We start from the raw sequence: 144,179 nt of genomic DNA on the forward strand, positions 1-144,179 counted from the left end.
TCTCTCTCTCTCTCTCTCTCCCCCTGGGGGAAGGCTCCGTCTTTTTCCGCTCCGCCCGCCCCGCCGCTGCCCGCCCGGGGCAGGTGCTCCGCGGCTGCCGGCCGCCTTCTCGCCGCTCTCCCGCCTCCCTTCGCCCGCCCGGCGGCCGGGGCGGCTCCTCGCCGCTCCTCCCGGCTTCTTCTGGGCGCTGGCTGCCCGCCGCCAGGGCCACGCCGCCGTCCCGCCGCCCCTTCCTCCCTCCGGAGCGGCGGCTCGGCCCGGTTCGCCCGGGGATGCTGCCCTCAACTCCCCGCCCGCCGCCTGACACCAACGCCGCCGCCGCCGCCGCCGCCGCCGCCGCCCTCTCCGCACCGGACGCCGCTCCGTTGCTCTCTCCGCGGCCACCTGCAGCAAGCCGGCTCCCCGCTGCCCGCCTCGCACAGCGGCGCAAGGAATAAAAGAGCTCAGCCCGTCCCGACCTGCCCAAGCAGGCGCTCCTTCGGGCCGGGGCGGGCCGGGCCCCGCGGGCTGTCCCCGACGGCGGCCGCTTCTCCGTGTCCCCTGCGCGGTTCCACGCGGATGGGCGAGCTGCTGCTGCCGCCGCCGCCCGTTCCCCCCCGGCCGCGCCGCGCCGCCGCCTGAAGAAGAAAACTTGGGACGGGGACGGCCCCGCCCGGGCTGCGGGGGACCCTTCCCCGCATTAAGTTCGCGCGGGGACCCACCCGCCTGCCGCAGGACTCCGGCCCGGGGCCGCCGCCCAGCGCTCCCTTCCCTCCGGCGGAGAGCTCGGCGGGGACCCCCCGCCCCTGGCCTCGGTGCTGGGGAGGAGCGGGGGTGCCCTGGATGGCCCTGCGCACTGGGACAGCTTGGTTTGGGCAGGTCTTGCGCAGAGTTTCCCGGCTCCAAGGCACCTGGTCCCGGCGCTCCAGCAGCCTCCTGTGCCTCTCCTCTTCCCAGGAGCCCGAGCAGGCGGGCGGGGAGCGGCCGCCGCCGCAGCGCAAGCTGCCCCGGAGCAGCCGCCAGCCCCCCCGGCAGCTGCCCCCTTGCTGCGGCTGCTGCGGCCTGTCGGATCCCCGGGCGGCCAGGGGGGGACATGGTCCCCTCACTCGCCCCTTGCTGGCGGCCATGAAGAGGCAGAACGTGCGGACCCTGTCCCTCATCATCTGCACGTTCACCTACCTGCTGGTCGGGGCTGCCGTCTTTGATGCACTGGAGTCCGACAACGAGATGCGGGAGGAGGAGAAACTCAAAGCCGAGGAGATCCGGCTCAAAGGAAAGTACAACATCACCAGCGAGGACTACCGGCAGCTGGAGTTGGTGATCATGCAGTCCGAGCCACACCGGGCTGGTGTCCAGTGGAAATTTGCCGGTTCCTTCTACTTTGCCATCACGGTCATCACGACCATTGGTGAGTGTCTCATTCTGGGGAGGGGGTGAAAGCTCTTCCAGATTGGAAGAGGGGCAGGGGGCTGTGGCATGCAGCGGGTTAAGTGCTGGATGAGTTTTTTGGCTTCCCTCCTGTGTTATGCAATTCATGGCTCTCCATGGGCAACTTGTTGGACTCGGATTTGTCCCGTGTCCCTTCCTGTGATGATGGAGCCCGGATGTCACCTGGGTGGGATGGTGTCTACCTGGTTGCTATTGCCAAGCTGTGGCATGGGTGGTGAGGAAAAGGAGGAGGGAAGAGGTGCGATGACATTCTTGTGAGGGGGATCACATTCTCTGGATGAGGCTCTCTGGGATTTCCGTGCAGGAAGAATCAGGCCCTGTCATCATACTCCTCCTGGAATGTGCATGCACCTTCACTTAAGAGGTGCAGAGAAATCTTAAGCATAAGGCAGGTGGTTGAGTTTGAAAAATGATGAAGACATGGGAACTGACTAAGCTGGGAGACCTCTGGACGTAGTGGTGGCCAAGGGCAGCCCTACTTTGTCAAACTTTGTCTTGCTATTGTCAGCAGGGGTTCCCACAGCTTTGTTCCCATTGCTGGGCCTCTCGTGGGCATTCCCAAATGTGTTCCTGAAGTTTTCTTTGCAGTTGGAGAGTCAACAGGTCACAGAGTGCATTTCCTCTTTGCAGGCATACTGCCCAGCAGAGCGATGCCCTCTGTCACATCCACGTTGCCAGCTTTTCCTTGGCATGCCATTTCCCAGGACAGTAGAGTGGACACAGCCACAGGCTGTACATTTTGTACTTCTCTGCTTCATTCAGATAAAATGAGGCATTCTGCATAAAGTTTGCTTCCCTGTCATATAAATAACTACCGTGATAACTGGAGACTGCAGCGTGCATGTAGAACTGTGCTACAACTCTGGCTTCAGCATGATTAGCAGGTGTGTTCTTGTTGTACGTTCAGGATGCATTTACTGAGGCAGTTGACTCGTCCTTCTTGGAGACGCTCCCCTCTAACATCTGGGGAGCTCTGACAGACCCCTCTTGCTCAGTGTCTGTTTGATAGCACACAGAGTAGGACACAAAAGACTCGCTTCCTTACTAATACAGAAGGATTAAGTCTTTTGTATTTACCACTTAGGGCATGTTACGGCCAATTTCCATGTTACCACCTGAAGATACTGATAGTTTTCAGCAGAATATGCCATCCACCATACTTCGAGATGCATTTACTTGAATTTACACCTGATTGTACTGTACGTGTTGCATTAAAATTTTCCTTGGAAAAACTCTGGCAGCATGAAGCCTGTTTGTCCTAACGAAGATTAGATTTTAAACAGTAATCTCCTTTTCTGATAATATATATATATATAATGCACATATTTTAATTACCAGATGGCTTGGATTTCTCCTATTCATTACAATATCAGAACTCTCTCCTTGACTTACAGATACTCTTTTTCTTGATTCGTGTCTTGTTATTTATTTGTACTAAGTGAATACAGGACTATCATGCCCTTCTGGATTGCAGCAAGGCTTCCACACACATGCCTGTATACTCATAGTGCCCTGTACTCTTTCTTGAGTGGTGGCTGCAGTACTTGCTGTTCTTAAGCTTGGCTGGTGAGCAGCAGAAGAGGCTTTTTTAACAGTAGTTTTCTGTTTTGACCATATTTTACCTGGAAACAAGTGCAACTTGCTTGGAAGTCCATGACATTTTATCATGCAAAGAGGTGAGATTAATTTAGAAAGCTCAGAGCACATCATTGTGCAGAGAATGGTGTACATTTCTGTAGGCAGAGGCACTTCGGGATGTCAGAACTGTTTAAGTTTTACATGTGTATAGCAACGGGGAGCCACTGGGAGGGAGAGTGATAATAAAGAATGGTGGAGAAAGGCAGACATTGTTTGATGATGGTTCATTTGGGAAGCTCTGCTCCAGGAGGATATGTGTTCTGTCTCTGAAAAGTTTATTAGTAGTTACTATCTTCATTTTGCCAAGTGTCTCTCTATTCTGTGTATCTCTCCAGTACTAAAGTGGTTTTGGAATGTTGTGATATCTATCAGTTGTCTGTGAAAGTTAGCATGGAAAGATGTTTCTTTATTTTTTTTTAATGTATCCTAAAAGAATTTGGTTCACAGGGGGAGAGTACAACTTCCTGTATTACAGTTCTCAGGAAAATAAGAAAATTCTTCTCTGTGTTTCCTGCGTTGGACAGTTACCTTAGATATTCGTCTTAATCTTTGTGATGGTTCCTATTTTTAGTCTATATGTACGCTCTCATATACATTCCCTTCTCCCTCTGAAACCTTCAGGAAGCACATACAGCGTGTGCATTAGAGAATAGGCTGCAGTCTGTAAGTGCCCATGTAAAGTGCCCCTAAATAACTGTCTCAGACTGATCTTTGAAAGAGTCAGTAAAAAGCATCGTTGCCTATTCCAGAGTAGTAAATCTGTCCATACAAACTTACCTTCTGAGAAGTGCGATAGGAATCAGTGGACCACAGTTTGGCAGTATGCATATAATAGCATACGAGTTTATGTCTAACTTTATTATGTTCCTTATATCGCCGTGCTAGCAACATGTGCGGTTATCTCTTTACCGTGTTGGTTTAAGCTGCTTGGCTTGAATTAAATCAAAGGCGACTCTGGCTATCCGCGGAACACGACCCAGCCGCGATCCGCGTTCGCCGCGGGACGTGGTGCTGAAAGGACAGCTCCGGCAGCGTCCGCGCCTCCGAGTCTGGCCGTCCTGCTGGGCATCCTCTGCCTACAAGGCTCCGAGTGTTGCCTCCCCGGAGAGCCCTGCGTGAAGGACCTGTTTGTACTGAAGTACAGAGAACTGAAAGCCTCCTGTGAGAGGCAGAGATGGTTTGAGCAACTCACGTTTCCTCAAATCTTCAGCGTTTTGCTTTTTATTAAGGGGAGGTGGGGGGTTGTTGCTCACTTGTTATGAATTCTAAACAAGAGGGACTTGATCAAATAAATGGAGCAGGTTTTTCTTCCACCTGCGACAGTATTTTTTTCCTACTGCCAAGGTGCCGCATTGTTGTCTTTTTTTTTCTATTTTTTTAACACAGCTGCAGGTGCTACAATATTTGATGCCTCTGCTCTTAAAATCCATTATCAGAAGAGAAATACACAAAGTTTTGATCATGTTTCTGTTCTGGGAAAGTTTTTAGGTGATCAGATGAACTAATAAGCTGTTCTTGGCTCTCACCAGTTGCTGAGTTTGCTTCAGGACTGTTCTCACTTTAGAGTTAGCTAGAATTTCCTATCTGTTTGCAATCACACAGTCAAAATGCTGACAGAAAGTGATTTAAGCCAGTTCTCCATGAAGCTATTTAACTTTTATGAGATGCGCTGTGGACTGTAACATCAAGTTAATCAAGAGGCTGGGTACAGTGAATGAAAACACCAACTTTTGGATCTAGAAAGTAGTGCCAAGGATTTCTACTAAGTTTTAATGCCCCTTTCTGTAGGTTTATAGGAGCGGCTAAACTGATTCCGTGTAAGAAGGTGTCGACACTGTCAAAATGTGTTGTTGGTACGAGTATCACTCTATGATTTAGGCCTTAAAGGGTGATAGTCATACTTGATTTAACACCACCGAGCTCTAGTAAACAGTGAATATTTCTGGAGGCTTGCGTAGAATATAAAGAACTGAAAGCTGTTTATGTCACCCTAAGATGAACTGTAGCAATAAACAGATTGAGGATTTTTATATATATTTTTTTCCCGAGAAGTTACTGTAAGTAAAGCGAAATTGAAACAGCGTGTGCAGTGAATTATTAGCCTCTTTCTCTTGCTTTTAGGCCTTTGTTTTTAGTCTCAAACCTGCTATGAACAGAGGCTGAATGTTCCTGGTGAGCAAAGAGAATAGTTTTGAAGAATGTGGTGCATCATCTGTAATGATGAATGGAATAACCACCTGGTGACAGCAGTTTGGCTACTGATAGCTAAAGATTCGGGAAGGGGATGGCTTACTTCTGGCAGATGGTGGACTGACAGCCAATTTGAACCTACATTAATGAACTAAGCAAGCACATGCTTAAATCCATGTCAGGATAGTTGCTTTCTTTCCTCATCCTTTCTCTGCATCACTTCAGCTTTTTGTAAAATGGGGATAAAATACTCACCAAGATGATAATGTCACAATTTTTCTAATTTGAGTTAGAAAAGGATGTGTTTTTATATGTGAATTATTTTGTCAGTATTTCTGTAGGGCCAGTCTCTGATGACTGGAGTCTGCTTCTGACTTTTTTATTGCCAGTAATATTTAAATGCAGTCCAATGAAAAGCTTTGAGTTGAGAATAGTGTCAGATGGACAATTTCATATGGAAATAAAGAAAAAAAAGGAAAAAAACAAGACAGGCATGGAAAGACAGAGAACAAATTAATTAATGTTTGTTTTTTTTTTCAGTTACCTGCTGCATTTGTGAGTTACCAGAAATCTGAAGATCACAGCTCATTTAAAAAATCAAATCAAAACAAAATTAAACAAACACATAAAAAACACCCTGAACAATCAAGGCAGAGCAGGTTAAAGCCACTGTTGTTAATCAGCTTGGGTGAAAGTAGAGAGTAAGATTTTGTGGTGACGTGAATGCTTGTAGATCTGCTAAAGTCATGAATCTTTTCTGATCTACACCATCTGAAGCTGCAGTGGAGAATACTGGATGATCAGAATTTGTAAGATTTGCTTGTGGCAAAGAGGAGATCAGCTTCTATGAGCCACATGAAGACGAACATTTTCTAGAGTTTGCTCTCCTGCAAAACTAAGATATTCTGCAATATCTTTTCATACTTTGTCTCAAAGAGGATTAATAAATAATATCCTAATAATATTCTGCAAAGACAGAAGGGACGTTGTATACCTCCTTTGCTCCCATGCTCACAGAAACAGTTCTTGAGTACTTGAAAACTGGTTTTGCAATGATACCTGACATTCCTGACAGAAGCACATTAGTAAAAGCTTTTTAAAAATTGCTGATAAGCTCAGACTGATGGTGAACTGCACCTTCCAGCTCTATGGCTTATTGACTAGACAAATATCCAGTAAGAGTCTGAAAACAGCTATGGGGAAATATTGAGAAGCCTCTAGTCACTCTACTTTGTGATGGTGTCAGCAGATTTCCTTAGCATCCCCAATCTTGAGAAACTGGCATTTTGTATTCTTTTTTAATTTGGTGCCCTTTCTTTTCGTTTTAACTATTCTTCACTCCTTTAAGCGAAGCAAGTGAGATTTAAACCAGGCACTAGCACACTCTTTCTAGTTGTTAGGGTAGTTGTGTGCCGGAGGAGACTGCCTAAGGAGGCCGTGGAATCTCCATCATTGGATGGATTTAAACAGAGTTTAGACAAACATCTGTCATGAATGGTTAAGTTACAGCTGCTTTTGCCTTTGGGGGAGAAGATGGACGACTGACCTCTTGGAGTCTTTATCAGCCTTATGTTCGGCAGTTTTCTTTTGCCGTGTCTCAAACTCTTAATAGTTCTTACACTGCTTGTTTTTTTCTTGAGAAAGAAAACCGAAGATATTTTCTGTTTTTACCACCCTGTGGTCTTTTCTTATTCGTTAATTTTCTGTGCAGTGAAATAATTTGTATGCATTTGCAGGTGTCACCATAGAAATGTCTGTTTGCCCACTGATAAGGTGGTAAGTTAGAGGCGTCAGTGAGTCTTTTGGGGTAGTAATTAGCTGGGAAAAAAAAGTGATACCCCTGTTACAGGATAGCAAGCAGAAATGTTTGGGGCATAACTGGAAGGGAGAGGAGACGTTCTAGACTAAGAGTATAGGATGATGTTTATCTGTTAGCTATTGGCTTGTTTCCACTAGTAAGTGGAACTCCTTTGCTTTCTCTGGCAACAGCAGCAGTACTATGAGACTTGAATTAAAGGAAAATTGATTAATGGAGAGCTTTCAGTTTGGACAACGTGTTTTGGGACCAACCCTATTGGTCTGGCTTAAGCAGGAGCCAGAGTGCTGTCATCTTCTTTTGCAGGCAGTATGAGCTGAGGTGAGTAGTTCCTTCAGTGCTGGAGCATATTCCTTCATGAATGCTGAAAATGATGCTCATGGCACCGAACTGGAGTTACACAGCACTTTATATTCAGAATGCTATTCTGACATTAGGTGATTCATCTTCAAAACACCTCTGTAAGAATTATCCTCAATTTAGAGACAAGAAGATAAAATGACTTTCTGAAGATTCAGGTTGGGAACTATTTCTAATTGCCTAGCAGCTCACTTCTCTGTCTTTCAGACCATGTGGCATTAGTTTATAACCAGATTAAACAGTTGAGAGGAACAAAAGGCACGGATCCATAATGAATTCCAGGTGATATTAGCAAACTCCTGTAGCTTAGGTCTTCAGACATGCAATAACATCAGAACCTAGAGCTTTCTTATGTCAAGGAGCATTTACAACTCTGGCTGTTTTTCAAAGACCTTTTAGGGTTTTTTGTTACCTGGTTCCAGTGGATTTTCCATAGAATCCTTGAATGGGTTTGGATAATTGCTACATGAAATATCTCTTGTAACAGATGCTAGCAAGGACAGTTGCTGATGATGCAGAACTAATCTGTAAGAGACCTTGGTGCTTCTAAGTTGAAGTACAGCTTACTGTGAACTTAGAGCAAATGTTTTCTGTATGTAGCAGGCACGTTCATCTCTTTTTTTTTTGTGGAAGTTTATGAATGAAGCCATGGACTATTTTAGAAGTATCACACATGTACATTGGTTTAATGGTAATTAATTTAAAATCATTCATTGAATCATAGAATCCTTAGAGTTGGAAGGGACCTTTAAAGCTCACCTAGTCCAACTCCCCTGCAGTGAACAGGGACATGCACAGATACATCAGGTTGCACAGCCTTACCTTGACAGTCTTCAGGGATGGGGCATCAACCACATCTCTGGGCAACCTGTACCAGTGCCTCACTGCCTTCATTGCCTTTTCTGGACACAGAACATGAGATACAGTGACTCTAAACTAGGAAGTATGGAGCCTTGCCACAGGTTACCTGTATTCTCCTAGGTCTCTGCGACTTGACTAGCTACAACTAATATTGATGTTGACAGTCTGTGGGTTAGGGAATTCTGGTGAAAACAAACAAACAAATTAAAACATGATCCAAAGTCAGTACTGTAAATGACTAGGAGACTTTTGTCTCACACACAGTACAATTGGATTAGGCCATTATTTGACGTGATTTCTACAGTGCAAGGAGTTATATTCTGTAGCAAATCAACTCCCCAAAAATATTTTTAACAAAAATATTCAGATTTTTTCTTTAATAATAAAGTAAGCAGAATTAGTGATTTTTTTTGAAATTTTTATGATTTTTTGTGAAATCTGACATTCAAATTGTTGAATTTGACATTTATACTGATTTTTACCTTTCGAAAGTGGAAGGCTCATGTATATACTTACTGAATACCTTAATTTACAGCAGTAAGGAGGAAAAATGTTGATGGAGTTTTATTCTTTTTATCTGTTTTGGTTGTGTGTTTTTCTTTTTTTTTTTTTTTAATTTAATTTTGCTTTCTTTCATTACAACCTGACGGTTGACAGTCTCTTATGATCCAATGAGACATTTTTTGTTTCTTTTTGGAAATGTAATCCTCACTTTCCTTTCAGGGGAAAAATCTTCTAATTTCTTATCATTATCATTATTATTTTGTTTAGGAGTTAACTGGCCATTTCTTATTGTATTGACAGTTGCTACAAGGGATATTTATGGTAGCCAGTTTGTTAAAGAGTTTAGTATCCTTTTTAAACTGTTTGCAGTATTGAGAGGATCTGGGCATATCAGTGACAGACATATCTCTATTAAGGACAGATCTATTTTTCACTTGTTAGGATGTTTAGGAGGGAATAGTCTGTATAGTCTTCCAACTACCTGCACCAGCAAGAAGAGCTTTAGAGAGAAGCAGGCAAATATTGAGGTTAAAAGGTATCTGATGGGAAGTTGATTGTCTACTTGCTCTCCCGTCGCAGAAGGGGATTGCTCCATTTGCTAACTGTGAGATGTCTCTGACAGGAAAATTTCACAGAGAGCTTTAGGACACAGGCTGATGAATGAAACCTACAGCAGCTCTCTCTAATTGTATAGTGCACGAGATTAGCTGCAAGGAAATGTTTGTAGACTCTTAATTTAGGGATATTCTTGACATACTGAAGGAAGATAGAAATAAAAGAGATCTACTTCCCAGGCAATTGGCACTGTCATCAGTATCCAACATATATTACCATTAAGTCGTAATGGAGATGTTTGGGTGGAGATGGGGTATTTTATTTCTTCTACCACCTTTTCTTTTGTTTTCCCATTGAGAGGATATACTCCTCCAATGCTTACTCGAAGTTTCAGTCTTCCTTCACTGTTTGATGTGTCAATGAATCTCAAGAAGAGGATGGATGTAATAGCTATTTGGTCTGTGCTGATGCTATGTCAGATTTTACATTATTTTTTGGTATTTTTGCCTGACAAACAAATGAGCATTCAGTCTTTTGGCAGCAAAGGCTTAAGCTCATGATTTGCTCTTAAAACACATCCTGCCTAGTAGTAAAAAGCCTGTTATTTAAAGGGCACTTTTCAAAACAATTAGGGCTTTAGGAGCAATGTGTTTGCCTTAATGAGTGCACTCTGCCAGTCAGAGCGAGCAACAAAAGCTGATACCTACTCATGTAGGCCAACAGAAACAAATTAGCGTGTTACAAGCCAGTTTGTGAATGTACTGCACATCCAAGAGGTTTGTTTTAATGCTTGAGAAGCACTTGATAGGTTCCAGAATGGCTCCGTTTTTGTTTTCTTCCCAAATACCACCACCAATTATATTTTCATTTAGAACCCTTTGTACCACTCCTGTCCTTGTGATAGCTTAATCTTTATGGGTTGCATTCAGTGCTGGTTTAACTTGCTGGGCTGGCACCAGAGATAATTTTCCATAAAGCCTCTCAGTCTTCCTTCACAGCTTTCTTTTGCTGTATGAAGTTTGTTATCAGTACCCTTACAATGTGGGTAGGCCAGCTGCTGGCACTTTGGTATTTATTTGGTGATAACTGATTAATCTTGGGTGGTTTACTTCCGTATTGTGGCTTCCAAAGGTGGGGAATATTAATATTTTATAGAGTGGATTTTTTCATGTACTACAACTGTTTTTTCTTTTCTCAAGGTAAGGTATAGCAAAGGGTGGTTGGTGATGCTGAAGGGGTAGAAGGATCAGATGCAAGCTTAGTTTTGAGTATTTAGCAGTAAGTATCACAAAGAAAGTTGCTGGCACTTGAACATTTGTGGTCCTGATTTGGATGACTAATAGAAGCCTAACTTGCAGGTAGGGTGCTGAGCAGTTTAAACATATCTCTGTCATCTCTTTGGAAAAAATCCTGCCTGGGGAGCTTTTTAATGTCCAACTAAAGACACAATTTGTTCCTGAAGAGCTTGAGTTTGATACAGTGAATAAGAGAAACTGTTAAACAGCAGCAAAGAAGAGTTACAGTAGCCACAGAGGAAAGATCTTTTTAGTCATGATACCAGTTAAATGCAGCTATACTGCCTGGGGAGGGTGTGCTCTTTGCTAAGCCTTGAAGAACAGGATAGACGAGCATCTGTCAGGAATGACCTGTGCATCCTGTCCTAGCTCGCGGCAAGTTATGGACTCATCTCCTCCTGCCTTATTTTCTATGGTTCTGTACACACGCAGGCTGTTTGAAGTTTGTCTTGGATCTTGCTTGGTATCTATGTAAGTTTGTCATGTCCTTTTTTGCTGAAGGTTCCTGCTTCCCTGAGGGATTATTAGTGCATCCTACCATTTTGTCTCCAGCTGAATATCTAGATAAGAATCAAACTCTTCTCTTAGCAGCAACTGCTCACTGTCAGCAGTGTCACCAGTTTTTTTATGGCTACTGTTTGAACGGCTCTACCAGTGGCTGTTGTAGGGAAAAGCAAACACGCTGCCTATCTCTAAAAAAGCAACAGGAGAAAACATGGGGAGTTAATGCTCAATCAGCCTAAATTTGATACTCAGAAGTATATTTGACCAAGCTGTTAAACAATCAGTGTGAAAGTACCCAGGGGATAACAAGGGGACAAGCTGAAACTAACATAGATTTTTCTTGAGTAAGTCAGGTCAGACTGCTCTAGTTGTTTTTTGTTTCTGTTTATTTATTTTTAGTGGAATAGCTGGCTTAATTGATATTGAGGGAGTGGTATTTCTTGATTTTTATTACATATAGTTTGTAATTGTTTTTATTACATAAGCTTTGTAGAAAAGAGCTCCCTACACCTGGTGTAGGGAATCTGCTTTGGCAGGGGTGTTGGACTCGATCTCTAGAGGTCCCTTCCAACCCCTATAATTCTGTAGTTCTGTGAAAAACATAGGCTGGATTAAGTTAGTACAGGAGGGTGCAAGGTCTGAAAGCACGCACACTGTAAGCTAGAGGTTGCTCTGCATTTATCTCATCTGTGACAACAGAATACTCTCTGCAGGTGTATGTAAACGCAGCAGAAGATATAAACTGGGTTGGCCTTTGCTAAACCTTCAACTGGGTAATTTCACAATAGGAATAATAATAATAAAAAGCTAAAATCTTCATCATAGTTTCTGTTAGACTGTATGGCCATAACATATACAGAGGTCTTACAAGGTTTTGTCTTGTTGGTTGGTACCGTTCAAGTTTCTCATCAATGGCTTGACTGGTAGAACAGAGAGAGCACGTTATTAATGGTAAGGGGAGGTCACTAGCACTTTGGTGGACAAAAGCAGAATATAGAATTATTTTGATAAATTGGAGAAATGGTCTGAAATCCATTTGGTGAAATTGAGTAAAAACAAGTGCAGAGTACTTACAAGTGCAAAGTACTACAGTGCAGAAGGAAAAATCAAATACATCCAAAGAAAAATGATGTGAACTGGCTAAATTCAAGTACTGCAACCAAAACATGGTAATGAGGTGGATTGCAGTCTAAATAGGGGTTTGTGGCATGAGATGTTCAAAATGGGCAAGCGTTGGATGTTGTAGGGTAAATAATCCTCAAGGATGGTACTCAATGAAAATAGTACGGAAGATGGTATATTTTAGTAGGCCTATATACTTGGTACACAGATAGCTATCAAAGAGGATAACTTTCCTTTAGGATGATAGAGGCTTGCCATAGACTTCACACAGGAGGGATCTCCAAGAAGAGATCTTTCCCTGGTGGTAGTCAGCCCTTAAATGGGGTTTGGGAGAGGTGGAGCCAGGCTCCACCCCTTCCAATCACACAGGTACATTACCTTCACCTGTGGCCCTGTGGCTGACTCGGTGCTCGCCTCAGGTGACCAATCAGTAGTTCAGGCCGTGATTCAACAGTTCCCATACAGATGTGAATCACAGAAAGCAGTTCTTCTGTTTTCTTGGTATTCATAAGGCTTCAGCTTGAAAATTGAGGCCAGTTTAGGGTGCACGGTTTTTTGAGAAAGGAACAGAAAAATCAAAGTGTCAGAAAGGGAAGCAAAATGCTAAGATAAAATGACCTCGCTTTCATATGAAGTTGTTGTGGTTTAACCCAGCAGGCAGCTAAGCACCACACAGCCATTTGCTCACTTCCACCACCCTTCCCCAGTGGGATGAGAGAGAGAATTGGAAACAAAATAGAACTTGTAGGAAGAGATAAAAACTATTTACTAAGACAGAAAAGGGGAAATAGAAACAAAAATGTGATGTAAGCTATATATAATATGTCTTCGTATCTCTTTTCATCTCTATAACTGCATTTCAATTACTCATCACCTGCTGATCGATGCCCAGCTAACAATACAACTGCTCTCTGATGGACGTGTTGCTAAAAACACTGTCTCACCACCTGCTGACTGATGCCCTGCCAATCCCTGAGCAGTGTCCCACCTGTGGCTACCATTGCACAGCTTTATAATGTCCTCATAACGTCACATGATATGGAATAATCCCTTGCATAATTCAGGCTAGCTGTCCTGGCTTTGCCCCACCATTACTGCCATGCCATAATGGTGGTGGCTCTTCCCACTGAGCTGCCCAGCCTGGCCCTGGACCAAGAAACAAACTTCATTGTACCTCCATGATTTCTATGTTGTTTCCAGTTCTCTCATTCATCCCACTTGGGGAGCAGTGAGCAGAAGGCTGTGTGGTACTGAGCTCCCTGCCAGGTTAAACCACAGCAGCCCTGTTTGGCACCTAACATGGTCGAGGTGATGTATAATATTGACTTCCCCCCTCTACTCATCTCTTGTGAAGCCTCGTCTGGAGTATTGCATCCAGGCCTGGGGCCCTCAGCACAAGAAGGACACAGAGCTCTTGGAATGGGTTCAGAGGAGGGCCACTAAACTGAGAGGGTTGGAATACCTCTCATATGAGGAAAGGTAGAGGGAACTAGGCTTGTTTAGCTTGGAGAAGAGAAGGCTCCAGGGAGACCTTGTTGTGGAGGGAGCTTAGCAACAGGTGGGGGATCAAGTGTTTACGTGGGTTGATAGTGATAGGACAAGGGGGAATGGTTTTAAACTAAGACAGGGGAGATAAGTTAGATGTTATGAGGAAGTTCTTCACTCAGAGGGTGGTAATGCACTGGAACAGGTTGCCCAGAGAGGTTGTGGATGTCCCATCCCTGGAGGCATTCAAGGCAAGACTGGATATGACTCTGGCAGCCTGGTCTAATGGTTGATGACCCTGCCCACAGTTTGAAATGAGATGATCTTTGAGGTCCTTTCAACCCAGGCCATTCTGTGATTCTATGATGATTCTATGACTTGGACAGTGAGCAGTTATCCCAAGGTCCAGATGACCACAGGTGTTCACAACCCATGTGGAGGAAATCTTTATGAAGTGTATATATTGTGTGCAATATATCATTGCATATCATTGAATATCATTGTATGCAATACAATGGCAGCAATAGCCTGGAAAGTTCAAGGAAAGCCAACTGTGGATAAGCTGTCTAGCCTACTTCAACAGTATGAAGAAAATCTCTCCTTCCTACAGTCCTGTGTCTCAGCTGTTGAGAGATTGTCCCCGGAGTTCCAGTAATTCAAAGATGATATGCCCAACTCCTCACCTGTATGGTTCAGTATCTTATCTATTAGAAGTAAGTGTTCCTCTGCTCAAGAGATGGGACATGGTAAGCACACACCATGTTCCAAAAAGTAGTTTTACATGCATGACCATGGAGAGGATATGAAGAAGCAGGATAGAAAATCCACCTCGATCCTACGTGTATGTGAGTTAAAAGGGGTGTTCATCCAGGAAAATGGCAGCTCCAGTTTCCAGTGGGCACTCTCTAAGCAGCGGCCCACTCCCAGACAATTTCCCACAGCTTGACAGCCTTCTGCATGATGTCATCATGTGCTATGGAATAACCCTTGGCCAAATTCAGGCCAGCTGTCCTGTCTCTGCCTCACACCTTGCTGCCACATCGTAAAGGTGATAGCTCTTCTTTTGAGTGGCCCAACCTGATCCTCAGTACGCACTTGTCACTCAGCAACAGCGAAAACATTGGTGTGCTATTAACACTTATCTCAGCTGAAATGAGTACAGAAATGAACAGAGATATTGTTTAGTCTGGAATAGAAGTATATGAAGGAAGGGAATAGTAAGTCCTCACATGTGTGAAAGGTTGTTGTAAAGAGGGCAGTGATAGGTTTCTCCCACATATTTACCCGGAGTGTTTACACTGCAGTATGTCAGATGCAGGCTCTGTCAGCAATGGAAACAGCTGTAATACGATCTGCAGGAAGCCTCCAAAGTGCCAATGGTACATTTGTCTGAATAGGTTAGTTGTCCAGCAGGCATGGGCTCGTTATACTTGAGCCTGCCTCACTTCTGAGTGAACTAAGTTACCATGGTTCTTCAAGCCATATGTTCCTTTGAGTGGGGTGTTGGTATCTACTATACAGGATGAACTAATGATTTGAATAACCTCTCAGTGATGGACTGAGATCTAAGAATCTCCCTAAAGAGCTCAAGTAGTGTAATGAGGATCCTCCTAGCCCTTGGCTTCTGGACTTGTATACTCTATGGATGTTGTAGAGTACCATACTAAATGCACAGTAACATTTCCTATGTAGCAGCGATATTTGTTGCAGGTAAGACTGAACTTGCCTTTAAAAGAATTTTTCTTCTAGAACGTACATCAATATGTATCTTGCAGCTCCTGCTCATTTTGCTTTTTGGGTTACAAATTCTATCATGTTGAAACAAAGAGGTTTCTCCTATTTCCCTAAATTTCATGCATACAAACCAGCAATTTCCAGAACACAGACAATCATCCAATCTGTTATCTTGGCAGACATTGATGCGTTTCTACATTGGAGGAAAGAACTCTTATCCCATAATACACCCGTGCAATATATGGTGTTGGTGATTTCGTTGCTAACCCCTGCAGCAATCAGTTTATGCCCTCAAGCATGGGATTTGATTATCCTTGTCATTATCTTAGCCACAAATGTTATTAGCAGCCATAAAATTGTCCATTAAAGTGAGAGGAATTACTTGCCTGTACCAAGGGGAGAACAGATAATTTACTACACTGATTTTAAGCCTAAATTTTCTTTTTTTTCTTTTTTTTTCCCCAAAACAGCCTTCCTAAGCCTATGTACAAGCCTCTTCATTACTATTATTATTATTATTATTGTTGTTGTTGTTGTTGTTGTTGTTGTTGTTGTATTACACAACTCACTTTCTTCTCAGTGAGCTTCATGTCTGGGTGCTTACACTGTAACAGTAAGATGGATATGTGCTACTCTTGAAATAATCCGGAGTCGTGACCATGTAGTTCCTCATGTTCCATGGTTTAGGTGAATTCTTCTCTAAATCTGGAAGTGGAGATGCCCAGACTTTAACTGGATTCATAATTTTGGACTTCAGTATTGTCCCAGGCTTCATCACCACATGAACGATTCTGGAGGCCTGAGTCCGACTTAGCATGCGTGCATGGACATCCCTGGCTGAGTGCAGAATCAGTTGATCTGTTACTGGTGGTGTCATTTTTCTAAGTTTTCTTGATACTGCAGTAGTATGTGTTTATGAGAGGAAGAGATGATATATCACAAGGACAAAGAAAAGGTGCTGTGGCTGAGTGGGTGAGATGCAGAGTCTGAAAATTTTCTTTGTCCTCACTGGGACTGGCTGATTCATTCCCTTCCCACCACCCCTCTAATTCCTGTTCATATATCACTTCACCACAAAGCTGCTTTTTTATTCCCATGTGGTATTGTGTTTCCACCCCCTCCCATCAACAAGGAGTGGGAGAGATCACCCACGTCTTTCCCAACAGACAAAAATGGTGGAACCTGACAGACTGGGACAGATTCTGATCACAGTTGCTCTTTGTAAATCCCGTGGAACCTGGTTGCTTCAATGGAATTGTTGGCTTTGAACTGAGATGACTGTGCAGAATCTGATCTTGAGAGTCTGTATTTTAAAGGAAGCATCCCCTCCTACTCACACATGCACAATACAGCACCAATGTTACCTCATGTAGCAAATGGAAAATGTTGCAGTAGCCTGAAAGGAACAGCAAATATTCTCAAATAGGGCTTAAGAAAGTAAATATAACCAACGCGATCGATACAGCTCCATAGTGGCCTTTATAGATATGTCTGTCTTTGTCTTGATCACACTATGCACATCTCAGTGCTGTTGAAAATGTATAACCCGAGGGACCTCATTTCATAACATAGAGCTGATGTATTAAGTGCAGGGTCTTGGACAGAAGGTCTGACAGAGATGGATGTTTAATCACAGAAGAGGTTTTCCCCTTTCTCCTCTGAAAGAGCATTAACTGAGCAAAACAAGTGTAAATATATATACAAAATGGATATATATTCATGGGTTTTCCAATATTATTAGAAACAACTCCTCAAAAGCTCTTGTTTCCTGAGTCATCACCACTTACTTAAAAAATGACTTTGCAAGAACAACTATTTATTTCAGGACATTGAAGAGGGGAGAGTCTTTTACCTTTCTGCATTCTAAAAGCTTTATATTCTTCAGCTGCACTTCTGCTTGTAGGAAATCCTAGACAGAGGAACGTCCTTATGCTTTCCAGTCTATGTCTTATGATCTTCTTTCACTCTTGACATCTTCCAACACAGTCAGTAGTACTCAAGCTATTCTTGCAGAGTTCCCTATTGAATTTGTTCAAGCCAAGCTGCTTATTCTTTTGAGAACTTAGTTTTTCTTCTGATCCAAGAAGAAAGATAAAGGACTATGGACTAAGTGGTTGACTGATAAACTTCCCAGCCAGAGGACCATGCCATCAACTGTCTCAGTAGAAGTGCTGTTAGATCTGAAAGGAAGAATTCGTGCCCTCATGAGCTGGGACCATTCTTTGGTTGCCTATATATGAAATAGAGGGAACATATTGTGGTCTTAGGTGAGTTTTGCTTCCATTCACAGTGCAAAGCTTTTTACCACAGAGTGACTGGCACGTTTTCTTGCATAGCATATTGGCAAAGACTTTGAAGAAGAAGGGGAAGTTGAAAACACATATTAAGACAAAGTACGCTGTTGCTTGGAATCACTCATTCAGTTGATGTTGTGAAACAGAAATATTTGCTTTTGTTGATCATCATGCAGACTTCCAGGAGACACGTACTTCACTTTCTCATGACCAGCTTGACAGAGCTACAGCCTTGTTTTCTCTGATGAACTCAGGGAAAGCCAGATCAATTGGCTATTTACTAAATCAGGTGGGCAAACAGGCGGCCACAGAATCCTTGATGTTGCCCTCCTTTGTAATGGTTCCCCTGGTAGGTGTCTTTGGCTGGGATAGGAGAGATATGGACCTGTTGGAGCAGGCACAGAGAAGGGCCACAAAAATGATCCAAGGGATGGAACACCTCTCCTACAAGGACAGGCTGAGAGAGCTGAGGTTGTTCAGCCTAGAGAAGAGAATCCTGGGAGACCTGAAAGGAGCCTTTCAGTATCTAAAGGGAAGCTATAAGAAAGAAGGGGAGAGACTTTTTAGAAGGGTCTGCAGTGATAGGACAAAGAGAAATGGTTTCAAACTAGAAGATGAAAGATTTAGATCAGATATAAGGAAAAAGTATTTTATAGTGAGGGTAGTGAAGCACTGGAGTAGGTTCCCAGAGATGTGGATTTCCCATCCCTGAACACATCCAAGGTCAGGCTGGACAGGGCTCTGAGCAACCTGATCTAGTTGTTGGTGTCCCTGTTTCTTGCAGGGGAGTTGTACTGGATGGCCTTTAAAGGTCCCTTCCAACTCAAACGATTCTATGATTTCACGATTCTATCAGTCTTAGTGTTTTAGTTCTGTATATCAGAAAATATGTGTATAAAATCATGGCATGGTTTGTGTTCAAAGGGACCTTAAAAGACATCTAGTTCCAACCCGTCAGCAGGGATACCTTCCACTAGACCAGATGGTCCACAGCCCCATCTAACCTAGCCTTTACTAATTCCAGAAATGGGACATCCACAACTTCTCTGGGTAGCCTGTTTCAGTGCATCATAACTCTCAAAGTGAACAATTTATTCCTTGTATCTTATCTAAACCTATCCTCTTTTAGTTTAAAACAGCCCTTTCTTCTTACTACAGTCCTCACAGCTGCAGTGCTTGATGGATGTCAGTCTTGCTGCTCAGAGTACCTGCATTGTGACTGAGACCTGGGGCCTGGGTTTCCTGTCTTTTTAATGATGCAAAGATCAAAGGCTGTGCAAGTGCACAGTGCTTGATTTTGCTTACACCAGTATGAATCGATTGACTTCGCTGAGTTATGAGGGATTTACAGCTGGGGAGAACAGATTCTGACCTAATGGCTCCAAAAGAGGCTTTTCTTAGATGAGCAATGTAATTAGAACACTGGAACAGATAGATTTCATGACTCATTTGTGGGTCTGCAGTCTTTTCTTTGCTTCTTGTAGGGTGTTCACTAATGTCACCACACTTCCATTTCACTTGTGGGCTGATCTAATGAAGGACCAACCTTCGCTTGAACAGAAATCCTTATTCAGCTGCAAAGCATCCCCCAATCTTTGTGTCACTGTACAAACTTTATTTACCTCGGAGCACCCCAGGAAGAGACCCAGCAAGCTCAGAGCTAGACATTGAGATCATCAGGAACATTTTCACTTTCTTGTTTTGTTGGAGCAAAGCAGATGTGAGGAAGTGAGGCAGGGAGCAGGGAGAATGGGTTGGTGACTAGGTCCATTTACTAATCCCAAATATCTGTCTGCAAGGAGCAAAATAGTGTAGCACATACACCACCATGGACCTACTCTACATATCCAACTGAAAGTCAGTACATGGATTTTGAGATCAGTATTACCTCTTTCAGAGCTGGTTGGAGGTCAGAGAATGAAATACTTTTGTTAAAAGATAACAGAGCACGTGTCTACAATAGTCATGAGGCTGTGCTCATCTCTTCCAAGAGTCTGGAGGCCATGCTGTGCACAAGAGCCTGATGGGCAGGTGGCAGCACTGAAAAGATGAACATGGAGTTGCTTTGTCTGCCAGTTCTTTGTCAGTCCCAGTGTGAAAATAGAGTCATGGGCCTGCTGCTGCAGTTTGGCTGGTGGCCATGACATGATAACAACACTAGTAGTAGAGTTCTGTAAAGGCTGAGCAGGCAGCAGCTCCTAACAAGCTGCATACATTGTCTCACCTCTTTGTAACTCATCCCTTGTTTGATCTGAGCATGAGCTGTGATGCCTCTTTTCACATCAGAACTGTTGGCATGGAAAGAAGCAGTGGCCTTGCTTTGGTCCACTGAAGTGACAAGAACCACTGACTAGTTCCAGGCAACAACAGGTATATAGTGTTGCAGTGGATTTGGGTCCAACACATCATTGAAGGTTTTTCTAAAAAGACCAGAGGCCATTTGTGTAGGGGAACCAGAGTTAGCTGCCTCTTTTTTTGTGCCTGTGTTATCTTCTGAAACTTTCAAGGTGCCAGGATGCATCTGCTACAAAATCACAACCTTACTGCAGCTATACCTCTGCTAGCTTTAGCCTTCCTAGCTGGGAAGCTGCTGGTACAGTGCTCAGCACAGCTTGTAAGATCCACCCAGCAAGAAGGTGAGTTGTTATGTGTGCCTCACCGCTTGGCAGTGACAATAGCATAACTATATCTGCAGTTGCATTTGATGTTGGTTTTCTTCTAATTTGCCACTCACTGAAACTTAGAGCTAGTCATGATGATTGGTCTTGTCCTTGGATTCAAGCCCTGATGCACTGGGCTCTGTACCAGCATGAAATTCAGGGTAATTTTGAAAAAAAAAAGATCATAGAACTAGGGCTCCATTTTCAAAAGTAGCTTTTGCACTTAGGAGGCTGTTTTTTCAAGCCAAGTAAGCTCCTCCCTGCCAAATATGAGTTTGGAAAGCAGGTTGGTTGGGGTGCTAAGTCATTGAGGAAGATGTGAAAAACAGTTTAAAGAAAGGATATTTTCTTTAAAGTTATCAGAATGCTTGGTGACTCTGAGTCCTCTGGAATCTGCCTCCTCAGGTACCCACCACACAAACCTCCCACGGAGGATTTTGCTGTCCACTTGTTACACACTGACTGAAGAGAAACAAACTTCTATTGACATTCACAGAAGCTTGGGGAATATCTGTAAAACTTGGGAATAAATAAATGTATTGGTGAAATTTCTGTCACTTTGAAACCAGACATGAATGCTTCCTTCAAGTGATAGGGTGAAAGGGGAAGGAATCATGAAAATTGTAAGTTGCATGGTTTTTTTCGCTCAAGAGATCAATGTATAAAACTGTGTTCTTCTACTTGCTCTCAGTTGTCACCATCACTACTAGCTGAAGGGTTTATCCCAAGAAAAATATCAGCCTCATGGGTTGGTTCAGGGACAACTTTTCCATTGAAAAGGCTGTGAAGAACAATACCTGGAGAGGTCTTCTTGGAGAAACCTAAAAATGCTAGTCACAACTGGCACAAATGGCACTGCAGATGGGGAAGTGGGTGATGAGATGAGAAATGGGAGCCAGGAAGGATGGAGCAGGGCTTTGAGGTAATGAAAAGCTTGAAGATATTGGAGGAAAGGGAAAAAAATCAAAACAATAGAGAATCAAGGGTGAAATTCCTGGAGTATTGTGCAGCTTAGGGGGGCATTATTGACATTAATTTGCTTTGATATTTTTTTCAAGATAGGTGAGGTTGTCCCACCTGAATTTGGTAGCCTGCAGGTACAGAGCATCACATCTTGTGTGCCATTTAGAGCAATTACAACTTGATTCACCTGCCCTAGTGTGCCAGTTGGAAGTGAACTTGGCTGAGGGATTTCTTTATGCCTTGCTTGGTTGTGGGGATCTGGATGAAGGACACATTATCCATTCTGAGAGTATGAAGGTACAGATCTGATTTTTTAAGCCTCCAGATATAAACACTACCATAACTACTTGCAGGCTATTTGCACTACACAGCTAACACTGTAAGGTAGTCCAATTCAAAACAAGAAGTTCACGCAGTACAGTGTTGCCTGAAACTATAGGTTTTGTGTGCATCAGCTTCATTAGTAGCCCAGCTTTCTTGTATGGCTACTGACACTCTTCAGCGAACTTCGGAGTTAAAGCACAAGTGAGATAGCTGTTAAACTGTTCCCACTATTCTGATCTGTGGAAGCATTTGGCTGTGGAAAGCCCTGCCTCAGCAGGATTGGGCATTGTAGGGGTAGAAATGCTAAACCTAAGGTTCATGGTGCTGATGCCAGATCATCAATCAATAATCTGCAATCCCAGTTTTCCAAGCCTAAATATTGCTTTATGACCTCAGCTGGATTTATGGATTCCTTTCAGGTTTGGCTGACTTGGGAATGGACGTCCAAGGAGGGAAGCTGCTGTGACACATACCCTGATGCTTATTTTTTCAGATTGAAAGGCAAGCATATGGCCATTTAAACTTTCTTCGAGCTTTTCTCTCAGTTCAGCCACATCTGGGGAGGACTAGATGTTCTTGCTATTATGTGTGAGACCGAAAAATGCAAAATTTCTGTGGGAAGAAAGAAACCACCAAAACCAATCTCTTGGCTGCTTTGCCCTGAAGAAGAATTCTGACTGAGTGCAGCACAACTCCAAGCTGTCGTAACGTTCTCTGCTGTCATTGTAAAGCTGAGGCAGGCGTGCTGCTTCCTCTCTGGATTGTATATTTTGAGCGTGTTTCAATAGTGCTCCGAGTTAGCGTATTTTTCTCTTCCTCTACAGTGCCAGTCATTGCCTTTTCTTTATTTTAATGATTAATTGCTCCAAATACTCGTGATCCTGGACTGCGAGAGTACAATTTTTGAGCTGTATTTCATTTGAACTTGCTATGCAAGTACAAGTGAACTTGGGGGAGTGCACACACCCACGTATTGCTAGGTAGAGATGGTTGCCAAAAGGACACCAAGTAAAAGAACAGTTAGTTCTTAAACAGGAGTATAATCTAATAAGCCAAAAAAGAGAAAATTACATATTGGAATCTTCAGTGCCTTTCCCCTCCCCCTGGTTTCAAAATTACAGCGAGTACAACCCCTGACTAGAGCAGTGATTTAAATATATATAGGCATCTGTGCTTCTAAGAAAAGGAAGAGTGTCTGTTTGGGGAGCCGTGTGGAATGAGTTGGTGGATCTCAGTCCAACTGCTGGCAGCCAGGTTTTCACATCACTCAAAGCCACCCCCTCACCCAGCCCCCTCCAGGGCTTGTGCCAAGCTCTTCACCTCTTCCCCATATGATGCCACCTGCCTTTGCACCTTCTGTCCAGATGGAGTGTTTCTCATTTTCCATTGGGTTCCTTCTGGGCTGGTGCAGGGACATGTTGATGGCCTGTCAACCCTATATGTGCAGCCAGAGGCTCTTCTTGCTCTCTCTGCTGTACTGCTGATCTTCCACACATGGGAAGCCAACTGCCATGAGATTTCTTCCTCCAGACAGTCCCCATGCGTTAGACACATTTATCCATACTGTGACTGGTTTTGCCTGGCATGTGGTGCCATCTTTTCATCATGCTAGCTAGAAGGCATGGAGTCTTGTCTTTGGATTGCAGAGCATTCCCTGTATAGGGTGGACGTGTGGACATGCACCTCGTCTGGGTCTGGTGTTTCAGATATATCAGGAACATGGGTGTTGTCTGGGATGTGTTAGGACAACACCTAACCTTTTCTTTACTGTGGCTCATGTTTTGCTGCAGGCAAAAAGCTTCAGGACTTGCAGCAAATTTAGCAGCTCAGAAACAGAAGGTTTTTTTGTGCTGCCTGGAGGTTACAATTTCCTCCTCGGTTCCTAGGTGAAGAATCCATGGCTTGCTGCTGCCCTCCTTCATCTGTTCTTAGGATGTCCATTGCCAGGACCCTCAATCTGGTCTTGTTTATGTGCTGCCTTCCAAACCTCACTGTGTGACTTATTTCTTACAAATCTGTCTCTGTGCCTGGGTGTATTTCGATATTAATGATCCTTCTGTATCTTTGAAAAGCACAACAACCCTTTCAGATGAAAGTGGCACTCTGCAGTCTGAGTGCTTTTACCTTGACTCAAAAACTTTAAAAAGAAATGTTAATTGCTTTTGTGGGGTTATTGTTGAAAAACGCATGCTATGCAGGCTAACTCAAAAAGATGAATCCTGGTGTTGATAAGGGAGAGAGCAATCTATGCAAGTCTGTGAAAAGTCAGTAGTGCCTAGGGCAAATTCAGAAGTAGAATGGAAAGAAACTTAAGTGATTTTTTTTTTTCCTGTTGCTTTTGTCTGGAGATGGCAGATCTGACTGGCATCTCAGGGCTGTGTTAACTTTTGCGCTGCTTTGTCACAGGCTCTTGGCTTCTTCAGTGTGCTGCTTGTGCTGCTTTTCACTTCTATGGCAAGTGGCCAGCTGGAATGAAAATGGAAAGGGAGAGGGAAGAAGAGACTTCTGAGAGATTTGATAACTTATAAGAATCGTGAAAAACACGAGAAAGGTGTGTGTTACCTCTTCTACACTCAGAGATGTTCAGGTGGATTGGAACCAGTGTGCATTCAGACCTTGGGGATTGGTCAGGAAAGGGTGAAATAGCTCTCAAGGAGCCCAGGGTCAGCACCAGGGGATATATCAGAAATGTGAGGATGTCCCAGCTAGTTCCCTTCTCCCAGCTCCTATTTGCCATATAACTAAATCAGCATAGTCTTGTAGATGCTGGTGGTTTGAGATGTAGACCGTGCATCTTCATTGCTTCAGCTTGCTCTTTGGTGTTCATGTATTCTGTTCCATCTCTGCTCTTCTACTGACTGTGCTATTTTGTTTTGCTCATATTCTTTTTTTTTTTTTTCTTCCAAGGCCTGAAGACAAAGTTTAGAATTTTACTCTGTGAAATAGATGCATAGAGCATAGGCATTGCTTTTCCTGTACAGGTGCCCGAGGACCTTAATGCTTCCAGCCTTTAATCTCACCATGTCTCAGTTTCCTACAAATGAGATAGGTACAACCAGTGCCTGCCTCTTTCCTCCTTGTGCAGTCTGCACTGAGAAGAAATCCTTCCTTTGTCTTTTATGTTTGTGCCTAGTTGGGATTTCAAAAGCCCGTGTGAAACCCAGTAAACTAAAGCATTATTTTAATATCAGTACTTACCTGTTGCTATTCTCCAAATTCCTGGAGTTTTTATTATTTTTTTTTCACAAATCCATTCTGATTATCCCCAAAGAGGTTTTAATGGGCAGGGAGAATTAAATCAGGCACTTAAAAATCCAGACACTTAAGGAAAGCAGCAACCTAAATGATCATCTCAAGTTAACGCTCTGCTGTGTAACTGCTTATCCTACAAAGTGCTCTGAACTGTGATGAAGCAGGTGGTTTGTAATAGTGGAGCTATTTGGTATCAGGCAGAATCAGAAATACCCCACTGCATTCTAAGTGGTAATGGTGGTCTTCTGTGTGAGAGTGATGGATCAGGAACATGCTTTCTGTCATAGCATAGCTACAATCTAGCTATAAATCGCTTTTAATTAACAGCATCTCCAGCAACATACTCACGAATATAGCTCATAATCAGTTAACCTCAGTGCTCACTGGTGGTAATAAAACAGCACAAAAATCATCCTGGGGAACAGTTGGGAAGGGAAAGAATCTGTAGTTTGTGGAGTGGGAGATAAATTGGTGTGAGTTGAATGTCCTTCTTACTAACATAGCCAGTTACATGGGCTCCTTCACTGTCAAATCAGCCTCAAATTCAGCACGAGGGCTTAGTATCCCTGTGCAGGGCGCAGAGGGCAGAGAACCTTCTGGTTCACCTTGACTGGGAGGATTGTGCAAGTGGCATGGACATTTGGTTCCAGTGCATCACAGAGCCAAGCTCTTGTTAAAAAGGTAATCTCATGCTCTGCAGAATTCTAGGCAACCAGATCATCCCCTACTTGGGTTTTTTTGTTTGTTTTTCTTGCCATACTCACTCTTGCTGTGTTACTTTTTTATTACTGTACCTGAAACAATACCAATAATTTACTCTTCTTTTGATCCTTGGTCCATGTAATGTCTAGTCCCTGAGTTTTCTACACAGGATCAGATTCCAGATGGTTCTACAGAAGGCAGCTATTATGTATCTGAACTGTGGCTGCGATGGTGTATCTGAACTGCAATGGCTAAAATAAAAAAATGCCAATTAATGCTAGTTTGAACTACTTGGTAGCCTACAAAACTGAACACTAGGCATTCATAATACTCCCACAAGGACCCGGGCTTCAGGTTTCGCTGGGAACTAACAGTATTTAATCCTAACCAGTATATATATATACATTTTTTTTTACATGTGACTTTATTTGCAAGTAAAGAAAGACCACAACAACGTGATAAAAATGCTGTGGCTGCTTGGGCTCAGTGCCTCAGCTGTGACATTGGTGGTGACATTGGTTTGTGAGAGTTTCCCTGGGTTTAGAAATCACTCTTTTGTCAGAATGATCATTTTTTTCTTGCTTATCACTGCTCTAAAACAAATATTCAAGAGGTGGGTGAAGTAGTCTAGCAGCAGATAGTCTTTGGGTGAGACTTGTTTGTGACTTACTGCTCTGCTAATGTCTCAGTTGATTGCATAGAGAAGAAGAGGTCGAAGGGAAAGGAAAGGAAGTAGTATTATTGGAAACCTGACAGTGCGAGACCAAGATTCAGATCCTTCATGAATGGAGCTGCATCACTGATTCTAACAATAATGCTTTCCAACCTGAAATTTCATCCTGCTCCTGAGAAATACTGAATGTCAAAAGTGGGGTATTCCCACACAAGGGGTTAAGGGCTGAATGGACACCTGAAGAATTACTGTATATTCAGTATCAGTCCTAATTGCTCCTAGAGACTTGAGCTGGCTTCTGGGCACTTGACTTCCCCTATGTCTCTCAGGGAAAGCAGAAGCCTTCTTTCCAGTGCTAAAGTTGAAAGCAATCCCAGTGCAATCAGTTCTGTCATAGGGTGAAAAAGAATCCTTAGTATGTTCTTACAAATGCTTTCTGAGGTCAAATCTCAGGAGGCAGAGAGAACGGAAGAAGAGTGAATGTCTCGTTCAGTTCAAGTGATAGGGACAGGTCTGTCCTTGTGTATTTGCTTCAGTTTGGTGTTGTAATTAAGAGGATGACTGCTTTCCATATACTCTGGAAGAGTTGTTACTACCAGGCAACCACAGAGAGCAATCTAAATGTCTGTCACAACATTACAGCTGCTTGAGGAAGTTAGCTTTTTGAACCACCAGTGAGCCATGTAACTACAAGTGGAGCCAAAAGGAACCATACAGAGTTTTAAAAGCTTTGGATGTGGCCACAGGGATCCTGGACACTGGGGAAGACAGCTGACAAGTGTTTCCCAAAACATGATCCAGGCTGTTGAGGTAGGAACTTTGTTATGACAAACTTCAGGGAGACAAGCACTGTGCTTCAGCCAATTCAAAGTCATCTAATGCATTTTCCAATATCCTGTGAGCAGGAATATTGTAACTGTAGTGCTTTTTCTTTTATTCCTGACATTCATCACAAAGACGAAAGCAATGATGTTGTGACTCAGCCAACCTGAACGAGCCTGACAGTTCTTCTCTCTGATGGGCTGTGACTGGGTTATGATACAGAGTCATTTACTCTTAGTTGACTTTCAGGCAATAAGGACTTCAGAAATGTCCCTTGTGGGGTAAGGATGAGGGCACTTAGCAAAAGTTGATTCTTATCTAACTGACAAATAAAAGCTGTAAGAAGCTCATTCCTGGTAAAAAACTAACATGGACACAAACAAAAGTGGGGTTGGAAAAATGCCTCATACCAAAGTGTGTTTATCCATGGTAAAGTGCTTCTACAAAAGGTGTCTTGGGACTCTATGTTTATTCCCCTTCAATGACTTCTAGAATGGATTTGCTTGATTTTCAAGTCAACCTCTTTTTTTTCAGCTACCAAACATAGATTTTCAGCAAAGTTCTTTAAATCAGATGGTGCTGTTTTCCTCACAGCTATCATCTCCAGTAATATTCTGCAATCAGCACACGGGAAACAGCTTTACTGGCAGTATGTAAGCCAGTTTAGGAACCATCTCATTCCCAACTGCAGTGACCTTATAGTGTTAAGATTCCTCTAAACAAATCAGGAAGACCTATTTTAGGGACACGTCACCTTGAGAAAGATGAAGCTGCTCTTTACATTGACATGGTGTTAACTACAGAATTCTGTCTTATTTTTACTTCTCACATTCATATTTAAAGTTCACTGTGGTAAAAAACTGATGCATATGTACCTGTTGGGTAGTGGGGAAGAAGAAAAGCCCACACATTTATATTTCTTTCCTCTTTCTAGAGGTTCATGTGGATTCCCCACTTGTGCATTAGAGAATGTTTAGGTTGGGGTGTGCTGTATCCTGATAGCTGCTCAGACAGTGCCTCAGAGGGGAGCGTGTAAAGGTGGCATTAGACTTTCTTTTCTATCCTTGGGGTTTGAAGTGGATGTCATGGCTGGTTTAGATCTTGAAGAGTGTTATGGGGATAGGGAAGAAGGAAAACTGACTTCTGTGTGTTGTTTCTGACACAACTTTAAATCCATTCAGTGTTTCCTGTGGGTTCCTGATCCCAATCTTGATTCCAAGTTTGGATTCATTGAACTTTTTCTGTATAACCAGAGTAGCTTGGGTTGAAATGGCCATCTGATGGCCATCAGTTCAAGCCTTCTTTCAAATCCAGTCCTGAGTCAGAGGTTTGTCTTGCTGCATTTTGATCACCTCCAAGTCAGCTGGTGATCTCACCTCTTCTGGGCTTTTATTTTGGCATTTGTTTGAGTATTTTTTTCCTACAATGGAACTGGAATTTCCACAGTTTGTGACCATTGCTTCAGGGTGCCCCTCCGGGTGTACAGCTCTCTCTGTGCTAAATAGAGGGGAATAATCTCTTCTTTTGGCCTTATAGTTATGCTCTTACTAATTCAACCTGGTGTGGCTTGCACTCGTTGCTGCAAGGGCACACCACTGACTCCTGCTCAATTTATCGTCTACTGGGACCCAGATGCTTTTCTGTAAAGCTGCTTGCTAACCAGTCATGGTGATTTTTGGGCCCCTCATGACTGATTCCAACATTTGTACTTCCAGGGAATCATAGAAAGGGCTGGAAACCTGTCTGGATGAATATTAGAAAAAAGGAATGGAAGATGGTCAACACAAGATCTGTTGCAGAGATGCAAAACAGTGTTTCTTCTCTATATGGCTGAAGTGATGCTTTTTTCCTCTCCTACTGCAGTGCTGCTAAAAGACTGCACAGTGCAGTTGTAACAGTAGCATTACAATTTGTGAACATGCAATGTTAAGCAGTTAGTGTGAGGCTGCACGTCAAATCCTGCAGTTTCTCGACTGATTTCTGCTGAATCCTTGTAGATGAAAGATGTTGCTGAGAGACTACATTCATATTAAATAAAATCTTCATTTTTTTTTCCATGATGACTTTCCTTGAGAGAATATTTCACTGATGTATAGGACCACTGTTTGGCATGAGCTCCTAATTTTTAGCCTTCTTTGTTTTGCTTTCATATTATCCTTCAATTATTTCTAGTTTTTCTGCCTCAGATGAAGTGTTTACATCCTGCCAGTATTTACTGACTGCTGTGAAGACCACACCATAGGTCACATCTGGTCAAACTGTATATTTATTTGATTGTTTTAATCTCCCTTTGTTTGCCAGTACTTTCCAACATTGAAATTATTTTTCATGCCTGTCTTTGGATTTCCATATCTTCTACAATTAGTCATCTTCTTCTGGGACTAGGGGTATGGTGGAGAAGCAATCAGAGGTGTGCTTTACTCCTCCTGTTTTTTCATCAGAATATTCACTTCAATTATATCTCATCAGTGTTTTTAGTTTTTAATTTTGCCTTCCCTGATGAAGGCATGAATGCAACAGTCATGCAGCTATGCCAGCAAACATCTCATTGAACTTGAGTCTTCTGAAAGCCACATACATCTATGACTCAGGCTGATGTGGAGGAGCAACATGCGGGCAGCCTTCATATTTCCCTCTGCTGGGAAAGCTCCTTGGAAAAATGGCTTTTCCCAGGCTCAGCTTAGCTAATGTTAAGGACTGTCACAGCCCAAAGACAGATCTGCAACAGGAATGAGGAGAGTACAGTAACTGATCTATAGTTTCCTTGGAGAGATAGGATGCACAACACACATTCTTTGGTAGGCTCTGTTGGGGATGGTAGTGCCATGTCCTTCACAAAATCATGGCAACTTCTTCCTGCTTCCACATTGAAATGGCAGAGCAGGGGAGTCCATGATTCACGTGTAGCACCTGAAATCTGTGTGGAGCATCTTTTCTGGGGGAGTTGCTTGAAATGATTGCTGCCAAGCTTCTTTTGTGGCCCTTGCATATCTACCTTGACCTGCTGATGTTCCTGTAGGGTCCTCGTGAACAGGAGGTTGTCAAGTAGCTGTTTCATCATAGGTACACCAATGAACTAATCTGCTCTTCAGTGATGGAGATAGTTGGGATAGGTGCTGAGTGACCAGAATGGCATACCTGTGAGATTAGTTCATTCCAAAGCTACTGAAAATGCGCAAAGCTCTGAGGAATCATGCAGAAACCGATGGGAAATGGGCCATATGGGAGCAGGTGAACCAGCCTTAGCATCCCTGTTTGGTACCTGCAGTTGTACCTGAGTGGCTTAGCCAGGGATATTGCCCTCTTGGGCTCAATCCAAAGAGCACCCCAAGGAGATTCTCATTGAGAGGAATGTATCAGAGCTTGATACTCTTGTGCTCAGCCCTTGTCTTTCTGTTTACTGTTGAGCTCGCTGACAAGAGGCTGTAAAACCGATATCAGCCTTTCCAAACTGAATTTCAAGGGAAAGAGGATGCTTCATTTTTAAACGAGAGATAAAGGGGAGAGAAAGCCGTTCTCCCCCCTCTTGTAATTTAACAGCACAGAAAGCGAAATGGAAACAGCCCCGTGGGGGGAGAACTGTGGTTCCCGAGCTCCCCCCAGAGGCGTGCCTGCTCCCCTCCAGTCTCGGCCGGGCTTCCAAGCCTTTTTCAATTTTTTCCCCTCTTCCTTTCGTTTTTTTTCCCCTTAAACTGTCTGTGAGTGAAGCATTTCTGTTCTTCAGCAGAAATGAGCATTCCCTGCACACACACACATTCCGTTTCCTCACAGATAGTTTCTTTTTTCACTGAGTAAGGCATCCTTCACTATCTGCAATGCAAAACCTCAGCCCCAAGTACCAGCCCAAGCTGATCAGCCAGTCATTATGCCACTTACGGACTCTGAGATAATTTGGAAAGAAGAGAGGAGACAACAAAAGAGGAAAGGAGAGAAGAGGAGAAGAGGAGAAGGAGTGAAAAGGAAAACAGAAGAGAAAAAAGAGAAGAGAAAAAAGAGAAAAGGAAAGGGAAAGGAAAAGGAAAAGGAAAGAAAAAAGAAAAGAAAACTCTAAATTCTATTGTAAACAATTTTAACTGTTTAATTTTTTGCTTTTGCTTCTTAGGAGTAACTTCAGGTTGAAAGAGATTTACAAATGGATTCATTTAGACTGTTGGATGCTTTTTGGCACTTGGGATAGATCTTTTACAGTGGACTTACTAAGGATTGTGTTCTGGTATTTCCCTCTTCATTTCATGCAGTTTGACTGTTATCTGACCTGCTTGAGCAAAGGCTTCAAGTAGCAAAGGCTTCAAGTAAGCCATTTTTATGCAAGTCACTTAACTTCTTGTACTGGGCAGGGAGTAGAGCTTGAGGTGGTTTCTCCTTGTCTAGTGCGGAGTTTATTCACTTATTATCTACCTTTTTTACTCTACACTTGAAGCCAATGGGAAATCTGAGCTCCAAACCCCCAGTAACCCTTTCAGTTAAAAGCTTCTCAGGGTTCCCATTTCCATGTATCATGGGACAAGATGTTTTGTGACAGAAACTACTGCATGCTGTATGGATCAACCAAGGTAAACCTCTAAATTGCTATCAGGAGATTCTCCATCAGGTATTATATTTTTTCAAGTCAATAGAATTTATTTAGAATTTTCTTGAATGCTAAAGACTAGAATATATTCTGCAATGACTGTTTGATGTCAGTCCAGTTCCCTAAGTGAGCTGGGCCATGGCATCACTGCAGCCACTGGTTAACAGAATTATAAGCATGGACATCAGAGAGGCTTTGGCACTTGCTACAGTGAAATATCTGCAGAGCAGACCTAACATTTACTTGTCTGGCATTTCTCACCAACAAACCTACCTTCTTCTTTGTAACCATGCCTTGTGGGGATGGAATTGGAAAGCCTTTCTTTTTCTTCTTTAAAATATAAATTCAAAAGTTGTGTTAAATTATAATCAGTTAACAGGTTTGTGAGGTGGAGACACATAAACAAGAAATGAATAGTTGGTGTCTAAGAGTAATCTTATAAATGCCTCTAAGATCTGAATGCCACAAGTAGTAATGGTGTACTAGATTAAAAGGACATTAGTAACAGGTAAAACTTCTTCAGTGTGTTCAGAGCTCATATTACGTTCAAGATGTGCTGTTTGTTAGCTATTTCCTGGTTAAATTTGACCTCCTTATTGGCTATGAAAAACTATAAGGTAAAAAAAAAAGGTCAACCTCGTTGAACATGTAAATAAGTAAATACGAATCATATTATATTATGATTATATATCATAATTAAATATATGTATTAAATATTATATTATGATTATATATCATAAGTAAATACAAATCATATTATATTATGATTAATAGATGTTTATTAGAACTCAGAACCTAATTAAATGCAGCTTTATTCTTTCCATTTAAGAGATTATAAGAGAGCATATAACCTTCTGAAAAATGGACTATTTATTTTTTGTTTGTTTATTTGGACAGATGCACTGCTTTAACTCAAGGAAGTTTTGATATCTTAAATTAAAGTCGTGGAGTGCATATTTTAAGTATATCACAGGCTCACAGAATTGCAGAGGTTGGAAGGGACCTCAAGATATCATCAACTTCAACCCCTCTGCCAGAGCAGGTTCCCTACAATAGATCTCATAGGTAGGCATCCAGATGGGTCCTGAATCATCTCCATATAGACTCCACAAATAATGGAGTCAATATGTAGTCAGCTCCATGTTCAAGATGACCAAGGAATTACACAGGAGTGATGCAGAATTAGGTGTCTGTTGGTGTTTTGTTATGTTATTGATTTTTTTCCCGCTTTCTGAACCACAAGTTTCAATAAAAGAAAATGAAATTGAACAATAACAATGGCATTCACATTCTGAAGGAGTTGACTCAAATAATCAGTTCTCTTGACTGAATCATTCAACTTTTCATCAACAGATTCATTTCTCTTCTTTTTTCCCTTTGATTTGACTATTCAGAAGTGCCACTACTTTATCATAATCATAACTGACCATTTTTAGTATCAGCAAAATGATATTTTGTGGGAAGAGGAAATGAAATAGTGAATCCTTGTGAAGACAAACAAAAGATTTTTTTTTTCTAGCCAAAGTGCTACTGATGTATAAGGTGAAAATAATGAGATGTTTATAATTGAAGCAACACGTGCTATTTGTTCTTTCAATTAGGAATAGTAGTCAGGCACAGTCTGACTTCTGCCCCACACTTTGTGGTTCTTATATCTGATGCATCATGGTTCTCCTCTGAAACTAGCTCCAAGCTCAAACAACTTTGCAAGGGAATAAAGCCATCCAGCTAAAATACACATAACTCTCATTTGCTCATCTTTCAGACTTCAATCTGCAGTACATTCTATTGAATGCTGTCTATTGATAGTTATCCAGCAAGGAAGAGGGTTGACTTTTATTATTGTGTTGTTAGAGAAGGGGTGGCCACACTGGTTTCATTTTTTTCTCTACAAACATTGAGAGGGACAGACAGACCTCCCTGGGAGTCCTTTTCTTGCCCATGGGTGGAGCTAGCCTTTTGAAAAGAGGGAAAAAAGGCTATTTCAAATGAGTGCAAATCATTTAGTGGGTAAACGGGTTGAGACTCTGTTTTCTCCTTTTTTTACTGCTTTACTCATACTGAGTAAGCGGGTTATATTTGTTGCCTCAGTTTCCTCTTCTGGCTGTAACAGTACCCACTGCTTTTCTTCCTCTCTCCTTGATGAGGATTATTTAGTTAACATTTACACAAATCTGTGGGAGGGAATAAATGTCTCTGAAAGTGATAATTGTTAACCCAAGTATTGAAACACTGTTGTGCACAGTAATTCATTTTCTGCTGAATGAAATTGGCTAGTGGCAAATTAGCTAATATTCAAAACAATTCACTTGCTTTGCTGGGTTTATCAACCCATTGAATTATTAGCCCAGCATATTGTTACATATTACACAATGGAGCTATCACATATGCATCAGCAAAGGCTCTATTAGTAAGACAGGATGGTGTAATACTTTAAGTTGCAGCCAAGCCCGATTACCACACGGGAACACCTCTCGTGTTTGGTGGCTGCCAACCATTTCATTGCATATTAATTCATTTATTCATTAACTCCATTTAAGTGGCTTTGCTGTCCTGTTCCCAGCTCCCTTTTCTCTGGCAGTGGTGCTGTGTGTCTGAAAGCCTCCATCATTTAGGTGGTTAGAAGTAGCAAGACTGCTCTGTATTAATTTCCCCACAACTTTCCCTCCAGCCTACATCTTTTCCAAACTTTTAGTTCTGTGTTCACTTCTGCTTGGATTCTGAGCACAGCAACCTACACCATTGGGCAGAATGTCAGATTTTTCAAGCCAGTGTGAATGGATCCATGTGATGGGTCTTAATGTTAGCCCTCTGGCTGCTGGTACAAAAGAGAGATTTGGTCCACTTTTGATCCTCCCAGGTATTCCGAGGCCAAATATTGTCCTTTCTTTCAAGAATAGTTAGTGAAAAGAATTTAAGGATTTTGTCACATCTATTCTCATAGGCAAACAGAGCATTTTGGCTGTTGCAGGCTGCGGATTGAGCTCTGAGAGAAGGCTTAAGGCTAACTTCAATTTTTTTTCTGATGATGAGCAAGATGTGCTCTAAAGAAAATCTCTCAAAGCTTGCTATCCCTACATGCTTGCTTTGCAAACTGAGGACCAGCTCTGACCCACTGCAGAATGAAGTCTGAATGGTCTCTTCAGTCTGAGCTACTTTCCACAAGCAAACTATATTAGGTTCTCTTCAGCTTGTGAAAAAGCATTCAGAGTAACCGACTTAATATGTTTTAATTGCTGTTATTCTATAACGAGGGATAGTGTTCCATAGTAATATAAATATGATACATTAATTTCAGCACCGACTGTGGAAATTTTTTCATAGAATCTCATGGGTTTTACTCCTGAAGTTTACTCCTGAATAAATAAATACTCAAACTGTAGTACGTGTGGTCTCTTAGGCAGGTTTCTCATTGTTTATGACCAAAGGTACCTGGTTTGTCCATCTCCATGAGGACTGTGTTTGGAGAGCCTGAGGGAGAAATCTAATGCTGGTTACTTGGAATCAGTTGCCCTGGACATCTGCACAGTAAACACCTCTGAAAATGACTTCGGAAAATTCCTTTATCCTGTGTTGTTGTTATTAGACTTACCAAAATTATCCTCAGCATCTACTGCTAGAAGATGAGTTTTGGAGATCTTCTGGAGATGGATGTAGGTTTTATCCTCAAGGCACAGAGATCCTGTAATATTCTCAGAGAAGTGTCCAAAAACGGACAGGATATTGGTGTGAATGAAATTCTTTTGGAACTCATAAGGCACTGCATTTCTTTATTTATTTTTTCTTTTTTTTCTTTCTACAGACAGATGGTTGCACAGAAAGATATTTTTGCACTCATACAATGTCTTTGCATGAGTTTAACAAGAATTCAAATAGGTCTCTTGGTATCGGATCAGTTCATTAGCATACCCCCATACTGCTTAGTCCTTCAAATAGCTTTCTCTCTTCCTTTTTTGCTCTTTCTAAGAGATCCTCACTTGTAACATGTCACTTGTAACATTTTCATTCTGATGTAACTGACCTGAGACAAACACTAAGGTGCCAGAAGTATTTAAACTAGAAAAGAATTATTAAAGAATTCAACCTTGAACTACCAGGGGTTACAGGAAAGCACAGAACTAGGTATGAATTACGGGGAAATAGATGTGAGGTGAGTGATAGGTAATATTCTTTCAGGCTTTGTGATTCCAGGAAAGTGAAATGAAAGTTGAGCCAAAATTAGAGACCCTTTAGTGACCCTAATAAATCTGAGGGGTGCTGATCAGTGCAAGGTTTGAGAGCAGCTTCCCATCTTTTCTGCAGTCGAGGGAGAATTCTTTCTAAATCAGTGCACGCTAACCTGGTTCTCACCTTGTACCATCATTTTCCACAGAAATGGTCATATGTCAGAGAGAGAATCTGTTCCAGGAGCATTTTACTGACCCTGTGGACAGATAAAAGGAAAATCATGGCAGTTACACAGAATTTTGTCCCGTGTCCATAGGATTTCATTACACAGTCTTGAGTCCTTAGGTGTGAAGAGACTCTAAAACAGGTATAGCCTCATCCGTATCAAAACTTCAACTAAATCCAGTGCAAAAATTAATTGTCTGGCCTGTGACTGACACTTGAAGATGCCTCACCCCTTCTTATGTTAAAACAGTTAAAAGAGTATTAGATGGAGGGTCCTGTTGGGATGTAATTTAGATATAGATTTAGATACTGGACATAATAACACTGTGTGCAGCCTTCTGGTTACCTTAGCTGGTGCTAAGACTCTGTGTGACCTTGGTGAGATTAATTCTCATGTGTGCAAGTGTGAGAACAGAATCCAGTCCATATGTTCAGCCTTGCATGTGGCTCCAGAAGTGGCTTGGGTTGGTTGAGTATTAGAGTCATATCTCTATCTCCTTGGGTAGATGGAAGATTGCCAGAACTGGAGGGAAGAATGTTAGCTGATATTCATAAAGGCAAGGACATTCATGATTTTTTCACCTAAGTTAGACACCTGGAGAACCTGAAGAATTTTCTCTCCTGTTAATGAGAAAAGAGATGGAAAGACTGATTGTGGATTAAATGTCAGATGACAGAATTATTGCCTTGCCAATTCGTTGGGTGCCCTTTTATTTAAAAGAAGCACCTGTGTAAGAGTACTCACAACAAATCCAAGGTCTCAGACAATAACATGAAAGTGATTCTAATCAACTAGTGAGCACAGACCACAATTATGCCTGAGTCTGACTCAGAAACTTCAGCTGCTCTTCCCTCTGAAAGATAGGACTAATCCTCAGACTCCATACCAAGTTGTTCTGCAAAGACTTATTAGCCATGGAATGCATCTGTTTACATGGGAGATGAGGGGTTGAGAAGATAAAAGAATAGTTTACAGTGGGAATGGTGGTGGTTTCTCAAGGGTTGGTTACTTGTTTGTTTTTGGGTAATCTGATGGAGCTGGTTTTAGTAGGTCACTGTCTATTTCTAGACTCTCCAGTACAGGAGAGACATGGACATGCCTTAGACAGTCTAGGAAAACCCATTAAAATGATGGAGAATCTCTCACTAAAATGACTTGAGAATCTGGGTGTTTGTGCATGAGCAGGATTTGAATCAGATGAATCTCTATTTTGTGAGTCTGATTCTTTGTAAAAATAAGGAGTCAATTTACTGAAAGTTGTTTCTCACTTGGGCTTGTTTCTGAAATTCAAGTGGAGTCTTGAACCATTCAGCCTTTCCTATCCATTTTCTGGGTTATAAGTGGACAAAATAAAGGTCTTGGCTATTGCAGAGCACCAGGCAGCCTTTGCAGGTCATAGAGAAGGAAATACATCCTGCTAACCACAGCTTTATGACCACACAAGTATCCTTGTTACAAAAATCTCAAGTAGATGATATCTGTTTCTAGAGGTCCACTTAGAAGTGTGGACCTAGCCCAAACAGTGAGACAAAGATAGGCTGATGCTGTGGTGGTGCCTTTGTGAGTCACTCTGCTTTGTTCCTTCCATAAATTGGCTTTGACACAGGGATTTCCCTGCAGTAGGGGAACCTGGCAGCACCAGGGTATTTGGGTAGAAGCAGTGTCCTTAGACAAAGGATAAAGCTGTAAGCTCTCAGCCTCTATCCCACGTGGGCTGGATGGGAGCTTTGCAGCATACCCAAAATAGTAGCACAACATGCCGGACTCACCTTCCATATCACTGAAATGCTCTGTAGTGTTGCAGGTGACCCAGGAAGGGTTAAATAGTATCTGCAAGCCCACTGATGTTGTGTGGAGAGGTCGGAACTATTAGCACTGCGTAGTGTGTTGGAATCATAGGAAATGAGTTTTGATGGGATGGAAGGTAACAGTAAAGACAAAAATCCCTTCTAGATCATGCAGTTAATACAGGACAGACCAGTGAAGCATTGCTGCTAGAGGTGCAGACGGGCCATGAAGAATTCACAGAATAACAACCTGAGCCTCTGTCAGTTTGCAAATTGTTGACCTCAATCCCCCAAGCCCATGATGTCGTTGCCAGGTGGTAGATGCCTAGTATCGCTCAAGAGTGATATGGGGAGCTGATGGCCAGTCTGCTCTCCCTGCAGCATTGTTCCAAGATCTGCTGCTGTTGGTATCTCACTCAGTGTCATTCTGAATATGGTAGGGTGTCTGATCTGTTCATTCTGAAAACGCATGGCCAAGGCCTCAACAGAGGGAAGTCAGGATTGTGAGGACTAACTGGATTCGGTGCTGCATCACAGAATCATAGAACTGTTTGAGTTGGAGGGGACCTCCCTGCAATGAACAGAGATGTCCACAGCTAGATCAGGTTGCTCAGAGCCTGGTCCTGCCTGACCATGAATGTCTCCAGGGCTGGGGCATCTACCACCTCTCCGGGCAACCGTTGTGCCCTAATTGTAAAACACTTTTTCCTTATGTCCAATCTGAATCTCCCCTCTTTAAGTTTGAAACCGTTTCCCCTTGTCCTGTCACAGTAGACCCTGTTAAAGAATCTGTCCCCTTCTTTCTTATAGCCCCTCAAAGCATGGGCTGTTTGACTGCCACAGCCTTCACTGGAAACATCAAGGCTACATGTAACCCTAAGTATTTTAAATATATAAGTTCCTAAATATCCTAAGTACTAACTATCTCCCATTCTTTCTATGCTACACATGGTTCTGTTTGGCATAGCTCTGGCATTGTAACTGCTTAACATTTCTTTTTCTTTATTGATTCATTTTCTTCTCTACAAAATTGACAGTCCAGCTTCTCTTTATCTGAAGGAAGCACTAATGGAAGTTCCCTGTCACACATCTCTGCTCACTTCTTTACATACTCTTGGAAAACGTAGGTTATCTTTCCCTGTTTGAGATGTAACCCACTGTGCCATGCACTGCTTCTTTACCTCTGCATCATTGAACCATGACCAAAAAAGCCAAATCCAGCTGATGTGTTAAGTTCTGTCAGCTGACCACTTACTCTCACCAGCACTGAAAATATGATGGGGGTATAAAAGCTGACATGTATTAAAAAAAAAACAACACAAAATACTGTGGGATGTCTGTACTCTCTCTGGAAGACAGAACTTATCTTTTATCTGAGCCTCATGGTGACAGATGGCCTCGGCTGCTGTGCAGTACTAGATATTCATACCTTGTGCTCAGACCACCTCTGCCTGCTAAATGTTAGTCTGTAGCTGGTGTGCAAGGCATTATCACATGAGACATTGACTATGCTTCTTGGCCGAGAAGTAAATAGATGCAAAGCATACAGCCCAAGCAAGCTGGGGTCTTCTTAGCAATCTCCAGCCCTGGTAGTGATCAGGAATTTGTGTTGTGACAGCTGAAGTATCTACTTGCAGAATAAGTCAACCAGAAAGATGTAAAAGATCCAGCTAAAAACATCTAATACATGCTGATTGAATATTGAGTATTTGAACACAGATTGCAAAGCTTCCACCGAACTATGTCACTGCAGACCTCAAAGACTTTATTTTACTTCTGGAAGTCAGGGGAGAACTTGGAAACATGAAATGGTAATAAATAAGAGCCTGAGAAATGCTTGGTTTCAGTGGGTCAGTGAACAGCATGGAAACAAGCCCAAGCTTTTCTCTTTCTTCCATATCACTTTCCTCTCCATCTGCCTTCAGCTTTTGTGCTTTTCGTAAGAAAGTACTGAGGAAGGCTGCATAACATCACTTTCCCTAAGATTTAGTCCCCAGGTGATTTTTTTTTTCACTTTACACACATAAAATTGAGTATGACAATAAATCGATGGTGGTAATATGTCCCCCAATTTACTGGTGAATTCATGTTTTAAAATGAATGTGAAATACAGCATTCTTACTGCTGACTTGTAGCTTAGTAGCAAGGATGCCAGAAACCATAGATCCCCTTTCCATAGAGGTGGGGACCCCTCCTACTGGCTTCATTCATGCAGAGGTTATTGGGCTTCTCATAAAGCTTTATGGGCTTCCAAGTGATGCATCATTTCAGATTCATTTCCTGCTCGGGTTAATAAACAGTTGATTCATGTCCCTTTGCCTAGCTACAAGCTAGTTGCAGTGACTCTAAATACTCGACTGTCAAGGTGAAAGGGAGGCGATCATGGACAATAAACTGGCTGCAGAGGAGTTCAGTTACTTGTTTGCATCAGTCTTCACTCTAAAGCTGTGCTTATATTATAATTGGAAAGGGTTTGGGTGGCAGGGAGATGTGAGGGAGGGAATCCCTTTCCTCACATGGGTTTTGATTTCCGAGTACCACTGACCTATTCCTATAAGCAAAGCTCACTGCTGGAGCTCAGTAAACCAGAGTATTTCTGACATAACATCTCCCCTGTAAATGCATCTTATCAAAGCAATTAACAGACTGTTCTGACACTGGGTTCGAGTCATCTGGGATCCCATTTTCTATCTTTTTTCTTTCTTTTCTCATGCTTTGCCCACAGAAGAATTAGTGAGGAGAAGGGAACACAGAAGCTGAAAGGAAGCCAAATTCAATATGGTAGTGGAACAAATGGAGATTGTAAGGCTCCAGTTCTGTTAGAAGCACATTATGGGCATGTCACCATAACCATCTGGTGAAAGGAAGAATAATGCAGTTAAAATGTTTTGTGACTGGGATCATTTAACTCCGTTCAGTTCACTCCGTTCTCCTTGCAAGTGTGTTGAGAATACCAAGAAATTAGTGAAAACATCTTCCAGTCTTCAAAGTACAGTGACAATGAATGTTTTATCAATGATAAATCAGTTTATCACTGATCAAGGATTTTCCAGCATAGTATGTGACTCATGAGAGCAGATATAAAGGATCATGGACTTGGGGTACCAACCTGGAACTGACGGTTACAAGCGAAGAGTCGAAGAAAATTGGTTGCAAATAACAAGGTCTATTGCCAAGTCCATATAAATAATCAGTACATTTAAAGAAAATCAAGTGGTTCCCAAACATTCTGCTAACCAAAAAGGGTTTTATTCATAATAAATACTATTTATGATGAATAATTTGACCAGGAAGAACTGGAGAGAGGCCAATGTATCCATCTATTTAATAGGAACTAAGGGGCATCCAAAGAATTATAGACTTCTCAGTTTTATTTCAGTTGTTGAAAGGATAACTGAGAAATTAATTTAAAAATGGGCAATAAAACACCAGGGTAAGTGTAAGTTAAAAAGTAACAAATTTCCATGGTTTTTAAGGGTAAAATTCTTCATGCTTTCATTTGCATTTTCTAAAGTAGAATAAAAAAATGTTGCCTTTTGCTGCCTTTTTTGACTAAGGTTGTGAATAAATGGGTGGGGACATGGCATCATGTAGACAGAGCTTGCATGTTGCTGTCTAATCCTCGCTAATGTCTTAGGATGTTGCTGTACTTGAATACAAATAGTAAGTTATGTCTCTGTTGTCAATTACCCCTCAGTTTCTTTAGAAAGATTAACAGCTCAGCAGATAAAGGAGGTCTGGTAAAAACAATTAATTTAGATTTTCAAGATGTTTGAGAAAAAGCTCCTTAAAAGAAGCTGTTAGTGGAATTTGGTGACTGTAGAGGGAGAAGAAAGGTACAGACATGGCTTCAACTGTGGTAAACAGGAGAGATGGAAAGAGGAGGGCTAAGAGTTCAATTCTCAGAATGGGATGAGGTTAATAACAAGATCCACCCTGAATCAGGTTAGTGAAGACTTCTGGACTTCTGAGGAATGAAAGAAACTCCATAAAGGCCGAAGAAACCTGAAAAACTGCCAGCATGAATTTCAATATAGCCAAGCACAAGGCAGTGCCTCTCAAAAGGGCTGATTTAAATGCCTCATGCACTGAGATGATTTCTGTGTTCATTCTAACCTTCCAGACCTTTGTGCATTGTTGTCAACAGCTGAAAAGAAAGGATTTGCTCAGTATGCCGTGGTGGCTTTCAGCATTGGAAGGACCACTCAGCTGAGTTGAGGAATTAATGGAGGAAACTGTGGCTAATGATGTGGCTAATAATAATCAGATGAACTACTGTTTCATCTTGACCACCTGCGGTATTCAGTCCTTTGTTGAGGAGGGGAATGATAGCGCAAATAGGAAAAAATAAAAAGAGAGTGAGGAGCAGCATGTGGTTTGTCTGTACAGTGAGAAAGGAAAGCAATGGGCCTCAATCCAGGTGGAAAGATGAATAAGTTTGGTCTGACGTATTTAACAGGATGAATAGTCACATGGAAGAGCTCGTTTGCCACTTCCTTGTTTTGCTTTTGTCCTTTTAATCCTTTTCATGAGGTGGTAAGTACAGAGAAATGTGCAGAAAATTAAAGGCTTCAGAGAGGAGAAGCTCGAGGCTGTGTGACAGCAACTTTCAGATTGTATTTCTTGGAGGTAGATGCATATTATTTTAATGTATGCTTATATATTTAAGTAAAATATACAAGTATATAAATATTTTAGTTAAGTACTGTTAAAGAAATAAAGTTTCATAGACTATGAATACTCAAGATGTGGACTGATGTAGACCTAGGAATGGGATATCACTGTGCAAATGTTACCCTGTTCACAAGAGCTGCTACATATAAAATCCCTTGTGCAGAGCTAGCATCACAGCATGGGTTTCCTCCTTCCAAACTGCAGATGGTTGAGATTTGATGGTAGCTTTGGACTGTGGTACAGGCTCCCTGGATGCTGACTGGACCCAGTGCATAATGTCACAAACCAAACTGAAATCATAGAGTCATAGAATCCTTAGAGTTGGAAGGGGCCTTTAAAGGTCACCTAGTCCAACTCCCCTGAAATGAACAGGGATGAGCACAGCTACATCAGGTTGCTCAGAGCTTGGTCCAACCTGACTTGAGTGTCTTCAGGGATTGGGCTTCCACCACATCTCTAAGCAATCTGTTCCAGTGCCTCACCATCCTTACCATAAAAGGCTTTTTCCTTATATCCAACCTAAATCTACCCTCGTTTAGTCTGAAACCATTTCCTCTCGTCCTTTCAATGCAGACTCTCCTACAGAGTCTGTCCCTTTCTTTCCTATAGCCCCTTTTTAGATACTGAAATGGCTTTCAGGTCACCTCAGAGCCTCTTCTTCTCCAGGCTGAACTTGGATCATTGTTGTGGCCCTCTGGATACACTACAACAGGTCCATGTCTCTCCTCTACTGAGGATTCCACGTGTCTAACCTAATAGCATTTGCTGGTAATGTCTGCTAGTCCTTAAATGAATGGGTGGTTTTTCTTTTGTCCATTTATGGCTGCAGCTGGGAAAAATCCAGCAGTCCTGTTTCAGGCTCAGGCTCACTTTCTGAACTCATTTGGACCCCAGTGATGAAATGTGTGCTGCTCAGTTCAACCCAGTGCTGCTCAGTTCAACCCAGCCCTCAGACAACCAAGTGGAAGATCTGTTTTCCTGAAGAGGTGCAAAGGGAAATCTATCCAATGGCAAAGAGTGCTGAACTTCAGCAGTGATAAGGATTTTCTAATATTTCCACAGTATGTTAAAGGTTTTATTTTCTCCTTATTATAAATCACCCTTGGAGATGTTCTGTTTGAGAAGCTTGATCTTTTCTTACTGCCCTTTTATTTTTTCCTCCTGCCTATCTAGATGACAAAAGCACAAATAGTTTCCTTAGTGCTGCAACAGGGAAAGCTGAAGTGAGGAGAGTTTAATGGGTATCATCAGGGCTGGAAATGCAGAGGGACTGTCAAGGAAAAATGCAGATGTTTGTGGCTCTGGAGGTGACGTGGTAACTGCATGTTCAAAATGCCTGCTCACACCAAGGTGCCTTGCTGCATGCAGAACCATCATTTTGTGTATATGTGATATACTGCTGTGCCCATGGGTCAAGGTTATGAACACTCAATCCCAGATCAAGAAGACTTCAGGAAAGCAGAATTATATTCAGTAGTTTCTGTCACTTTCATATTTGTATTTTTCCTGTAGGATCGCGTGACCACATGGTGCAGAAGTTATTTTACCAACTTATGTTTGGAAAATCAGAAATAAGAAGGCATGGAACTCACAACAGAAATTCTTTATTTCATTCAGGAATATACTTCACCGTGGACTGAGAGCTTATTGGCTACATTCAGTGTCCAGCTACCAGAAGTGCATTACTAAGGATTCAGAGCTTCCTGCTCCTGCAGCACGGTTGCACTGAATAAGTAATATAAGCAGCTGACCTTTGTTTTAACATCTTTTCAAGTCTGTTTCACAGACAGCAGTAAGATCTCTACATGGGGATGCAGCATTAGGTCCATACTCATGGTTAGTATCACTGTAGAGTTCAATCTGTCATGAAGAGTTTGTAGACAGGGAGGACATTTCTTCAGTACAGGCCCAGAAATACGAGTTTGAGTTTCCCTTTATGTTCTTACTTGCAGTAAAGCTTGTTTCAGGGTGGTGTGACGAAAAAGCCCTTATTCTGAGGAGCTAATGATACAGATGGACAGCATTCAAAGGCAAGGTGAGAAAGCATATCTCTAAATTTGAGCCAAATGGGGAAACTTCCTGACCTTCCTAGGCTCTCCAGTGTTGGTTGGATTTTGGTTCCAGTGCTTGGGTGACTATCTGACAGTCTTTGATTACTATGACATGGAAAAGAGGTATATGGGTAAAAATATAGTATCAGAATGCTTAAAAGGACTCGTTTGGGTTCTACACTTGGGTCTGCTGTATTCCTGCTGAGGAAGGTCCTGAGGACGAGGAACTATGCAAATGTAATGGGATAATTTGATTGGTAATAATTGTCTACCTGCGTGTCATACAAGACACAAAGTGGCTCCGTAGAATGGAAGAGACAATTACCTTATTTGTGGGAGTTGTGTATTAAGTAAAGCATGGAGGCCTAGAAATGCAGGAGGCAAGCAGATACGGACACATTCTTCGTATCTCATCCTCTAACTTCTTTCTGTACTTGCTCTCTTAACAGAGAAACTGTTCTGCAAACATTATAGACAGCTGTAATGTATTAAAATTAGATTTAGATTAGTATCCTCCCACCTTGAAATCCAGGTGCTTCACTTACTGTGAATTGAGCTCTCTGGAGCTAGTAAACAACCATAAAGTTTCTGTGAAAAATCTTAAGTAGCTGTTCTGCACATATAAATGCTTCTCCTTTGAAATCAACGACCTAATTTGAGAACGAGTGATATGTACTGCTGTGCACAGCTCTCCTTTCCTGGACATGAATTGTCCTCTTGTTCTGCTGCAGAGTCCGAACCAGGGCAAAGAATGACAATTTTGTATTGCATACCTCTGTCTGGTTGAATTGCCCTTCTCATTTTTATGAAAGGTGCAAGTGGGCAGGGGAGAGAGAAGACAAGTAATCTTGAATAAGGAAGGAAAAGGTTTATAAAATAATTTTTAAACAAAAATCAGTGTTAGTTATTTGGAGGAGTCCAGATGAGATGGATGAGGGGTAACATCACAATGTTCTTGTAATCATCTGTGTTACCGTAATGACTCAAGCTCATCACAGGGGTATTATTTTCCCAAGCTCAGTTATTTCTAAAGGCACTCTGATGCCTTCTAAGCTGTATCGTCAGCTGGCATGGGGTGACATAACAGAATGACTTCTGCAGTGCTTCATGTACTTATCCCAGCTGAAGTTCAAGCTCATTGTCTTCTGATTGCAACAAAATGCCCCACACAAGGTGGCAAGTGCAGAATGCTGTATTCAAGGGAAATATTAGGGGAGAAAGAGATAATAGAAACCAGGCTCACTACAGCTGGAATCCTGCCAGGGTATTGGAATTAAGCTTGTGAATGCTTAGAAACTATACAACTTATGTGGTCGTGGCTCTGAGTTTCCCTTAATCCACATTGGACAGTGCAACTCCTCCTCAGCAGCATCTTGAGTACCTGGATCAATACTGCTTCCAAGGAAGAAGAGCTGCAAATGAAGGGGCTATTGCTTAATGTCCATTTTCTTTTGGCTTATGTACTGGGAGGCTTGCTGTAGAAAGCTCCCTGCTTGAAGGAAATAAGTGAAAAAAACAAATGGAAAAGGACGATTGGATTTTGCTGTAAGCCTGAGGAGTTGAATAGTTGGAGTGTGGAGTTTATTATGACAAGGAAACCTAACTCATTGGTCTTTGAAATCAATGGAAAGTCTCTACCTGGCTTCAGTGTCTCTTTGTTCTAAGCAAGGAAAAGATTGCAGAAAAGGGAAACAAAACAATAACAGGTCTTATACCTGAGGGGTGCTCACTTGGCCTGGACTAAACACAAGTGGGATTATCTATGTTTTTTTTTAAAACAAATAATATATTTGGGGGAATTGGATGGAGATAGATGTCTGCAAAGGTTGAGGATAAAAGGCTTAGTTCTTCCTGTTGCACTTCTCACCAAACCGCAGTTTAGAAGTACCATAAAATAAAAGCCAACTAACAACTTCCTAGTTAAGCACCTGAAAAGATCTGCTGGAGAGTGCATAGGAGGGAGTAAACCCAAGATGGCAATAAATTGAGGATAAACAAGTTGTCTTGGAATTCTTAAACCCTTCTGGTTGTCTGCAAATATAACAGCTAACTCCTACATGAGCCATCCTATGGCTAATGTAGGAAACCAGGGCAAAACATGACGTAACAAGGGTGTTGCTTTGCAGATGTACACCTGAGCAATGCCCAGTTACTCTGATGATAGGCACTGTGTGAAGTTCTTATATGCACTCCTTGCCAATTTGTAATCCAGAGAGCAATCCAAGAGAAATAAAATGAGCTCTGAACACAAGAGGCCCGAACTCTGCAGCTAGAGCCTTTTGTGGAGCATGGCTACACATAAGCTTCTAAGCTTACAGGCACAAGAGTAAATACCCTGAATTTGAAATCTAGCAAGGTGCATCAGCTATTCAAATATGTGTCTGCTTTTAAGCAGATTAATATCTAGCTATTAATATCCTATAATAACAGCCAGTGAATTGAGGAGAGACCCACAATCAACAAGTTGCAGAAGGCACTTTTGGAAGTTGTCTTGTCCAGTCACCTGCTCAGACAAGGGTAAGCTGGAGAAGAAAATGAGCAAGAGAGGGAGAAACTGTACGTGAGTGTCCCAACTCGATGCTGTGACTGCAAGACCATGTTTTCTAGCCAGGCTCAGATACGATTCTCTTCTCTGGCTTCTCTTCCTCACTTAATGAAAACCTGGTTGGATTGATTATCAGAGGTGGGGAGTTTGATGAGTCACTGTCTTGCAGAACAGTGCAATTTTGTGTAAAGCATTGCCCCAATCTGCCTACCTATCTCTGGTGAAAATTTATTTATGGCGCTCTCTGAAGTGATACTGTAATATCCTTTTCTAGCCCACATTCCCTCTGGTGTCTGTTCACTACAAGATTTCTTTTTTTTTTTTTTCCATTGTGTTAAATAAGATTATAACGCATTGAAGTTGAAGGGAGCAGGATATTGTTAGGATTTTTATCATCAAATTACTACTTTAAACAAGCTGGAAATCTCTGATCAGTCATTTAGAGCACAATGTACTGGTCCTGGCCTTGACGTCCTCTCTCCTCCCAAAACCCCAGCAAGATTTAGTGAGAATCCAGGGGTTACCTGAGGCAAATGTGGAAAACACATCGGTGTGAATAGCTTCTTGTACTGGCTTCTTACTCACAGGGAAAGTTCATAGACAGTAGATCCGTTGCTCCTGCTTGCTAACTTGTGCTTTACTGAAGTACTCCTCCACCAGGTGGCTATTTGCAGTTTATGCCCATTCTGACAATAAGAGGAGCTCCTCTCCTGAGCTCTCTTCAGACCTGCAAAGGCTTGAGAGGCATCAGATGTCTGCAAGAAAACGTGAGCACTTGCAGCACATGCTGCAGTTGTTCACCCCAGACTCATGCAGCCTGTTTCTACCAGTGATTTTAAGCACTCACTGGAATGACAGGAGCACCCAAGGTTTTGCCTCAGTGTGGTACAGGTCAGACCTGTTTTCTCCATTTTTCATCATTTTTCATCAGCACAAGAAAAGAAACCCAGTGAATGTGTCTGTGTCAGGCAGAGCTTACTGACTACCAGCTTCTCTTAATCTGTTGCAGGCATAAAGGTGCTCAAGTCACATTTAATTCTAATATAAAAAATAGGTTGCATTTAGAGGCAAATTCATTGTGTTTCCTGACTGGGGACCTGCTTTGCCTTCAGTGCTGTTAAGTGTAGATTGCTATGTGCAAGTGATAACGTAGTTTCCATGCTTCAAAGTAAAGCCAACATCTCCCTTTCTACATCAGACTGGTGGATGCATGATGGTGATATTCCTCTCAACATCTGAAACCAAAATTCGGACTTACTTTGGCTCATACTGTCCCTCAGTACACTCAGTATTTTCAGTACCCAGAGGGCAGCAGTGAAATAGTTAACAATTAGGGACCACAGATTGATGAATGGCATGAAAGAGGATTATCCAGGATAAGTTGTTTCAATTTGCTGCAGAGGGATGAGTCACTGGTTATGGTGGCTAATGTAGACCGTGAGAGGCTCATATCTTTTCTGAGCGAGATTTTTGATGGAAAAAATGGTTTATACATGAACTAATATCAAACGATGCAATGGGGACAGCAAAGTGAGTATGCTAAACTGAACTGCTCTGTAGCAGGCCACATGGTGAAAGCACTGATAGGTTATTTATTTTAGGTTATATGACAGGGGAAGAAATCAAGCTTATCAAGGGCTAGGGAAATTAAATGTTATTCTCCTGTCTCAGTAGGTGTTGAAATGATTCTCTTGAAGCATGATTTACCTCTTACCTCGTTTGTTCATCATGCAAAGCAGCCTGTTGCTCAGTGGATGAGGGCAGCTTGTAAGAGTTCTAGCTGACTAATTTTGAGGGCAGCGATAACATATCTGTTTATGAATTTCAGAGTAAAAAAAAAATATTTTCTGCATAGATAAAGAAAGAAGATATCCCTGCCAGGTAATATATTGACTACCTACTATGGAAGAGTTTTTACATAAGAGAGCTCTTTGAACCATCATATAATGGTGCTGCTAGAAGCATAATGCTGAAGATCTGCCATTTTTTTTTTGTGTGCATTTGGTGCAAAATTGAGATTGCCTTAAGCTTCAGAAGAGATTGCACTGTTTACTTTCCTATAGGGCTTAACCTTATTTCTGTGTCATGTAATTCCAAATCAGTATATACAGTATATACAGAATACTGTCTTTACTTTCCAGCAGGCATGTCACAACACTTATCAAAGTCTTAGAATCCCATTCTGGGAATAGCTTAGCTAGTGGAGTTCTAGTCCTGTGCTTAGCATCCAGCCATTGATGCTGCTTTCCAAATCCTTTTTAGATATTTAATCCTGGTTATTGTGAAGGTGCCTGGTTTGGTGCAGGTAAGGACTGGCAAGTAGCTAACAAGGTAGAGCTGGAAAGAACTACTACTTTTTTTTCAGTGGAGGAACAATGCAACAAATCCAAATCTATCCTATGGTAACAGCTAAGATTTTTTGTTACTCTGTGCAGATTGATTGTTTTTTATTAGAGATATTTCTTGTACTATAAAGAACCCTGTGGCTGGCCAATGAGGTTCATTGCATTTGGCTTATAAAAATATTCATTATATCCAAACAAGTATTAACGATTTGAGTCTGTTCCTACCCATGACTGTAAGTTTACTAAGCAAAGAGCGCTCAGCATTACAAAGTGATTTGATAAATCTGAACAAAATCAGCAGTCCTTTCTGGGAGCAGTCTTAACAACATCACAAATGTTCTAAATCCAAGCTGAATAGATGGGACATACTGCTTTATGCAAGAGACAATCTTACTGAGTCTGAACAAGGGCAAAAGTCAAGCTAACCAGTTTAGAAGACAGTCAGACTATGAGCAGAAGGATAGTCTTACACTGTAAATGCCAGCAGAGTTGTTGGATTGGGATTTTTCTCCTAACTCAGCTGCAAGCTCACAGCTTCCTTCATTTGCTATTGATGCTGCCCTCAGCACAGCCTCATTTCTGCTTCAGAGATGCTGAAATACAGAGGTGGCCACATGAGGAGTGAAATGTTTTGCTGCAGACTTCGAGCTTATGGCAGAAACAGTTGGGTCTCAGTTGAGAGAGGAATGCTGGAAGCAAGTTTGGTTACTACTGTATAGGTATATGTGTGTATATATATGTATATGTATATATTTATATGGCTATGGATGTATGTGTAGCTGTAAAGGCATCATTCTTTCCTCTGCCTGTCATTTGGGCATGCTCTTCAGGAGATGGTGGGGAGGTAGGAGTGTAGCTGTACCCATGCCTTCTCTACTCTGATCTCTTTGGTTGGCCATGGAGAGCAGTAAGATCTCCAGCAAGTTAAAGCAAGAGCTGATCATGACAACCCATCAAAATATGTCCAGTATTCCTTGCCAGGTATTTCTGCTGACACAACCTAGAAAATAGGAAACTAACTGACTTCACATCATCCCAGAAGCCTCTAAAACAGCAGCAGCAGCCACAGTATGCCATAGGCATGCTGTGCCACAAATTAGACCTTTTTCTATCCTATCTTACTGTACCCTAAATCAGACCCTGTCTTCTCTTCCTTTGGAACTCTGAGCAAGATGGGAGACAGGAGGGGGGAGGAGGACCTCCCTCCACCTGCTGGCCACGCTTTTTTAATGTGTGAAAAAATAATTCACCTCAAATTTTACCACTATCTAGGTAAGAAATCCTGCAGATTCCAGTACAACGTTTGCATAACCTGATGGATTTCTCTTGGTGGGCATTGCTTTCTCCTTGTTTCAACAAATGCAGCAGAAAATGCCCCTTGAATCCAAATTTGGCATCTCTTCCCCATGCACCTTTCCTGTGTGGTCAGTGAGGCCACTGATCTCTCAACCTGATTACATCAGAGATCAGAAAATGAGCATCGTGTTTTAAGTGGATTATGTAGTTTTGCTCAATGGCTTCATGTGGAGAATAGAAATTGGGAGCCAAGATTTCTAGTTTCCTGCACTGCCTGTTGGCAGTGGCTGGGTTCTTGCAGCATGTGAAATTGCTGCCTGCTTTATTATGTGTTGGAAGGCTGGGCCTTCCTTTGAATGCACCTTCCTTGGGGCCTGTCTTAATAATCCCTTCCACAGAGCTATGTGCCTTCCCTCTTTATTCCTTCGTGTATCCCTCAGATCTTCAGTCTTTAAATCTGTGGCATACCAGTGCAACTGGAAAGCTGTTAAGTAGGCAAGCCTGGAGATTGCAGCTTGCAAATCCCTCTGGATTCTTGCCATGACCTCCAGATATTCTGTAGATGCTAGGAAATACGTGGATGGTTTCATGATATGATATAAAATGTGCCACAATTCCTGCAAGTATGGCAAGGAGAAACAATCACACGCACTGGGAAGGAAACAAGGAGGCCAGTGTATCCCGCTGAGAAAAGGGATTCCCCTTTCTTATACCTCCAGTAATAAACTTCGTTGCACTGAAATAAAAAAACAAATGCACACACATATATATATATATATATATATATGTATATATATATAACCAGGAAATGCAGAAAAAGCACTGGGAAGGTAGTGTGAAATAGAAGTGGAGAGTTAAATATGGAGAGCATATTCAAGGGATGAGTAAGAGGGGTTTTGCCACTTAGCTGCAAAAATACAATGGGTGTAAAAGGCAGAGAAAGAGGGGAATGATTTGCCTTAGCCAAGGGACGTAGCACTCAACAATAATGAGAAAATATGGAATGTTAAAATCCAGGTTGAGTACACTAGAAATTTGCAGTCAGATGTGTTAATTTAGAGAATAACTACCCGTGGAGATGTGTGGTAGTTGGCTGGTATTTTGTAAGTACGTAAGTACACAAAATGGGTAAAGGTGAATGGGCATCTGGAGAAAGAAACAGTGTACAAGCAGGTCTTTTGACATATGAATGCATATGAAGCTGTGTTGTGAGATATTTTGCCTATAAATAACATAAACAGAAGAGCCTGGGAGAATCCAGTGGGATGGTTGACCAAGCTGCTGTCTCAAGGAAGACTCTTACAAGAAGAATAATCAGAAATTATCAGAGTTTATTGGGAAATTTTTTTTATGTCTAGTGCTTGCTGTTCAGTGATCCCACAACCCTTCTCGTTTCTTGATGGGCAGATACCAGTTTACAGAGGCATACGAAAGATTGCACCTGTCAGACTTCAGCACAATTTCTGAGACATTTTTAAATGTCTTTTAAAAATATTTGAAGTTGTAGATGACCCTCCAGACCCAAAAGAATGGATGCCTGAGGTCCTTTCAGCAGTCACATTGGCAACATCATCCAGGGAACTGCAGCTTTCTTTGACTTCTTATTTTACCCTTTGTTATACCCTGTATGAAGGAGCTGCTGTATTCTAAATTTCAGGAAGTCAGAAAGTTCATGTGTTCATTCATTTATTTTTCATCTATACAGTGAGCAGAAGGCAGCCAACAGCTGTTGCACCAGGATTCAGAGAGAGAGGTAACGGTTGGAAATCGGGGATTAAAAGTAAATCCCTTGTCCAGTTCAAAGTTTGAACCATTTGAAATAGTCAGAAACAGAGACAGGAAGGAGGTGATCAGTAGCTAAAGGGTTAGTCTAGTGAAGAGTCAGTCTCAAGCTGCCAACAAATGTCCAGAAAATAGGACCAGAGATCCCTTTTGATTATCGGACTCACAAGTGACAGTAAAAAATTACTAAGTACCACATCTCTAAACCTTTACAGACCAACAGAGCCATACCCTTCCACTCCATCTGCCTTTGATAGTGATTGATGACAAGGAAGGAGATGACATCTCTCCTACTTAAGGTCCATGTTTGAGCACAGTGATTTCAAATTGTTACCTGGAAAACACAGTGCCACCAAATTCACAAGTGTACAAGGGGACTAGTGGTGTAAAGGCAGGATTTGCTATAAATACAGTTGGCAGCCCAGGTACTTGCTGCAGTATGACAGTTGCTGCTAACACACCAGGGGCTCGACCAGCTACACAAGGTTAGGCTGAAGAAGTGCTATGTAATGGTAGGGCTTCTAGGACTGTCAGTGAAATAGGATGCAGTGGTTTGTCCCTCAGTCTGAATGTGACTGTGTCTGACACCCTTTACTTAAGACTTTCCAGGAGCAAACATCCTAGGCATGCAAACAGCAAGATCTTCTTCCTGCCTGAGATGGGATTTTTTTTTCTTAATTGGTTAATACCAATTGCCTGTTCTTCCTGATCAGCTAAATAACTGCAGTTCACATCATCTTCATGGAAATTTCCATACGCCCCTTGTGGAGAAGCCAATAAACAGCTGTTGGGCAGTGAACCTCAGCCCAAACACCCAAGCTGGATGGCTGCTAAATGGGTGTGAAGGGCGTGATGACTCCACATCCACATCTAATTCCTACCCCTGTGTGACAGCAGAGTTGTGGGGTTGCATGACTGCGCAGTGGTGCTGTGGGGTGGATGTCACAGTGGTGTGAGAAGTTCCCAGATGGAGATGACGGGACTGCTGCTGCACTGCTCATAGATTCAGCCCATCTGAGGAGAGAGAAGATCCCTTTGTCATTTGGTTCCCATCTTTTTTTCACTAGAGAAGCAGAATGAAGTGCTGTGATTAGCAGTGTTGGGTTAGTAATCTTTCTTGGTGGCCAGCAGTGTGCAAAAGTGGTCTTGCCTCCTCTAGCACCTGCAGAATTCCCAGAAGTGATGGCTGGATGAGCCTGGTTTTCATCACTTACCAGTTGTGCACCAGTACAACATTTACTGCAGCTTTGTTTTCTTTCCTTGAAATGTAAGCTAGTGTCCTTTATTTCCCTTATGCTGCTCTAGGAGTAGCAGAGATGGTATTTTTGGAGTATTTTGAGTAGAAGTTTACAGTTATCTAATCTGCAGCTTGAGAGAACTAATATATGTCATTCAGGAATACAGAGACTTGTTTCGTTATTATTTTATTAAAAGTGCATTTTTTGGTAAAGGGGATTCTTAGCCAATAATCAAATAAGAGAAGCTGCAGATCATTAGGAAAACAATAAAGGATCAGACTAATGACTCTTAGGGCCTCATTTGCTCTCCAGTTAATTAAACAGACAACACAGATGCTGCTGCTGTTAATAATATCATTCAATTACTGTGCTGCTAAGTATTATGGTCCCTAGGAAACCATTACCCAGTGCTGATTGAGAAGGGGAACTGTGAAGGGCTACTTAGGGGACAATAAACCATGTCTCTGTTGAAAAGGGGGCTGAAAGCAGTGTTTACTGAAGACAGTAGGTGCTCCAGCACAAGGAGGGGCAAGGTTGTTTGAGGTGATGGAGGAACTGGAGAGCTAATCTGAAAAAACTGTGCTCCTAGCCAAGGTGTGCAAGCGAAGGTCAGAAAAGCTGGGTGGGAGTCAGTGGGAGATAATTTTGCGAAGAAGGATCTGAGGAAGAAGACTCTTTGTCTGTGGAAAGATTAGGAGGGAATTGGAATTGGAAATGAGTGTATCTCAACACCCCAGTGTATACTAAGCATCTCTCTTTGGGGGACAGAGGATTTCAAAAAAGCCTCATTGAGCAGTGCAGGTAATAGATTCCCTTGCCTAATATTTCCACTACTCAGGCTGTAAAATCCAGAACTAACGGTACAGAATTGCATTTCAGCCCTTGGGACTTCGTCAGATTTGGCTTTCTTGTTCAAGAGCTGCAGCAACAGGGACTATTGAGCTGGAGGAGCACAACACGTAGCAGACCCAGGAGGTTTCTGCTTCTTCTCTGCAGACTCATGGCCCAAAATCTCTTCCACTGGAAACTCAGAAGTGCAATGCACAAATGTGTGAGAGGGGAAGGGATATGACAGCTTTTGAAAGGAAATTTCTTCCAGAGTCCTGATGCTTCTTCACAGCCTTGGAGGCTGTTGGGAGGGTTTGGGCTGGTTGTAGTCCATCCATTAGGAGGTATGGTGGTACAAAGGACTGCATTAAAACTGATTTTGTTAGTTGTTGGCAAAACCATTACTGGTGATGTGAGAAAAAAACAGGGTCTCGATTTGTCCATTAAAGGTGAAAAAGATGTATGTTTTGCATAGGTTTATATGTTACGCAAAATGCTTCAACCCCAAACTAGTGAAAAGGGAATTCTGAAAAATGCTCTTTTGAAAAATGGTCAGTTTTCTTTAAAGATGAGTTAAAAAAAAAAAAGAAAAACTTCTTTTTTTTTTACCCAAAATTGCAAGTATTTACTCATGTTCTCCTTTTGTCACTATTTTAATATACTATCCCAAAGTCATTTTCAGTAGTTTTAATTTCACTGACAGCTGTGTCCCCACAGACCTGGTGTCTGAGCACCTTGGACATAGACCACAAATATTGTTCTGTGCCCTGAGACTTGCAGTTTGACCTGGCAATTGGCTTCTCTTTGATCTCCAGCTAAGTCCTGGGTACAGACTTGGGAATACCCTGAGGTCTGAGATCTGGGCATGCATCATCATCTCACCAAACCTTGAGCTGGAAGGGAGCCATGAAGGACTGAGACCAGTCCAGATTTTGTGGTGAATGTGTGGTTTTATCAAGGAAGAACCTTGGACTGGGACCATCCAGGTCCCATGTCTTCAGCAGCTCCAGTTCTATGTGATAGCTCTTTCTTGAGAGTGGGACAGTATCTCATCAGCTGGACAATGCCAGTGGACAAGGAATGTCTAAGACTGAATCTCTCACTGTGGAAAACATAGGCAGTGAAAAATTTAACAGTGAAGTAGTAAATTTGGACCCAGTTCCTCACATAAACATCTTAAACTGGGAATAAATGCAATCAGTAGAATGAAATGCAAGCAAGAAAAACAGCCTAGCTCCTTGTTATGGCTTCTGTTATGAAAGCAGATCACTGAAAGGAAATCATCCTCTGGGATGCCTTTGAGTAAGCAAAAAATCTCATTTTCATCTCTGCTGGCTCTGAGATGTTGAAGGACAGCTCTGGATCTCCTTTGAGATGCAGGACAGGGCTGGGACATGCTGCTGTGCCTGCCCATTCACTTGGAGTGCATGGGAGCAGAAAGGGACTGGGGTGGCATGGCTGAGTGGTCAAGGTCCATGCTCTGAGTTAGAGGAGATTAAAACATTTCTAGTGTATTGTTTACAGACTGGAGGATGAGAGACTGGAGAGATGCCTTGGATGAAGGGATCTAGCAGATCTGGTTAAGGGCAAGACATAAGGAGCAGCTGAGGTGCCTGGGTTTACTCAGCCTAGAGCAGAGGAGCTGAGGAGAGGCCTGATGGAGGCTACAGCTCCTCGCAGGGAGCAGAGGCAGCACTGAGCTCTGCTGCAGCTGGAGCTGTCAGGGGAGGGGCATCTGGGGGTTAGGGACAGGGTCTGCCCCAGAGGGTGGTGGGCATGGAACAGGCTGCCCAGGGCAGTGGGCACGGCCCTGAGCTGATGGAGTTCAAGAAGTGTTTGGATGATGGTTTGGATTTTGAGCAGTCCAGTGTGGAGCTAGCAGTTGGACTCAGGATCCTTGTGGGTCCCTTCCAACTCAGGATGGTCTATGATTCTATTATTTTCCTTTCCTTTCAGCTCTTTGCTAGTCTTCAGGCTGTGTCTTGCAGCAGGAAGGGCTTTCCTCTTATATTGTCAGGGGTACATGCTGACCATCCAAACCTTCTCAGTGCTATCACTATAGTTTTTGGTGTGATGAACCACAGATTCCTCTTTGGCTGTAGGTGTGTTTGTGACTCGCTAGCTGTCATCTCTCATCCCTGGCATTCTTCTCCTGTCCAAGAAATGAACATATTAGCTAAGAGGAGACCCACATGAAGAAGCTCCATGTGTGCCTGCAGGGATGGGACCTCTCTCCAGCTCAGCATTAGCTTCAGAAACTGAAGCTTTCACAGACTGATGCATAGGAAGTTCTGCACAAATGCAAAGGTGACCAAGAACAGGATGCTCAGAGAGATGGTGGAATCTCCTTCTCTGGAGATATTCAAAACCTGCCTGGTTGCCTACCTATGCAGCCTGGTCTAGGGAGCTGCTTTGGCAGGGGGTTGGACTCGATGATCTCTAGAGGGTCCCTTCCAACCCCTACAATTCTGTGATTCAGAATCCACCAGAATCCAGCCTTGTGCCTGCAGTCTGCTGTGATCCATGGATAGCTGCCCCTGCGTCATCTGCTCCTTCCTCTGACGTTCATTTGCTTACCCGTTGTCATACTTAAGTCTTGTCTTGCTCATAAGCTTCCACACAGAGGCATCTCTTTAACCACAAAACACATCCATTAGCACTTTCTGGGCCAGTTATCTTCCTTTCCACAGAAAATGTTGGTGTTTCTTATTCAATCCATTAGCATTGCTCATTTTCACTAGGGATTCTGCATGTGGAGCATACTAATTGTCTTGCTGGAATGCAATAAGAAAATGCCTGCAATTTTTATTTATTTATTTATGAGAATTCTGATATAAAGTTATTCAGTTCCTACATTTGAGGATATGGGGAGCTGTTCAGGAGCTGTTACCTGTTCTCCACCCCAGTTACCCATCTGTTTTGTCTGGGAACCAAGTAACCTCCTTTTTTTGCAGAAAACCAAAGCTCTTTCCTTTTACTCTAGGTGCTTTACTTTCTTACACATCTCAAAATTCTTATCTATTTGTTTCAGTGTTTTTAGGCAGTCCTCATTCCTCCATACATCAGTATAGCAGACATAAGTTTGTTGATTTGTCATTTTACCGTTCCTTTTAAATGCCTTTGTCAATTATTTTCTTGCAGCAAGCATTGCAATCTTGCAATACATGGCAATATCTATTGCAGTAAGCATTATTGTAATCTAGTCCTGGTATTCTCCATGCACTTGTCATGGAGAAATTTAATTTCTCCTTTTCATCATCCTTGCTTTGTTTGTACCAAGTGACTCGTTCCCCAATCCCTTTACGTTTTCATTAAGGACTTGGATATCTGCTCTTACTTTTCCTCCTCTGTAGGAGGAAACAGAACTAGGCAATACTTGATCAAGCACTTTTCCATAGTGTCCTCCACTGTTCTTCTCGCTCGAGTCTGAAATAGAATTGTCTCTTGCAAACTGATACTATTTCAGGGGGTAAAAATCTGTTTCCTTTTCATTCAGGCAGGACAGAGCCTAAGTATGGCTGACTACAATAATTCTCCACTTGTAGTCTAGAAAATTGCAAAATGACACATTTCCCAGTATTATGTATCTTCTAATAATTTCCCAGAGATCTCTTATCTTGTTCAGATCCAGCAGCAGAGATCTGTGAGAGCTTCTCAGAAAGTAAGTTGTATTCAGATGGATCCTATTATAACCATAAGTTTTTTTCTTGCTGGAATGGTCATCATTTCATGTTACTGTTAACACAGAAATGACTTACTTCAAATGCAGCACCAGCAGTTCTAAGTCCTTCCAAACAGTGTGTATCCATTCACATTTTCTTCATCTTTTCCTTCTCACTTTCTCTTGTCTATCTGTTTCTTCATATCTTCTATTTTCACCTCTTCTCTCAGTCCATTTCAACATTTTTTCCTATCTTTTCACATCTCATTTTGCTCTTTTCTCTCTTTCCTCCCTTGCTGTGAAATAATTCCCATGTCCTTATAAATCCATTTGCACTTTTCTCTCTGCTTTAAGTTTGCCTCCAAAAGACTTGCAGGGAACCAACTTTAAAGGCATTTAAGATGTTCTTAGTCTATAAATTATGGAGCACACTCAAATACAGTGAATCTGTCTTTGCTAATGTCCTGGCACATCAAAGAGAGTTAAACAATCGGGGTCACTGCAACTTCTGTCAGCCTTGTTTGACGGTTTTGCTCATGTTCCTTAATCTTGCTGATTTTTACCCCAAATTGCTACAAGAAGAGGAGGGAGGAGATGTATCCAGTCTGAGAAATGGAGGAAAATGTGTAAAAGGGGAGAAATGATGAGGAAATGAGAAGAGGGTGGAAGGTATGGTGGGCGGGGAGGGGAAAATTAGCAGGGTTTGTGGCAGCTAGTATGACCAAAATAGGGTGAGAATGCTCATTTGGGCATCTGTCTGCTGCTAGCATACTTCTGAGTGCTGTACTGCATTTCGAGGTATCAGGAAAGGGGAGAAAGGGGGGTACACAGTGAAGAGGATCATGAATATGAAGGGAAGGTCCTGGAAAGGGACTGAAAGCTGTAAAATGTAGAGGGTAAGAAGGGAAAGTGTTACATCTCTGAACTCCTCACTTCTTTATGGCGAGAAGATACTGTTCTCCTCTTTGGTCCCATTCAGTTCTTGCGGGATGCCAGTAGTGTCCAGGCAAGCCCTTAGTACACTCTCCCTGTGCTGGAAATGCTGGCACCAGCAAAACTACAGGATCAGAACCGACGACCTGCTATAGCTAAAAACTGAAACAAAAACAAAAAATCATATGCATAAAGAACGGAAAATGTAGCTATGATGGGTTGGGCAATTAAGCTAAAAGCATTTGAGAGTGTAATCCAGCTCTCTCTATCAATAATTCAGGAGTCTGAGATCAGTCTAATTGATTGAACACCTTCCACAGTAGTCAGCCACTAATAAGACAAATGAAATGTCTTTTTTATTGTCAAATCTCCATTCTGCATTCAAGCAGGCGAAGTCCTGGAGGGCTTTTCATTTGTGGAGGTTGGGTATTTTTTCTTCTGATGGAGATAAATAGAGGGCCGGCATCTGTTTTTAAGCAGCCGTAAATTAAAATTATTTGCTCCTGAGATTTGTTCTTTTGACTGAGGATGGGTAGAGAGCTGTGCTGAACAGGGATCTCGTCTAAAACTTGTGTAGGTCATCAGAGCTTGAACCCAGTTCCCAAAGGATGTGTTATCACTCTATAATTATTTGAATGCCAGGACATTTGGCCTTGACAAACTTCAGGAGACTACAGATCTTATTCTAAAACCAGCATCTTGTCTCCTTTCCTCTAAAGGTCAACTGCTGTAGGATCCTTGGTTTCCTAGTAGTGATATTAGCACTTGTCTTTTTACATGGAATAGGTATGGGGACCAGGCAAAGGTTATATTTTTCCAATTCCAACAAAACATGTTGCAGGTTGTGTAAAAACTGGTGAGTTAGACTGTTTTGTCTTGAAACCTTATTTCAAAATCATGTCAAGCGTGGTGATTTGGGGGTTCTCTGTGTTGACAAAGTAGGGCATGCTTAGCAAATTTGCTTAATTTTTCATTGATTCATATGCAAGGTAGAGTGGGGAAATCACTCCAACAGGATTGAGCTTGTGAATGCCAGCTCCAGAGCACTATCCACCGAGAATCAAAAGCTAATTTGGAGGAGAGGTGAAGCTTGGGTTGCTATCTGTGTAAATACAAATGCCTGTTCAAACAGTGAAAACTAAGTGAGCAAGGCTTCAATAAATTCACATTCTCACCGGTTACGCTACCATTCTGCTGTATGCACAGAGGATTGGGAATAGGATTTTTAGCTGACATAAATCAAAGTAACATCCCCAGGGCAGTCTGCTGACTTATCTGAGCTGGGGGTCCAACCCTGAGGTGAGAGAGCAGCTTTTATTATGATGCGTGTATATGTGTTTAATTAGGAAAGACCGCAAGCTGTGTGCATGCTCCAGAGTCCCCATGGAGCTAACCTTTCTGCTGGTGTGGTAGAAGTTGCCTTCTAAGCAAACCCAAAGTCTGGGGATGTGAAAGTGACTTTACTTAGCATTTCATTTCTTTTACTACATGAGCTCCCACGTAGCTTGCTAGGGAGGCAAGAAAGGAGGAATATGCCTGAGAGCAGCTTCATTTTGCCCGTATTACCTCTGAAATGTTATATAATGTGTTCAAACACTTGAATTAAGATGTGGTTGTTTTACTTCCTAATCTAATAACTTCATGATATCTGTCTCCTCTTAGCTTTGCTCTAGCTTGACTGTGCAAATGGCATTTAATTGTGTTCTTGTGAAAACTAAAGGCCAGAAGCTTTGCCAAGGATGGCTAATTTTATAATGCCTGCCAGAATTAATCCTGTCTGCAAAGATAAGGCTGATGGTTTATAGTTGGCAATTATGATCATAGAACAATTGCTGTATAGATTGGTTATGAGCTATGAAGTTCTCTTAACTATTGTGAATTGCCTAAGGTGGCAGGTGTAGACAAGAAAGAGGATTAAGAAGGGGCAGATGGGCATGAAAGAGAGGAACATGGACAAGAGAGCAGAGGGAAACAGGAGAAGAGTACAAAAACATGAAAACCGGAAAAGGAAAAGCAAGGGAAGAGCGAAACAGATTCAAGTGGAGCAGGAGAAGAGGAATGGATATAGCCAACAAGGAGGGAGAGAATATGGAGAAGTGGGAGAATGAAAATAATGGGAGAGATAAAGTAGCAATTATGGAAGTATCTGAGATGCAGTGCAGCCAAAGAAGACTTTTTTCATTTGAAGAAAGACTGCAATTGTCTTTAGTCCACGTACCACCTATCTTCCTAGTAAGAGAATCAACTGTTACCTATTAAATGTGCTGATACTTACTGGAGTCTTCCTCCAGAGGAAGGTTCTTTCAGGCGGAGAGCTGATCCTCTGCAACGTCTGAGGCATGGACTCAGTTGTGAATGATCCAAATCACTTGACATCCACAAAACTCAGATCCTTACGGGGAGTCTGATCTGTATTCTTCATGATTTGGCCCTCTACATCTCTGCTATCCCCATTTGAGAAATGCAGATGGTCGTTCCCAATGTGAAAGGAGAATTGTGAAGAGTCAGAGACCATCTTGTGTTATTCTTTGTAGTTTATAGTCACTGACACTCTGGTTCTCAGGTATAAAAGTTGTTCAAATGATGGTTCTAACTGCTCAGAAAAATCACATGGTGTATTTTATCAATCCAATTTATTGGGATACATTATATGGAGGAGTTCAGAGATTAAATAAAAAATAACAACCCAAAGCAAGTACTTGTTGTGGTACTAGAATAATGCAGTGAAATACTCTTCGCAACCCAGCAACAAAGTAGTGGTGAAGGATAGAGGTTTGTAGAAGTGTATGGAAGTGGCTCTGCATTTCTTCCCACACATTTTGACTGTTCCTCTTGGCTGGGAGTAGAAAACTGAAGTGATGGATTGCTCTGATTATGCTTAGTCAGGTGCATTAAATGGTGTCTCAGTCTGCTGCCTCCTGCAATCTTGCTGCTCAGTGTGCTTATCAAGGCTGACATGGAAAAGGTAGATGTCTATAAACAATAAAGAAATAAAAGGGGAGGTGAAAGATTTTAGACTGGTCTCACAAAAAGATTTGCTGGGAACTAGAAATAGGCTGAAGAGGTTAAACTGAGCCACTTTTAGAATAACTAACTGAGACATAACTGTCAGCTTCAAGACCATCCAACTTTTCATGTTCCTTTTTTTGTTGTTGTTGTTGGAGACATACTTGCAACAAATGCAAAGTTCTTCTTGACATCTATCTATTTACTACTAACATGGAGTTCAGTTCAAACATGTGTCTTTAGTTAAACCATAATCTCATGTGCAATCATTGTTATGCTGATGTCAGTTTGTGGTCACGGAGAATAATTACTCAGTTTTCATAAGGGTGAGGAACAGTAAGATCTCATGGACTTTTATTATTGAGATCGAAAGACTGATAGGCTCAAGATTCAGCACTTTATTTCAAATTTCATGCCAGTTTTATCTCCAAGATCTGTCTAAAACGGTATGAAATACTATTCTAAAATTGTATGAAATACTATTCAAAGTCTGCACAAATGAAGCATTGAATTTCTGTGCTTCTGTATCTAAATTTGGATTGTTGATGTACAAAAAAAAAATTGTATTAAAGCTGAAAAGACAAAATGCTATGAAAATGTCTAGATTAGCAGAGGCTGGTTTACTCATCCTAGAGGGAAAAAAAGGCCATTGGGATATATCTACTCTTGTCTATGGAAATAGAAAAGACACACTGGGAGGAGAAGTTAAGGGCTTTATTTTTATATGAACAATTCACAAACAAATCTCATCTTATAATAGATTTTTAGCTGTAAGAGAAATGAATTTAGGGACAGCCTTACAGCTTGGTTTGTGGAGTCAGAAGTCCTTGCTGAGTTAGAGCTCCATCTGTTGAAGAAGGAGATTTTCATTGTATGTGTAGGCAAGTTTTGGATTTACTGTCTCTGTCTCAAGTTTCTGGTACACCTGAGTGCTCTTAGATATTTTCTGCTGGCTAGGACAAAATGACATGGGAAAAGGCTCTGGTTTCATCTTGATGCAGAAAGATATTGGCAGCATATACTGCTGGCGTGTGCTAGCTTAGTTGAGATAAATGTTGCTATTAGTAAAAAAAAAAAAAGAGAGAGAGAGAGATGAGGTGACTTCTTATGAAAGTGCTAGCCTGGAGAGTTAGATAGATATAACTGCAGCAGTGTTACCACAATTCCAGAAAATCTGCATGTAGACCCCCAAAATATCTCAAAACTTTTAACTTCATGTTTGAGCTCGGCTTTTCTGTCTTCAGAGCACAAGGATAAATTCAACTCTGAGGTAGTGCTGGCTCAATGGAGAGCTGAATAGGACGGTACAGTTGGGATATATATCTCCATAAGCTTTTTTTTTTGTATGATATTAAAAAAATGCCTTGTCAAAAATAATCTAATTTCTTCTTTCACGGAAATGTTTCAGTTGAATTATTTCAGTTTTTCAAAGTCCACTGAGAGAACACACTTAAAATTTGTAAAAGAAATTTTAGGCATCTCTGTTTACTTGTATTCTCAAATATAAATTCATTTTGGGAATAAGAACAAAACATCCAAAATCTTACACTGATTTAAGCTTAATTCAAAGGATCTGAGCAAAATATTTATCTTTTTCTCATTAAAATATCCTCAAATATATATCTCTTTGATGAAATCTGTCTATAAATTCAATTGAATCACTGCTTGATCTGTATGTGATGTGATGTAATGGGGGAATTTATGATCAACTTCACTTGCTTTGGTTGTCAGATCACTGAAGTAAAATTTCAGCTAATAAAGCTGCTAGGAAATTAGAGCATCTGTGGGGAAAAAAGCCTTGGCCAAAAATGCAGACAGACAGATTCAGAATACATGCTAGATTGCTCCTTGTTCAGAGATAGGTACAATAAATGCTGTAACTGATATGAAATCTGTAGTGGCAAAGGGCACAAGCAGGGAAGCTTGTGTCCATTTGGCCAATTCCTTACTGTGGTCATGAACAAAGGACAGTGAATAAAAAACAAAGGAGGAGAAACTGATGGTTCCTCCAAGCTCAACTGCCAAGACACACACTGCCCTGGAAAAAGTGCTTTTGCATCAGCATAGTTATGTCCAGATCAGAGTTCGTGTAAGATTATCTGTATTACTAAAAGTAGTTCTCTTAAATAATTTATTGGCATGTTTATCTAGTGGAGACCAAAGCTGGGCACAGTGGGAATCTTTAGTTGCCCTATTACATGGTGCAAGCCCTGCTTTCTCTGGCAGCAGACAGACTGTTGAAATATCATGTGCCTATTTGTATTTTTCTAATTTTCTTTTTCTCTGGCATGGAAGCAATCTGCAATAGACATGTCATAGAGTAAAAACAGATAGGCAGGCAAATTCATGGCGAGTTGACTGCGCTCTTCTAAATCTCTTCATTGTGCAGAGGGAGTCATAGAGGCAAAATGCAGTTGCTAGAGTGAAATCACAGCTGAACAGCTTCACCCGGCATCTCTCAGCAGCTCTGACAGCTATGGATATCACTGATTTGCAAACAGAGCTGCGTGGACTGCTATGGATAATAACATCACAGATTCTGGGGAGGTGGTCGCTACAGCAGGAATGATCTGTGCCTGATGTTTTGAGCCATTCTTCTGTGTGCTGGCCTTTGCTAACATTTATTTAGCAGGGTTTTATGCTGAGGTCCAGCTTCCAAAGCCCTGGCAATGTCAAGTTGAGAGAGGTCTCAGACAAGCCTGAAAGGAGTCTTAATGCTGTGAAGACTCAGAGATGGTGTGCTTTTAGTTCGAAAAGAACTAACCCTCTAAGCAAAGAGAAATCAGAAATTTCTTATATCCTGTTTTCTATCATCAGAATAAAATCAAGGAAGAAGAAACTTAGCCAATGTTTGGCCCCTTGTTAAGGCACAGGCCCCTGTGCTTCTTCCTTATGCATTTTTTCCTGATTATATTACAGTGATGACCAGACTTACAAGCCCAAAGAGGATATTTAGCAATCTGGGGAACTGATATTCACGCTACCTTGTTCCTTTGTGTATGAAGACTGCTCATAACTCCAGCATAAAGATACTGAAAGTTTACAGAGAACAAAAGGGATCTCAAAGTTATAGAGTAAAAATGACCGCATAAGGTGTTGCTTCTAATGCAACATTCAAAATCTGAATTTCATCTATTTTCTTCCCTACTTCAGGACCAAAACAACTCGGTTGTAACTAATATTGACCAAGGGATGAAGCTCTGACTATTTCCAAGTGAATAATGATGGGAAGAAATGGGGTGTGTTAGAATGAGGTTAATGAAAAAACACTGTGATAAAAAACAGTGTAGAAATATACAGGCTGTGTATAAAAGAATTTGTAATAGCTGGATCTCTTAGATGAGGAAATAGTTTCCTAAGGGAGAGAGCAGAAACCCTGTTACTTCAATCATTTAAACAAAACTGGACAAAGCCCTCGAGAACGTATTGTAGGGAACAGTCATATGCTGGCCCTTGGGAATGTATAACATGACCTGGTAAGTCTTTTCCTAGTTGTTGCTACCATTCTCTTCAGCTTGAGATCTTGTTCTGGGCATGATTTGTCTTGGGACTAGATGTGATGTGAGCCGCAGGTCAATTCTCAGACTGTTTCAGAGAACAAAATGGAGATGAAGACGTGGAGAAAAGGCATGCAGGGGCAGACAGAAATAGGGAGCACGAGTTGACTGGGAAAATGTTGACTCAGAAATGCTACAGGGCTTTGTGCATTCACGTATCTCAGTACCAAAGAGATATAGAACACACTGGTCCGAATACAGAAGTTTTATGTTGAGCTGGTGACACGCAAGCTCCAGAAAACCTGTTCATTTGGTACTTATCACAAAGCTTCTGGCCTGTAAATCCAAGTAGTCACTGTCAACCATCCTGTTATTGGATGTTGGAGGTTTGTTTGGCTTGTCATTATGAGAATCCAGTTTGCTGGCTGATCTGTCTTTCTGATTCCCTGTGATGCGTACTTGTTCTCCTGGACTGTCTAGTGCAGATTATGTACTGCTGTTGATTTCTTCAGAAAACTGGCCAGGCTCAGCTGCAGTCCAAAGAACTGTCCACTGCTGACCAACCAGAAATCCAGAACAGAGTGTCTATTGGAGAAAGGTATACAAAAAACATGCTCAAATCACTGCCAAATCAGTGCCAGTGTACTCACAGAGCTGGAGAAGAACATCATTTCTCCTCGCAGGCTCTTTTTTGTGGCAGAAGAAATTGCAGTAGAGCAGAGATAATGTTGTCATGTCTGGACAAAACGGACTGGCAAGTGTTGGTATCTATTATTTCCTGTGTGGTTCAGCAGGTCGCAGTTACTTTGGATGCTCTGCCTTCTTATCCAAAAGAATTGACAGTGATTGCAGTTATTTCCTATCTAAGCACTAAAAGTAGACATTGTCCAAGTTCTACAAGCGGAGGCTTCGGATGGCAAGACCTTCTGTGTCTATAGCACATAGATGAGAAGGAAGATTGATTCTGACTGGTTGAAAATACCACTTTCCTTCATTTACAGAACTTTTTTTTAGTGAATCCATTTATAATATAAATTTTAAACACACACAAAAAAGTTTCACATGCAGAAGAAACAGAACCACATGAGGCCCACACAAACACCATAAACTAGTGAAGCCTGGTTTCATGTGAACACTACTATAATTTCCCAGTTTTCTTAACCCTTATCTACATCTTCATTCTTACAGGCAGATAGGTAACATATCACAAGGTATCTTATAAGATGGCAGAGACATCCTGTTCCTCCAGTTCTCTCCCGTGCCCCTGCTTCTCATCAAATTATCTAGGATCTCCAGCTCCTGATTCTTTCATGTTCATGAATAGAAAAGGAGTTTATCACATGGCAGCTGAGTCTGCACTGTGTGTATTGGTTTTTTGGTCCTGTTCAGTGTCTTCAGAGATCAGCCAGACGTCACACCCAACAGGACAGATTACTATCAAGTTCACATTACTGTTTCTTGTAAATGGAAGAAATGGTTAAGTAGCTTCAAAGTTACTGGGAAGAAAAGTAGAGAAAATAATTTAAAAAAAGAGAATAGAAGCAGAATGATTTAGGAAAAAAAAAGTTGCTCATGTCTTTGTTTAAACATGTTAGACTGCCCATCCTGCATGTCCGAGAGGGGCCAAAAGTGGCCACATCTGTGCTTCCTATTTTGAAGGAGCTCTGAAAAGGGTGGAGCTGTGTTCTGTTGTTGTTTGAGGTTGAGGAAGAATATCTTTCCTAGAAACAACAAAGGACTCTCTCTCCAGCTTAGGGAAGGGTGGCAATGGCCTGGTCACACAGCTCTGATAGGCACACAACTGAATGATCTGCACTTCCAACTATTCTACCCCAATAAATTGAACAGATTTTTATCCCCACTGTACCAGTTAGGCATCCAGCAGGGCAGAGGAGAGACTATCCCATGTACAAGTTGATGGTGGACTTCAGTCAGGGAAGGAGGAGGAAACCCCAGTTTAATCAGTCTGAGGACTTCTGAAACACTGTTCTCCAATATGTCTCATGGAAGTGACCTTACTGAGAGCCTTACTGGGAGTAGGACACATTATTTGCCTTGATCTTCTAACAGTCCAAGAGAAATCAGCAGGTAATGCCTGCATTGTGTATGATCCCCAGCGTAACCCTTCAGAATCTGAAGTTCTAAGGCCTACTCTGAATCCAAAATGCGTGTAGCAGTATATGATTGTGTTTCACACAACTAAATTGCTACCTTTGAACTGTAATTTAAGATTGTCTAAGAAATATGTTGTCTTCTAAGCTGTGCCACAGGAGCATTACCCAGAAGGTTGCCCATTACATGGGTTTTGTTCTTGCTTCATTGTGGCTATAAGAGTTTGGTATTGTGTTCTTAGGCAGTTGCCTAAGTATGGTTTACATATTAGTTTTCCTGTGGTTGTGACTTTTAATGGGACACAGTCAGTCAATGCCTGTTAATTTTACCAGTAATTTGGGCAATACAAAATATTTATCATGTTAATATTTACTGCAAATAGGTGTGGAAGAAAAACTGTGGACAACAATTACTATCAGCTGTGATCCAGAGCAGGAAGCTCAAGTTCTATAAGGGTTCTATCAGTCAGGAAATAATCTGATGACTGGAAGTAGTGAGGATGGATGGCATGGAAACTGCTATTGGATGACTCAGTAGTTATAGGTCATATCAGGTTTTTTTTGTATGAGCCCTTCAGCTTTCCTGTGGGCTAACATTTTGGGAGCTTGATGACTGGAAGTAACTTCTGCATGCTTGGTGGCATTACAGAAGTTATTGCTCTGGGGCAATTTTTGAGGCTGAGGCCTCTATCTGTCCTTGACTGATGGATCAGAACAAGGGTAAGAGCTGGCCTCTCACCCATTATAAGAATGGCTTCAGCTTTCCCCTGACCTGCCAGTCATTAGTTCACACAGCAGAACTCCTTTTTCTTCTCATTTCCTTGGTGGGCACTGCCTATGTTTATTCATTAAAAGCTGCCTTGGAACCTGTTTTCTATGAATGGTGACTGTTTGATTCCAACATCAAAAAGAAAAGACCAGCGCTCATGGTGAGGAGAACAAAACAAGGGAACCCAACTGGGTCCTTGGACACCCAGAACAGATCTTCTGTAGGGCTTGATGCATTGTAAAGCTGTGCGTATGATTTCATGGCGTGGCCTTACCTTTATAGTTAAGATGTCATACAGAACAGAGTTGAAAATGATTTCAGATCTTATGTTGAACTTTGGGTTAGCACATCCTGTCTCCTCCTACACAATGCCCATTTCTTTTCAGCACAGAATGATATCCCTCCAAACTGCTGTGTGCCTGTAGAGAGCTGTGTACAGTGCTTTGACCTGACACAACAGTTTTTTGGGTAGGATGGAAGGGGAAGCCCTGGCAACACTAGGAGAGATTCTGGAGGAGACATTCTGCCATGATAGTGACTGAAAAGGGAATGAAAGTGAAAGGAGATCCTGGAGATGTTCAGGGAGAAATGCAGCAGCATTTGGGATAGCCCAGACGTGGGGAGAAAGAAGAGGGAGCAGTTGCGTATATGCTAGGAAGATGGCATTTTTAACACAGCAGCTTTTATCTAGATATAGCAGAATCAGTGATTTGCTCTTGATTTTCTTGCAAGAGAATGCTTTCGTCCTACAAAATGAGTTACTGGTAAGTACTAGTTATCCATATGATTTATCTCCCCAATCCATACTGTACTGTGGAGACAGTGTTGTTTCTTCTCCACATTGAAAGCACAAACAGCAAATTCAGCAGGAACCAGACTGTTTTCTGCAGCAGTTTCCCTGGCACAACTGAACCTCTGAAGTGAATGTGTGACATCAGGAAGATGTTTTAATTTGAATTATGCTTGCCCACTGGAGCAACAGGTGCCGTTATCCTAATTTTGTTATCTCAGGTCCAGAGTTGCTGCCAGCATGAGTAAGAAAGGTTTGACTCATGGGGGTGGAGTAGTTCATTTCTTTCTGGAGGCTGTTGTCAAAGGTGACCAGGCCAAAATGTCTGTCATGGGAGTGAATAATGTGTAGACGAATGAATGGAGAAACCTACTCCTGAGAGAAGAAAATGTCCATCATGAATTACACAGTGTTGCTTCAAGATTCAATACATCTAAATCCTGTTGTACACTGAATGTGAAGTTGAAACTTAACCACTCTGCAGCTACACACTCTCCTGAACATGAGCTATAAGTAACTTATCACTGCCACATTTCATTTTTATTCTTCAACAATGACCAAGATTTTGGTCTGGTACCATTGCTCATCTAGAGACACATCTGAACAGTGGTGATTGGCCTAAGTTAAAACCACAGTGGCATGATGGGATCTGTGCTGATTTAATTGTGTGGATGGCCACAGGTTGGTGCTGGAATCCATTCCTTGTCCCAGTTTAGTTTGCTAGCGCAGGGATCTTAGAGTTGGTTGTGGCGCATTACAAGTATTCAGGATTTTTCCCAGTAGTTCTTTATTCTTGTTATGTATTCACTTGTTCTGGGTAGTCTGCATCTCTGCAAAAGCATGACATTGTTTGTTCAGATAACTTTTGCTCTAGAAGTAAAATATTAATCAGGAGAAGTTATGTTGGAAGACATGACAGATTTTCTGGGCCTGTCTATACCCTGCAGCTGAGCATGGTGCAAAGATCACTGATGTAGATCTAAGCAAGCTGCTGTGTCCATGTGAGACTGTCAGTACCAGATATATTTGCTTAGGGCTTGAGTGCAGGCTACCAAGGCATGACATTTCTCTTGAGAATATATATATAATCACAAGTGGCACAAAGAAGGTTAAAAATGACTGTCCCTGATCAATTCCATAGAGATGGTGGGGGTTCCTATAACAGTGGGAGAGATTTTTCAAAGAAGTGATGATAATTTCTTTTTAAAGAATAGTTGGTTGATGTACGGACCTTCTTGCCACAGGATGCTTCAGGTGCTGTAAGTTTATGTAGGTTCAAGGGGGAATGCCCAAGCTCATGGGAGAGAAATCCATTATTCATTACTAAAATCAATGAAACTATGTATGGCTTAAGAAGTCACTCAACACCTGAAGATAAAGCAGGGTGCTTGAATACTTGAATGGAAAATGTTGCATATACTCACCATTCTTATACTTTTCTGGATTCGGGGTGGTTATGCACTGAATTTTGCACACTGTGCACTGGTACTTCAGCACAGTGTCCCTTAGGACGTGAAAGGAAGCAATTGGGGTTGTCCTCCTCACACATAAATTGTAATGAAGTATTTCACTCTGCGTCTCATTTGAAAGCTACCGTGGGAAATATGTTTGAAGGAGGCTGGGTGGATTTTCCACAGACTTTCATGGCTACACTCTTGAAAGAAAGAAAACAGTATTTATATAATTATATATTGATGTACTTGGTGTTTAGTAGGCTTGGTCAGAGAATGGACAAGGGCTGGTAAAAATTAATGGCAGAAAAGACACTAATCATTGACTGTCCTTGCCTACACCTTCCTGCAGTTCTGCTTGATGCTTGTAGCACAGCTCTTCCACAACTGAGAGAAGATCACTTTTGTGATGGATTGGTGCTCCATCCACCAGAACTGGAATAACACTCTGAGACAGTATTATTTCTCCACACTTAACTATTCTTCACACCAAACCAAATGATTTCTGTCTTGAGAGCCATACCATCTGAGAGAGATTACAAAAGTGAGACTACTAATGGTTATTGTTGACCATTCAAATGATATCTCATTGAGTATTAGACAAATCTGCTGAAGTCATATTACTGTACTGTGGGACCTCAGCAAACTTGATCGTGTACTTCTTAGAACTTAATAGTCCTCTAGGAGTACAGCTAGTATTAACCTAGCAGTGACCCAATATGAAGCTCTCTCTGTATTTCTCACTGTTATTCCAGTTTCTTGACTTATTATGTGATGCATTTGCTACACCTCCTTTTCAGGGACTTCTGTTTGGTCTTCCTCCTTAGTCACAGAAGAGTGAGAAATACCAAGTGTTGTGTGTTCACCTCTATATTTCTCTTGAGGCCTTGTGTTTGTTGTGGTTCACATGGAGCCATCTCCTTACACTCTGCAAAGGGCAGTAGCACTTGTGTGGAGGAACTTATGCTGAACTTAGAGGCTGAAATCTGCTACCAAAACAGATTTTTCTGCTTCTGCCTTTCCTTGACGCAAGTAAGCTCCAAGACTGAACTTATGCATGGTGGGGGGATATTTGATGCTTCTCTGCACCCCTCTTCCTCTGGCATTTACTTCTTGATGAAGTGCCAGGGGCACTCTCTGATGTCAAAAAGATGGTGTTTTAGATTTGGCATCTACTGGATTTCAGATACCATGCACTGATGGAACTCACTTTTCAAGTATTACTGTGTTTTGGACAGATTCTTAAAGGAGAGTTTAATCTTTTTTCTGTGTGTTTGGAATTCTCTCTTTTTAGATTGCTTAAGGCAGTGACTAAGGTGACTATTCCATATTGCACTAGAGAAATGCATTCCTCTGATACCCTACGAATGAACCTATTTGCAAAATCTAATTCCAGCTTCATGACTAAAGTCCTTTCTTTCCTCCAGCTTCATAATCGAAGTACGGTAAAGGGAGTGTATCTGATATTGTAGTATTGAGTATGACGTGGGACTGAATAGAAATCTGAATTTCTGGATTTTTTTGTCTACTTATGTGAATTGGAGAGAAATTATTGCCTGCTTGGGTAGACAAAGATATAGTACATTCCTTTCTTAAGACTACTAAATTTAATTACAATGTCTGTGATAAATCTTAGAAGTTCAACAGTGACATAGTGTGTAAGTATGTAATATTAATGTTTTATAATATCTCGAAACTGTCTCTGTGGATATCTTTAGTAAGAGGAATATAGCGATATCGAAAGAAGTCTTTTTTCACCCCAACCCTTTTCTTTAGAGCCCAAAGTAAAAGCTGTTTCCACCAACTGCCGTCTGTAACCATCTGGAAAATAACATTTTCTGAAGCTTTCCTTCTCTTTATCAGCTGTAACTAAACCTATAAAATGAGAAGATGTCCCTGCTTTAATTAACACCCCTGTAGTTCAAAAGCTGGTCTTAGTAATGAGAGGCAATTATAGCCTTTATTGAGGGACAGTCAGGTGGAACAAATTCAGCATCCATCTACTGAAGACACTTCCCCTTGCAGGTAATTTGGAAATTGCTTTTTACTAAGTACAGGCTACCTATCCCATTATAACTGGTGAATCTATTTGTTTTGTAACCTGAAAAGTGCTTCCTATTTTTAATTTATATATTTCCTTTGCGAATTAGTTCTTACATCCCATGCATTTCCAATAACTAGCAACTGATCTAAGGAAATAAGTGTAACTTTTTGGAGGACATTCTTGCTAGTTCTTTCACTTTATTTTCTACATCCTGCTGTTGCTTTTCATTTTGAAGGTTGTCAGCTGTATACTGTGTGTTTCCTTAACCATCCCTGTGGTAACTGATTAGTTTCAAATTATGCTAGATGCCTCTGTCTGGGTTTAAACCGTGTATCTACAGTGCAGGCACCTATGTTGGTGACTGGTAGTCACTGAAGGCAGAGCTCTGCTTTTGATGAATGTGACGATGTTTGGGTGATTCCATGTGGTTGTGAACTTGTGCAGTATATATCTAGAATCTTCTGAAGTCATTAGATATCTATCCAGTCTGACGGAGACCTATATAGTCAATGGAACAGTAAGTGCTGTCACTACAGCTCAGCACAGGTGTTGGAATGGCAGTTAATGGCACTGCCTATTTTCAGTAGACCTTTGTTGACTCTAAAAGTATCTTGGACTCTTAGCACACTTGTAGATACCTAGATTTATGTATTTTAATCTTCAGGTGAAGTCTGTCATGTGATTTCAGTTATAATCACTGTAGAGAAACAGGTATATCCTGAGAATAAGTTAGTGAGGCCTACCTGTGCAACTTGATCTAGGGAGCTGCTCGGGCAGAGGGGTTGGACTCGATGATCTCTAGAGGTCTCTTCCAACTCCTAGGGTTCTGTCACTTGGTGATGAGATGTGACTTGTTTTAGGCATCTAGATGTAGATGAGAGGTACTGCACTCAAGAAGCATGGATTCCTATTCATTGTCTTTAAGGGAAATGTAGATAGTAGTACCCACATGGTCATTGCATACCATGCCCAAGTGACTCCCAGCCATCCTATTTTGGAAGCTTTGTTACTATCACTTGCAATCTTAAGAAATGTTAAAGTAGAGTGATGTGAAAAAATTGAAATAATCTTGAAATAGAAACCCCCACACTTTTTGGGTTTAGAATGAAGGTTTAGCTCTGATTTTACCTTTTATAAAGCATGCTATGAAACATGCTACGATCTCTGTCCTGGATTAGTTTAGCACCATTGCAAAATAATTTTTCCCAGATTGTTTGAAAAAGCTGTAAAACTCTAATTGGTAAGTTCTTTATTCTTCGGTAACTGAAGCTAGAGCAGGTATTAAACCCCTAAAATCCTAAGGCATTCTCAAGTTTTCAGAAGTGAATGGCTTTCAGAATGGTGCCTGTGAGAGAGGTTTTTTCTTTATGGAAGACAGTTTTAAAAATACTTCCATTGATCTGTGTCTGCTGGCAACAGTGATGCTGTTGACTCGCTGTTGCCAGCAGACTCAGAACTCAGATGCTATTGGTGTACTTCAGTTTTGGGGCAGGGTGACACCAACTCCTCTCAAAAATATTGTTGTGGCCACCTGCTTTCGGAATTTCCAATACTGCACGTGATAAAGGGTGGACATTAAATTTCTTTAATTTCTTTTAATGTGTAATGTTTGCTTTGGGTACAGGATATGCGAGAAGGAAATGGGAAAATCCTGTGACTGTGATGCCCTCACAGCCGCTGTTGCTTTGGACCTGCCTGCAGCATTGGAGCCACTGTGATTCGTGCAGCCTGTGTGGAAAGGGACCTATGGTAATCAACTAATTGCTGACTCTCCTGTGTTTTCATTCCCCTTCCCAGGTTATGGACATGCTGCCCCAGGAACAGATGCTGGAAAGGCCTTCTGCATGTTCTACGCAGTCCTGGGGATCCCACTGACACTCGTCATGTTCCAGAGCTTGGGCGAGCGCATGAACACCTTCGTCAAGTACCTCTTGAAACGCATCAAAAAGTGCTGTGGGATGAGGAGCACCGAGGTCTCCATGGAAAACATGGTCACTGTGGGTTTCTTCTCCTGCATGGGAACGCTCTGCATTGGAGCAGCAGCCTTTTCCCAGTACGAGGAATGGAGCTTTTTTCATGCTTACTATTACTGCTTTATAACATTGACTACGATAGGTTTTGGAGACTATGTGGCCCTGCAGACCAAAGGGGCCCTTCAAAAGAAGCCTCTCTACGTGGCTTTTAGCTTTATGTACATTCTAGTGGGGTTGACAGTCATTGGGGCATTTCTAAATCTGGTTGTTCTCAGGTTCTTAACCATGAACAGTGAGGACGAGAGGCGGGATGCTGAGGAGCGGGCATCCCTGGCGGGAAACCGCAACAGCATGATTATCCACATCCAAGAGGACTCCCAGCATGGTCGGCCGCGGTACAAGGCCGAAGTAACAGACCTTCAGTCAGTTTGTTCCTGCATGTGTTACAGGTCCCATGAGTACACCAGCCGGGTGGTGTCCCACCAAAATTCGTTCAGCTCAAAGCTGAACCCCCAGTACTTTCACTCCATCTCTTACAAGATAGAGGAGATCTCGCCAAGCACATTAAAAAACAGCCTTTTCCCATCTCCTATCAGCTCCATCTCACCTGGGTTGCACAGCTTTACAGATAACCACAGGCTGATGAGAAGGCGAAAGTCCATTTAAAGTGATTTGTCTTCTTTTGCTTTCCTTGTTTTCTCCAGTTCTTCTCTGTTGTTTTGGGTTTTTTGTTCCTTGAGTGAGACGGAGTGAGGCCAAAGGGAGCAGAGAAAGCCAGTCCTCCTCTGAGACTCAGCTCTTGAGCATGAAGCATGGATTATTACTGTTCCAGCAAAGTATGCCTTACATTACCCCCTCGGTGGATGTCAGAGGATTCAAGGTGACGTGAAGTGGGTACCAAATCCAAAGTTGCACACACAGCTGGGAGCCTTCATGTGCCACTGGCACTCCTGACCTAAAAAACTATTTTCCTCATGGGCAGGTTGCAGCGTGCGTGCGTGCTTGTGTGTGTGTTGAGTATGTGTGGGTGTGTGTGCGTGCAGTTCCACAACTAGTGCCATGCGACAAAAATTGAAGCATCAGGTATTATTTTTTTTCCCTTGAGGCAATTGTGTTCCAGCCTGCTTTTATCTTTTAGATTGCTTCCAAACAGAACGGGGAGATGGGGAGGGGAGACAATTTTTTTTTTTAATTTGCCAAGAGAAGCATGCGCCATAAGCAGTCAGTATACCAGGTGTATCATGATAAATTTTTTAATGCTAGATTTTAGATTGTATTATCATTACAAAAAGGCAGGAAATGATGGATCATTTTAACTTGCCAGTTCAAAATTTAAAAAGTAAAATAAAGCATGCACTTTGTAAAACTGGTATGCATAATAAAAACACAAGAAAAACTAGCAATGGAATTAATAATCAAAAGCAAGTAATCCTATTGATTTAACTACATTTACTTTCATCGTTTGAAACTGTTCCAACAATTCTCAGGTTGGATTTTTTAAGATAAATTGGAAGAGTTGTTGGAACTGAAGAGTGTATTCTGTTGTTTTTATTTTATTTATGAAAATTATTATTATTAATATTGTTTTTATTTTATTATTATTTTATTGTGCAGCAATTACCTGCATGAATAGGAATTCTATTTTTTGGAATGCTTGGATTAGGATGGGTATAAATAGTTGGATGTATATTTTTTCTTATATAATAGTGACAGGGCATTCCTTGTTTTAAATAAAAAAAATAAAGATGATTGTCTCTAAATGCTTTTGATTTGTAAATAATGGAAAGCCTTTGTTGGTCTCAGGAAGAATTCAAGGGACAGTATCTTGTGTTTGGCTCACTGGGAACTTGTGAGATTAGACGTGATATTGCTTCTTTGCTATGCGGAAAGGCAAAATGCATTTAGCACTCATGGGCAAAATCAGCTTTACTCCAGTGTTTAGAGGTTAACACTGGGAGTGATTGCATTGGCAAGCCATAGTAGACAATGTTGAGACCACGTCATGGAGTTGTTCCTTGGAGACTGTCCATTGCTTGGTTATTCATCTGGATGAAACAGACTTTACAAAACCGAATTAGAGGCCTAATCCAGCTCCCTTTTAAGACAATATGAATTTGCAGTGATTACATAAGATTTAGTGCTTTGGGAGATTTATCTTTGATTTGACGGGGGTAGGATTGGGAATTTTATAAACGTGCAACATTGTCTTTGATTTAATCCTATCTTTTAAATCGCCTTCTGTGTTAATTTGCCATACTAAACACATCTTTTCTTGGCACTATGCACCTCCTGCTGATTCTACCATTTTGTGCTTTTAGTGTAAAAGCAATAATCCTCCACATTTTACTGTTTGTTTTTGCTAGATGGTGTGTTTTCTCAGAAACCCCATCTCTGAGCTCTGTGTGCTTATGGATGTTGATATCTTTTCAAAAGGGCATCAATAAAGAGCATTAAAAGGGAGAAATAAGGAATGCCCTTCTTTTCCTGTTCTCATTGACTTTAAATTATTAACTATATTAAATATATTTGTATTCTCCTAAGTTTGATATTTGTGTTTCAACAAGTGAACAAAAAGCAAGTCCAGCATGTAACTTCCTCTGGGATTTTAAACCTCTGTGGCATGAAAAGCTCCAATAAGATTAGTGAAAAAAATGCCTTTGAATTCTTAATGAGGGTGGATGAGAGTAAACTTTTCCAGCCTAACATATGGGAATAACTTTTGTCAGCATAGTAGGAGAGTGTGCTGGGTGCATTAATGATGTGCTGCTTGCTCCATGTCATGAGGCAAATGGTGATGGCAAAAGTGTTGAAGCGAGCATACCTAGAAAAGCAGCTACAGGATGTTTTAAAGCACTTCAGTGGAAACCACCTAGAAGCTAGTTTCTGAAGAGTGGCCCATGGGATTCATGGTGCTGTCAAATTCCTTTTCATAGATTTGATGGCAGCATCCCTGAACTCTTTAGCTTTCTTTTCCTGCTAAGGAGATAAGAAAGGGTGTGTAGATGTCCATATCATGTAGAAGTGCTGCTGTATACGTGACACTGGGGAAAGGCAGGAAAACTTAGGGGTGTTACAGATTTCAGGAGGGTGAAATGCTATCTGCCTATCAAAGAAGAACATTTATAATAGGACCTGTAGCCAATACTTTGAACAGTTTTGTCAAAAAACAGTTACATTTTAAAAAGCATTGCTTAGCTTTTCATTTTTTTTCTTTAAGAAAAAGGAAGTTCTATTCCTGCTGCATATGAAAATAATTTGAAATGTCCTGTGAATCATGTTGAGCTCCAGAATTTCAAAGCTGTTACGTATTCCAGCTGAGTTATTACTCATTCTCCTCTCTGAAACCGTAAATGAAGTTAAATGAAGAATACATTCCAGTACAGGTGGTATTTATCCAGGGGAGCAACTTATTTAGGGGGTCATGGGTTTTCTGGCAATTAGAGTCTTTGTGTTAAAACACAATGGCTTTCTAGATGCTCTTGTATAGCATAGTCATAGTCTGTGGATGTGGATGAAGAACTGTATGTGTGTTGATATGAAGGAGACAGAGTAGGTGTTCATAGTGATACTTTTCAGTCAGTGAGTTTGTGGAAGGGCATTTTGGAAGAGTGCGTTCCTTTAGGATTTAGAAATATTTTTATTTATTTCTACTTTCTGTCTGAAGGACTTGTGATTCTGTCCAGTCTGGTTCACATAAGATCTGTATGTCTGGTGCACATAAGATTTTAAAGTGGCGAAATATTTCCTTTGCAAGCCTCCTTGTGTTTAGACATTCACTTGAGCTTAAGTCCTATGGGACTTTTCTTTGTGAGCAGCCACAAACACAAGAACTCTTGTGTGTCACTTCAGTAAACCAGGCAAAATATGCTGAAAATGCTTCACTCCCTCTTGTTGTTTTTGCAGTGCTTGACTTACGTGTGAATAAGGACTTGGGCTGTCTGGAGCTGGAACAGGCAGCATGAAAAAAAGTTGTTTTGTCCGGGGTTGATACCAGCTTTTCAGTAAAACATGCAGAATCAGTCAGTGAAAGGTGATTTTTGTTTCATTTCTGACTACTTACTGACCTACGTGTATACCAGCTTTCTTCTTTTCATAGTCTGTTTTCTCTGGTACGCTATTAGTTTTATTCCAGTTAAGGTATTATTTCTTTCAGGAAAGCCTTTCTTGTACTCTTCTCATTCTTTAGAAGCAGGTCCACTTATGAGAAGACATTCTAATATCCACAGTACCTAACCTATGTTTCCATAGCATATAGACTTTTGATATCACTTTGTGATGCAGTGTCATTCCCCAGGGTCTCATTTCCCCTATTATTAAGCATTAGAAATAATAATAATAAATCAGATTAATCTATTTATGTCACACTAATGTGCTGTTCATCAAAACAACACAAATTTAGCTCCCTGCTGTCAACTCTGATTACATAACAACCCTATTATCCTATCATATTTCATGTTATCATCAAAGGGAAAAAAATCAGCTTGATCAGTGAAGCACCAAAATAGCTTTGTCTGAGCACGCTGTGATATGGAAACAAAAGGGGAAACAATAGAACGGTACAGGCACAACTCTGCTTGGTCTGCATCACTACACAAAGAAGATCCCAACTGATTCTGATCTAACTAGGGCTTCTTTGCCAGAACTTTGTATATATATGTGTGCTTTACAAAGAAAATTGCAATAGGACATCTCTCAATGGGGTGTCTGGATGTTAGTTAAAGGATTCAGAATTGGTTCTTGGTTGTTAATGTACTGAGAAGATGTACAGTGATATTCAACAATAGACTCCTGTTTGGACTCCTCTGTAGTAGCTCATTAGGACAAAATCATCAGCTTATAAAAAAAAAAAAAGGGGGGGCTACATTAATCTACTGTATTATAGGTTGTCTCATTAGTTTCCTAGTGCTTCGATCGAAGAAATGCCAGAGCAGTAATTGTGATTTTTGTGCATTTGTCTTGAGCAAGGTCATTTCTTGTTTACTGTGACAGGTTTGAAGGCTTATGTTATGGAAAAAGAAGGCATCACTAGTTGTAAAAAGCTTTAAAAAGAGCAGCCAATATAATCAAGATGGAGAAGGGAAATGTTCATAATGATTTACTCCTGTGCAAACCAGAGGGCGAGGGCTTGGGTGGAAGTAGCTTTCAGTTGAAGTTTATTTCCTCATTTAGCTTTATGTAATATTCCTGTTAATATTAGGATCCAATTAAGGCAGTCATTTAAAAACTTTATGAAGAAGCCAGACCAGAGGGAGTGTTGGACTGTGTCCACTACACTAATGTTATGGACTTTTTAATGCATATTTCAACAAGACACTGTTATTGACTGGAATTTGCACAAATTACTATGAGAATCATGCCACCACTACTGTCAACAACTAGAAGTGCGTAATACTCACAGAGCTGAAAAATAAATAGTGTCTTTCTGAGCAGCCTGCCTGTCATCTGTCTTCAATATCAAACTTTATTTTGGGAACTTCAGTAAGACAAACCGTATGAAAAGGATTAGCCAACATAATGATGCACCACAATAAAAATAAATAGCGTAATGACATTGGACACAGAAAAATTGATTACAGATGCAAGGCACTTCAGGATGCTTACGCTAGTTAGTCTAAGCTCAGAGACTGAATTAGAGCCATGAAAACTGTTGGCAGCCTTTGCCAGAAAGCAGTTTGCAATTATTTAAGATGTAGATAACATCTACATGGCAGAAGAACTTTCACCAGAATAAGTAGTAGCAATGAAAAAAAGAAAACTGAAAAAATGAAAAAAAGTCATTGTTCTCAAGAGGAGGGGTAGTTTCCAGTCAGAAACACCACTGAGGAGATACTGAAGTCTCTCATGCTTTGATCTGGGTACAGTCAGACTGGGAGATCTTATCTGCTCATAGTCTGTGCTTAGCTTTATTAGCTTGAACATAGATTGTCTTGTGGATGATTTTTGCTCACCACTCCTGTTTCCTAACCTGAGTTCCTGAACCTGAGTTCAGATTCATGGCTCTGCTGATTCGTCAGTCAGGTTTTTGCTGCTTTCTGGAGTGAAAGCAAGACTCAAATTGGCCTGCCCATCCTGAGTAATGCTGATATGTTTTGCATACCATGGGTGAAGGTTGCAGCTGCAGAGCTGACCCTAGCTGGACTATCCTCTGAAGTTGCTGGCTTTCTGTTGCTGTGAACTGGTAAGCTAAAGAGAAATCAAAGTGTCGAGGACATTTTTTTTTTGTCATGTCCTTTGTAGTACGGTAACCTAGTTGATTTAGGTGCAGCACACAAAACTGGGGTGAGTTTCAATTTATACATCTCTTACTGGAGCTGCAATCAGAACCTCTTTCTATATACTCTGAGACGCATCTGTGTCTCCAAGAAGTGCTTGCCATGAACAAATTTTCCTAAACCTATTGATGAGAGTAGAAAGACCTGAAGATAGCAGTCAACATGTATAACTTATGCAGTTGTAGTTTACTTTTGGAATCCAGACAGCCAAATCTGCCTGCTAATTTTAGGCTTGAAATATTATCCCCGGAGCCTTCAGCATTCAGTTGTCTCCTTTTGTGAACACTGTAATTAGCAAATAGCCCAGAGCTCTCCTTCACCTAACTTTCTGACCATGTAATGGCTGCTGCCATACATTAATACTCAAAAGTGATTGGAAAGACAAAAAAAAAAAAAAAAGAAAAATTAATGCTGTGATTTTATTAGTAATTAATATTCACAGTTCAAAGCTCTCTCATCTTTTAGTTCACTTTGAGAAATGCAGAGCAAACAGAAGTATGATAACATTTATCATAGTTTGCTAATTCACGAGTGGAACAAGCAAATATAATAATTGAAACTATACACTATAATGCATCTTCCTTGTGCATGAGTTCTGATACTGCTAGCCTGGCTTTGATTCATCGTTTATCTAGTCTGTGGAACAGCTTGCAGTAATTGCTCTATCCAAAGCACTATACTTGAGGCTAAAAGAAAGATCCATTGCGCAGGCAGTGGCCCCTCTGGCTTTCTCTAGATTTCCCCCCTTCCCTACCCAGACATTAACTCATTAGCTTGCCATTTCATAGACGTATGTTCAAACTCAAAATCACCACACTCTGTACTTTCCCCCGTCATGTATTAATGAAATGCATTATGTTACAGAACTGCACCCTGGGGAAGGAAATGTTCCACTCTAATTACTACTGACAAAAGAAATCTACAGATTGATTAAAAACAATATGTGGGGAGTCAAATACAAAATGCGAAGTGCAAAAACCTGCACAGGTGAAATCCACTTTTGACCTGGGTGGGATGCCACACATTGGCCTGTGAGGACAATTTGGGAGTGTGTCTGTCTGGGGGAAGGCTTGGGTATCAGCAGACAGTGCAAATGATATGAGCCCTCAAAGAGACACGGTGGTTTAGTCACTGTCTGTAGATAAGGTCTGTGATGTGCTTCCAAATTAAAGAAAAACCATGTGTCTTCTGTGTTTAGCCTTTTTGCTTGCCATCTGCCATCTGCCCTCCCAGGCAGGAGTGGTGGGAGATGTTGGAAGGATGGAGCACAGCAGTTAGTTGGTGAAGCGGATTGTCATTGGTGAGATGTCATTATGATGTTGATGTTAAACTGGGAGCAGGAAAAGTGGTGTCTCCTCGAGCCTCTTCCTTCCACTCTCCTTGGAAGAGATCAACAACAACATCCATCCATTTGCCCGATTAAAATCCGTACTGTGTCTCAGAAAGACTTGGGTTGCAGTGCCCTTGCTCATCTTCGATACCACGTCCACTTAATTATTCCTCACTGTAATTCATAATTATTGTTAAAAGGCTAATTAATTTGATAACATTATTTAATTCGATTAGCTGAATTAGAGCATATAAATGATTTGGCCTCCCGGAGTCTGAAATCTGAGGTCTATGAAATAGTTTCCAAAAGGATTGCTTGGTAGTGTCCCTGATGACATGGAGGTCATGCTGCAAGTGTCTTCTTGACGATATCATCTTGACACATAGGAGCTGCTCATGGGAGCATCTGAGGAAAGGATTTTTGCAGATCTGATACACAGAGGGAGGTCTTTAATTCCCACTGAACTAAATACTGATTTAAATTTTGAGCCTGGTGTTGTCTGAGAGAAAAGAATCAGTGGTATGTCTTAGAAAGAGATAACCCGATCCCGAGGGATGAGCTCAGGGCTGTATTTCAGGATGAAGCATGGGACTGGTAATGTTTTAGAGCATCCCTGAAGGTTCCCAGCTGTGCTGTCTGGAATAGCTTGTGCTTCTACTGGTTAGCCCAAGTCTGTCAGCCTGGTAGGGGTGAGCATAGGGATGGGTTGCAAACAGGTATGGTGAATGGAGACGGTACAGCTGAGTTTCTCTGTCACAATGTGGACTGATGAGAGAGCGGATGTTATAGAGTATCCTTCTCCCATGCCCTCTCGGAGTAAGCTTACAAAGCAACAGAGTGGATTTCTTCCTGACCTCTGAGTGAAGGTGATGGAGGCTGGGGCTTGTTTCTAACACACATTTCAAGTGCAGTGGGCAAGAGCTCAGAGCAGTAAATGCTTTGGAATCCAAGAGTAGGAATGCCTGCATTTCTTTTGTAAAATATGAACAACACTGCTTATTCTCTTCACAGGTGAAGGCAAAGATTTACAAGCAAACGTTCTGTCTAGGACTCTGAAACTAGTGCATGGTGGGTCTCATTACTCAGTATTTGGCTTAGAAAAGAATTGCAATATTATTTAGGAAGGGGGAAAGCAACGCTCAAGCAATTTGTACTTGGGAAAAGGAGGCAGATTAACATTTATCTTTTTTTTTTTTCTTTTCTCATTTGTTACTTCTCTTGAGGCTCTGCATCTGTTAGAGGAAACAAATCTTCCCAACGTCACAAGGAAGCCAGAGTTTCTATTGTGTTGGTGGCAGAGCCTTCAGACAGATCCATAGTCACCTTTTTTTTCCTGGCGTTTCTTTTAAAGAGCTTTGTGTGCTTCTCTGACCTCTCTGATTTGAAGCAGTTCTGTGTCTTGGCTCCAGTTTCTTTTCAATGACAGCTCTTTCCATGTGATTACTGCTCTTTGTGGAATTCATGTCACATACATTTTCCAGCAAAGATGGATATCACGCTGCTCATTCTTGGTGTATATTTTCAATTCCCAGCATGGAGTGATACTGCAGTCAGAGGCAGAAGTAGGAGACTTCTCTTTGTTGTTAATACTGAGCTGTTTCCATTCTTTCAGGGAGATCAGTGCAACAGAATCTGATGTGGTCACCACTGAGAACTCAGCCCAGCTTAGTGGTCCTGATCTCATGCTGATTTACCTCCTTTTTGACTGCTCAGCTGCATTTACATTGTGCCATCTAATTTCTGTATAAGTTGTTAGTGCAGGAATATTATGCAGATACTGCAGAATATGCACACTAAATGTGTAACAAGATTGAGATCCAAATGTCCAGGTTACTAGAAGGTTGAGACGCCATTACACTAGCAATTAAGATATATCCTGGGTATCACTCGGGACACCTGTAGTCTTTAACAAATTTGCTCAGTCCACCCAAAGTTAGCTTGGGTGTAAGCACCATTGGGTTGAACCCGGTATGAAAGTAGTATTCTGTCTACTACAAACCTTTCTAACAAGTAGCTAATAAAGAGAAATGATGAGAGACTGTCTCATTCTTTAGAATGCAACCCTAATCTGTATTTCTTTTATAGAAGGTAAAAGCAGGAAGGTTCTTATAATATGCTATACAACCAATAATCCAGCTGCTGCTTTTTTGCCAGGTCAGGAGTGATCTGTGGAAGAAAAAAAAAAAGTTTTCTTTTTCCTCTTTCCTTGACTTGTTAAGATTTGTGTGGCTGTTTGTTGCCATTGAGGAGTATTGACTAAAACTTTTTGATCTGACAGCAAAGGAAATTATTTGGAGCTGGATAGGTCAATGGAGAATGGGAGGGGGAGCTTAAAAGTTGTTTCCAGTAGGCCAAAAGAATGTGGATACTGTCTCTTCAAGGTGCAATTTCTTAACTTCAACAAACTGTTCATCTAAGAGAAACAGGGATAAAAGTGTTCAATTCGGGACCTAAGGAGTTTGTATGGAAATTCTTGGATTTCTTCCAAACACACATACATGTTGAAATTAAATTGTGATTCCTACTTTGGAGACTGAGCCTTCCTGCTCAGACAGAAGTGCGTGTGTATGTGTGTGTTTGTGAGTGTGTGTTGATGCTATGTCTCTTTTGGATCTCTTGACACTTTTTGGTGCATTTTTGTACTTCTTTGAATGTGCATATGCGTACTTAGCGATGGTCTATTGACGGCATTCTAAAGGCCCTCGACAGCCTGAGACAGAGCAAAAGTCTCTGTATTTCTGCCCTGGCTGATACATTTTCTGTGCAGCACACAGAGCATTAGAAGCTTCTGAAAAGAGGAATGCTACGGATGCTTGGCTGTGGACTGCACTGAGAATTTACCTTCTGTAAGCAGTTTTCTCTGCTCACGTCAGACCTCTAACTTCAACGTAGTTGTTGAGCTGGTCCTAGCAAAGGAGAAGGTCATAAGCATCAAGATGCAATTTGTGAAATCAGTGATAACTTGATTACTGAGAACCAAATTAAAAGCTCTTCTGTGTTTTCATTTCTTTTTCTGGCCTTCTTCGTAATGGGAGAGGATGCCTTCACACATGGCCTTAGAATGCCGTACTGGAGTTAGAATGCAACAACAGTGAAATGAAACTAAGATGTATTGCAGCTTACATAAAGAATGAAAACTGTATCACACAAATGTTTACAAGTCCAAGTAGACAGCGAACCCCTGTACAATATGTAATTTATGCAAGGGATTGCATCTTTCTTTTGTAATGAATGCACTAAGCAACCCTGTATATATTTTACAATGTCTTTACAGAGGAAAAAAAAAAAAGGAATCATTTACTGTAGTGTTGTAAAATAATGCACTTTTCTAATTTTTTCATTAAAAATCCTATGGCACGTTTTCAAATGTATATTGTTTCTTTTATATTGAATGTGGAAATGTTAACTTCCTGTAAAATTGCACTACAGAAGTAAAATCCACTGATGGAACCTATTTTGTTAAAGAAAATTCCCTTGACAACCAACAGATGTTTATGATAATACAATATGTATGTGTGTGCATATATGTGCATACAGTGTATATATGATGTATATATATATATGTATATGCACACACACACATATCTAGTGCTATGTGTATATATATAAAATGATATAGGTCCAGATTTATATATGATTGTATTAATATAATATCTATAGATTGATAGATATATAGATATGTATATATATTCATACATACACTCAAGAAACACAATGTAAAAACCCAGAAAGGAATACTCATTAAATTTAAGGGGCCTGGGGGGGGAAGAAAGATGTCATATACAGAAGATATTTTGCATTGCAATAAAAGCTTTTTTGACAAAAGTACGTGCAGAGTGAAGTATGAACCTTCATCGAATATCCATCCATGCTGTGCCCAAAAGATTAACGCACAGAATAAGGAAAAGGAACGTGTTTAGGGATGTGCTTGTAAGGACAGTCGGAGTGTGGTGAACTGTTGGGACTCCCTCCAGCTCACCTTAGTGGAGTAAGATCTTAGGACACCAAAGTCAACAGTGTAACTTCTGCAAGTTTCACTCACAAAATTATCTTAACGCTTCCTAGCAGTGGATGGGAAGTGGGTCTCCATGCTAGTTTTGGTTCCCTGCTACTGTAAGGCACAGGCATGATTTCTCTTTTGGGACAGAGCTTTGGGCAACCTTTATGGTTGTTCCCATCCAGGTAAAACTCAACTGATGTCAGGTACAGGACATCACATTCTCCTTATGATGTGATTTCTGCCCACTCCAACTCACTGGTTGTCATAGCCTTACTCTTCAGACTAGATGATCATCACTGTCTCCATCTGTTCCTGCTGATTATGAGGCTCACTTACAAATGAATGAGCAGGGGCAGCATACCCTATATGGTGGGACACAATTTTTTGTACAACCTGGCCTACATTAAAGCAACAATGAAAACACTCATAAAGATGTTATTATGTGATGGGGAAGACAGAAGCTCTCAAGGCACAGAAAGAACAACCACTTTAAGCACAGAGATAAATATAACCAAGCAATCTCACATTTTCTGTGCTGCATCAGATAACATCTCTGTCAGCATTTAGATCAAAAATTTCTTTGGTTTGGAAGTGGTATTTCCAAGCATATTTTATCATCTCAATTTGTCCAGCATGGAAAGACAAGCCAAAGAGTCATTGAACCTCGTCCACTCCTTTTGCAAGCAAAAAAGGCTTTTAGAGTAATTAATTGAGCAATCAATAATGAAGGCTTGAAAACCACATTTTAAAAGGGGCCCAGGTAGTGGAGGCATGCACAGAAGAATCTAAAAAATGTATATGTACTGAATTTTTCTTAACAGCTACAGGGAAGTTAGACATCAGGAAAATAGAAGAGTAAAAACAAAACTGATAGAAAAGAAATCCACTATTTTGCCCAAAGGCACATATATATCTTGGTGAGGTACTGGAACAGGCTGACCAGTGGGGTGGTGTAGTCACCAGCCCTGGTGGTGTTCAAGAAATGTGCAGATAGGTCACTGAAGGACATAGTTTAGTGGGCATGGTGGTGATGGGTTGGTGGTTGGACTACAATATCTAATGGTCTTTTCCCAACCTTAATATCTTTTTTAACCTTAATGATTTTATGATTCTATGAGCTTTATAAATCTGAAGCGAAGTCACAGATGCTTGACTACTCCAAGTTTCTCTACTGCAGTGTGCCTGGGTCCTGTCTAAGAAGTGGAAAGATATTAAGCATCCTACAGCAAAATGTGAGAGCCTGCTCAGTATGTGTCAAGTGGCTGACAGCAAACAAAGTATTTTACTTGCTAAAAATGGGTTTCTGTCTGTAATAAACTGTGACCAGATCGTTGTATCCTTCTCACCTAAGGTAATGTCTTCAGTTCAGTTCACCCATTGTAAAAGCAGTGGCATTTGAGATGGAAAAAATGAAGGAACTGTTTTGGAAGCATACAAAATAATGAGCAGTACAGAAAAGGTAAATGAGCTCTTCTGTGTTGTGCTTTCTCACACTCCCAGAACAAAGCAATACCCAATTAAACAGAAACCAAGTCATTTAGAACTAAGAGAAGGAAACATTTAGTTCAGTTATATACACATTAAAAGTTTTTTAGGAAAAAGAAAGTTACATTTTTAGGATTTTCTGAGCCAGGAAAAAAAAAATTAAAGGCAGAAAACCAATGTTCTGACAAACCTTCAGGGGAGGTTTCAGTTGAAGTTCAGCCACTGAAGGAGGTACAAAGGACTTGTTGCTGCTTATGTTCTGCCTAACTTTGGCTCTAGCAGTTTACTGCTGGGAAATTTTGACTTGGAGGAAGGGAAGAAAATGTTCCCATAGATGAAGTCGATGTACTATGCCACTTACATAGTGACTATTAATGGAAACTCTTGGCTTTAACACTTGATACAGATTCAGACAAGCTGCCATTTCTTAGCGTTATGGTTATGTGTTACAGCTCTGGCTGAGCTGGGAGTGAATAAAAGAAGGGCATCCAATACAACTTGATCACACGGAATTTCAGAGCTAGCCCATCCTCTGCTCCCACTTTGCACTTTTCTGCAGTAAAGGACTTGTGAAAAGGGCACTAGATTACTGGTGCCAGAGGACAGAAGCAGTGTCTTCTCCAAGGATATCATACCCCTGAATCATTTTAATTTGGTGTTCTTCTCTAGATGTAAAACAGCAGATGACCTTTCAGGCAAGGAAATGCCATCCATGCTCTGGTGTCCTGTGCAGCAGAGTGCATAAGAAACAGCTTTTATCTTGCATTTAGTTTTTGTAGTGTCTGGCGAGTGTTGCCAGCTGCCTTTTGAATGGTAGGATGCAAAGACAAAATGAAAGGTGCTGACACATCTCTGGAAATATAGGTCAGAGTTTTGCTGTGCTGTACACAGAATTGAGAAGAGGCTAACTTATATGATTTACCTTGATCTCAGACTATGAGTTGTGCCTCCTGATGATCATAGAATCACAGAATTGAGTTGGAGGGGATCTTTAGAGGTCACCTAATCCAACTCCTTTGCAATGAACAGGGCCACCTACAGCTACACCAGGTTGCTCAGAGCCCCATCCAGCCTGACCTTGAATGTCTCCATGGTTGGGTCATGCACCACATCTGCCAGTGCTTCACCACCCTTATTGTAAAAAACTTCTTTTTCTGGTTCTCAAATTTTTTCTATTGCTATGCTTTCCTGTCATAATTCCTACATCATAAAAAAGTTCCTTGTATAAATAAAAGGATGCTAAAACATGCTATCACCCTGCTTCTCAAAGATTTCTTTGGGAATCTACTTTTCTCTGTCTTTGAAGACGTTAGTGGAAAGAATTTTCTCAAGATAGTGCAAAAACCTCCTTCCATCCTATACTATTTTTACCATTGTAAAACACTATCTGTCCAATGAGTGTTGGGATGGTATGAACCAAACTGACATGTTCCTGATGATTCTGTTCCAGCCTGTTGTCCCTTCCTCTGTCATTGGGCACCACCTAAAAGAGCCTGGCCCCATCCACTTAACTCCTATCTTTTAGCTATTTGGAAGTATGAATAAGATTCCCTCTCAGTCTCCTCCATGCTGAGCAGTCCCAGATCTCTCATCCTTTCCTCATAAGGGAGATGCTCCAGACCCCCCATCATCTCTGTAGTCCTCCACCAGACCCTCTCCAGTAGTTAATTGTCTTTCTTGAACTGGGGAGCCCAGGACTGGACATAGTATTGCAAATGTGTCCTCACCAGGGCAGAGTAGAGGATGAGAATCATCGCCCTCGACACTCTGGCCACAATCTTTTCAATGTACCCCAGGGTACCATTGTCCTTCTTGGCCACAATTGCACAGTGCTGGCTCAACCTGTTCTTCACCAGGACACCCAAGAGCTCTGTAGAGCTCCTTTCAGCAGGTCATTTTCTAGCACTATGTAAATCAATTTATTCTTTGCACATCCTAGTCTGGTTCTGAACTTGTCTCATTTGACAATCTAGCAAACTGGTTCAAATTATACCACCCTGCTGGTTCTATTTGTATGGTGTTCCTGACTGAGCTATTCACACTCTTCCCCGTTGTTTTCTTCTCACTCTTCCAGGACAAAGCAGTACCCAACTAAACAGAAACCATAACATTTAGAACTAGGCAAATCCCCGCACTGTTTGCAATACCAAAGACCTGAACTGTCCTTGGTGCTGATTTCGTGCTCAAGCTACTCTTCTCATCCTAAAACTAACAAAATTCACCTACATTTTTTCCTTTCCAAAATGCCTCCAGAAAGGACTTTTCCATTCATATTATAAATTTGCCTTCCTGTAAGATGTAGTCATGAAGGAAGAGCCCTCCTGTTAGCTGTGAAACATTTAGGTGGTGGGTATGGATGCTAATAACTTCTGGCTCATTAACACGAGAGCAAGTTTCTGTGGGAGGTAATTGCTGTAAGGGTAATAATGTAGAAAACATCCAAACCATCGATCTCTGTGTGAAGGTGAGTCTCCAGATGCTAAATCACCTATATTAATCACCCAGAGCCGTCACAGGCAATGCTTACTGTCTGCTCTCCAGTGGGAGACAGACAGAAAGAGAAATCTAGAGCAGAAAACACACTGTGTTTGTTGTCCTGTGGATGTTCCTTAGCTCAGTTTCTTCCTGTAGTGGCATGTAGGCCAATGTGGCTTCACAAGATGCCTTTATGAGGCTTCCCAAAAGCAGTCAAGTCAGTTCAGTCTGACAGATCCACTAACATGAAGTACAGCCAGACAACCAGAGACCGAATGAAAGGCAGAACTCTGGGATCCTATGTGTTCATGTTCGTGGTAGTCCAGATGAACAGAAGATCTTTTTCCATAAATTCATAAAATGACTTGGGTTGGAAGGGACCTTAAAGTTTAACTATTTCCAACCCCTTTCATGGGCAGGGTTGTCACCCATAAGATCAGGCTACCCAGGGTCCCATCCAACCTGGCCTTGAAAGCCTCCAGAGATGTCCACAACCTCTCTGGGCAACATGTTCCAGTGTCTCACCACTCTCTGAGTAAAAAATTTCTTCCTAACTTCTAACCTAAATATTTCAGGTTAAAGCCATTTCCCTTTGTCCTATCTCTGTCAGTAGCAATGTAATAAGTTGTTCCTCCTCCTGATTGTGAGCTCCCTTCAAGTACTGGATGGCCACAATAAGGTCTTCCTAGAGCCTTTTCTTCTACAAGCTAAACAAGCCCATCTTACTCAACTTTTCTCTGTAGGGGAGGTGTTTCAGCCCTTGGATCATCTTTATGGCCCTTCTCTTGTCTCACTCCTACAACTCTACATCCTTCCTGTACCGGGGGCCCCAGTACTCCTGCTAGGGTCTCATAAGGACAGAGTAGAGGGAGACAATCCCCTCTCCTCCCTGCTGGCCACCCCTCTGTTGATGCAGCCCATGATAATGGTGGCCCTCTGGGCTACAAGAGCACACTGATGATTCATGTCCAAATTTTCATCCCCTCAAATTTTCAACCCAAGTTCTTCTCCACAGAGCTGCTCTCAGTGAGTTCTTCTCCCAGTCTGTACTCATGTCTGGGATTGCCCTGACCCAAGTGCAACACCTTACACTTGGCCTTGTTGAACCTCATTAGGTTCTCCTGTGTCTGCTTTTTGAGCCTGTCTATGTCCCACTGGATGGTATCCCTACCTTCCATTGTGTCAGCTGCAACATTCAGCTTGGTGTCATTCCACTCAAGTCCCTGTAGAAAACTGGTGTTCTCCTATATCCAGTCAAAAATTGCAATATGGGTGAACCAGCTCACATACATCGCTTTTTCAAAGAGCAGGAGCAGAAGCATTCTTTCCATTTCAGCTGCTACTAGCAAAGTGCATTTGAGTTGAGACAGCTAATGGACCCATCTGGGAGTCAGCAGAATTGAAGTTGTTTCAAATACACCAGCAGAATTGAGGTTGTTTCTAGGCAGAGAAAAAAACAACTGCAAAAAATGCCCCCTGCTCTTATTTCAGTCTTCTATTCATAATTCCATGTTATTTTGACTGCAGCCGTACTTAATGCCAAGGAAAAATGGAACCATTCGGCTTGGCAGACAACACTGAGCCAAACTGCTCCCTTGAAGTGTTTATAATCTAATATGTTATTATCTACCACTCTCCTGAGAGTCTTCCTATCAATTAATGGGAGAAAAGCCAACCAAACACAACAAAGCCACCTATATCCTGCTGTTCCAGTGCATCAAGTAGTCATAAGCAAGTTACTTTTCTCTTGACCACGCCACTGTAGGGGAACATTTCCTGAAGGAGCTGTGGCCATGGGGAGCCCCACGGGAGGAGGGTGTTCTTGAAGGGCTGTTGCCTGTGGTGAGGTCCCACTCAAGCAGGGCAGTGAGTGAGGAGGAAGAAGCCCAGAGGGGCGGGGATGGGCTGAGTGCAATCCCCATCTCCTTTCCTGCACTGCTTGGGATGGGGGAGTAGGCCTGGGAAAGGGGGAGAAGGTGTTGTTTAAATTTTGTTTTTGTTCTCTCAGTCTAAATGTATCTGGACAACAGGTTGCTCATGAGCCAGCAGTGTGCCCTTGTGGTCAAAAAGCCAATGGGACTGTTGGGTACATTGCAAAGAGCATGGTCAGCAGGTTGAGGGAGGTTTGCCCCCCTCTCTACTCCACCCAGGTGAAGTTATGTCTGGAATAGTGTGTCCAGTTCTGAACTCCCCAGTTCAAGAAAAACAGAGAGGTTCTAGAGTGAGTTCAGAAAAGGATCACAAAGATGATGAGTGGCCTGGAGCATCTTATGAGGAAAGTCTTAGAGATCAGGAAATACTCAGCCTGGAGACCTACACCGTTTCTGACGTTAATTCCTCCTTATGTCCTGTTGAGGAGGGATACATAGAGTGCAGATGGTTAAGAGTTTGGCCCTTGGCCAGGCTAACCCACCTCAACACACAACAGAAAATAGTCACCTGGAGTCAAGACTTGTCCAATAGATATAATCATAAAATCATTGAATGGCTTGAGTTAGAAAGGACCTCTCTTCTCCAGGCTGAACAGCCCCAGCTCTTTCGTTCTGCCCTTGTAGGAGAGATGTTCCATCCCTTGATTCATTGTTGTGGTCCTCCTCTGGGCACATCCCAACAGGTCCATGTGTCTCTCCTGTACTGAGAACTCCACATCTGGGTGCAGTACTCCAGGTGAGGCCTCACCAACACAGAGTAGAAAGACAGAATTGTCATCCTTGCCCTGCTGGCCATCCTTTTAATGCAGCCCAAGATATGGTTGCTTTTCTGGGCTGCAAGGACAATTTTCACACATTCATGCCTATTTTCTGCTGGACCCAAGAGGCCTTGAGCATGCGGCTTCATAGCCTCCCTGGTAAAGCCATGGAAAGGCTGTGTAGGCAAACATTAATCATTCAGGGCGATGAAGTGATGGATGGCTGACTGAACAGGACATGGTGTGCTCTCATTCTCAAAGAAGACTGTGATAAGCAGGAGCCAGGTTTGTTAAAGACATGATTATTAGTGTAACTGTCTGATTACCAGAGAAACAGCAACAAAACACAATCTGTTTGCAATTGCTTCCCGAACACCTCTCGCCGGGGAAAGGCTGAGTCTAGCAGGAGACAAATGGCCCTGCAATGGTTGCTGCCTGCAAAGCAGTGCTGCATGCTGAGCAGGGAGCAAAACACAAGGAGCTGGGCTGTGCCCTCTGCTTCTAGGGGAAGAGGTGACTCTGTACTTAAGGACAGCTGAAAGTCAGCCTCTTCATGCCACCCCCATTTGTGACTGTATGGGAATTTGGAGAGCTATATACTCCTTGCTCAATAACTTGGGAAAGGGCTTGGGAAATCTGAGGCAGAGAAGCAACTGCAGTCATCATTGTTGCCACATCTGGACAGTTCTCTGGGAAGCTACTGGAGGCTCAGTGGTGAATTTGAGCTATGTCACCTCAGGAATTTCTTTGTGTTCCATAACAGTGGTTCTAGTGCAGAGAGCGATACTCCACCCTGGGGAGGCAGAAAATTGTCTGGGTCGTAAAGGCAGAATTCAAAGTGATGACAGAAGTTTCCTTTAGTGGAATTCTCAATACAGTGAGAGAGATTAGGGATCTGAAAAGTAACAGGATTCTTTCTAAGACGGGCTTACAGCTGTGGTATGTGACTTCAAGAGAGACCAAGATCCCTTCTAGACTTCAGTGGAAGTTGGAAGAAATGTTGCTGTACATGGAACATTGCTGTTCTCCAATTAACTGACTTATCCCCATTGACTTCATCAAAAAACATGCTCTGGTGCCCCTTATTAGAAAGAAATCTGGATAAATAATCCACATCAGACAGGAAACTTGTGCTACTCTCTCTGGAATAAGAGGACTCAACTCTCTGGTTCAGAAGAGCTTAACCTATTCACAGATACAGTGACCTCAGATGAGAAAAATGACGCCTGTATGTTTGTGAAGATTCTTCTACACACTTCAGACATCTGAAAAAATGACCTTTCCTGAAATATAACTGGGAGGCTGTGTGACTTACACATTCTAGATTCTTTCCCAGCAGCTGATTTCTTGTCTCTGCTTTTCTTCAGTACACGTCTCCTTCGATTTTGGTTCAGTCTGTCCTTTAACTGTGCCATCCACTGCTGAAGGATGACACTATTTTTCATATATGAAACTTCTGGACATAAAACTGCATGAACTCATGCACTACCTCTAAGGATGCTCCTGAGGGTATATGTCACGGCTGTGATTTACAGATGCAGAAGACAGAAAAGAAACATTTGCATTCAATTTTAAATAAGCAGATGGTACAGAGCTTGTTTAATATCGCCGCAAATTTTGAAGTCTCTACTGAAAAATAAGAAAAGTGAGCACATTTCCCTTTATTTCAAACTTTCCTTGTTTCCATGGCAGTATACCAGTGAGGTATCAAGAGTAGATGCTGGGATGTGGGTTATTTTTTCTCTGCCTCATGTAAGGCATTGCTGACGTACACATGTAAAGAAAAGCAAGTCAGGAAATGACACAGGGATGTTGAAGACTTATTGCACTAAGGATTATTGCTGAGAAAAATCAACATCCTATGAATCCACTGAAGGATGTGATAAATTCATCCCTTCATTTTAGACCAGTGCAGCTCAATTGAGTTTCAGTAGAGTTGTCTTAGCATTGGAAGGATGGGATGATTCCCACATGATCATTTCCCCTTTCAACCTGAATTATTTTGTTATTCTATAGTTCCCTGTCACAAACAGATCAAGAGGCTCCTTTTCTCCACTGTGTATAGAACTGCAGAATCATAGAATCCTTAGAGTTGGAAGAGACTTCTAAATGTCATGTAGTTCAACTTCTCTGTAATGAACAGGGACATCCACAGCTAGATAAGGTTGCCCAGAGCCTGGCCCAGCCTTGCCTTGAGTGTCTCCAGGGATGGGGCATCCACCACATCTCTGGGCAACCTGTGCCAGTGCCTACCCCTGCTCTTCTGTAAAAGATGCCTTATCCTAGATGACCGCCATAAATCAGCTCAAATGCCCAAAAGAAGCAAAATCCAAAAGGTTTCTCCTGGTCTCCCAGCTGCATATGTTTCTCTTACCACTGGACTCATGGTAACCATTAACTCCAAAAGCTTGTTGAGCAGGTTAAGTCTCAGGTGCTGCTGAACAAAGCCAGAAGTCGTTCTGACCTCTTACAAGGGAGTTGCCTTGACCCAAGTGCAAGATCTTTCACTCATGTTTGTTGAATCTCCTGAGATTCTCCTGGGCCCACTGTTCAAGCCTGTTTTTGCCCTTCTGGATGGCATCCCGTCCCTTTGGTGTGAACTGCACCCCACAATTGATGTCATATACATTATATGAGGACTGCACTGAAAGTAATGCCTCCTATTTTATTGTGTTGACTCATAGTATCAGAGACAGATGTTGATGATCTGACAGTAGAGACTGAATCTTCCTACCAGTATTCCATTACCTTTGGTAGCTGTGTGACGGTTGACATCAGAGGAGTAGTCTGACAAAATACTGTCTGACATGGAAGTGTGTATGAAGCAAGGGTATGGAATTGAATTCCTCTATACAGAAAAAAAATGCAGTCATTGATATTCATTGACACTTGCTGAATGCTTCTGGAGACTGAACAGTGGGTGTGAGCACACTGAGATGGTGGGTGGCGTGTTTCTAATTTCCATGGAAATAAATAGGAGGGATTACTTTGGGAGTGACTGATGGTATATTCACCTAGTCTGTATTTAAGCTAAAAGGAATGCTACCCCTTCTGTTGCCTCCTTTTGCAGATCATTCAGCAATCTCATAGATTTTGCTTGGATGGCTGTATAAGCCAGATTTCCCACTACTCCTTTTTCCTCAGTTTCAGTATTGACCTTGGCTGAGACGTTACAATACACTTAACTGAGCTCTGTTTCCTATTTACTTCAGTAATTGGAGACCTTTGATACTGTGACAGCCAGCCAAGGAGACACCTTTTGAGATAAAATGTGCAACCTGAGCATCATTAGCCAATTGCATTAATGTACCACAGTGAGAGGATAATACAGTTTGGAAATGATCCACAGGAGATCATCTAGTTGAAGCAGAATACAAGGGAAACTGATTTGTACAGAGATTCACGAAACAGTGTGGAATTACCTTAGAAGGGTCAGGGGACCTGAAATTTGACAGTGATAGGACAAGGGGGAATGGATTTAACTTAAAAGAAGGGAGATGTTAGCTGCTGGTTAGAGCTGGTGGTTAGCAACCCTGCCCATAGCAGGGAGTTGGAAATAGATTATCTTTAAGCTCCCTTCCAATCCAAGCCATTCTATGATTCTATCGAAGTTAACAGGCATTTATTTGTTTTCTCTAATAACAATGAAAACATTCTTAGTAAATTACTGTTGTAGTTATTATTATTATTATTAATAATTATTATTATTACTATCATTATTATGAACTAAAGTCCCAACTCTGAAACAAAAAGGTATTTCCCTATGAAATTCTGGGTGAGGAAGAAAGATAAAATGTTGAAGAAAATAAGCATATTAGATTCATTAGTTTACAAACTGACATTAAATGATGTTTTTGAACACTGTACTTGAGAACTGTGCTCAGTTTTGGGCCCCTCACTATAAGAAAGACATTGAGACCCTGGAGAGTGTCCAGAGAGTCAGTGAAGCTATGAAGGGTCTGGAGAACAAGTCCTGTGGAGAGTGGCTGAGGGAACTAGGGTTGTTTAGTCTGGAGGAGACTAGGAGAGTCCTTATCACTCTCTACAATTCCTTGAAAGGAGGTTGTGGTGAGGTGGAGGTTGTCCTCTTTTCCCAGATAGCAGTGATAGGATGAGAGGTGATGGCCTTGTGTCAAGGGAGGTTCAGGTTGGATTTGAGGAAAGATTTCTTCTCTGAGAGAGTGGTGAGACAATGGAAAAGGCTGCCCAGGGAGGTGGTGGAGTCACCATTGCTGGAGGTGTTCAAGAAATACGTGCATGCGTCTCTGAGGGACATGGTTTAGTGGGTATGGTGGGAATGGGTTGACAGTTGGACTAGATGACCTTAGTAGTATTTTCCAGCCTTAATGATTCTATGATTCTATGCTGATTACACATCCAGAAAACACAATTGGATTCCCCAGTCCTAGGACAGTTCTTACAGATGATAATTTTTGTTCTCTGAGAGGCGTGCTTGCCCCCAGCATCATAGGCATGATCTTAGACTCCTTCACCAAAGGAGAGGATAAGAAGAGGATTTTACGTGAAGCCTAGGGAAGAAATTGGGATATCTTTTACTTTTCTCTGCATGTAAACCTGAAGCTTACTCTTTACTGGGACATACCCATGAATGTATTTTTTTCCATTTCCATCAGTGGTCAAAATTTAGTAACTTTGTCTCAATTATTAATGTGAAGGCAATTGAATGAATTAAAATGACTTAATATATTTATTACTGATTGATTATGGTCTAAGTGGTCCTCTCTATCACATTATAATGAATGTACAATATGCCACTTCTCCAAACACAGCATCTCTTTTGTGGTTCTTAACTTGCAAAAACAGATCTCTCCTGGTCTCTCTCAAGGTCGTACTGTGCTTCTCTTCCTCTTCCTCTTTGCTCCCTATTACTGAATCACATAATCATTAAGACTGGAAAAGACCTTTATGATCATCAAGTCCAATTGTACACCTACCACCATACACAGTAAGCCATGACCACATCTAAGTACCACATCTCCTCATTCTTTTAACATCTGCAGGGATAGTGATTCTACCACTTTCCTGGGCAGCCTATTCCAGTGCCTGATTATTCTTTTGAGAATTTTTCCCCAGTATTCAACCTGTACCTCCCCTGGAGCAAGGGGAGGCCATTCCTTCCACCTGTCCTGCTGTTTCTACTTCTGTTAACAGAGATCCTATCATCGAGTGCCACCCCATCAGTTACATCATGAAACATAACACTGATTTGTGTCTTAGAAAGTGACTCTGATGACCAAATTTGTCTGCTTTTTTAGTTAATCTTGGAAGAAAACTGTTTGTGACGCTCACCACCTTCCTAGCTTTCATAGGGTTGACACAAAGGGCTGTGGATGCTTTTCCTTGTGGATGGACCCTGGAGTAGACAACAGCACGATCATAGTGGATAGTGTAAGTACAACCTGAGTCTGCCTTCCCAGAGAGCAAGGTAGTACTTGAACTCAGGTCCCACTGGCTTCTTACCAACAAGGACTAAAGGATCCCCATGGGACATCTTAGAACTCATGGAACTCAGATTATTGTTCTGCATAAAAAAAAACAGTCAAGACAACACTGTCTTTTGTAGTGTAACAGAACTCACAACTTCAGAGGTGGGCAGATTCATGACATTGGGATTATCTTAGTTCTGCAGATCATTTAGTCGAGATCATTGCATAGAATCATAGAATCACAGACTTATCAAGGTTACCTCTAAGGTCATCTAGACCAACCACCCACCTACCACCAATATTGCCCACTGATCATGTCTCTCAGTGCCACATCTCCAAGTTTCTTGAACACCTCCAAGTATGCTGACTCTACCACCGCCCTGGGTAGTCTGTTCCAGTGCTGAACCACTATTTTAGATAAGTTTTTCCTAATATCCAACCTGAAACCATTTAGTTCTTGAAAAGAAATTGAGAAAAAGCAGGAATGTTGTTCAAACTGAAGGAAATGCATTTAGTATGTTGAGCTGACATCCACTGGGATCCTCGGGCTGAGTATGTTTTAGCAAGAAGCGTGATAATAAATGTTTGGCCAGGCAGGTCTCATCTAAACACTGACCACCCTCCAGGAGTACCCTGAACACCAGACAGCACCAACTGTTCAGTAACTATTTGGGAAAAAAAATGTTTTCAGTGAGCACTTTCTTTTGTACCAACAGATGGCTTGAAGCTGCCTCAAGTCAGAATTCCTAATGAAGTCTTTATAGTGGAGCTCCTGTAAGGGGCAGAGGAGGGAGAGAAATGTGCCCTCTATTCAAAAAACTGTTCATCTGCACTGAAGCTGCTCTGTGTCTCAGATTTAAGGGAAGGGGCAGAATCTCACTGTCTTCTTTAAGAGAGCTCACCCAGCAAAGCCAAGCCAATGCAAAATGAATATATTTTTTTAAAGATTTGAGCTGTAAGGTGGCTTGTTTTCAAGGTTCATTGCTAGTAAATTTCTGTGGCATGTGGAGAATTGAGATGGAGCATTCGAATCTGCGAAAGCAATGACGTGTGAGTGGAGTGCTGTGGAAACAGTGTGAGACAGAGATCCCTTCGTCATCTCTGCTGCAGAACCTCAGAAAATCAATACTAATAATATTAACATGCAGAGAGGCTAAAACAAAGTGAGTGCAAAAGTGCTGTGGTATTTTAATATAATCTTTTCAGTGTGCAAGGAAGGATAGCAAAATATGACAGGGAGAGCTGTTCTCTGATCCAGAACAAATAAGGAACTTTGACCCTTGAAAATTACTTTCTGTGTTATCTACTTTCTACTTTTTTGACTGAGTGGGGAAATGAGCTGCCCTGAATGAGAATGTAAAGTGTCCTATACAATACAAAACTGGGAGGACAGCTTCAGAAGCAGTTTCAGAGGGCTTTGCTGTTGTTCAGAGGGTCTTCAGCAGGCTGGAGAAATGGACTGACAGATCCTGGAATCTTAGAATCATAAAAACATGGAATCATAGAGTTACTGGAGTTGGAAAGAACCCTTGAAGGTCACTTAGTCCAACTCCCTGCAATGAACCTACACCCCAATCAGGGTGCTCAGAGCCCCATCCATCCTGACCTTGAATGTCTCCTGGGAGGGGACATCCACCAGCTTTCTAGACAAACTGTGCCAACGCCTCAGTATGCTTACTGTAATTTTTTTTCCTTATATACAGTTTAAATGTCTCCTCTTTTCATATGAAATCATTTCCCCTTGTCCTATTACTACAGACCCTGCTAAGGAGTCTGTCCCCTTCCTTCTTATAGCCCCCTTTTAGATCTTGAAAGGCTGCTCTCGGGTCTCCCTGCAGCTTTCTCTACTCTGGGTCCAGTTCTCTCAGCCTGTCCTCAGAGGAGAGGCGTTCCATCCCTTGATGAAAATCTAACAGCAGGCCACATACCTCAGAACCATTTATTTAGCTGGATAAAAAGGTACTGTCAATTTATATGATTCTGAAGATGAATAACAAGGCTTCAGTTTGGCACCTGACTAGAGATGGTGCAGGGAAGAATATTTTATTTTTCAGTGACAATAATTTATCTTCTGACCACAGGAATATTCATTAATTCTAATGTTATTCTTAATAATGTCCTTACTGATAGCCCCTGACCACAGGCATATTTACTAAATATCTTTATTGACCATCTAGACAAACTGAAATTGCACCAGGCTTTGTTCAAAAGACATTCCTCTTTTGAATGCTAGCAGGGTCATGCTGTGGTGTGGGGATAGGATGCTGCTACACACTTCTTGACTGGGTGGGAAATATTTAGATCTGAAGAAAACTGCAAGAAAGAAATTATAAAAGAGCGCAGGACTGTATGCACAGGTTGCCTTTTGTGAGGCAGCCAGATGGTGAATGGGTTGTATGAGTCCTTGAATAGGAAGGCTGAGAAGCATCTCTCAGCTTATTAGCTGAACCACAGAGTGTGAAAGAAACTTCAAAACCTGCTAGACTAGAAAGTAGTATGTATATAGAAACATCCCAGTAAACTGCATTATCTATTCCTACTGTGTGTACTCTATCTCACATTACAAGTGTTTGCTCTTACCTTACATCAGCTTGAAAGTGACATAGAGATAGTTGGCTAATGCCAGTGCTTTGTAGTCCTGAAAATGAAGATGATCCAACAGTACTCAATTCCCAGGAAGTCCCATGGGAATCACAGAATATCCTGAGTTGGAAGGGACCCACGGGTATCTTCAAGAATGATAGTATCAAGGACCTCAAAGTTCATCTAGCTCCACCCCCATGCCAGGGGAGTTGGAACTAGATCATTTTTGAGGTCACTTCCAGCCCAAGTTGTTCTATGATTCTGTGATATACATCCCCACATAGCCTCCAGGGCTCCAGGCAGCATGGAATTTGGGACAAAGGAGAAGTTTCTCATGGCCACTGTTAAACTAAAGGTCTTTGATATGCAGCATAGACTTGGGAGCACTGAGCTGAGATCATTGATTTTGCAAGGACTATATGTTAACTTTGCAGAGATATAGGCACTAGACTGGTATTGGAGGAATGTGGAGACCCTGAGTCCTGAGAAGATGGTCCTCTCCTTGGGAGAGAGCTGAACTGTGTGGGTTACTAGAGTAGCACAGAGTACACTGGGGTATTTCAATTTGCTTGAGAACCAGCATGAGCAAGTGCAGCCGTAGAGAGGGTCTTGTTCTTTGCATGAAGCACCGTGGTAGCAGATACTGTCACCAGTAAAATAAAGGTAGCTGAGTGTAATAGGTCTGATTATAAATATAAGTGCTGATGGATTTTTGGATCTTTCCTTGGGTGTATTGGTTCTTCTCTTGATGCAGAGTTTAAGAAAGTAAGTGTCGGTACTGGAGATAGTTACATCCTTAATCAATCAAATCCTATTCAATAAGAAATCGATCAGTGTAAAGCAGAAGTGAATGCCTTGTGAGGGAATAGGAAACATTTATTACTGTGAAGTTTATATCTCAAACCTTTTTTAACGCTTGATATCAATTCATACTTATCTGAGCCCTGCAGCTAGATGGTGCCTGCTCTTCTGCTCACTCCCACCAGCCATTTTCAAAATCACTGCTTTCCACAGGTTGCTGATGAATGAAGGAGAGAAATCTATATCTCACATACAAGCATTATAGATGTCTTAAATAAAAATTGTGGCCTCGTCTCGGTATCGGGGTGCTTTTGGGGGCAAGGGATTATGATGAGTCAACCCAGCGATGAGTTATAGTGCTACAGTGCAATGAGTCATTTCTTGGGGTGGTGGGTGAGTACACTGCTGCTCTCTCCTGATGGGGGATCACCACTCAGGGCCTCAGTGTGAGCTGTATGAGCAGCAATTGAGAGAAGCTATGAAACTAGGAACAATCTGATTACTGCAGAGAATTATCGCTTTTTGGGTTTTGGAGCATCACTCCCTTAAAACAAGCCATGAAATTTCAAATCAAGATGCAAAGTATTGCTTAGGTGGGAAAAGGCTAAAAAAAAATGACTCAAAAACTCAGAACTAAGGGAATATATCTCTCCCTTGCAGGCATCCCATGAAACCATCTGGGAGCCTGGGCTTTAGGTTTTGAATTTCTGTACTCTGCCAAAGGCAAAAGATAAAATCAGATCTCCTTTGGCATGAGCTTGTGTTCCTTCATACCTAATGCATCTAAATAAAGGGCCACCAACCATACCAGCCTATCTCCCATATACCCAAGTGCCAGGTGGAATGTGAGATGGGTTCCCAGCTACTCTTATCTTCACAGGCTCCATATGGGGTGTACATTATAGAGGATGGCATCGCCATGATTGAGCTTGAGATTTGAGCAGGGAGGTGATCATCCCCCTGTACTCAGCTCTGGTGCTAAGGGATTTGATTTAGTAGTTCAGTGGGTTAGGGATGGTGATAGGAGGATGGTTGGACTAGATGATCTTGTAGGTCCTTTCCAACCTAATGAACCTATGAACCTATGAACCTATGAACCTATGAGCTGGCTGCCTCTCTGGAGACAGTGCAGCAGCAGGCGGTGGAGATATGAAGTTTGATATGGATGACAGCTGCATTAGTCCTGAGCTCCACCTCTGCCTCTTGGAATGATAGAGTAGGAACAGGGTAATTCCTTGCTTATAGAATCATAGAATCATAGAATCATAGAACCACAAGGTTGGAAAGGACCTACAAGATCATCTAGTCCAACTGTCCACCCATTACCATTGCTATCCCGAGTTACTAAACCATATCTCGTAGCTCCTCCTTATTTTATTCCTGGCATAACATCTGAAGACAGCTAAGGCCAAAGTGCTAAACACTAGCTGCAAATTCAACAGAAGACACTATACCTCAACATCAAGGAGCTTAAAAGGTCACTAATTCTACCCTGATGTGATATTTTGTAGGTTTGTAGGATCACAGAATCATAGAGTCATTTGGGTTGGAAGGGACCCTAAAGACCACCTGGTTCCAATCCCTTCACCATGAGCAAGATTACCACCCACCAGACAAGGTTGCTTAAACTCCCATCCAACCTGCCCTTGAAGACCTCCAGGGATGGAGGAACCACATTTTCTTCTGTTCTGTTGAAGTTATGTTATCAGTCACACTTTGTCTTTTGTTTGAACTGATGCATAACTTTTCGCAAAGTGCCTAACATTGATGGCAGTACCTGAGTCTGCTGGAGGTGGTAATGGATAATTGAAGCAACAGTGCAAATGATTGGTGAACATCCTCTAGCATGTCATTCACTGTTATCCTCAGTTCTGTAGAAGTTCATGTATCACCAGCAGATCCAAGGTCTTGCAGGTGGAAGGAAAATAGCAACCCACATAGACAGCAACTCACATAGACAAATACAGATCCTACCTCATTTTAAGACTTCCTGAAGTTTATAGTGAGATTTGAAAGAAAAGCATTATTTCTGAAAATAACTTCAGTAGTTAGAAAGAAATATAGCAAGGCAATACAATCTCCCTGCAGGTGCAGATAACCTTCTGGGACTCACACCTGGGACAGAGAAAGTAAAGTATGACTCACAGACAGTGAAGAAAGGAGGGAAAAAAAATCTCTGAAAAGCTTTCATCAAAGAAATTGAGTTTAGGGGATAAATTTGCCCCATAAATCTAGAAGTAAAAATAGCCAAGGCTATCTGATAGTGGTCTGAAAAATGAGTTCGGTTAGAACGGTCAAAGCTGTGATGGATAGAGGAGCTGCTTCTTATCAGGTCAGGCCAGTAATGGAAAGGCAATGGGATAATCATCAAATAATTCTTTTTACTACCTATCAGTTACACATAAGTGCCGTACAGAACCAGTTAACTACTGACAGTAAATCTGAACAGAACCTATATGCAACAAATGAGGATCTCCTTGTACTCCTCCCCTACCATTTTGTTGTATTTTGTTTTTCAATCTAATGTTGATCGAGATGGCTCTCACTAAGTGCCATTGTTATCTGATAGTGTCTTGGTACCTTGGGGAAATGTGCTAGAGATGCCATAACTAGTTTAAAGTGAGACGTGCATCATCAGCAAATCCAACCCCCCCTGAATCTGATCTGGTTTCCCCAGTGTGACTAAGCTGAGGTGCAGTAGATTTATTTTAAAGATAAGAGTAAAGGTGAACTCATGACTACAGTGCCTAAGAATAATGCCCTTGTTACTATCATTATTGCTAGGCTACTACTGTTATTACTAATACATTATATGGCATACCTAGTAGTGCTAACTGTAAAACAACAAGGAAAAATAATGAAGATATTTTCATCTCACTCTTCCTGGACACTAAAAATTAAGTGGCAAGAATAAAAAGGTTAATCCTGACTCCTGAGCACCAACTGACTTTGGATAGCTGCAGTGTATCCATGTGAGAGGTCAGTGGTGTGATAAACAAAAAGTATTTTATACCATTTTTATTTGTTCACAGCCACATGCTTAAAGTTGAGGGGGAAAAGGTGTGAAGGAAGGTAAGTACATCAGTGGGAGAGGCTGACCTAGAGTTAAAAGTAATAACAAGCATGTTATTAGGGTCCAAAATGATAAAATTCTGACTATGGCCTCATTCACATCAATGTGCTCTTAAACTCAGTGACAATTTTCAAAGCAGAAAAGATGCCCATAGAGCCAGATGTCTACTTGATCTCTGTGTTTACAAGTTGAAATACACTTGCTCTATAAAACATCAACCTTTATAGCATTCTGAGTCTATCATTGTGCTGAGGCATGTTGAATACACAAAATATCCAGGTGAAAAGCTTGTCTGGCCCCTGATGCTTATAGTTGCAAAGGAGATATAGTGTGCTTATAGTCTAAAGGAGATAATTCCAGAACTGGGCAGAGAGGGGGTTACCAGACTGACACAGTCCTTGTTGTTTCTGTTTTTCAGGATGCTCTTTAGAACATAAACTACCTTGTTGAATGGCAGGCTTGCATCCACCAGTGAAGTTACCAAGCATGTGCGGAGCAAATGGAAACCTGCCACCGTGCCCTACATTCCCCACTCCCTTCAGCTGCAGAATAGAAGACAACAAGCAGAGACACTTACTCTACTGTCTTTTTCAGTAGAGTTCTACCTTTATTAAGATTTGCTGCTATTGTGTTGACACTATAATTGCAAAATAGAAATACTCATTTCTTTCTTTATATACAGAAAAAAAATGCTAACAAGATATTCACAATTTTGATTATTGGATGTTGACTTTGCAGTTGTCATCATTAAGCCTTGTTGCAGAGCTTCAGCTATTCAAAGCACCACACTATTTGGTGAGGCTTGAGACAACTCATAAGTTTAATTAGTTATATGACTTAGGAAAAAACACAGTTGCAGTTTTCTTGATGCCATGTCACACTACGTATCTGTTAAAGAGGCTGTGGGAGTCTTCTCAGAATTGCTTGCCCTACCATTCCGAAAGCCAAGGTCTCTCATTTCCTTCAGTGACAGCTTGGCTTAATAATTAATACTTAGTGCTAAGTAAACATGAGTTAATGAATCCTCACACTGCCCTAAGGCTAAGGCCTAGTGCTTCCCTTATGTGAGAGAAGTCTGAGCCACAGGAGTACCTGCCGTGTCTTCTGTAGTCACACTGGCCTAGGAAACTGCAGGACTATGATGCCCTCATACAGAAAACCCTGAGATAGCAAACCGAAACAGGAGAATTTGTTGTTCAGAGATAGTGAGAAGAAGAATCACTAAGTAAAACAGATCAGTCCTTCTGGGCCCTGGTCTTCTGACCCCCATACTTCCCAAATATAGGCAGAAATTAATGCTGCCGTGAGTGGGGTTGGCTATTATAAATCCAGCTTCTGTGTCAGTTATTCTTAAGGGCCTGTGACTCTTATGGCAGATTCTCTTTGATCCTTCTGAAAATTTGATGTTGAGGTCTGACATACATTGTGATTAGTTAGGCTTGTCACTCCATCTCACCTCATGAATCAAGGGAAGTAATGCATCCTTGAAAAGTTCAGTAGTAAAGTGCAGGTTCCAGAGTTAAAATAGAAGACAGAAATGAAGTCAAGGAGAACAAACCCAGGTTCACATAAAGGAAAAAGACTCAGTCAAATGAAAATCCCTTAAGAATATAAGAGACCACCTGGAGTCTTTTGCTACATTAAATACCCACGTGGAATTTAGAAATGCTGATGTTGCTCTCATGCATCACAAGTCCCTAAATATTCACAGGTGTTTTTGTACTATGAGACTTTCAATGTGCAAATGCTGTACCCAAAGTTCAAATCTACTGGTAAGGTGGGCGTAACAAACCTGTCTGCTCTGGTCTGATCTGAGACATCTGCTCTGTAGAGCTTCTCTGAATGGTTCATCAGCTGAGGTGCTGGACAAATACTACAATTGTGGTATTTTTTGAGCATGTGTCTGGTAAAAACTTATACTCCCAAAGCATCGTAAAATCATTGAATCATGAAATCATCAAGGTTGGAGAGGACCTCTAAGAGCATCTATCCATCTATTGCTAATATTGTCCACTAAACCATGTTTCTAAGTGCCACATCTGCTTTTACTTTAAAACCTCTAGGGATGGTGACTCTATTACTTTCCTGGGCAGCCTGTTCCAGTGCCTGACCATGCTTTTGGTTAAGTTTTTCCTAATATCCAACCTGAACCTCTCCTAGTGCAACTTGAGGCTACTTGCTCTTGTCCTGTCACTATTACCTTGGAGAAGAGGCTGACACCCCACATCACCACAGTCCTTTTTCAGGTGGTTGTTAGGAAGAGATAAAGTTTTCCCTGAGCCTTCTTTTCTCTGGAATAAACAGTATGTAGGTTAAGTGAATTCCAATCAGTAATTTTCAGTATGTTGACACTCAAGCAATGGCTTTAAGTGCCTCTGTAGTCAAGACAAAAACTGTGTCAGTGGTTAACCTAGTTCACTCAAGCTTGTAGCAGAGCCAGGAATGGGGTCTGCATCTTCCCATAACATTCCTTATCTGCACACTGAGCTAGAAATAAAACTGAGCTACAGCTCTGTGTCTGTGCACTTCCAGCCCTTGTTTTAACGCCATCAGGAGCTGAAATTAAACAGCCAAAACTTGTTTCTTATCTAGTTATGGAAGGCATTAATGTCTTGCAGGTCAGTGCAAAGTTTGGCAGTGAAGAGACTCAAGGGAAGGATGAGGCCTCTTCATCAAAGCAGCTTAATCTTCTGAGTGAGTTGAAGCTGAGCCCACTGCTGAGTGTCATACTCCCCTGCCCACCTCAGCACTCTGCTGAGGGCTAACTCGAGGGCTTAAGCTTCTCCTTGTGATTCGGGCTTCTCCCTGATGACTGCAGTGATGACGCAGCAACAGTAAGTAGCTCAGCACTGACTCACTCCACTGACATCGTTGAGAGAAGCAGGGGCAGGAGGGAGACCTGTGTTTTGTTCAGTTATATTCCAGATTTTCTGTGAAACTGGCAAACACTGCCTGAGTTCATCTGCATCTCATGCTAGGGAAACCTTAGCTCTTGCTTCCTCTGGGAAGATGCTGGTTGCATCCAGCATTCCTCTGAGTCAGAACTGGCTGTTTCACTGGACATAGACAAACGCATCACAGGGGAAATGGGGAAATGGAAATACGTTCAAGGGATAGTCACTGGCAGCATGGTGAATGCTGTAGCTTTTCCCACAGCACAAGGGAAGACAAGAATGAACAATAGAGGTATTAGCAACATATTTGTGTACCAAAGCACCACAAACATCTGCTTGTTGCACAGTCTTCCCCAGCTGCTTGTGGCAATTGCCTTGGGATATTTGATAAATCACATTTGTCTCCAGGTGAATTAAAAAATGCCTTTTTTTCAGTGCATATGTCACTACAATCTTTCCCACACCCTGGTTCATCATCTACAAACATACAGCGGAGCCTCCTGGAATCCTTATCTGAGTGCCTGACATGGTTTTGCCCTGAACATGTTGTGCTTTTGCAAATTATAATCCGATTTGAAAACGATACTTATCTAAAGTGGGCTAAATGATTTACAGTTTGTAATCCTGGGCTTTGATAGAAGTCTAGGCATCAGATGCATGATATCACTCCATCCAGAATGTAGTGTTATAATCTACCAAGGGATTTTATTTGAGAGAAGGATTCAATTCCTTGTATGTAGTACACACATCATGGCTTGCACGATCCCCTAGCTTTCAGCAGCCTCATCTTCTGTACTTGATTGCAGCAGTTTTATTTCCCTGGTTCGCAAAGTATCACAACAACAGCTTTCATCATCAAAACACTGGTGACGCTGATGTTGCAGAGTTCAAAGCCTTATCCAGCTTGAGTGTCTCTGCAAGAAAACGTCAGCCAAAGAGTAGGAAGGATATTGTCACGTTCATTGAAACCGTAGGCTTCTCTATTGCATTTTTGTGTTTTATTTTGTTTGTTTTTTTAAACATTCATTTATTATTATCATTTTGTAAAATGATATTGTCATCCATGAATGAGAGCTATTCAGATCCCCAAACATGCACTTTTGTTAGTATAGGGAAAAGCCATCAAGAAGATGACCCCATTGTGCTGGTAGTAGGGTTGCCAGCCCTGGAGGTGTTTGGAAGATGTGGAGGTGTGGCACGTGGAGATGTTGTTTCATGAGTGTGGTGATGGTGAGTTGAAGGTTGGACTTCAGGATCTTGAAGGCCATTTTCAACCTTAACAATTCTATTATTCTACAATTTTATCCGGATCTTCTGCACCAGTTCTACCTAGCAGTGCCATAATACTGCTCAGATTGCAGATTTGGTCCAGGGCAAGGAGATACAAAGTTGTATTTTAGCAAGCTTTAGCATTGAAAAGCTGAACCAGATGTGTTAGGTGACAAAGATCCTGCAAGTATAACGCAGAGGAAGAGCAATATGAGACAGGAGAAGATAGACAAAGAATAGTTGACATGGACCTGAGGCAAAACTATGTCTTGTTTTATCCAGAGAGCTTTGTGCTGAGCAAGGACTCTACTCCATGGAACAAAGTGGGTCCTACAGAATCACAGAACTTCCAGATTTGGACAGGACTCACAGGGATCAAAGAGTTCAACTCCTGGACATCACTGTGTGTAAGCACCTGAGATACCCCCTGAGTTCAGCTCAGGGAATGCTTTGGCTGAGGCAAGACACTGGCTTAGATTTGAGTACACTGTAATATTTTTCCTACATCCTTTTCAAAATCTGGCCAACCTTGAATAACCTTTCTCAAGCAGCTCTTTCAAGTCTTTTCTTTTGCAATCTGAAAAGAAGATGAGTGTTTCTAGTTCTAGGCTGATGCTGTCCAGACACGTAATGAAAACAACGTGCTTTGTTTCTGCTCCTCTGGTTGTGGCACATAAGATGTATTGAAACAGGTGTCCAAAAAGCTGCACTGAGGAGGAGGGGAAAAAAATGAGTTTTTTGCCTCAGGTGACTTCTGAAACAAATTTGTCTTCCTTTACTTTGGGCACTACTCCCATAGTATTAACAGAATATATCCTCCACTGTCCTAAGACACTGGAATGATCTATTCTGCTTGTGAAACCCATTTTGTCCACATTTTCCACCACCATATGAATTCCTGGAGAGATAGTTTCCTCACCTCCTGCGAGTCTCACTTCTATTTCCTAGTATTACAGCAACACAAAACATCAGTCTTCACACTAGCTGTTGGGCTAAGGTTCATCCACTGACTAGATAAGGACAGGATGATATCCCAAAATAAGGGGGTTCATTTTGTGGCAAGCAGATTTTATTCTTTCAAGGAATCATAGAATCATTAAAGTTGGAAGAGACCTCTAAGATCGTCTAATTAATTTAAGTTTTATTTTCTTTATTATTATTATTATTTTAATAACCTACCTGGAGATTGAATCGTGGTTTGAGGGCAAAAAGCAGTGTCATTTTCAAAAAATACACTATAGGCATTCTCTGGAGATAGGTGATGCCAGGTCTGTATTAGAAGGGGGACTTAGAGGATCAATTCAACCCATTACGGATTTCATAATGAAGTTTGGGATAGCTGTATTATTCATGAATAGTTCTTATACTCCTGTTTTGTTTATGCCACAGATTCTTACAGAAATATTATGAGTTAGAGAGTTATAAAACACTGTATGGTCTGCACACCCTGCTATAAATCCAGGTTGCCTTAGTTACCATCTGGCTAACTGCACAGGTGAGGAGAGGGAAAGAATTAGAGGAAAAGGGAGATAGTAGTACTAATACATTTTTAAAAGCTGAAAAAATCCTTTGAATTCCAATGTTGTGATATGATAGAAATCTTTCAAGACCCAAACAGTGCAAGGGGACTATGAAAACAAAGGTTCACAATGACAGCTCTTTGACAGCGTAGTAAACAACTTAAATCCATATGGTTAAATCATCTTCCCACACATTTAATGGGACCAGGAAAAGGCATGTCAAAATGAACCAAGACCATGCCATGGGCTTTGCTGTCAATTAAACAGAAATGATGAGCTTCTCTAATTTAATGAAGGCATAGGCAGAAAAGAGAGTGTCTTCTGAAATACCTAAAAAATGGTGCAGGTTCTTGAACAAAGCAGTCTGGGAGGGTGGTGCTGGTATTCTTGTGAAGTTTTGTGACACAGTTATGAGTCACATAATAGCTGATGTTTTCCTTAGAACAAGTCCCAGCTGCCAGAATCAACTGCAAAGACTTGATATTTTCAGCCTTCATTTGAAAAGACAAAGAAAGAGAAGACAAAATCAAATAATTCAAGTGTATACTGTCGTGGAGGAAAGTTTGCATGAATGGAAGTCCCCCGTGGGCAGACAGGCCAGCATTTCATAAAAGCTGTTATTTTAAGCTAAGCTTGTAATCTTCTGAGAAGATTTCTCATTTCTTTGTGGGAAGAGCAGTACTGCTAGCTGGTTATATTCCTTTGGCTGCTTTTGTTTTCTGTATCCACTGCCCTGTGTATTCATAGTAAATTGAATTTGATTCTTTTTTTTTTTTCTTTTCCCTCCGAGTCAAAATGCACCTAAACTTGAAAAATTTGGAAGCAAAAATAGAGATGTTTGTCCCATGCCTGTTCACTACATACTCCATACAATCTCCATACAAGCTCATTAGGCTCTTGGATTGGCTTTTTTGGTTAACTGCTTCCTAATAATATGATCATATATGTTGTGAGATGTGAATTGAATTCATGGGAGTCTTGGTCTACAAGGAAACTGAATACAAATGTTTGCAGCCACTTTTCTTGAAGTGATTCCCTTGTGATATCGATATTCATAACAATAGCTCTTAACTGTGTCCTTACAGAAAGAGTTTATATATTTTTTTTTCTAAATTGGAATGTGGAAAATGAATAAAAATCATGAGACATTTCCTTAATTTTAGTCTGATTTCCTACTGAAACAAAAGGTTGAGTGAACATGTGGATGCTGCCTCTGTCTGTATCTCCTAATCTCTTTTAAATTTGAGATCTTAGAGAAAGGAATTTTTTACACACTTATGATAAAAGATGTTAAGTAATACTTTCTCTAAAAGAAAGATCATTGATATGGTAGCTCCTACCAGATGTAAAAGAATTCTCACAGGAATACAAATTTTGGACATGGGACCGATGCCAATTTGCTTCCTGCTCAGGGATCCAAGAACATATTTCTATTGAGATATCGAAGAGATTATAACATAAAACTTGCTTTCAAAGTTTAACTATCAGAATTATTTATTCTCACTGGTAGCTGAATTTGTGAGACCAAACATTAGATTGGAATACAGAGCTGAGCACGAATTTGTTCCCAGTACTTATTCCACAGCCCTCAGTTTCCTTCACTGGCTTAATGCCTGAGATGTACTGGGCAGATATTTTTTCTAGCAGTGTTAAATATAGATATGTAATTCTTATGGTCTTTAAAAACAGCTCAGGCAAAGCACTACGCATCTGCACAACTAATGCACCTATAACCACCATGAAATTGCTTTGCTTCCTTTAAGGGCTCATTGTTTCAGCAGCTGAAGCTTACTGAAACAATAAATATGGCAACACTGTCATTCCTAATGGGGTGAGGAGCCCAGAACTGGTTAGTGTTAATTTACTCATTGAGGTGGTTTGAATCCTGATGGAAATATAGTGTTTTGCTGTTGCTGTTTCATTTTGCTGGCTGAGCATTTCTTTAAATGCTCACTGCCTTTGCTCAGCAATATAAAATCAAGATTGCTTTTATTGCCATTCTTTCCCAACACAAGATTGTGTCTGGGTCTCTTACAGACTTAGCTAAACTTGCCAAACTGATAACTTATTCTGTAACTTGCCCTCAGGCCATATTTATTGCAGTAGGACTCTGTTTCACAGAACTTTAGAAGTTGGAAGAGACGTCTGGAGATAATCAAGTCTAGTCCCATTGCTAAAGCAGATTCCCTACAGGCCACACAGTTAGGCATCCAGACAGGTCTTGAATATCTCCAGGGGAGGGTACAGGAGGAGATAGATTCACCATTAGGAACATAAGATGACTGAGGACTGGCACAGAAGACCAGAGGAAAAAGTTATCTTTCCAAACTCTGGGGTGGAGTGTACTTACTATGAGAACTTAGAAGGACTGAGAAGGCCTATGCAAGTCATCCAAGTGACACTGCAGCACCTCAGGCATGGCGAAGGAAAAGAGGACACTGTTGATAAGTGAGGCTTGGAAGTGAGCATGAGGGTGTCAGAGAATGACAGAGATGTTAAGTTTGGAAGAGACCACTAAAGTCATCTAGTCCAACATCAGCCCATTGTCACCATGCCCACTAAACCATGTCCCTCCATGCCAGTCCTCATAAGAACTGGAAGAGCTACTTCACTAGACTGACCTTAAATTAGTATAAATGTTTCTGTCCTTTGCTTCATTACTTCAAACAGCAAGAAGATTTTTTTTTTTCAATTTCCTAAGGTTCCTGCTTTTTCCATAATCATAGCATGCATCTAAGGGAAAATATTTAAGCCTTCCAGCCCCAAGCTTGCTGTTTGTAAATAACATCCAGGACATGATACGTGACTTTCTGTAGATTTCAATGGAAGTTGAGGACAAAGAAGGAAAGCTGAGACAGGAACACAAGGGACAAAGTGGAGAGATCAGTCAAAATGTGTCAGATCAGTGAACACATGCAGCCCCGCCTTGATGGCTCAGTTTTGCTTGCTTTCCTCCAGCCAAAAAAAAGTGCCTTTTTGTGCTCTGTGAGTACAGCCTGTGTCTCTCAGAAGATGCTGAGAGGGGGAAGGGGAGTCTTAGAGAGTAGCTGAAAATTGAAGGGAAAATTCCACTCATGATTCATTTCTTTGCTTGGAACCTGAAAGTCAAGGTTCAATCTTCATTTAAAGGGTGATGATTAAAGCCTTGGAGAGCTTCCTAAGGGATTTCTGCATACAGAGATGGATAAGGGTGCCTTGAAGCACTTGTAAGAGGAGACAAGAAGGGTGGGTGCCTAGTCCTCCAAGTTTTCTCTCTTTGGTTCTTTTGTAGATCACATCTCACATCTTAATATGCCTTTACAAGCCTTATATAATCATGTATTCAACACATTCATTTGCTTGGTTGTTAAGCAGGCAGTTATTTGCAGCAGTACCCTAAGAGAACAGTTGATGCTTTCACGCAGCATTTGTCCAGAATAATTTCCTTTCTATAAACTGCTTTATCCTGCCAGTAATAACAGCATCCCCTTAAGAAGAGAACCAGGGCATTGCAGATACATTCCCCAAATTTGTACTGTACTTGGGCAAGTATGATATGAGTTTGCTCTCATTTACCCAACATATCCCCAACCAGTATTCAATCACCTGCCACTGAAGTCTTCTACTATGTCACTTTTCCATCACACCACACTTCTTTCTCCCTTCTCTTAAAAAAATAGCACTTCAGCATCAAGCTGCTCCCTACTTTTGCTATGTCTGGCTCCAGAAATGATGTAAGCACATCTTTTTCCCTAGCTTTGTTGCTTGAAGTAGCTGAACTTTTCCTGAAAGTTTTATATATATATATAATATATATATATATTCCTAATGTGAGGCCTATTTTTAGATGCTACTGATGAGTACCCTGAAAAACTTAATGTGAACAATTCACTACAGGTCGATATAAATTGTCTTTGTCTTGATTTTCATCTTCTGAATCTGTGGAGAAGAATGTGGCTTGAAATGAATATGAGAAACTCAGTTTATGATTACTCGAAAGATTAAACTTTTTTTGTTAATTAATTGATTTCATATAAAAATAACTAAAAGAATAAATGGAGAGAGGTCCACTTTATAAGAGTACTGTGCTTGAGTATTTGTCTGAATTTCTTTATGGTGCAGCCTGAGATTCAGAAATTTCAACAAGAAAAAATATTAGTTCATTACAAGAATAGGTGCTGTTCCCTCTCATGCTCTATGAAATGTGTAGAGGCCTCCAGCAGTAGGCCTCACTAATAGAACTGCACATGATTTTTGTATTTATTTACTCTCCTTTTTTATTATTTGGCTTCCTCAAAACTTCTGGTGAGGCACTGGAACTGAGGTGGGGCTGCCCAGGAGGTGGTGGAGTCACTGTCCCTGGAGGTGTTCAAGAAAAGGACAGGTGTGGCAATGAGGTACATGGTTTAGTGGGCATGGTGGTAAACTGATGGTTCATCTAGATGATCATAGTGGTATTTTCCAACCTTACTGATTCTATGACTGTTTCTTTCCCATCAAAAGAACACCTGTGTTGCCTTTTTTTGGGTGATAGGCTGAAAACCTCTTATTCAATGCTTTATTTCCACATGCTTTTATCCACATGAGTTATGAGTAAGCACAACTTGCAGAAGTGATGCGATGACAACAGAGGTGTGAACTGATGAGAGGAAGGGCATGTTTGGAGTAGTGAAGGGTCAAGGGAATTCCTGCTGGATGCTGGCCTGTGATTTGAATGCAGATGTGATGGGCAGAACCATCCACTTTTAAGAAGGTGGGTTGAAAGTCTTTATAGTGAAGAAAAAGATAATTGCCCATTGCCAGAGAAGATAGAAGGTTGAAGAACATAAGGCCTTGGGAGATGAGACTGAAAGTTATTAGTGTGGAAGAAAGTGTGACTGGATGGTCCCACGTTATTACCAAAAAAAATGTGAGAGATTTTGATCTGAAGAAGTATGAAATTTAAGGATGATGAGTCATGATGTAAACTGCACAGAAGCCTCTCCTAACTCGCACTGGTACCCTAGAGAGCCTCTAGCAGTGTTCTTTCCAACCTTAAATTAGGGTTTTCTGATGTGCCCCTTGACTTCTCCACCCAATATACTTGTCCATCATGAACTGCATGTCTGAACAAGAAAAAAAAGAATTTTCCCAGTGCCCAACACCTAAATGTGCACTAGCTAAGGTCCTGTTATGGTCAGAGATTTAGGACTTATTTCAGTTGTCTAGACATGTGTGTAGTGTGTAATTTGTGACACACCAGTTAAACATATCAGGTCATCTCACGCCAATCTAGGAGGTCATAAATTCTTTCTAAATCCTATGTCATATCTGCCAGCCTTCTGTGAATGTACTGAGTATCCTAGGATATTTCAAGGAGCTCTACACATCTACTTTAAGGGAACTGAATTGATTGCTTAGTCAAAAAGAGCAATTCAGTTCATTCAGAAGTGACTGGTTAGCTAAACTGCACTTTAGAGTACATTCTCTATACAAAGTAGTTTGAACTGGATTATAATGAGATTTTGGGCCACAAACCAACTTTCTTAACTGGGGTTTGTTCCCACCTAAACTGTCAGATGAAAAGTCATGCTGATACTTCCCTGTGTTGTATCATTACTTGTTATTTGGATTTCTACTGGAGTGTCTTGCCCAAAGCTGCATTAAACCAACGATCAGTGTCTTCTGTCCCTGTGATAAAATCAGTTTTCCAGCTCTTCCTCTGCAGGAAATCCTTCACTTGAATGTTCATAAAGAAAAACTATGGAGGCCACTATTCCAAATTGTAGCCTTTATGAATGTGGGGATCTGTCTGTATACCCAAGGTCAGGTTAATTGTAGACACAGAAAATAATTTCAGTCTCTTCACTTTTCCATCACAGAATCACAGAATTGTAGGGGTTGGAATGGATCTCTAGAGATCATCTAGTCCAACCCCCATCAAAATGGCATCTTTTAGGGAGGCAGTTTTGCCAGATCCCAAGCAAATATTTTAGTTCTCAACTAAGTATCTTTCTTTTTCTCAACTTCATTTATTTACTTTATTTAAAGCACAGACATGAAAACTGCATGCAGCACTGCAATAACAGCATCTCCAATGCTCTATGTAAGAGGTGATAGTTCTTCTGTTGCTATTGGTGTTCTTCTACTTGCACATCTTGTCTGAGTGAAAAAGGAGACCCTGATCATTCCAATATAGTCTCTCAACTATAGTTCTTAGTGAATGTTCCTTGCAAAGAAAGAAAGAAAGAGAAACATTTTGTTTTCTTCTTTTCATTTCTTCTGCAATATGCCAAGAAATATTGCTCTAAAATTATCAGTATAAGTCCAATCCTACTTAGAAGCACTTGTTTAAGAGATAAGAACCACAGAAAAAAATATACAAAGCCTACACGCTGGATCTGCAACAATTGCTTCACAACGAGCGATAGATAAGATTTCTTTCTTCTTGTTTCCCCTCTTGGGAATTCATAGCGTTTGCAATATGACAAATAAAAATATTTTTAATAACTGCAAGAAGAATTTGGTGTGTGATGCTTAAAACAAAGCCACTTCAAGACCAAATGGAATGTACCTGAACTCTTTTCATATGAGTGCACTCTTTTATATGAGTGTAAAGGACCAGTAATGCTAACTTAATACATTCATATCCAGTCCCTTTTTCTACACTTCATTTACTTTTCTTATTATGAAGCACTGTCAGACAAATAGATCTCTGTGCTTTATGGTTCATTAACACCGTTTCCAAAACACCCACAGGATTACCAAGTGCTGAGGCAGAGTCACTATTTGCACAAACACACATACACACACATGCTACTTAGATTAAATTATTATTCATAAATTAGTCTTAATTAGACTGTTCATCAGTCTGAGAGATTATGCTCCCCAGTTATGAGTAGCATTAAATTACATCTTAAAATTCATTACCATAGAATTTTTTTCATGTATGTTTTTCCACATTGCTTCAAAATAACATCCTCTTAGTGCTCAAACTGTTAAGATTTTGATTTTGACATTGCCCAGCTTGTTGTTAACTCCATACTCCTGGCTTTTCCTTCGGGAACAGTTATGGGATATCTTACCCAGGAAAACTATTTGATGGGAAAATGTTGAGAATCGTAGAATGGCTTGAGTTGGAAGGCACCTCAAAGATAACTAATTCAAACCCTCTGCCTCAGGCGTAGTTGCCAGCCACTAAATCAGGTACAAAATCACGTTGCCCATGGCTCCATCCAACCTGGCCTTGAATGCCTCCGGGGATGGGGCAATAACTTTTCTGACCTGGCGTGTAGTCCCAGAGGAATTGTACACTTTTCTCCATCCCGATGTTCTCCATTCAAGACAGAGCCTTGCATTTTCAGCATCTTTGTCAAATGAAGCTCTCTTTGAAGAAGACATCTTAACTGAATGTTGTGCTAAAACACTTAGATGCTGAAGAAGCGGGGGATTAATCTGGGCTTAGTGTTTCCTATTTCCTAGCATGGGTGCTCTCAGCTTTCATATGTGGCTTTGATAGATCCTTTTCAGAGAAATCTAAATCTCTTTCTTCCCTGCAGGAGCCCTGAGCACTTACCCCAGGTGTAAAACTTCTGCTATAAAGCCACACATCCAAATTAGGATTTGCTGCCCTGAGTCTTGCAGCAGTTGACTGAAGCCTTAGGAGAGGGGGTCAGCGAGCATGACGGGGAGTCATTTCTTCTTTCTTTGCTCTGTCTCATGTAATTTATTGCCAGCTCTTCACTTCACAGTGCAGCTGTTAGTCAGAGAGCAGTCCAGTCTCCCATGCTTAGAAATGGAGCTTTGGCACTGGCACATGCAGATGCATTTGGTTCTCTCCCACCTTTTTCACTAGAAGGTGTGTGCTTGTGATGCCATCAGCTGGGCTATCAGCTTGCCCTGTTCTCCATGTTCCCTAACAACCTGCACCATCAAAAGCTTTTTTTATCAGCTTGCGACAGAGAGAAGATGGCAAGAAAGCTCAGAAAAAATAGGCAAGAAAGCTCAGAAAAAAATAAAAAATAAAAAAAATCACAAGCAGCCAAGAAGAAAAGAAAATAAATCCTCCCACTGAGGAAGAGAGCTCAGAGCTCATTTATTTCAACTTCCAACTTACGCTGAGATTTTCCAATTTGCTGACATTGAAAAGTACATCGAATCTTGGCTGAGGTACAAGATCTCAAACTTTTTTTTTATGAGCAGAATTTACATTTACGTCTGCACAGGAGATGTTTAAAAGAGGCCAGATGAAGCCTGCCCTTTCCAGGATGGGGAATTTGCACAAAGCATTGCACACACTGTAATGAATTTTGGAGAAAGAAAGCTGTTTCCTTTGAGTTTCAGCTGTGCTGTGGTATTGAAACCATCAAAAATGATTTTCTTGTTGGGAGAACTGCGAGTGAGGAAAAAGACATTACTAGGTTGTTTAGCTCATTGCTACCTTTCTTTCCCTTGTGATTTCAGCATCAGTGATCTTTCTTGGTGGTGTCCACTGAGGAGTTGGGCTTGAACTACAAGATCCCTTCCAACCCTTATAACTTAGTTCAGGTGGTTGTGGTCTACATGCACAAAAGAAGGATGTGCCATGCAGTTGCTGCTCTCCTTCTTCCATCCTCATACTCATAAGGCTGGTGTCAGGATTGTAGAGGAAGGCAGCAAGAACATTTACAAGCTATGAAGCAAACTTGTAGCTATTCATGTTTGCACTAGGCTCCTGAGGCTTTTGCTGAACTTTTCTTAGTAAGAATATAAAAGCTCTGGAAGTCTGATCTACCTACTTGATAAGCAACTTCCAGACTTTATACCTGTACCCACAGTTTGAAGAGATGAAACTAAATCTTTCTAATGATCCACAGCCATGTCATGAAATATGTCAAGTTCTGACTCTCCTGTAAGGTCTATGAAATACAAAATAATTCCAATTATAAAATTTTCCTCGAATTTGTTTGGATGATGTTATATAATTATAATTGAATTTTAAGCTAAAATGGATTTATAATGATCTTTAAACTGATATAACTTAGTAACTTAGTACTAGTTTAAGAGTTTTCCATGTATCCACACTCAGGTGCTATCAGGAACACATCAAGAACATCACTGGCATTTAAGCACTGAGATGTCACAATGGATGCAGTACCCTTCACTGCACTGAGGGGGAGAAAAGAACATGTTTTTCAACTTCAACTCTGTCCTTTTAGTAAGGATGAAAAAACCCTGTGATAGTGATGCACAGACATTAGCTGGTTGTCTTTGGTGGTCCAGCTTCCAGGGTCCTGAGTTAACAAGCAGCGTCAGCAGATGTGATTATGAAAAATCAGGGATTTGATTTAGTAGTTGGGTAGGGATAGTGATAGGAGGATGGTTGGACTAGATGATCTTGTAGGTCCTTTCCAACCTTATGAACCTATGAACCTATGAACCTATGAAAATGCAGAGCCAGATTTTAAAATCTTAGGATTGTAAGAGCAGAATGAAGTCCCTTCCTTGGTGATTGGGTGATTCTAACATCTCCTGTACTGCTCATGGGAGAGGGATCAGGAGTATAGGGGTGACCTTAGAAGTTTGCTGGTAAAGCAGCTCATGAAGAAAGATATTTAGACTTCACACAAAATGTTTAGGATCACAAATGTTTTTCAGAAATGCGAATGACACATCACTGAGGACATCTAAGGACAACACTGGTGAATACAACATCTTAGTTCTTCAAATATGGCTTGAGTTTACTGACTCTGGGAAAAGTTATGAAGTCTATATAGTAGCACAAGAGTGAACTTTCATGGCAGTAGTCCCAATGAGAAAGTGTATTTAGTGTTATTGTGACCCTCCAAGAACAGGAATAGGTTCTGCTAACACAGTTTCTTTGCCTCACTGCTCACACTTTCAAGATCAATGGACCGCATCCTTATTCTGCCAGTTTGTCGAGCTGGATTTTCTCTCCAGTCCCCCAGAAAAGTGTGTGTGATAGCAAATGTTTCTCCTGAAAATCCTGGAAAACATGTAGAATATATTCCTTTTCTTGCTCAGCTCTCTGCTTGAGCTGATTACATAGATTAGGAAAAGTCTTTGAGAGACTGAGTTACTCTCCTGAGTAACAGAAGCTAGAGGCAAGTGGGTAGCTTAGAATCAGAAGTTTTTGCTAGCTATCAGGAGATAGCTGTTTGGGATCATGCCCTCCTATGCTCCTGTTTTGGTCATAGCAGAAAAAGAGGCACCGCCTAGTTTCTTGAATAAAGGTGTTTAGGACCACTTCAGAGTATCTAAAGATCTTGACTGAAAATGCCTTTTCTGTAGACCCTGTGTCTTATCCAAGCAGCCATCTCAAGTACCATAAACATTTCCAAGATTACTTCCCACCTATTTTTAGGAAACTGAATTGAGCCCAAAAACTCAAAATAGCAAAGGAGACTGTATCTCCTACTCAGTCTTTTCTTAAAACTCATACATTAACCTTGATATTTTAGTATGGAATGCAGAAAAGAGAAATAATAGCTTAACTTTTTCTCATATTCAAATTAGCAGAGGTGTTTTACTAAACACTTAGTAATCTCAGTATCATAGAATCAAAGAATCATTCTGAGCTGGAAGAGAACCTTAAAGGTCACCCAGCCCAACTCCCCTGCTAGGAACAGGGACACCTAGAGCTAGGCCAGGTTGCTTAGAGCCCCATGCAACCTGACCTTCAGTGTCTCCAGGGATGGGGCATCCACGACCTCACTGGGCAAATTGTACCTGTGCCTCACCAACCTTACTGCAAAAATTTTTTCCTTATACCCAATCAAATAATCAGTGGAAGTACCTGAATGACACTGACTTGTGTTTGATCCAAGAGGATCTGATCAGGGTTGCATGCTCTGTTGGAAGGTGACTGTGTCTTTGGCATAGGAGTGCCCATCAATGACAGTGTTTATTTATTGATCAAGATGTTGAAGTCCCCTAAAGGAATGAGCAGACAATCTATTACTTTAAACCAAGATAAGTGGAAAATCAGAACAAGTACAGTGAAAAGCCTTGTGCACTGACAGTGGAGTGGCTCTGCCTTGCTGTTTGTCTGGAATTCTGCTGGTTTCGTTCTAGTCAATCTTCCCTTGGTACCTTTCTAGACCAGTATAGTGCAGAGCAGCTTGAAACATGGAAACAGTAAAGAAAACCCACCATAGGGAAACTGTTTTAGCAGGGCAGGTTGGTCCTTTCCAACTCCCACGATTCTGTGATTTTGGGAAAAGGGAAGAAATTCTGTATTCAAAAAACATGTAGATGTGTTACTCTGGAACGTGGTTAAGTGATGGTAGGTGGACAGTTGGACTAGATGATCTTAGAGGTCTTTTCCAAACTTAGTGATTTTGTGATTCTATTAAATGAAAACCACAAGTGGGATTTTCCCTGGAGGCCACTGACAGGAAAAAAACATTAGTGAAGAGAAAACAAGGTAAAAGAGGAAGGAGACCAGGAGTTTTCTCTGAGGCTGAGATAAAGATATAAGTAAAAGGGGATTAATATACAGTAGAATAAGAGAGGGATGAACATGAGACAGGTATGGGCAGGGAGAAAGCCACTGTGAGAATCAGTGAACATGGAGATGAGCTTTTTGTGTCAAGAAACCTAAGGTTTCCCACTGATTCAATTATGTTTTATTTTTAGGTGAATAGTTTCCTTTCTCTGCCTGTCTAATTCCTCTTCTGTACTTCATCTGTGTACCTTTAGATGTAAGGCTGGTAGATAGTCTGAATGATCTTTCCAATCTTACTGATTCTATGATTCTTCCATGATTACTATCCCAGCAACAGTAGTGAAAGCATCAAAAATTCACAATACAAGGAGCAGCATCTCTGCCAGAAGAAGTGATGGGACCTAAGTCTAAAAATGATTGAATGTGATGACAGACTTCTCTCCCATCTCTCCTTTCACACCTTCCAAAGTCCTTCATGCTGTCCATTTGTATCCTAAGAGTGCTCTGGTTGTCTGGATCATGTGGTTTTAGAAAATTCCTGATGCAAACTAATAATAAACAAATGAAAGAGGTTATTGAAAACATTACAAGCCATAATTTTAATAAATGTTGGCTCCTATCACTGTGTTCTCTGGTATTTATAGCTTTATATACTGCCAACAGATCCAAGTGTTTTGTCTTTTTGACAAACATTTCATGCAATCGTAAATTAACTCATTTTTCAACAAAATCTGACATCAGCAGTTAAGCTGTCAGTACATAGAAGTACTAGGTTTGGCAAATCCTCATCTCATAATAAAAACAAAGAGCTTTAAATGAGTCCCAGACAGTGAGCTAAGTGCATGCAAGCTGAGTTTGCTGTTGCAGGTCACACTGGTCACAGATCTAACAGGCAGGACTTCTGCAGCTTGCACATCAGGCAGAGTAGCTCTCACAAGTGCTGTCCTAATTAATAAACTCACACAGATGTGGAAGAACAACTCCTGAGCTTTCAACAAAACTGAGGGAGTTAAAGAATCTTTGTAAGAATAAAGAGCTGGCTTGTGCTGAGCTCTGTGTGTTGCTAGTTTGGATTGCTAAGAGAAGTTCTGTAGCAGGTATTTGGTTATTTATTTATTTATTTATTGTGCAGTGCAAGAAAACAGACTATAGCATTTTAGAGGATTAATTTATCCACTTGATTCTGGGATTTACTTGCTTTCTGGCTGAGCAGGGTACTTTGGCAGCTAGATCTGATTCCTCTCTTTTGAGGCGAGGAGACAGAGCTGCTATGAACTGTATAAAAGCTCAGAAAGAGATTTTTGTATAGCTATAATCCATATAAAGCTCTAAATCTGGGCAAAGTCTTAAAGAAACAACACTACATTAAATTATTTTCATGATTTTTTCCATTTCTCAGTGTTCTTACAGGGAGTTCACCCACTGACTGCCTCAGGGTACCATTCTGCATGCAGAAACCTTCCTGAGCAGAACTCTGGGAAGCACTGCATCATTCCAGCAACCTAGAACACAAGGTGGAAAAATGCAGAAGGCAAGAGTGACAACCTTCACTGGTTCAATTCCCTGGCTGCAACCAGCAGAACTGTACTTGAGGTGGAGCTACAGAGAGATTTGGGCATCTACAGAACTCATAGGGATCCTTCCAGAAATCTTGATCTTAACAGGTGTTACCCAAGCTCAGACTTGAAGGTCTGATATTGAACATGAGAAGGAATTTAATCCCCCAGACAAGATGTACATCTCCCTTAAGAAATGGTCGATGTTTGCCTTTCTGGCTGGATATTAGGAAAAATTTATTCCTGGAAAGAGTGGCAATGCATTGGAACAGGCTGCTCAGGGAGGTGAGGGAGTCATTGTCTTTGGAGGATTCCAAGAAAAGGGTAGATGTGGCACAGATGGACATGTTTTCAGAGTGCATGATGGTGATGGACTGACATTTGGACTCCAAGATCTTAGATGTCTTTTCCAACCTTAATGATTCTATGACTAACATCAAAGACTAATGTACAAACTCCTAGTACCAGTCCATGAGGCAGGTCATGTGCCAGATGCAGGATCCATGACCATATAATGGGATTATTGGGTGGCCAGGTTTGCTAGGCTGGATGTGGCACAAACCTGCACAGCTACACAGCCTCTCATGGAAAAAAAAAATCTCTCCAATCTAACTGAGAAGGACAGAACAAATTCTGTTTACTGGTGCATGCTGAAAGTGACTGTTTCACTGGCAAATCTTCTAGTCAAATCAAAGGAGATAGGGGGATCACTGAATCACAGAATCATAGAATGGTTTGGGTTGGAAGGCACCTTTAAGATCAGCTAGTTCCAACCCCCAGTTATTGTCAGGTACACCTCCCACTAGACCAAGGTTGCTCAAAGCCTCATCTAGCCTGTCCTTAAATGCTTCCAGGGAGAGGTCATACACACCCTCGCTGGGCAGTTTGTTCCAGTGTCTCACCACTCTCACAGTAAAGAATTTCTTCATGGCCTGGTGGTTATGCTTCTCTTGATACAACCCAGGATGAAGCTGGCCTTCTGGTCTGCAAGTGCACACTATTGGCTCGTATTGAATCTTTCATCAACTGACACTCCCAAATCCTTCTCCTCAGAGCTGCTCTCTAACCATTCTCCAGACAGCCTGTATCTGTGTTTGGGATTGCCCTGACCCAGGTGCAGGACCTTGCCCTTGGCCTTGCTGAACTTCATGGAGTTGGCATGGGCCCACCACTCAAGCCTGTCCTGGTCACACTGGATTGCATCCCTTCCCTCTAGCGTGACAGCTGTACCACTCAGGATGGTGACATGAATTTGCTTATCATTCTCTTAGAACCCATCACATAAGTGTAAGTAGCCTTAGATTTTTGGTACCTCCTACCTGGTATCTTTTGAACTATGAATCTTCCAGTAGATCTATGTCATATTTCTAGATATCCAGGACACCTTAGGGCATTACACCGTGGAACCAACCAAATATATCTGCAAATGTCTCTTGAATTTTCTAGCTTATTTGTTTTGTCACAGTTTGTGGCAGCAGAGAACATTTAATTAAAAATCTCTGCCATTCAGTTTATGTGGAGTTAACTATTAAACTTAAAAAAAAAAAAGATGATTATACTTTAAAAAGCAGCAGATTCCAGATTTGCCAGTGACAATAAAAGCATTACTGTGTTCCTGCCTTGCTTTTTTGTTCAGTGTTCCTGCTTCAGTGAATGTCTACTCTTGTTCATCATATCTTTTTAACATTTTGGCTTTCCTCCCAGGCAGGGTATGTTTGATTTTTTTTCCTAAAAGAAATAGAATATAATAGAAACAATTTCTGTTCAGTTGGAGGGAATATTCAAGGAAATAAATAGTACCTGAATCAATAAAGAGTGAGACCACAGGTGTTACTTTTTTAAGATTTAAATATGACTTGTTTCTCTACTTCTCCAAAATGAAAAAATTGAGATCCTTTAATCATCTGAGTTTGGTTACAGACACATGTTTGGATAAGGTCTTTGTTAGTTTATCTGTCTCTCATGTGTCATGTTCCTCTTGTCTTCGCTTGTTTAATACAAAGCCTTTTAAAGATCTTTTCCCTAAACATATCTGTGAAAGTGCATGGAGTTCTTAATACAATATGATGCTTAACATGCTACAGACATCTGACTTAAACAGTTGTCAATCGAAAACCTTTCTTTCCCTTTCTTTCCCTTTCTTTCCCTTTCTTTCCCTTTCTTTCCCTTTCTTTCCCTTTCTTTCCCTTTCTTTCCCTTTCTTTCCCTTTCTTTCCCTTTCTTTCCCTTTCTTTCCCTTTCTTTCCCTTTCCCTTTCCCTTTCCCTTTCCCTTTCCCTTTCCCTTTCCCTTTCCCTTTCCCTTTCCCTTTCCCTTTCCCTTTCCCTTTCCCTTTCCCTTTCCCTTTCCCTTTCCCTTTCCCTTTCCCTTTCCCTTTCCCTTTCCCCTTTCCCTTCTTTTTTTGATTGATGAAACAAAAGATAGCAAGATGGAAAGCAGCATGGGATTATGGGTGGTAATTTCTTCCAATAGCACTAGGCTAGGAGCAGATTTGGCAGTCCTTCACAGCTTTGGCTCTGGAAGTTCTGGATCTTCACTGACTTCCAATCCTAAGAAATCTTCATACCACATCACTTCCACTCTGGGCTTCTGCTGTTAACCACCTAAGAAGAAGATAAGAAATAAACACAGGAAAGAAGTTCCAAAGAACAATGTATTGGTATTACATGAACATCAGAGAAGTCATGGAATCATAGAATCACTGAGGTTGAAAAAGACCACTAAGGTCTTCCAATTGAACCATTAACCTGTCACCACCATAGCAACTGAACAATGTTCCTCATAATGTGTCATGAATTGTCAATATGTCAAGCTAACTCATATATGCCTGTGCTCTGCCTCTTACAGTAACATGGTTGTGGTCTACCCCTTAATAATTTCTGCTTTCTAGTAAAGTTTAATAATACTGTGGAGTCAAACCTCACAGTGCAGAGCCCAGGCACTGCCCAGGCGTTTATCCAATATCCCAACATAAAGGATCAAAACAAATTTGAAAGTCCTGAAACATGGAGAAGAACTAGCATATTTATTACCTTTGTACTTCAAAGTTTAGAAAGAGCAGGAGTATTTAGAAACAGAAGTGGCTTTTACTCCTACAGTCTGGTTCATGTTTAACATAGGCTGGTGGTGGGTAGAGGTCCAGGCTATTTCATGGTGTAAAAAATTAGTTAATAACTGAGACTTTCCTTGGTACTATGTATGGGGGAAAAGTAAGGCAGTTCTCTAAAGTGATGGATTGTTAGCAGTAGGGAACCTACAGAATTTTAGAGATCTTATTTCAGAATAAGTATGAAGTATCAAAACAGCTGGAAGTGAGGACTAGGCCAGTTCAGATTCAGCTGCACTGCAAGATCAGTCAGCAGATGAACAGCTGGAACTGTACCACAGGTAGAAGTAAGGACTATCTAAGGCAGCAGTTTCCCATTCCCAGCTGATAAATGTAAGTTCTATTACATAATTACACTTGCCTACATTTTGAGCTATCTGAGCACAGTGCCAGTTACATGATTCCCTGATTCTCTGTTAATGGTAAACGTGGGGAAGCCTTTACTGCATTATCCAGTGTCTTTCCCAGAGACTTGGTAATCCTTGCAAATCCAACTTCATAACCCTGTCATCACAAGTAGTTGTTTTGGAAGATATATTCAAATGCATCTCATATGCAGCTTTTTCTTCCATTGGGTTTCTGCGGCTTGTCTAAATCTGGATTGTCCTGCAAGCTCATCACTTCACCAAGTGGTTAAAACTTGGACTGTTTTAGGTTATTGTGGTCTTTACGCATAAAAGAGTGTGTCATTAATTAGAAATCGATTGCATAAAGGATTTGAAAAATCAATAGAAAGACTTTGGCTGATTAAATTACTAGTCACACCAAAGTGAACATGAAAACATTGGACTGCACTGCACAACTTGGTTCAACAAGTTCAATTCCTTCCAATTATAAACAAATGTGTAATAACTGTGTCGTATAGGAAGATCCACAGAACATCTATTCCACCTGCCTTCACAGGTCAATAAACCAGCCTGTGATCAGACTAACAATCACAGGCCAAATGCCACTATTATAATATGCCAAGCAGAGAATACCAAGGGATCTGTTAAGAAATCTTCCAATACTCATAGGAGGCAGAGAGTGCACCATGCTACAGATAAAGGCAAAAAATCCAGTTCCATCAGTGTCCATCACTCTGATCAGATGAGTGAATGCCCTCAAAGGATGAGAGTGTCAGTAAGACTCACCAGCGAAGAGACAACTTACTAGTTATGCCTATCTGTAGAAATCTCCAGCAACTCAGAGAAAGGCAATATCTTTATCAATGACAGAGGCAGTGGGATTGGGTGTACCCTCAGCAAGTTTTCTGATGACACCAAGCTGAATGTTGTGACTGACATAATAGAAGGGATGAACACCATCAGAGGGACCTGGACATGCTTGAAAAGTGGGCACATGAGATTCTAATGAGGTTTGGCAAGACCAAGTGCAAGGTGTTGCACTTGCATTGGGGCAACCCCAGATGTGAGTACAGACTGGGAGAATAACTTGTTGAGAACAGCCCTGCAGAGAATAACTTGGGAGTTAAGATGGATGAAAAGTTGGACTTGAACCAGCAGGCCAGTGGTATCCTGGGCTGCATCAACAGAGGGGTCGCCAGCAGGGAGAAGGAGCTGATTGTCCTCCTCTACTCTGCCCCTGTGAGGACCCACCTGGAGTTCTGTGTCCTCTCAGCACAGGAAGTATGAAGAACTGTTGGAGAGGGTTCAGAGAAGGCCTACAAAGATTGCTGGAGGGCTGGAACACCTCTCTTGTGATGAAAGGTTGAGAAATTTGAGCTTGTTTAGCTAGGAGAAGAGAAGGCTCTGGGGAGATCCTCATTATGGTTTTGCAATACTTGAAGGGAGGTTATAAGCAGGAATAGGGCCAACTTTTTACTTGGTTAGATAATGATGGACAAGAGGGAATGGCTTTAAACTAAAAGAGGGGAGAATTAAGTTAGAAGTTAGGAAGAAATTTTTTTACTTAGAGGATGGCACAGGAACAGTCTGCCCAATGAAGCTGTGGATTTTCCATCCCTGGAGATGTTCAAGGCCAGGTAAGATGGAGCCCTGGCAGCCTCATTTGGTGGGTGGCAACCTTGCCCATGGCAGGGAGCTTGGAACCATTTGATCTTCAAGGTCCCCTCCAACTTAAGCCATTCTGTGACTCTGTGATTCAAATACGCACCAAAGAAATTTACTTAGAGGAGAGGCAAACTCAGAAATTTCCCATTAATTAAGAATCTTTTGATTGCAGATGCTTCCAATGAAGTTAATGAGAATAACACTTTAATCATAGATAGCTGCTCTTCTGGAGATTATAAAAGGCACATTATTTGGTCTGGATTTTTGCTCTGACAAACACAAATTTTAATCATAATGGTCAAATGTTTGATTCCAAATTCTCAGCTGAATCAATTAAAAGTAAAGAGTAGGAGAGCTTTTACTGAGAGATGAATGGACCCAATCTCTTTTCAAAGACAAATCCTTTTGTTCACATCTCTACGTATTGATTTAGGAAGTTAACATTGGCTACTGAATTTAAATTAGGAGCCAAAAGACAGTATTCCACTGTTATGAACACTGTTAATGAATTAAGCTTTCCAGTATGCCCTCAAGGTAAATAACAATCATTATTTGAATTTTAGAAATGTAGAAAGCTAAGGCCAAGTAATCTCTGAAGCATCCATTAGTATGTCTAGTTCAGGAAACCTACATTTTGGTTTTCCAAGGCTTGTTCAGCACTTTGAGGACAACTGGTGAATAATTAAGCCAAATGTCAAGATCTGGAAGAACAGTGTAGGTGCTTCCAACCCAGGTGAAAATCTAGATACATGTGCACCTCATCTCACCAATGCTTGGAGAAGAAAAGGCTCCAGGAAGACCTAAGAGCAGGTTTTCAGTATCAACATGGGGATTGTATAAGAAAGAAAAGGGTAGAAACTTTAGCAGTCTGTTGTGATAGGAGAAGGGGAAATGATTTCAAATGTAAAGAGATTTAGGTTGGATATAAGGAAAAGGTTTTTTACAAGAAGGGTGGTGAAACACTGGAACAGGTTGCCCAGGGACATGGCAGATACCCCTTCCATGGCAACATTCATTGTCAGGCTGGAAAGGGTTCTGAGCAACCTCATTGAGCTGTAGGTGTCCCTGTTCACTACGAAGGAATTATGGCTAGATTGCCTTCAAGGGTCCTTTCCAACTCAAAAGATTCCATGCTTTTATATTCCGGATGTTATGTATGGTGTGCAGATATCTAGGTGTGTAGCATCAAGAAAAACTGTAGCTGTAGCAGAAAAAAAGTCTGAGGGGAAATTTTAAGAAGTTGGAAGAATGAATGCTCACCAGCTTCCTCTCAAATAAGTCAGCAGCTGCCGTTGACACAGCCCAATAGTCATTTGAATGATAACCACAGATCATGGTTTCAAATAATGCTTTAGATCTCTAACAAAAAAAAAAAAATTACTGGGAAGAAACATTTCCTGGCTATTCAGAAGATGAATGGAAGACAAGGATGTTAGTTTCAATGACACCAGCTGGTGCTTTCCCCTTGCTTCAGTGACCTACTGCATAGGAAACTGTTCTATTTTCTAAGCCCATAAGTCCCTGCAGAGGATCTGTGGTAGCACAACCCATCTTGAGGACAGCAATTTTCATCCCTGATGGATTCCATTCCTTAACTTTTTAAAACAGTATTTTAGAAGTCCACATTGCAGCCACCTACCTTCTCCACACAACAGTTCCAAAGAAAAGTAAAAAACACTGGAAAAAAATGTGCTGCTTCTTGGATCATAGATGTAAGTGGTATGAAGAACTCAGTGGTCCTCCACAGCTGTCTCATTTGTCTTCCACTACTGAGCTGACATCCAAACTTAAAGTCTTCAATATCGAAATTCAAGAAAAACTGATCCTAATTATTTGATCAGTAAGTGCTTTCAGAGTGAAATTCAGGTTTAAGTACCTCAGTTCAACAAAAATCTACAGGAAGATTTCTTCTTTGAAATGCAGGAAGACTTCTTCTTCCTGTATTTCAAAAGGAAGTCAAAGAGGAAATACAATTTACTGAGATGATGTAGTGAGAGTATTTTGAAAATGCTAGAGAAGATTTTGAGATGCAGTTGTATGTCTTCAGCTGCAACATACTCAGCTGTTTGCTTGTGTCTTAGTTGCTAGAATTATAAGCAGAATTTAAAATCAGACTGAAAGTGTCTTGAAAGTAAATATAACTGACCTGGAATGGAAATAATAACCTTGCAAACAGACATGCAATTAAGTGCACAGTCAAGTTAACCATATTTTTAGCCATTACTGGAAAAAAAATCAGCTTTTTATTTCTAAGTGGAGTTCTCTTTTGATTAAGTGCATGACTCAGGTCAACATATCTAAGTGAATCTGAAATGTCCATGTTAAAAATACCGAAGTCGAAGTTCATGTCAGTCCTGTCAGATGACCTACTTAATGACTGCAGACAAGTAGCAGTGACACATTAAATGTCCTGAAAATTTGCTGAGAATATGCAGTGCTGAAATTCTCATTGCTTCTCTAAGAGCAATTTTTATGACAGTGATGACAATAATATACTTTTAGGTCTGTGACAGTGGTGCTTTTTTAATATAATGATTAGGAGAATTTTAAGATTATGTAAAAATTAGTTAATTATAAGCTACATATTATTTTAACCTCTCATTTTTGTGCCAAGTGCAGGCCTTACTAGAAATTCTCACCCTGGCACTGGACTTGAAGATGAACCCTTGGGAGGTACACTTCAGTCCCTTAAAGCAAACCACAGAAGAAATTTAGAGATAACCATGGTTACCATGTTTAAATGTATTTATTGTTGTTAGACCTGAACTGGCATTGCCATAAAGCTGTACTGGGTTTAATGAAATTATTGGCTTGTTTGAGGATCTACAGCTCCTGAAAGGAGACTGTAGTGAGGTGGGGGTCAACTTCTTCTCCCTGGTAACTAGCGATACAACGAGAGGAAATACCCTCAAGTTGTGCCAGAGGAGTTTCAGGTTGGATGTTAGAAAAAAAATTATTCTCAGAAAGAGTGGTAAGGTATTGGAGCAGGCTGCCCAGGGAGGTGGTGGAATCACCATCCCTGGTGGTGTTCAGGAAGGATGAACAGAGGGATTTGGAATTAGATCATCTTAATGTCCCTCCCAATCGAAACCATCCTATGATTCTATGATTCTGTAACTGAAAAACAATGTTGCTTTTGGAAAATAGAAAATACCTGATCTCCCAATCCTCTGTTTAGCTTGACTCCAAAATCACAGTTTTTCCCTGAACAGACATTGATATTCATTTATCTGTGAACAAAAGGAAAGCAGCTTGAAGTTCAGCACATTTTCACTCCTGAATGCAAAAGGTCCACATAGCACTGCTAACAGCCTGTCCAGTTTGACAGTGTTTATTTTCTCACTTAAGTATTTCGTTAACTCAGATTCCTAACATTGGGCTGATCACTCTTTGCTCCTTCTGTATGAGCTGTCCCAGATTAAAAAATACCAAATAATAAGCACCTGAGCTCAGTGCTGTGATAATGTATTACAAATGTACATTAGAAATTATTGGATGATGTATCTTACAGAACAAGGCAACTTTGTAATAAATGGCAAAATAGCCCTATCATAAAACACATAAATGGTAATTCTTCAGTTGAATATGACATCAATATTTTGTCATTTGTTGTTTATACTTCATAGAGCAAATCATGGCAATAAATATTACTCAAATGACTATCACAGGGCAGGCTGTACAGTAACAGTGCTCTTTAGTTCTGTGCAGATATAGAAACAAACTTATTTAAACAACATTAGAGCAGGATCTGTGGTGGACACTGGCTGGTCCCTGCTATGAAGTACAGTAGCAGAGCATGTAGAACTAAAGAGATTGCTCTATTGCAGGAAACTCCACAGTTCTTGGGTTTGCAGGGGATGTCTTAATTTACTATCCTGAATGTTTACATGTTAGCTTTAGAACCTGGCTTTCTCTTTCTTGATACTGGCTTTTCTATTTTTCTTTTTTCTTTTTTTTTCTTTCATTGATTTTGGTGTAACTACTTTTGGCCTCCAGGATGCCAGGATCTCACCAGAGGAGCCAGGATATTAATCCTAGCTCTGGTAAAATATTTCTTGTGATGTTTCTCAAGAAGGGAGAGTAGGAGCATTGACCATAATTCTAATCTTCTGGCAGAGTGAAGTCAGCTGTCCGCTTTTGGTCGGGATCTGTCAAGTGCATTTTTTTTACAGTGTAGTTGAAAGATACATCCTAGAAGGTATATATCTATTGGTGGATATTTTATTAGTGTACAGTGTCGGGAAGGGTTGAGCACTGGGCGCATTACCTGGGAGATTACTTTTAGAGATTACTTTTCTGTTTGAATATTTTCTTCCCAAGGAAGACAGAGCAGAAATTGTTGTAATCTAGTACTGTACAGTACTTGAAAATGTATTTGCTATTTCAGAAAGAACACACTATAATATAGCCTCTGCCCCAAAAGAATTGCAGTGAGAATAGTCTACACGCAGCATTATTTCTGTTCTTATTACCAGTAACTGATGTGGCCATTTCACAGTGGGGAGCAGCTTCAGCTGAGAAGGAAGGCAGGTAGGTCTGCCTGGCCTTGCCCTGGAAGCTGTTGAAGTATTAGACACACACTCACTTATTCTGTGAGCAAACAGTTACTGTTGAGGTGAGTAAATTCCCTTTATTGATTCCCATGCCCCTGGCCAAGAAGCAGAAGTGGAGCTTGCAAAGAGTTCTGGAATTATCACAGCATCATCCTGAGTTTGTACTTTCTGTGACATAAACAGGCCAGCCATGCTCATCACAGTCCTAAGCACTCTCGTTTAATTGATGTAACATAATTCTTTTCTTGCATATAGATTAGAATATGTAATTTAGAAGCACTTGAACTTGTGGAACAAGAGTTAAAACAGACTGGCTTTAGGTGAGTGGTCTGGCATAAGTGAAAAAGAGTTCATGTAGATGCACACTGAATGGGAAAGTGCTGTGGGTCAAAGAACATTGAAAGGTGTAATATGACTGCCTCTTTTCCTAGGTCAGATCTAACATAGTGATGCAATTATATGATAAAGGAAACTGAATATCACTGTACAAATGTAGCCCTGCTGTAGGCAACAGGTAAAACTAAGCTCAAGGCAGCAAAAATGCTTATGTGTTCTGCAATAACAGTGGTGTTGGTTATTCTTTGCTGATGAAATTCCAATGTCTTGTTACAGGAAAACAAACAAGAGAAATGGAATGTGGTTTCTCCTACTTACTAGCATTAAAGAATGCCTGTCCTCTAGGTGCTGGTATGTTTACCTTCTGGTGCAGCATGCTCTGCATTACTAAAAGACTTCTTGTTTGACCTCATCATTAAGTTTTCATTTTACTTTTGATTGTAGTGACTAAATATAACAATACATGATTTAAAGAGAAGACAGAAATAAATGTTAGAGAAAACAAACAGCCTCGCCCCTGCCAAAATGCTGAACAGCATAGCAGTGAATAGTTAAAAGAATCAGATTTAATTAGGGTTCATTTCAGCCCTGAAAATTCCATTTATGCACACTATTAAAATAATCTTCTGCATTAATACTAATTTGCATCATCAAAATAGCACTTCATCTATTATTCATATGGTATTGTAATTTCTCCCGACTGAGAGGGTGAAGCATGGTAAAACTCTTCTGCTAAATACTGCACAGATATTAAGATATCAGTAATGCCTTAAGCTTGGTTTTTTTTTCGTTTTTTTTTTTTTTCCTACCACATTAGATACCCCACACAGCTTCCTCTTTTCCCTGGTTCTACATAATGACCACTGTAGCGAGTTTAATAATCATTACACACTTCCTATGCCCTATGGCTGAAGGGTCCCTCTTCCACAGGCAGTCTTGTACCATTTTTTGCTGGCTGCCAAAGTGCAGCCTCAGTCAGAGAAGGGTGGAGGATTGTTTAGGCAAGAGAGTAACTCTTAAAGAGAGAGAAAATACAAATCTCCTTTCTTCTCTAGTGTATAGGGTGAGAGTGGGATTGAGGTGCAGAGTGCAATGCAGCTGGAAACTCATGCAGCCTTGTCTTGGAGATGGCAAACTGTTGTTTCCTATGCAGAAACATGTGACTCGTGATAGTTTGTGGTTGTCACTCATTTTGGATGGTTTCCACAGTGTGCAGGATGTTTCAACAGCACAGGGCCTCTGGCTCTTCAAGGAGACAGAGATAATGGACACAATTTTATTTCTATTTTATTTCTGAGCCTGACTGTCATTACATCAAGGAGACAGACTAAAGTCTTCTTTAGACAAGTTTGGTACTATAGAAAAGTCTTTCAGCAATGTAGTTTTAATTTACTGGAAATCACAGTTCCCTGAAATGTTTGTTGGGAAGATTATTTTTTCATCTACACACTTCTGTAGTGAAATTAAAAACTTTCAGATCATTAGTTAAAGAGAAGCTTCCCTTATAACATATCAGGCTGAAAAATGAGTAGGCAGAGACATTTGAGCACTGAATGTGTCAAGCATCAACTTATATCCCATGCGAGGAAGGACAGATGACCTAGCAGAACTTTAATGTTCTGCGCTGGAATGAGTCACTGTGCTCCTACTGATTAATACAAAGGAAGAAATAATTGTCAACAAAGGCTGCTGCTAATCACTGATTAACAAGCTGGAAGAAGGATGGTAGGTAGATCAGAAGTAATTTTACTTTGGCCAAAGGAAGAGGTCTAAGCAGAAGTTTGATTTGTCAGAAATGAAAAGAGCACCTCACTTAGCGTATCTTGTCTCTGGGACTCAAGTGGCCTTTCTTCTGCTTAGAATCACAGAATTTTTGGAGTTGGAAGGGACCTTTAAAGGTCATCTAGTCCAATTCCTCCACAGTGAATAACAACATACACAGGTAAATCAGGTTGCCCAGGGCCTGGTCCAGTCTGGCTTCGAAAGTCTCCAGGGATGGGGCATCCACCACATCTCTGAGCACTCTCTGCTTGTTGGTTTAGAGTCTGCAGCAAAGCATAATATGACGCTGCAATGTTTAAAGAGCAATAATCCTGTAGAATGGGAAATCAATAACCCTAAATATCAGAAACCTTATAAAAGGGATTATAAAAGGTCTTGCTTTATTACCCTTGTAGTTTTATTAATCTGTATATAGCTATTTTTGCACCTGGGCTGGTGTTCAGTAATTCTTGTTTGTTATATTCCTGGCTTTTTAGAATATAATAAACACTATAGGGAAAATGTACATTAAAGTATGACTAAGCCTGACTGATAATCAAGAAACTGTCTGTGGGAAGGACAATTCTATAAAGACCTAAGCGTGACAGGATCATAAACTTGTGGAAAGAGGTTGAGCTTTCAGTGCATTTGGAAAACCATTAACATGCATTATGGACAGATTTCCATCACTCCTGCTGCTTCATGTGACCAAAGATATGATTTAAGTGAACATACAACAAAAGGTTATGAACAGACTGCAGCCCCCTTTCCTCATTTCCCTGTGTTGATTAATTAATTCAACTAATTAATTGAATTATATTAATCTCCCTTCACTTAATCTGTTTTGCATGTGACCACAAGGAAGACACACAAGTCACCTGCTTAGTTTTAAGAAGGGAGTTGCTTCATACTAGCCCTCAAATCCCAGTTATGACTCACAAATGTGTCATATGTTGCTGTTCTCCCTCACAACCTTTAACTTTTAAACTTTAAACTTTTAAACTTTTAAAGCCAGAAGGAACTACAGTAACTACCCAGTTTGAAATGCTAGATGTGCTTTAACTGAACTATTTCTTTTTCTTTGAAAATAAATAGAAGTCCACTTGAATAAATGCCTTCTCTTTTGCAAAGCTTGGATACAAAACAATGTGAACCAATGGATTGAGAATGCCCTGAGTAGTTACTATTCCAAAATCCACCAAATCCAATAGTGTTCTTTCCTATTACTTATATAAGAACTCAACCATGCATAACTTTTTTAGCATAATAACTTTGGATTGCTGGATTACCAAGTGTTAGTCTTTAATGCCAATAATTATGGTTAATTGTGGCATTAATATTTTTTAATGATCATGGTTTAATGATCAAATTCTCTGTTACATTTCTCTGTTTCTAACATTTTGTTCATCAGGAGAAGGCTGCATCTCAGTCTGACTTCATACAGTGATGATAGTGAAAAGGAATGGAGTTTAATAGGAATTTAATTGATAATACCTAGGTTTTTTTTCCAATGTAAATGTACTATTTTTATTGATTAAGTATGAGTCAGAATAAAGTCATAAGGTTTTAAACGGTAGATGACTAATGTCCAGCTTGCATATTCTACACTGTTACTCCTGAGTGAATAAGAGAAACAGAAGTCAGCTTGTCTAGGCCCTGGTGCACCTTTTTATCAGTTCTTACGTATTTCCTGATGTAAGGCATGGGTTAGAGGCTATAAACTGTAATATTTGGGTTTTGGATTAGCAGATGCATTCAATTATTTATTATCTTTTCTGTTGTTTGGAGCCTTGAGGACAGTCATCACGTGGAATAAGTGAAGACATCTTTGATCAGAATGCAAAATTGCATGGGAGTTTCTGTGTGACATGATAGGGAAGGTGTTTGTTGAAGAGACAATAAATAGGCACTGTTAGAAGTTCCTCTGACTGATTTAGACCAACTGAGAATTTGTCCTTGATTAGATCTTTACAAACTAGTTCCCCTTCCTTCCTTTTCCTTCCTTTTCCTTCCTTTTCCTTCCTTTTCCTTCCTTTTCCTTCCTTTTCCTTCCTTTTCCTTCCTTTTCCTTCCTTTTCCTTCTTTCCTCCTTTTCCTTCCTTCCTTCCTTCCTTCCTTCCTTCCTTCCTTCCTTCCTTCCTTCCTTCCTTCCTTCCTTCCTTCCTTCCTTCCTTCCTTCCTTCCTTCCTTCCTTCCTTCCTTCCTTCCTTCCTTCCTTCCTTCCTTCCTTCCTTCCTTCCTTCCTTCCTTCCTTCCTTCCTTCCTTCCTTCCTTCCTTCCTTCCTTCCTTCCTTCCTTCCTTCCTTCCTTCCTTCCTTCCTTCCTTCCTTCCTTCCTTCCTTCCTTCCTTCCTTCCTTCCTTCCTTCCTTCCTTCCTTCCTTCCTTCCTTCCTTCCTTCCTTCCTTCCTTCCTTCCTTCCTTCCTTCCTTCCTTCCTTCCTTCCTTCCTTCCTTCCTTCCTTCCTTCCTTCCTTCCTTCCTTCCTTCCTTCCTTCCTTCCTTCCTTCCTTCCTTCCTTCCTTCCTTCCTTCCTTCCTTCCTTCCTTCCTTCCTTCCTTCCTTCCTTCCTTCCTTCCTTCCTTCCTTCCTTCCTTCCTTCCTTCCTTCCTTCCTTCCTTCCTTCCTTCCTTCCTTCCTTCCTTCCTTCCTTCCTTCCTTCCTTCCTTCCTTCCTTCCTTCCTTCCTTCCTTCCTTCCTTCCTTCCTTCCTTCCTTCCTTCCTTCCTTCCTTCCTTCCTTCCTTCCTTCCTTCCTTCCTTCCTTCCTTCCTTCCTTCCTTCCTTCCCCTTTCTTTCTTCCTTCCCCTTTCTTTCTTCCTTTCTCTCCTTTCTCTCTTTGTTCATGTACTTTGTAGCATTTATGAGACTCCTGAACTACATCTTCTGTAAGCTAAACTGTCCCAGCAGTCACAGCATATATCAGAAGGACTAAAACACAATGAATCATCACAAGTTCTGGAAATGGTAGGTTACAGTGACTGGAATTACAGCTGTCATGATTAAACTGTAAAATAATATTAGATTCATTAGAGCCTTGTGAACTGAAGCTTCATCATTGCTATTTCAGGTGAAAGGGATGCATTTTCCCATCTGTTCTTTCTGTCCCAGTAGTTAAGCAGATTAATTATTGGCAAGATTCCAGCACATTAGGTATTGATTTGCCTGAATTATTTTTCTGTGTTATTGAAGGACTGTATTGAGGGATTTCATACTTTTTAAATACAAAGAACCCCAAACCTATAATCTTTATAGAGCAAGTTTCAAATCTGCCCTAATTTACTAGGCCTTCACTCTCTGAAGCATGTTTTTGATGGACATTTACCAGTGTAACAAAGTCATCAGAAGAAGATTTCCTTCTGCTCAGGAACTCCTGAGGGCTGTAACAAGGCAGAGGACTGCCAGCCAGCTTACAGTAAAGACACTTTCCTTTCTCACTATTTCTTTCTTCTAGGATGATAATTCAGCTGAGACGTACATAATAAAATAAGCAACATGACCATACTGCACTGAGGACATTACAAAGACACGTCATTTTAAAACACAGGAGCTGTCACAACATTAATAAGAGTTCTGACAGTGATTGTCCAGTGCCCTGGATAATGTTGTTTAGTAGGAAGGCTCAGTCTAATTTTTCATGGTTTTGGGTTGATCTGAAAGATAGTGTGGAAAGGCTAGATGAAGATCAACCATGAAGAAAAGACCAAAGATCATAGAATCATAGAAACATAGAATCAGAGAATGGCTTGGTTGGAAAGGACCTCAAAGATCATCTAGTTCCAACCCCCTGCTGCGGACAGGGTTGCCACCCACCAGATCAGGTTGCCAAGGGCCCCAGTCAACCTGGCCTTGAAGCCAGGGATGTAAAAAGCTTATCTAGGCAGCCTGTTCCAGTACTTCAGCCAAATTAGGACCCACCCTACCTTGTCTGATGGAAGGCATGACCTTAGACTTTTGGATTTTCTACGGTCTTGCAGGCAATTAATGATTTGCCTCTCTTCTATTTTTGGAGCTCCCTTAGAAATGCTCTGGCTATCTTAGTACTTGCAAGCAATCAAAACCAAATAGAAGAGAATAGAAGGTAGGAGAGAATGTATGAACTGATGTAAGAAACAAAGATGCCCATCTATGACGTGTGTATACTTACTCACCTTGAGGAGATTTGCTCTGTTTGAGCCCAGTTGCTCAGCTCTCTCAACTGTGATGCTCTCCTTCAGTATGGCTCTCATATTTGGAATTGCAGTCATCGATTGGGATCTCAGTCATGAGAGAAACATTTCCCCAGAGACTCATTTTGTGCTTGGGATTCTGCTCAAGTTTAAATCTTGTTCCTTGAGCATTTTCTGTCACTGGTAAAACTGATACATAACCAAGATACAACACATTCACTTTTATTCCAAAGGATTTTTCTTTGGCATACCTATCTTCAGAGGTTTGATGCATTTGAGCATTGATGGCCAGGTGCTTGCAACTTGGCAGGCAATAAACAAAATTTGCTAATCAAAGTTATTAGTAATGTTGTCAGTGAAGGAAACCTTTCCTCTGAATAGATAGGGAGTTTTAAACACCATACTAGTTCTGTAATTATTGAAAAGTGTTATATATGGAAGCATCAGCTAAGAACTACACTTACAAAAACACACATAGGAGGAGAATATCTGCAAATGTCTATATTCATGGCTAGATACTGAAGGTGCTAAGTGTCATTTAATTCATGGCAAATTTGAGACAAATAGCACAACAATTTGTCTTTGAAGGTGGGTGTGGTGCATAGACTCAGTGGGTAAGTTAGGAGAAAAGCTGAATCTTAACCTATGATTTCTCAGAACAAGCAGAATACTGAAGTATCACCAGTTTTACCTTTGATGGCCTGATACACTCTGGAGTTTTCAGCCATGACAAATCACCGAGAGGTAAAAACACAAGGGAATTACAACATCAAAACTTATATTGATACCTGTTGCATTAAATGTGGAAACTGAAAGGAATAGTCAGTGAGAATACATGTAAACAGTCTGGGGAGAACACAATTGGTTTATGCCATTTGGAAGCCTGAGAGCCAGAAATCAAACACGAGTGGAAGAACTACTGATGTGAGAAACCAAACAAGTAGAACTAAGATACAATTTGGGTAAATTATGCAAGTTTCTTCTAGCACAGCAGAGCAATTGCACTCTGTTTTCCCTCAGGTCTTTCTCTGACTACTACTATTTTTGTATTTGCAGGTAATCTTTATTTGATCTTTTTTTCTCTTCATATCTGTTACTGGAAAATGCTTAATCTCAATGCTAGCCATGTTGGTAGAAATGATAAATCAGTTATGGGATCTCAGAAGGCCTTAGGTAAAAGAAGCAGAACTCATCAAACACTTGCAGAAAGGTTGTGGGTTTTGGCAGCTCTTCTAAACCAAGTGAGGTTGAGTAGTGTGTTGCAAACTAGGTTTGCAGCAGTTGTCCCAGGGTTAACCCAGAGTGTCGTGGGGAAGCATACACATGTTCAATGTGAACAAGCTTCGATTTATTGTTGGTTACATATCTGCTTATATAGTTATTCGGTTGCTAAGATTAGGTTTACAGCACACAATCCTTTAGCTACGCGATTGGTTAAAGCAAGCTTACATAAAAGCTATAGTGATTAATAATCACACGGTTTACATTGTTTAGTAGTTTCTATAACATCCAATTCCTTAGATTAGGTTTCCATAACATTCAGTTCTCTCACAACATTCAGTTCCTCAGGTAATGTCCAGTTCCATTGAAATCAGATCCAGCAGTCTTGGCTTCTGTTAGTAAGTATTGTTTCTCGTAAACTTTGCACGCAACATTGCTCTATCACTAAAAACCATTATTCTTACCCATGCTCCATATCCTAAGACCATTATTCTTACCCAGATTTATTACATCCCTGACAGTAGTGAGAGATCAGCAAGGAAAACACAGCTCCATAAGCAGCACTTCATCCTTTCAAGTAATTTAGTATAGTTCTTCCGAAACAGTGTCATTAAATGTCATATTGTTTTTGAGTGAACAGTTATTGGAAAGTAATCATGCTCAAGTCCTGGTTGTCTTTCTTGAGCTCACTTTTTGTTTCAGGGGAGTTGAGAACAGCTTCATTACTTTCAGTTTGGCAAGTGTTAGTTGTTACCATCCCTATGATGCTGAAGTGGAGTTTTATGTGTAGAGTTACTGTAGTGCATCATTCCTTATTTACTGCTTATGAATGCATCCCTCCTAAGATAAATGGAATTTATAAGCTGAATCTAGACTTCAGCTTGAATGGAATCCAAAATCTGGGTTAAGATTTACCTTTTTCTTGATTTAAAGCTGAATTGAGTTGGACAGTATATGTCATGTCCCTCCCAAAAGTGGAAGGAACGGGTGACCAGGGGTGAAATCTCTTCTGAAATTGAATTTCTTGTTACTTTTCTTTCTCTTTTTCCTTGAGTTGGAACTAAAGCCAAACTGTTTCCTTGAAAAAATGTTGGATTTAAATGTGTACAAAATCGTAACAGCTCAAGGCACACATGAAACAAGATAAGAGTTGAGTAAAAATGTTTCCTCATGTGATTACTTGTTTTAAATGTAGAAAGGCCTCTAAAATTCTAAGTTCTGAAAAATGAAAGTGTATACCAGCTCTGCAGAAGCAATCAGAATTGAGACGAGATGTTCTTTGCTCTTGTACCATCACTAGAAGCATGAGTACTTTGAAAACAGAGTCTCACTTTAACAGGTGTCCCTGTGTCAGCAACTTACCACTTCTCTGCAAGTTAAATAAAGAGACGGCTCAGGTATGAAGAGCCTTGATGGAAGTTTGTTCAAGTGATATTTCTCATTGACATCTATGATGTTTGGACCAGTCTCTGAGGCCACAAGAGCATCCAAACATTCCTGAAGGGTTGCAGCTGACCTGATGGATTCTGAGGCTCAAGGACAGTACAGTTCGTCTTCCCACTGATATTATTTGAAAAAGTTAAAACATTGTCCTCTAACAAAATGTGTGGATATTTAAGCATGACAGCCCTGGAAAGTGCCACATCCCTCACTTACTGTAGATACTCCTGGGGAAACTTTGCTAATAGGATTTAACAGTTTGTTGCACATGGAAGCCAGTGGCATTAAAAAAAACCCAAAAAACATAAACAAAAACAACAAAAAAACCCACCTTTGTTCTTCTATCACTCACTCTTTTGTTTGAAGCTGCTAGATTGAAGTTTACTCAGTAAATATGCACAGACTTAAGAGTAGCTCCGTGTTTGCATGGACTGAAATGGGAAAATTTCCCTTTTGTCTAATCTAATTTACTGTCAGTATCAAGAGTATCTATAGAAAAGAGTCACCAGTATGACATGCACATGAAAATAATTCATTTCTCTGTGTTCCCAGGTGGTCATGATGCAAATGCAGTGATTGCTTGCATCCCATAATTAAGCCCCAACAGCTTTACAATTGTATTATCTGTTACATACATTATCCTCAAATTTTCTCCCTTCTAATGAGGTATCTGACTGATACACTGCACTGCCGAAGAACTGACACAGGATTGATGGTGATGATGATGCAATGCTAGCAAAATGAACCCTTTGGAACGTGCACTGAGATGATATATAACCCTGTAATAGATCTGTTTAGCCTGGGATGAAGTTGCAAAGTGGGACAGGTGGAGGATTTCAAGGGCTGGGAACAATCACTCCTTTAGGCTTTCATAGCAGCAAGGTTTCTCCTGCTTTTATAACAGTAGACTTCCAAGCATGTCTAACTTGCCTCCCTCTCTCTGTGTTTAGATCACAGTATTTAACTATTTATAGCACTGCAGTGGCAGGGATAAACTGTGACAAACATTGCTGAAAATAGAGAGAAAGTTCAATATGATCCTGTTCAGTAGAAGATGACTATTGGCTCCCCATTCAACAGTGGATAAGATTATAACTTCTTATTACTGTCCTCAGTGCTCTATATAACTTTTTTCTTCCTTGCTTCTCCCTTTTCGTCATTCAGAGTCCTCCTCTCTCCCTTGACTGTTTGTTGACAAAGCTCTCATTTTTGTTAGGTGGTTTGTCACCAACTGCTGGTGTTGCCCATATGCCCCATCACATGTGACTCTGTATAGATGGTCAGCATCTTCCTAGATCTTCAAAATCCTTTGTGTTGTATTACTTGCAATGAACTACACTGGATATACTCTGCCCAGGCAGAAGCTTCAGAGGCTGAAGAAAGATGATTTTTTAGCTACTAGATACAGTAAGGATTTATTGTTTGGTAGCGTACATTCCTCATTAAAATTTGCGAGAGTGAGAAGTCCAATTCAATACATATTCGATAAGGTGATAGCCCAAAATCTTGTCAGAAAGTGCACCTGTCAAGTCTCAAAAGTAAGTTAAAACTGACTGTATGCCTGTATTTCTTTCTCTTTATGCTACATCCATCTTCAGATCATCAGCTCTTGTGCATAATATTCCCCCATCCTGAATTTAACAGAAACTGTTCATGACTTAAAGAAGCATAACATTATGGTGGTTTAAGGGAAAGTAACTAGTATTAATTAGAGGAAAAGTTAACGTGATTTAAAATATTGGTGGAGACTGTTGAAAGCTCAGTTTTGAAAGGAGTGCTCATGTGGGACACATGGAGGAGGTCTATATGGAATGGAAACACAGGTTGCTGTAATAAAAAGAGCTATTGTATTCTAGAAGTAGT

The 144,179-nt window shown here is 41.1% G+C and overlaps 1 protein-coding gene across 1 annotated transcript; it reads left to right on the forward strand.

Moving 5' to 3' along the window:
* The first annotated feature begins 822 nt into the window (after positions 1–822).
* Positions 823–75,592, forward strand: KCNK9 (potassium two pore domain channel subfamily K member 9). The gene is made up of 2 exons (XM_065753642.1): positions 823–1,387; positions 74,751–75,592. The coding sequence occupies exons 1-2, from the start codon at positions 823–825 to the stop codon at positions 75,590–75,592; spliced, it is 1,407 nt and encodes a 468-aa protein (XP_065609714.1).
* Positions 75,593–144,179: the final 68,587 nt, after the last annotated feature.

This window comes from Cyrtonyx montezumae, unplaced genomic scaffold, assembly GCF_038088225.1.
Source record: "Cyrtonyx montezumae isolate F1298 unplaced genomic scaffold, pur_monq_1.0 scaffold_8, whole genome shotgun sequence".
NCBI classification, from domain to species: domain Eukaryota; kingdom Metazoa; phylum Chordata; class Aves; order Galliformes; family Odontophoridae; genus Cyrtonyx; species Cyrtonyx montezumae.

Coding starts and splice junctions, on each gene's coding strand:
- KCNK9 (XM_065753642.1), top strand. CDS start 823: ATGGCCCTGCGCACTGGGACAGCTTGGTTTGGGCAGGTCTTGCGCAGA. Junction 1,388..74,750: donor CACGGTCATCACGACCATTG/GTGAGTGTCTCA, acceptor TCCCCTTCCCAG/GTTATGGACATGCTGCCCCA.